This window comes from Amblyomma mixtum, chromosome 3, assembly GCF_055824585.1.
Source record: "Amblyomma mixtum isolate Tamu chromosome 3, ASM5582458v1, whole genome shotgun sequence".
Lineage (NCBI taxonomy): Eukaryota > Metazoa > Arthropoda > Arachnida > Ixodida > Ixodidae > Amblyomma > Amblyomma mixtum.
In genome coordinates, this window is record NC_143014.1 from 150338089 (window position 1) to 150482267 (window position 144179).

Genomic DNA, 144179 nt, shown 5'->3' on the forward strand with positions numbered 1-144179 from the left:
AGAACCCCAGGCGGTCGAAATTTCCGGAGCCGTTCACTACGGCGTCTCTCATAGCCTGAGTTGCTTAGGGACGTTAAACCCCATAAACCAAACCAAACCAACCATCTTCTGGTCAAACAAAGAGCCGTTCTCGGTAAAAAATTGCATGTAATCATGATCTTGAGGCCCGAGCCCCTCCTTCTAGCTGAACTTAGAATTCTCCTTTAAACGACAGGTGCACGTGGCACGAAAAAGTGTCATTCTTTTGCTAACATCGCCACTTAATGTTAACAGGTGCCATGAAAAGCAACGCCTCTTATTGATGTGAATGACTAGACACTGGTGAAGCTTAACTGCTGCTACCTCGCTGACTCTCTCGGGCTCCGCAGGACCCGCTACGACATCAGATCTGTAACGGTACTGGGGCATTTCCTCCACGCAGTGGTATTTCCGTCAAGGTGTCCTAAATTTATTAACCATCGCCTTTCCTGTGAGCGCAAAAGCACTTCGAAATAAGGCTACAATGCGAACTGCATGGTTCGTAGAAACATTCCTCCGCGTTTTTTTTTCCCTTCTCATTGTTGAGACTTGACGACACTGGACCTCTGGCAAAGGAGCACCAAACAGCCACAAGGCTGCACAGCATTGCAAGGGCCATCGCGTTTTCGGAGAACCACCGAGCACCGCCAACCGACGCAGAGCGAGGCGATGCCGGCTCAAGGAGCCTCAGCGGGGCGGCGCCAGCGAAGCGCAGCGGCCCGCAGGTGTCGTCGGTGCGCATCCTGTTGGGAACGATCCTGTTACAGGGTGGGGCGTGTTCGAATGGCTCCCCTGACACCGGCCAGGCCGGCACACCCGTGCCTCGGGCGCAACTCCAAAGCAGTGATCCTCGCTGCTTCGCGATCGCCATCTTGCGCCGTGTGCTAAAAACCGAGTCAAACGTTTATCATTCGATGGGTGCCCCTTAACAGTGACGCGTGCACAATAAGCGTCAAACCTTGCGCAAATACACTGGACAGCGATGACACAGAACAGTGTGCAATACGCAGAAAATATGAGAAAGGATATTGACAAAAGGATAATTTACAACGAAAGCAGGGGATGAAACAAGCAATGGAAACAAAACCAAAAAAAAAATCAGGGAGCTACGCTATAACATTATGCATGTTACCGTATTGACAGCTTAATTTTGTAACTATTCGTTTCATCTGATCGTGACGTCAATGGCTACGAAAGCGTCAGGAGGTGAGCTACAAAAGAGTAGTCACAGAGGCCATGCCCCACGCAGCAATTTCTTTTCTACTGCCTCCTGAAGTACCATATAGCAACTCAAATAAAGAAAAATAATTAAGAAATTAGCTGTGGTTAAAACCGGCTGAACCAAGTAAGACGAGCGAATGCTCTGTTAAGCATGGTTATCCAATCTGACGCCTTTCCATATCGTAAAGATCATCAGATTCCTCTTGACGGCGACGATACATCGTCGAAGCACTAGTTCCGGCACGTTGCCCATCCATAGCTTTGTGTGAAGGTAAGCACACGTCAGACGCTTTTATAGAGCGAACGGCGCGTCACCCAATTTACGGCAGTTGCGAGAGTGCCGTCGGCTCCGCATAAGCAGCGGTGGCGAGGCGCAGCGAGTCACGTGATTCGATAGTTGCGATGCGAGCGAGCGCCGTCGGCTCAACGCGCGCAGCTGCGGCGAGGCGTGGTGTGTCGCGTGGCATGACGTGAGAGCCAAGCCTCCGCTCCTCTTGGTTTGAAGGTCAAAGTTCATAGCCACATGACCTTCAGCTTTGTGCAAGAGGAGTAGAGCTTTCGCTCTAAAAATTATGTGTACTTTGAACAGAAGTAGAAGTGTTTTGAAACTTCACGTAACCACGAAAGGATGGAAAAGGAACCGCGTTTCTTCAGAGCATACACATAGCTTACATGACTGACAGTCACCGAAACCAAGGAGCATAGAGGGTGTCTTTATTTATTAATTCTGAAGTTTTTATCAATTGGAGATTAGAGAGGGAGATATATTAGAGAGTTATAACATTTCGCGATCCAGGATCCGCTACCGTGATCCGCTTCCGCGGGGCACCACTACATACGCACTGATTGGTCCCGGCGCGGCTGGCGCGCACGCAGCTGATAAGAACGTGGCGCCATCTGGCACCCCCATGGCGTTCTACGCACGCGCAGTGGCGCGCTGTGGTAGCGGATTACGGTAGAGGATCGCGCCGTGCTATAACTCCCTATTAAACCTTTAGAACGCTACCGCAGCCTTTGCGCGCACCTTCAAAGGAGCCGCACTTTTCATCCTTTTGCAGCGAATTTCCTGTTGTCAGTCGAGAAAACTCCTTTCGAAAAAGTGTAAACGACCAATGCGATTGATGCGACAAAGTATGCGTTAATCATTATTGTTTCCCCCGAACGGAGCAGCCGCTGCCGGGTTCAGACAATGTGAGAGAGTGCCGGGATCCAGCCCGTCAATCACTCTGTGACACGCCGTACCCCCTCTCCACTCTTCGCCACCCGTCGCCTCCTGCCCTCTCTTCATCTTCCATCTCCCACTCTCCCTCTGCCTTCCTCATCCTCGAAAGTTGACAGGGGGAGTTTCCTCTCTCCGCTTTGCCACCTGCGAACAGAGGCTTCAGACGGACGGCCAGATTTTTGCGACATGGGGATTTATTACGAACGCAAAATCATGTGTGCTAAAATGACAGCAAAATAAATGCCAGTGGTGGAATGCTTATGCAAATAACTGTGACGCCACCCGCGAGAGCGCAACAATAAATCTCGTTCCGTCTTTCGTGTAGCCACAACGTAGCACGTTAGGTCCAGTTGCATCATGACGTTACTCATGAACGTTTAACCCTCTGGAGGCTGCGAGTGACGAAAATGACGATACTTGCGCTTCGGGTCTGGCCCATTGCTGGCGTGGCACGCCTGGCGTCTGCAGGCTGCTTTCAAGGTTATAAATGCCGACAATGACTCTGAATGCACTTCGGATGCTGGCTGTAGGCCGGTAGTAGCTCTCCCGCGGTGGTAGACATATGTATGGGCCAGGTGTTTGGTGTCTAGTTTGTTACCTCGTCCCATTGGTATATGTACAAGCCCCGCTTACTGACTGCAGAGCACATCTGTTTCCTGCGATGGTTGCAATCTCATGCCGCTTGTATCGGCGCGTTACGTTGTTGGCATTTACTCACGATATTACAACGCGTAACAAGACCGTGCATATCTTTATAACACCTACGCTTACACGCTTTCAAATGTGCGAGAACAGGAAATATCAAACATTTCCCACATAATTTTGCTAACTGCGATAAAATTAAATTACAAGTGGTATTGCGAAGTTCGGAACAATGGCGGATGCGGGCAAGTCTCGTGCTTGGTAGAGAATTTTTTCTCCCAGGCAATGCGAATCCACGTCGTTTTATTGGGCGAGAGAAAAGTTGTGCAGAGTTTAAGCACGGTTATACCCAAAGGTCCAGAGATAGCATTTTCGAAATGGCCGGGGCCAAATTTGGAGGTCGCCATCGTGTCGGGCACGCTCAGTCAGTGGTCCAAATCGGCCAAGGTCAAATTTCAGGGGTGGTCCAGGCCAAATTTTGGAAATTACCCGGGCCGAATTTGGAGGTCGCCATCATATCAGGCACACTCAATTATTGTCGGACATCGATTTTTGTTCAAATCGGCCAAGGTGAATCCGTGAAAATCTGTTGCTATGCTGTGCTTATCAATGTTAAACCAAGGTCAAATCAGGCACGGAACGATGAGCGACTTTTGCGTTGAGTAGAGCTACCACTCTAAAATAAGTGAGATGAAACACCTCACTTTGATTGATGTTAAGGTACAAGTTATGCGCGACACAGAAGTCTTCGAGCTTGTGTTCAGTTCTCCGGTGTGAGCGAAGATACTAGGGCATCGTTCAGGGAAAATGTGCAAAGCGTGAGAAACGCTTTAAAAAACGTAGCTTTCGGTCGTTTTACCGGTCGAGCATCGGGGGCGTATCGCATGCATGGGCTGCGTGGTCGGCGTTGCTCTACCTGTCTCATTCATAGCCGGTAAACGGCCTGAATCGCTTTTCAGTACTCCACGCGGCGGTATACGTGTCTGTTGTTCATGTACACGGCCTGACTTTTATGCGATGGTTATTTACGCCGATCAGGAAGCCTAGAATGCAATCTACGGCAGACTGCGGGCCACGGCGATGCATGAGCGCTGCTGCAGATTGTTCAGCTGCAACTAAACTGCTTTCCAATTCTCCTGACACACAGGAAATTGTTTCGCCTTTCCCAGCTTCTTTGTAGCAGGCTCTAGCGCTCACCCGTGAGCGCGCCTGAAGCGGCGAACAGAAGGCGGTGAGCACTGCGGTCTGCTTGGCGTATACTTGTCTCGGTAGATTTGGCAGTTTGTGGCTATGTTCCATAAAATGTATTGCACAAAAGCTTTACCTTGGCCCTCTAAACACAGAGAACCATGACATTCCCTCCATTGGCAATGACATTCCCTCATTCGGCAACCTGCAGAAACAGCAATGGCTGATTCGGTCGGGGCAGTCGTCATAGCGAATGCGGCGCATTGGACTGAAGGCTCTATCCAAACAAGAAGACACTCTACGCTCCAATAAGCGTTCTCTTTCTTTCAGCCGCCGCAGTGGCTCAGTGCTGATGGCGCTCGGCTGCTGACCCCAAAGACGCGGGTTCGATCCCGGCCGCGGTGGTCTAATTTCGATGAAGGCGAAATTCTAGGGGCCCGCGTATACTCTGCGATGTCAGTACACGTTAAAGAACCCCAGGCAGTCGAAATTTCCGGAGCCCTTCACTACGGCGTCCCTCATAGCCTGAGTCGCTTTGGGACCCCATAAACCAAACATTCCAAACATTTTATTTCTCTTCCCCCCTCCTTTTCTGTATACGAGCGGAGGGATACAGCTGTTTTGAACTGCCTGCTCATTCTGTGCTAGTGACCCGTAGTCCCCACACTAACGCTATAGTAAGGTGGACACTTGCTTTGCACTAGGTTCAGGAGACCTATAAAGTTGATGAGGGGCTGCGCAGCATTTGTGATCGAACTTCCGATTCGACACTGTCGATCGCTGTGCAAACCAGCAGTGGTGGGAACGTAGACAACGAGATGGCGATGTGGCGACCGAGTCATATTATCATGTGGATCTGAATGCGTGTGGCCAGCACGGACGAAGGCGTTGACGGCGCACAGAAGACTGACGTGAAACTAGGATGGCCTATTGGGGTAACCTTTGCTCGCAAATGAACCTATTAACTCTTTCTTTACCGCACCTATTCAAATCGTTCAATTTCAATGCACAAAACTACCCGTTCTGCGCGATCCATGGGCCGCTTCTGGACAAGTATGTTGCAAAAAAACTGTACTTCAGTTTCGGATGCAGCTTTTTCGTCAGCCACATGAGGGAGTATTTTTAACTTCCAGAGAAATCTGTCAACGGTGAGCACGACGTCCAAGGTGGTCCCCTCGTCTTGCGCCGGTGCTGCTCAGCAACGGCGGTGTTCTAGCGATTCGTCAGCATCGACACGACTTTGTAGGTGCAAGCGGCAGCTTTGCGTTAAAAGATGGCGTCCATTCGTCTAATTTTAGTTCGGACAGCGACGGCTGCGCCGCCAAGCCCGGATATTGACAGGTGCCCTTTTTCGTTTTCTCCGTTTCCGAGGAGATTCGTTGCTTTCAGAACCTCTCTGAAGGTACTGGGCATGTTCTGAATTATTCCGTGCCTCCAGCAGGGTAGTGGAGCAATTTTTCTCCTAGGCGGTCCGGAATAGCCCCTGGTACTGCACTTTGGAGTAGCCCAAAGTGCTCCGCGCGAGCAATGATTTTTTATATCTATTAATTTTTTGCTGATGGGAAAGTTTAGCATAATGAGTTCTGTAACTTTGAATTCACGTTTCTGACGTTGTAATGCATAAGACGTATATTGCATATTGTTTTATTCTCCTATGTTCTGGCTGAATATATTAACATTTTTTTGTCAATTTTAGTGCGAGTCTCTTAAATTTTGTCAATCAGATATTTTTTCTTTGCATAAGCATTAAATATCCTGTTTTTCCTTTATGTTATTGAAAAGGGAGCGCTTAAAGCTACATTATAGTCATGCTGCATTAAAGCAAAATTTTTAAATTGATGGGTGAGTGAGTTTTTTACGCACAGCACTCTGAAATGACCAGTTTTCCCGCGCTTGGCGGTTGTCGAAGGTCAGAGCCACCGCCGCAGTCGGCCGCGTTCAGTTTAAAGCCCACGAACAAGTTTCGAGATAAGGAGCGGAAAGCACTTACGAGAATCTCGAACAAAGTAAAAGCAGTTGCGCGCCACTACAATCATATACCAGAAATCTTGTCGCATCTTGCGTCGCAAAGTGATATAAAGCCGCGTGTCGAGGGGTTGGAGCATTAATACAAGCAAACATTACAAAGGTTTGCGGTATTACCTTCCTTTTAAAGAAGCATCCACCCGACGGTTTACACCGAAAAGACAGGTTGGAAAAAAATACATACCGTTAATACAAACAAGTGTCCATTAGCGCGCATATAATATGGGCCTGCGACAAGCACCACTTCTGGTCGTGCGCAGCGTCGCTGGTATGCTGTAGCTTCATCACGAACGACTTCACAGTTCAGTTGCCCCAGTCAAGGAAGGATCTTGTGCGGGCCAAAAAAGCGGCGCAAAAGTTTTTCACTGAGTTCGCGGCAGCGATTGGGCGTCGAGACATACTATCTGTGCACACGGCCGCCCAGTTTGTAGTCTATGTGGTTAGTACTCCGCAGATTGTATTGCCGAGCGCCGTCGGTGTGCTGTTGGTCGCGCTTCTTCTGCGCGCTGCGACGTCGAGATTGTCTACGTCGGTGAGCTCGGGCAGCATCGCGATCGTTGTCGAGGTCTCTGTGCCATATGAGCTGAAATGGGATTAACCGTGTTGTCTCCTGAATGGTGGGGTTGTAGGCGAAGACTACGGAGCGTAAGGTGGTGTCCCATGTCTTGTGCTCAGCGTCGACATACATGGAAAGCATGCCTGCGATGGCTTTGTTCAAACACTCCTTGAGGCCGCTAGTCTACGAATGGTATGCAGGTGATCGCCGGTGCCTTGTGCGGCTGTATATTGCAGAAAGGCCTGGGTAGGCTCGGCCCTAAATGTTGTTCCCCTATTCGTGACAACGCCGTGGCGCAAAAGGATCTGCTGTACGAAAAATTTTGCGCCTTCCGGTATGGTGCACTTGCTTCGGCGTAGAGGGTTGAATAGTCGGTCGCAATGATGCACTTTTTTGCCAGATGTCGACGTTGGGAATCCATTCCAATCTGTTGGAAGTGGCAGTATGGGGTTGAATAGTCCGGCTGGCCTGGTAGGGGGCGTCTTTCGTCGGTGACACTCACGGCAATCTGAAGGTCCTTCGGTCAATTCCACGCACCTTCGGAAGAAATTTTACTTTTTCTTACCTGTAGACGTCACTATCTTATGGTCTACTGCTGACGTCATGCGAGAGCATGGTGACGTCACTGAGGAATTTCGTGCAATGGACGCCGACGGACGGCGGCTTTTGTGCTATAATGGGAGATATAATGCTTTCGCATTAAAATATAGGACGGGGGTTTATATGAGAACGTCATGCGATGTGTTGCGACGCGTGGTGAGCGTACGCAATGACATGTACGGGTTGTTTGGGAGCCCAGTGGCAGCCTTCACTCCTTGCGAGGAAAATACATCTACCGGCTAACCAATCGCACAGGTTTCGCAGCACTTCGCGGTGCAACAAAACACGAATTTGCATTACCGGTGCGTGCAACTCAACTCATTCAAATGTGCTTGAAACTGGATACATATCTGCGACAGCCAGCATACGCCAGCATATTTATTTATTTCAGAGGTACTGCCAGCCTTCGCAGAAGGCCTTCGGCAGGAGTGAGCATACATGGTGAAGAAAGTACAAAAAAGCGCTACAAGACATGATAATGATAACAGTGGTGTCATCCGCCTGCTTGAGCAGATTAACACCGAGAAGAAAAGAAAAAAGAAAAAATAAGAAAGAAAAATGCTTTGTACAAGCTCGCGCTGTTCAGGCATATAGAAACAACACTGGCACATAACACAAGAACACTGGCATCAATAGCACGCTTTAGGAAATAAACACTAACGGTAGACATACGCTGATCCATCAGCAATCACAATAATCACAACCACAAAGCAATATCAATAGCGGGAACCAAAAACGCTTAGGTTGAGTTAACTTATGCACTTCAATTTTGATAAGAAAGTATCGACAGTCGGGCATTCCACAGCGTCAGAAGGCAAAGCGTTCCACTGACGGACGGTTCTCGGAAAAAAGGAATTTTGAAAGGTATCTGTTCGGCACATATATTCTTTTAATTTTTTGGAATGGTTTGATCGTGTACATCGCCGTATAACAGGTTCGATATAAATGCTACTATCTATACCTAGCTTACTATTGTAGAGTAGATGCATGTATTTCATTCGTTCATAATACCGTCGCAATTGTAATGGTTCTAAATTAGCTTTTCCCACAAGTGCAGCTTATTTATTTTATTTATTTATACATACTGCAGCGCAATTTGTATGCGCTATGGCAGGAGTGAGAAAAACACAAAATGCAAGGAAACAAAATGCAGCAAAATGTACAAAGTGAGAAATACAAAAAGTTAAAATCACAAATGAAATATCAAACAAGAAAGGAACTGTTAACAACAGGGTAAGAATACACAGATATTATGCGTCTTCAATGGCAGTTACAAAGTTTTGAAATGGACGAGAACGAATGGACCCAGGTAAAGAATTCCAGGCTTCTATTGAACGGGGAAAAAAACTGAATTTGAAAAAATTAGCATGCGCAAAATACGGTATCAAATTAAGCTCGTGATGACTTCTTGTAGATGATAATGGTGCAAAGTTAATGTAGTGGTTAGCTGAGAGCCTTACTGAGGAATTGGCAACACAATGTAAGAATTTTAATGATTCAGTGTGGCGACGGGCAGACAGCGTGGTTAAATTCAATGAGAGAAGTGTAGAAGAGGGTGAGAAATCGTGATCATAACGATGACATATAAAACGCACAGCTTTCTTTTGGACTGCTTCTAAGATGCTAATTTCGAATTGCTTGTACGGGTTCCACACTACAGCTGCGTAATCAAGAACAGGGCGGATTAGAGATTTATACAACAGTAGCTTTGTGTCTTTTGGTGAATTGGGTAGCGTGCGTCGTAGATAACCTAGTTTTTTTAGTGCTTTATTACATACGTAATCAATGTGTTTAGACCAAGACATGTTATGCGTGAATATGACACCAAGATATTTGTACTGAGAGACCCTATCCACCACACGGCCATTGAAAGAGTAACTAAAATGGGAAACGGAAGATTTGTTACAGAAAGACATGAGGACGGTTTTGTCGAAATTAATTCTCATTTGCCAGGTACTACACCAACTACAAAACATAGCAAATGACTCTTGAAGGTGACGATGATCGTTAGGGCCATTAATTACTTCGTATAAAACGCAGTCATCAGCGTAAAGACGAATGTTAGAAGAAATATTATGTGGCAAGTCATTTATATATATTAAAAAGAGTAGTGGTTCAAGGACGGAGCCTTGAGGCACTCCTGACGTTACATCAACAGCAGCAGAATGAGAAGATTTATAGGAAACGAACTGGGAACGAGATGAGAGAAAACTAGAAATCCAATCAACCAAGTGAGGATTGTTTAGTATAGCCTTTAGTTTAGCAAGAAGCTTGGAATGTAGAAGAGTATCGAATGCTTTCGAGAAGTCTATAAAAATGGCATCAACTTGGTTACCGACATCGAGGTTATGTAATATACCATGAGCGAATTCTGTTAATTGTGTTACCGTATTAAATCCGCGCCTAAACCCATGCTGAAAGTTAGACAGCAAATTATTGGATTCAAGAAAAAGCATGATGTGTTTATGAATGACGTGTTCCAACATTTTGCATGACTGTGATGTCAATGAAATCGGTCTATAGTTCGACAAGCACTGTCTATCACCAGATTTGAAAAGAGGGAGCACTTTGGCTAATTTCCAAGAAGAAGGAACGGTAGCAGATGCTAAGGACTTGTTGAATATGATGGTGAGATATTTTGAAGACCACATGGAGTAACGAACCAGGAACGCATTGTGTATTCCATCTGGGCCGGTACATTTCTTAACGTCGGGGTTTAATACAAGATTTAGGATACCATCAGTGTTTACCACAACATCACTGATTGCTGGAGAAGAAATTATATTAGTGAGTGGCGGAATGCCGTTGTTATCCGGAACGAACACCGAGTTAAAATATTTGTTGAAAGCATCCGATATTACAGCCGGCTCACTGATGACGTCATTATCTAATCTGAACGAAGTGGATGCAGTATCACGAGGTAAGATGGATGACCAAAATTTTCGGGGGTTAGTTTTTAACAGATCGCGCAGGTGGACACGAAAAAAGAAATCCTTGGCCATGCGCAACTTAAGATTAAGTTCTTTTTTTGCCTTGTGAAATCTGTCTAAGGTTATGGGATCGTTGCTTCTTCTAGATCGCCTTAGTCTACGAACGCGACGAGATAAATGCAAAATGTCTCGAGTCATCCAAGGAACATTAGTATTTCTTTTCTTAGTTTTAATAGGAACAAAGCATTGGACACAATCCTTGACAAGACATTCAAAGTAATTAGTAAGAAAATTTACGTCGTGGCTTGCTGAGAAAGCAGAGAATGTATCGAAACGATCAGCTAAAACCTCAATAATGGAATTGTCGTCAGCACGAGTGAAGTCAGGAAAAGTAGTAAACAAATAGGGTGATTTGGAGACTGGACAAGAGAGTGAAACTAACACGCCTTTATGGTCTGAGAGCCCATCAATTACTTCACAAGAGAAGTCATTTTGGGCCAAAGTAGAGCTTAGAAAAACTAAGTCGAGGATGGAATTCAGCCTAGTAGCACTAGAAACAACCTGAGTTAGTCCAAACAATAAGGAAATGTTTATTAGTTCTTTACAAATTGTAATGTCACGACCAAATGCAGACAATGATGGCCAGTGGATGCCAGGAGTGTTGAAGTCTCCCAAACAGATAAATCTTGATGAAGTAATGTTGATCTTGGTCATGAAATTTGCGACAGCGTGAAGGACATCAACGGAAGAACCAGGTGGACGATAAATAACACTGATTAGAATACTATAATTGTTTAGATAAACTTTGCACCACAAGGATTCTGTATCAGGGGGAGAAGGCAAAACTGAGAATCGTAAATCCGATCTGATAAGCAATGCCACACCGCCACCAGTACTGCAACTTCTGTCTAAGCGCACGGTAACAAAACCTGGTGGAGTGAATTCGGAGTCGTAAATTCCACTATGCAGCCAAGTCTCCGTTATGCCAATAATATGGGGGGAGTGAACAGAAATAAGGGACAGTAAATCTGGAAATTTTTTAACAATGCTGCGAGCGTTAATATTTAGAACAACTAGCTTATCAGGACGGCCAGAGCTAAGTCAGGGAGTCGATGATGCGGCAGTCAAGGACACAGGCGCAGAAGAAGCAGGATCATTGTATGTTTTTACCAACGAGTTAGAACTTTCATCCCAATTGTAACGAACCTTGTCAATGAAGACATGATCGAAACTTAACCTCACGACAGAACCGTTGTCACGAAAAGACACTGATGCGTCCCATATTTTTTGACGAATGGACCTAACCCTTGCAGAAAAATCTTCTGCAATGAAGAAGGCAGAGCCCTTGAGTTTAGAGACGTTACGCCAACTATATGAGCTATAGATGAATCGAGCTGCCTTTTTTTGGATGCTTTCGAGTTTGGCAATGTTTAATTGAGTGCACGGATCCCAGACTACAGAAGCGTATTCAAGAACGGGTCTGATAAAAGTTTTGAAGGCAAGGAGTTTTATCTCTTGTGTAGAATTGCGCAGGCTTCTTCTCATGTAACCTAGTTTCTGCATAGCCTTTTTTGTAATGTATGAAACATGTTCATTCCACCTGAGATCTGAGGTGAGGATTACACCTAAGTATTTACAGCTTTTAACGGAAGATAACGGGTGGCCATTGACGGAATAGGGAAATAGGAGGGGTTTTCTTTTGCGTGTTACTGTCATTGTTACCGTTTTCTTCCTGTTTATTTTCATTTGCCACGTTTAGCACCAGTTTTCTATTTGAGCTAGCGAAGAATTTAGTTGAGATTGATCATTCGAGTTTTTAATTTCTTGATAAATAATACAATCATCAGCAAAAAGTTTTATTTTCACGGATACTACCCTAACAATATCATTAATAAAAACTAGGAAGAAAAGGGGCCCAAGAACAGATCCCTGTGGAACACCCAACTGGACATACATATAGCTCGAGCACACTCCATCAATTCCCACACATTGGCCTCTACAGGAGAGATAAGCTGCTATCCATGCAAGCAATGTGTCGTTCTTGAGTATGGTTCGCAGTTTTAATAGCAGCTTTGGGTGGGACAAGCAGTCGAAAGCTTTTTCAAAATCTAAAAAAATAATATCGATCTGGCTTTGTTTATCGAGTGCTGCTGCAAAATCATGCACTGCCTCTATAAGTTGCGTGACCGTAGATACGCCCCTGCGGAAGCCGTGCTGTCGGGAATCGACTAAGTTGTGCTCCTCCAGGAAAGAAGATATGTGTTTGAAAATAATATGTTCCATTATTTTAGCGCTTGTTCTCAATAGAGAAATTGGTCTGTAGGATGCTAGAAGTTATTTGTTTTCCGCTTTCGGTATGGGCGTAATTTTCGCATAGTTCCAGTCAACTGGAAGCGCTGCTTGAGATAGGGATATTCTAAAAATAACAGATAAGTATTTGGAGCACCACTCTGCGTACCTGTACAGGAAGGCGTTTGGGATCCCGTCAGTTCCATGTGCCTTTTTTGTATCGATGTTCAGTAAAAGCGATAAGACGCCTTGTTCTGATATGGATACATCACTGATAGCGGAGTTACCATGGCATGCAAAATATGGTCTTTTGCCGTCATCAAATGTAAATATGGAACAGAAAAATTTGTTAAGCATGACAGCGACCGCTTACCTATCGGGATTGTCTATTTCTGCGCTCCCGCCATGCACATACGCAGCACGCGCTGGTCTTGGTCAAATGTTTAGGGGAATCCCGCAAGGTGTAGTAGATTTGTAATAAGGAAGTAATTATTCATTGACATTCACCCAAGCGCAGCCATACGGCTACAGCGCCATACGGCGCTGGCCTTGGGACAACGGAGAGCCACGAGGATGCGGAATTGGTTGAGTTGGAGTGGATGTGTATTTGGCAGAGAATGAATGATGCCGTAGCACAAATAAATTACTGAATAAACGATGCCAGTACGAAGGGTGACTGCTATGAAATAGGCAAGCTGTGGAAGAAAACTGGAACCGGAAGTACCTATCAGACGATTTTCCCATGGACGGCGTTTTTTCAATATGCATCTCACCAATAGAAATACATGTCTCGAAAGCTGAAAAAACAAGCTAACATCTACAACTTTGCATTTTTTCTTTTTTGAAGATTTGGCATCGACAAGCGCTCGTTTTTCATTTTAAGCTTATTTTTTTAATGCTCTACTACATTGCTTGGCAGGAAATGACACTGGGTCTGGCAACCAGGGGGTCGAACCAGAATTTTTTTCGGGTTCGGTACGGGTTCACGCCTTTCGAGTTCACTTCCGGGTTCGGCTCTGGGGCGACATTCGGTTCTGGTTCAGGTGGAATAGAACGGGTTCAGGGCCAGAAAAAAAAATTTTTTAACGTGGATGGGCTTTCTAATCAACCTTATTGGTGCTTTGTTTTTCTGTGTGGCGCCGGTTTGGGAACCAAAATAACCAGAACTTGATGCACGCAAGATGTCCTGACTGGACCCACTTGAATTTGCTGTCTGCGGCAAGGTGTATACAATTTAACGCCGAAAGCCGCAAGCTGAAATAAGCTCGAAATTATGGTTGGCTTACTATGGTTATCGCGGATTCCAAATTTTACCGGTATTTTATCTTTCTCAGATTGCTTCTCTCCTGTGTCATACTTTCACATAAAGGAGTATTAAAACATCGAGGTCAAGATAGTTCATTGAGCAGGATATTAATTAAAAACTTGGAGAGCACTTGCAGTGTGCTGCATTGGAGAAATGCGAAAGCATTTGCATTCGAACATCAGCAACAATTTTTGCGTCATCGCTGTCATGTGACACTTATCACGTGACCCTTGGATGACGTCAGCAGCTTTTTTTTTGCAAGTGATCGTTGTCTAACGTTTGTACACATCACCAATGCACTTTACTGTCATATACTTCCCAACGCGTTCACTTCGTTCCCCTCTAACACACTTGAACCAACCACCCTTCATGGCGTATGCGTTGCGTGCCCGCCTGGCACACAGATGGCCAGAGTTGGAATCGCAATTCCAGCGAATTTTTTTTCGGATGAGGTCACGCGAGAGGTACCACTTCCAGTGGACACATTCTATGGACAACTTCCGCTGACGGGTTTTCCTTCGCATGATTCATATAATGCATTCTGATTATTAATGCAAGGCTTGCGGGAATCCTGGCCGCTTCCCACCGTTGCCTTCTCGCGGGCGCTCCCTGCATCCCGCGCTGTTCTCCTCTTTCCCGTTCTCCCGCCTCAGGCGACAGAGGGGTGGCTGGATGACTTATCACTATCATTCGGCCACAGCTACGCCCCGGCCTCCCTATGGCCTTTGCCACTGGTATATTTTGGCGGCTATCATGATGATAGCACTCTACTCTTTAGCATTCCGTATAAATTTGACACTTATACCATCAATTCCGCCAGGAGATGTTAGTTTCAAATGGATAATCGGTATTATGCCTTGCAAGTCGCACTTGGTGGGATCCATCACGAAATGATGACACAGTTGGAGATCGGGACGTTGGATAACGTTGGATGAAGGAGGAAACGACTTAACGAAAGTATCGTTCAGTACAGTAGCAAAAAGGCCGTCGGGAGCAGGTTCGCCGGTGGGTGCAATAACGACACCTCGTTGGTGTTTCCAGGTTTACTATATACCAGAAGCGTTTTGGATTAGTCTTCAGAATGTTCAGGAGGGCTACTTTAAAGAAGGTGGACTTTGTAGACTTCAGTGCTCGTTAATATGCTGAAGCAGCTGTCTTGTATGCTGTCCAATGGGCAGGTTTTAATGAATACTTAGCAGTTAGAAAAAGTCTTTTCTCTTTGTTAGAAAATCGTTTTAAATATCTGCTATACCATGGAGCACGGCTGTTGGAGCCACAAGCCGAAAAGGGATAAGACGATGAATCAGTTAGGACACTACTGCCAAGAATGGCAGAAATGCGCCAGTCCGTAGCAGAAGATATGCTGCCCCCTGATCACATCACTCAATCTCCAGGAGGGGGGGCTCGAGCTTTCCAGCACTCTATGCCTATGCCTAAAATAAAAGTGTGAATTTAACAAATCTGCAATATTTTACCGAGATGGGGTCACATGGTGATATACACCAATAATGACAAGGTTTCACAGCAAGATAGCGCTGCAGAAGAAAAATGCCGAGCATGGTGGCAAGTGGCAACTTCCACCACCCGTATCAAAGAAGAAGCTCCTTCCTTCCTTCCTTCCTTCCTTCCTTCCTTCCTTCCTTCCTTCCTTCCTTCCTTCCTTCCTTCCTTCCTTCCTTCCTTCCTTCCTTCCTTCCTTCCTTCCTTCCTTCCTTCCTTCCTTCCTTCCTTCCTTCCTTCCTTCCTTCCTTCCTTCCTTCCTTCCTTCCTTCCTTCCTTCCTTCCTTCCTTCCTTCCTTCCTTCCTTCCTTCCTTCCTTCCTTCCTTCCTTCCTTCCTTCCTTCCTTCCTTCCTTCCTTCCTTCCTTCCTTCCTTCCTTCCTTCCTTCCTTCCTTCCTTCCTTCCTTCCTTCCTTCCTTCCTTCCTTCCTTCCTTCCTTCCTTCCTTCCTTCCTTCCTTCCTTCCTTCCTTCCTTCCTTCCTTCCTTCCTTCCTTCCTTCCTTCCTTCCTTCCTTCCTTCCTTCCTTCCTTCCTTCCTTCCTTCCTTCCTTCCTTCCTTCCTTCCTTCCTTCCTTCCTTCCTTCCTTCCTTCCTTCCTTCCTTCCTTCCTTCCTTCCTTCCTTCCTTCCTTCCTTCCTTCCTTCCTTCCTTCCTTCCTTCCTTCCTTCCTTCCTTCCTTCCTTCCTTCCTTCCTTCCTTCCTTCCTTCCTTCCTTCCTTCCTTCCTTCCTTCCTTCCTTCCTTCCTTCCTTCCTTCCTTCCTTCCTTCCTTCCTTCCTTCCTTCCTTCCTTCCTTCCTTCCTTCCTTCCTTCCTTCCTTCCTTCCTTCCTTCCTTCCTTCCTTCCTTCCTTCCTTCCTTCCTTCCTTCCTTCCTTCCTTCCTTCCTTCCTTCCTTCCTTCCTTCCTTCCTTCCTTCCTTCCTTCTTCCTTCCTTCCTTCCTTCCTTCCTTCCTTCCTTCCTTCCTTCCTTCCTTCCTTCCTTCCGTCCGTCCGTCCGTCCGTCCGTCCGTCCGTCCGTCCGTCCGTCCGTCCGTCCGTCCGTCCGTCCGTCCGTCCGTCCGTCCGTCCGTCCGTCCATGCGATTTTCAATGTCAAATAAAAATTATAAATCGTCGTTTTTTCGACATTACAGTGCTCAAATTTCTACATGAGGCAAGATCTTTTCATTTCCACCATAATCTCATGACAAGATTTCATGAGTTTTCGGTCCATTTAGAACTGTTAATGAGAATGGCAAAAGCTTGGTTTTTGCTTATAAAACACCGTAGAAGGGAGAGGCAGGTTTCTGAAACTGATACTGAAAATCTGGTGAAAATCTTGACCAGACCAACTGGCGTACAGAACCAACTAGAAATTCAGTTGGTCTCAGTTGGAACCAACTGGATCCAACTAGGAATTATTCCATAAACCAGTTGACTGGTTAAGATTCTCCTGCTCCCAAACCGTTAAAAATAGTTATTGATTCGCTCTTCATTGAATCAGCGCTTCGAAAGTTGTGTCCGCACCGAATGCACGACAGCTTTGAATACCAGGTACGCTGACTTTTGGCTGCAGGCTTCCTTGATTGTTCGGTCTTAATGGCAGCAATCGAAACCCTCTTTCAGAAATAGAAATTTGGAGCACAAAAAAAAGGCAGAGACTCATGTCCAACATTCTTGGACAAAAATTTTGAATATTGGAAAACCGTAAGGTACTGATACAGAAATATTGAAGGTAATGGTCCATTCTTCCGATATGTAGCAAAAATCTTTCTTTTTTATATTGTTTCCATCACTCGCTTCGAGCAGTTAAGACTGCCATAGAAAACTAATAGGGAACGCTTTTGACGACAGCAGAAACGTTAGTAAGAAAAAAATTCAAGACTGTCGGCGGGAGATCGGCGTATATATTAATACTTATAGGGAAATCTTCCAATATATGAAAAAATAGGGCTTATATTTTTTCCGTTCAAAAATGCTTTGTCCAGAATTGTTGGTATGAATCCCGTGATGATTTCTTATTTACATATTGCATAACCCCCCGAAAGTGGCACGGCTTGGCCCAATACGTGGAAAAAGCATTTTTGATACCGGTACCTGATACCCCCAAAAATAGTATTTCCGATATCGATAAAAGACGCCGAACAAAAATTGATTTCCGATACAGGTACTCGACACTTTATCGTCGATACTTTGAAACGCCACTGAAATCGCCGATATTAATAAAGCTGGTAACATGATTTGCTAAGTTCAAAATTTCTCCGCAGTTCCTGGAATGTTCAGTGATATTATATAGCGCAGTGTTTTAATGGTTTAAACGAACCCGGCCGCACGGATTTGCTGACGTTCCACTGTCGGCGCAGCTGGTTTCTTCAAAACTTTAGCATTGGAGTGAAGCCATGGCGACGTTAAGACGATTACTTCCGTAGCCTAGCAAAATCCTTCTTTAAAGCTAATGTTCTTCATGCGAACAGTTCTCTGAGCACTTGTCCACGCGAATAAACTTGAAACTGTTTCTGATGCTCTTTGTTACTGCAGTATTTACAGGTTGGCTCTGTCTTTGCACTGTGCTAAAATGTGCAAGCTCCGTGCGTTTGGGAAAGCCCAACAGTTATTCCATCAGCGTAATTTTAACAGACGTTTGAAGTAGAACATTCTTCGTTCAAACTAGAAGGGAAACAGCAATCAGATGGCTAAAAGTTTTTGGAGCGTTAGCTCTACAGGTCGCGTTTAAAGCCTCCGAGTTACGCTGATTCCACGGATAGAATCCAAGATGGCGGCCTTCCATAGCAATTACATTTTATCCCAGTGGTTGCCATGGTAACTGAGGTGGTTACGAAACGGAATAATCAGCGTTTCATGCAGCATAAACTTACTAGCCAAGTTGGAGCCTAGCTCTAACTTCATAGTTAGAGCTTAATTTCATAGAGTCATAGAGTTAAATTCAGAGAGTCATAGTCAACTTAAATTCATAGAGCCTAGCTCGCGGCAGGGATTCGAACCGGCGACTTATGCACCCCCCATTCCACGTTTTACGAATCTTCATATGAACATTGCGGCTAAACCGTTTGTCGCATAGTGTTCGGGGTGGCGGCACACGATTTCACTTTTCGTGCAGCATAAACTTACTAGTTAAGTTAGAGTATAGCTCGCGGCAGAGGTTCGAACTGGCAACCTATGTTAGGTGTGCTAACGCTCGATATTCGGTCGCTGCCTCAGCGTCGGCTAATTTTTATTAGGCAAAGCACACTTTGCTAATTTTTGTTATTCAGATTTTTTTTTAAGCGAGAGCTTTGCTGGCCTATTCAAGCCAAAGTCATCGTCCCCACAATTTGACCTCCAAGTGGAGGAGCGGTGGAGGTGTGGCAGCCACGCGACATATCATCTCTCATTCCCTCCTTTGTCCCTCCCCTCAAGACGCGGTTAAGGTGTGCACCGAGATGTGAGACAGATACTGCGCCATTTCTTTTCCTCAGAAACCAATTTTCAGTTTTAAATTTCCTCTTTCTTCCTTCCTTCTTTCACTCCCTCCTTTATCCCTTCCCTTACGGCGCGATTCGGGTGTCCACCAAGATGTAACAGTTACTTCACCATTTCCTTTCCTCAAAAACCAAACCAAACAAAACAAGTGGGCCGCCGACGTTCGTTGGCGTTGACAACGTTGTTGAGTCCGTTGGTTTCGACGAAAGGAAAGGCGCACAACTGGCTCCCCGGGTCACTGGACACCTCAATCTCGCTTTCATGTACGTGGCGTTGGTGTCCACCTGCAAAAACCTGCTTTCGCTTAATATTCCGACCTTAGCAATGCTAAACCGCCAGCAATTCTTTTTTTTTTACTTAACGGTAGCAAGTAACAGCATTTCTTCAAACCGCCGCTCCAGAAGAGCCCACGATGCGACTGTGAACGAGTGAATCAGGGAGCATGAAAGAAACGTTTACCCAAGCATATAAGATCCTGCCCGTCACGCTCTTGTAAGCCATGTTTTGCCAGTGTGCGGATTCTGTCAGCAAATAAAAATACCGAAGCTAGGGAATTAATTCAAGCATTCTTTTTATCAGAAAGAAAGGAAGCACGTGCGTCAGCGACACGTCCATATCTTTGTAAAGGCCGAGAACAGCTATATCACCCATTCGCTATCATATCAATCCCGAGGCGTGGTTTGGTTTGGTTTATTGTGGTTTAACGTCCCAAAGCAACTTAGGCTATGAGGGACGCCGTAGTGAAGGGCTCCGGAAATTTCGACCACCTGGGATTCTTCTACGTACACTGACATCGCACAGTACACGGGCCTCTAGAATTTCGCCTTCATCGAAATTCGGCCGCCGCAGCCGGGATCGAACCCGCGTCTTTCGGTCAGCAGCCGAGCGCCGAAACCACTGAGCCACCGCGGCGGTGCCCGAGGTGTGGTGGTGTTCCTTGTGTGTACGACGGCCATATAATTGTGCGTTTTGCCTCCAGATCAAGCAGTTGAGTGGCGCTCAGCTCCGTCTACCTACTGTGTGTGTTTTGCGCCTTTAACCAAACATGAACAGTTTCCAACTAGCCCAAAAAGACGTTCTTTTAACATGTATAGGCGTGCGCTAGAAGACGTCATTTACTTCCATTTGGGCTTATTTTAGAGCGCAGTTATTAGGCGCCCGTTTCGCGGCGTCGCCGTTGTCCGTTGTAACCAGCAGTGGACACCCTTTAAAGGGGCCCAGAAACACAATCTTAGTTGACTATTTTACCTGTTGATCGCATACAGTGAGTTATAATGGTGCTATTAGCGTCGGTAATAGCGCGTATATTCCGTTTATTAATATTTTAATGTCCTCCCAAAAACAAATTAATGGCTCTGATGATGTCGCCACACAGTGGCGGGTTTTAACAGCGGATATGACATCACCTGGCGCGAGCTTGATGATCGGACAAACAGTAAATATACTGCAAATTGTGTGAATCAATAGAGACACATTTTGTCACTTGTCTGCGTTTTATATTAGATCAACAAAAACAACTTGTTTGTCTTAGATAGAAGCCCTGCAAAGCAAGTAAAATAAAAATACACCACCAGGGGCGCTCTGGCATGGAAACGACGCTGCCAGTCTCAGCAAGAACGAGTTAGAGAGAGCAGGCAACCATGCAGTACAAACTTCCACGACGTGCTCTGGCAGGCTGTTTTGATTGGTTGCGCCAGGTGTCGTCATAGGGAGAGCGAAATAGGAGTGGGAAGCCCCGCCAAAATCGAGTTGAGGGCAGCGTTTTGTTTGCTTGTATTTTGAAATTTCTTCATTGAATAACTCCCGTTCCTGTGCATCGATCCTTGTAATTCTTTTTAAGTCAGCATCTGTGTGACATAAAGAACCCAATTGAAGTATAGCCGGTATCCCCCCAAGCAGTGTTTCGCAGCCCCTTTAAGCTGCGAAAGCAATGGAGCGGGAGCTTGGAAAGGAGAAAGTAAAAACGCAACCTCCTCCCCTTCTTAGCAACCGGCGCACCAGTGAGAGGGGGGGGGGGGCGCAGCTGTGCATAGCAACCGTGACGTCACACAGTACCGGTAGAACGAGCGCGCGCGCGTCGGCGAGCTACACCGCTGCTCCTTTGCCAGACGTCTCGTTGCAGTCGAGTGAGTGAGACGCATGGCTCCGAAGCGGCCCAGTGATTCCGCGCCAAGCGGTTCGGGGAAGCGGCAGTAGGTTAACCACAAGGCTTTCGCCAAGCACACTTTAGAATTCCCAAAGTGTCTTCAGTATCTTTTTTGAGGAAAGGAAATGTGCAGTATCTGTCTCCCACAGCTGCGAAACCAATAGAGCGGGGGCTTGGAAAGCAGAGGGTAAAATTTGTAAATTGGTTCTTGAGGAAAGGAAATGCGCAGTATCTGTCTCACACATCTCAGGGGACACCTGAACCACAGGGAAGGCCCATAACTGTTCTCTTGGAACAGTGGACACCTCAATCGTGCTTTAAGCTACGTGGCGGTAGTGACAGATGTGCTCTGCATGCTTTGGCATTGCAAACGTTGTGCCAGAAGCGCTGCCACCTGCCAGGGTAGCAGGCCGGGAGGGGGGGCTTTAATGTAGATATAAAACAAGCGGGAATTTCTTACCACTTACGCTGGACAATATCCCGTTCCTCTCGCTCGTAACGGCTCCCACGGCTGTGACAACCTCGCGAAATACTTGCGCAGACCTCGACTTTGAGAACCAGGCATTGGTGCAGCAAGTCTAGCATATATCCATCTATTTCTCCGTCCACAAAGCTTCCTTCATGACAATCAAGAACTGTTAGTGGAGTGTTTCTTGAAGGAGGAATATGTGTGAAAAATAACAAGTTGTCTGTAATTGTAGATACATGTCTTGCTCGAATTCTTTGCCTCAATCTATCGAAAAGCTGGAACAGTTGATAAGCTGCGCTCAAATTTCGCATCACGAAGTAACGTAATCATCGGCAATTTTTTTTTTTTTTGTTGTTAACAGTGTAGCTGCAAGCTCCCGTCGACGATTGATTTTTTCGGCAGCACCGGCCTACGGTGACGGGCAGGGACGCTCACTTCCTTATCGAGCACACTGAACGCAGCGTTATGCTTCAGCTTCGAGTTAGGGGGTAGGGATATTGGCCCGTCGAGAGCTTGATGGACTTAAGATCTACAATTGCCCGGTGTTGTCGAGAGGGGCCTTTGGCTCACCGGAGACGTACAACGGTCGACCGAACCCCTCCTGTGCATGTGCACGTTATGGGAGCTCTGTTGGAGCATTAGGAAAGTCGCAGGGTACTTGTATCCGTTTGATTGTCACTCTCGCAGTACACCGTCCCTACGAGGTGACTCATTCATTTATTTAGTCATCGAATGCCCCTGAGAAAGGGTTTTACATGAGGGGTGGGCGCCTTCACAGAAGGAAGTTTTCAATGACAGTCCTGAAATTCGTCGCACTGGAGTGGTGCACCCCTTCTTAAGGCAGATCATTCCAGTCTTTTGCTGTTCGCAGTAAAAAAAAAAAACGAGTGAGGATGCGATGATGTGCGCGCGTGCGGAGCGTATACAGACTTGGAATGACTGGTCCGGGATGAATGGCGGTTAGCGGGAGATATGACAGTTTTATCAATTGGAAAATGATAGAACTTATGATTGAGAATGAGCATCTCACGTTGTATTTCAAGATTTTCAAGATTTGCGTTAGTTTTTAGTGCTGTGACACTAGTTTAGGAAGAATAGTTATGGAAGATCAATCCAGCTACGCGGTTTTGAATAAATTCAACGGAATTAGAAGGATTAGACTGATGAGGGTCCCAAACTGAGCGTGCATATTCTATCTTGGGCCTTACAAGATATTTGTAAGCAATGGTTTTCACGGAAGGGGAGGCAAATTTCAGCTTTAGCCGGAGAAAGTCGAGAGTACGGTTTGTGCTTGTCTCACTGTGGGCAGAAGATACTTATATAGGCCTCTTCATGTGAATAAAAATTCAGTTGATAGTCTGCGCCCGTGTCGTGCCTTCTCGTTCTGTGTCTTCGTTTTTTGCGCAGTTTTCAGTATGAGCACGGTTAACCTCGTTAGATATTTTCCGTATGTGAGAGGACCACGAAGCTTCTGCGTTAAAATAAATCCTAGATATTTATAAGATGTCGTAGAGGATATTACTGAGCTACCTAAAAAATTAAAAGTGCATTTAGCCTCCTTACGTGCGGAAACGAGTTTTGTTGCCTTCTCCGTTACTAAGTAATGTAATTAACGATTGATGGTGACTACGTAATTAGTTATTCAAATAAATAAATTCATTAACTATTAATTTATTGTTAGTTACTTCATCATTAATTATTGGTTAGTATTGCGTGGTTTGAATTAATTAATCGGTTTAATTATATATATACTTATATACTTGGTTATTAATCAAGTAATTTCAGTTTTATTTTTATTCCTCGTTCAACTCTAGAGGAATTACTAGTAATTAACCAATTTCATGAATTACTCGGCGTAATTAGCGAAATTGCACTGTTTAATTGTTTTATTTCGTAACTCGGTCATTTAAACTTTCCATTCAATCACTATTAATCATTACAAGTCATAATTACGCTCCTACTGCATGATGGACCATTCCCCTGATGATTCGGAACTGGAGCTCTGGTGGTAGTGATGATTATGGAATATTCTGGGGGAGCGTAGACTGGACGCTGCTTACGTTACCCAGAGGTGGAAGCACGTCTTGGCGTTCAGGGAGAAGGAGAGATGGCAGTGAAGGGGGGGAGGGAAGGGGGCTACTCAGTTGCGGGCGTGGACCGGACGGACCAGGCAGGCCCATAGGTGCGCCGGCCATCCGGAGTCGTCAAGGTAGGCGATCATCAGGCGATGGGCAGGCAGGGGGTTCCGGGCTGGGTAGAACAGCTGGTCCCCCGTGTCCGCAGGGAGGGCATGGTAGCCTGCCTGGAGCCGTCGGCGGTGTTGGCCTTGTGTGGGGAAGGCACGTAAGCAAGTGCCCCAAAGTTCTAGTGTCATCGCACAAGAGGCATGTGGGGGATATGGCCAGGCCGCAAGCGTACTACCTCAACGGCGTCCAGGCACAGCCGACACGAAGTCTCAGCAAGAGGGACCACTCCCGGCGGGGAAGCTTATCGGAGACGCGTCGGAAAGGATGTACAGCCGAGATGCATCTGACGAGACGGAGGTCTTTGGTGGCTTTCTTGAGGAGATTGCCTGCAAAGCCTCGTGGGGAGTGACTGTAGTGATGGGGGCGGCGGTGTTGTGGGCCGCCTTGGCCAGGGCATCAGCCTCATCGTTGTCCAGGATGCCGTAGTGTCCATGGACACAATCACGGCTGATAGCCCCTGTCCTCCACGGCATGCAGGCGGGCACGCAAGATGCATGTTGAGAGCTGCGTGCTGCAGTGCTGGGTCAGGAGCTGAAGGGCCAGCCTGGAGGCGCATAGAATGGCGACAGGCACTGGGGAACTGGGGGTGGAGGGCTTCGAGGAAGTCTTCCGCCAGGTGCAGGCCAGCAAGCTCCGCTGCGGTGGAGCCCCCTACTGTGGGACTGCAAGGGCCACCGAGGCCACACCTGTGGAAGGAAGCACAGAACCATCTGTGTAGAGGAGGGTTTTCCCTTTGCACTTTTCATTGAGGAGGGCTGCGGCGAACTGGCAGAGGGCGGCCGCTGGGGATCGCCTTTTAGCGAGGTTTTCGAGGCCAGGGTAACCTGCAGGGAAGGTCGCGTCGGGGGAGGCAGCAACGTGTACGCCAGAGCCAGGCCGACAATCGAAGTGCATTCGGCCGACAGCTTCCCCATACGGGATGAGTGCTTGCTGTGGAAGCGGGCCAGCAGGGCACCCCCGTCTGGAGCATGGTGGAGGCGGTCTACCTGGGTCAGTCCCCTCTGGAGGAGCAGAAGGTCCAGGAGGTAGCCGTCAGCCAGGGTAGCCGGGTTTGTCAGCCAGGGTAGCCGGGTCATGACCGCTTGGGGGCTCTGAGAAAGCGGCGGATCCGCTTCCGACGGGCTGCATCCTGTCGCTTTAGCCGGGCCGGCCAGAGGTTGACAAAGGAAGGCAGGGCCTACAGGATGGATGTAAGGGATCGGTGGTGCGCACGGGGTTATTAGGGCCGTTAGCCCTTTCTCAGCACTCCGCCGCTGCAGTCTCCCCCAGACCCTCCCGCGGGGAGGGGGCGGCGAGGAGCGCTGAAAACGGAATGTCCCCTTTCTCGGAACGATGCGGCTGCGCGCATAGGCGCCGGGCTGCCTCGCCCTCTGTGGCCGCTTCACGTCAGCTATGCAGAGCGGTGAGAGCTGTTGCACTGACGGAGCCGCCGCACGCCGACCACCCCCTCGTCTCAACAGACACCAGATGCGACGCAACCTTGCGACGAACGTCTTGTTTGGAAGGTCTGCAGATCTTCTGACGATTCAGCACTGCCGGACGGAACGGTGTCGGGCGCTGTTGACGAGGGGGGCAGTAAATGTGACGAATAGCCGGCGACAGCGCGGCTAGCCGAGGTCCGACGATGGCTCCAGCGCCCGAGAACACTGCACGTCAACAGTTCTCGGGAAACAGGCTGGTATAGCGAAATCAAACAGAACATGTGCGGCCACTCCTTCAAAGACAGCGAAGGTCTGATTTGAGTTACACGACTGACCGGAAGTCGGTGAGGCACTAGCTAGTCAATAACCCTGGGGAAGCTGAGTCACCCGGGAATGCGGGTCCGAGCTTGCAGTGGCTTACAGCGGTAACGGCCCGTTCAAGCCCGATAACATCACTAACTCCCGTACGACGCCAAGGTCGAGGGTCTTTGTGGAAACCGACTGCACGTGCCGGCACGATAGTGTGTTTTTGCTTTTAGTCTGCGAGGGAGAGAGTTTTTGGTAATACTGCCAAAGCTGTCGGGCTGGGCGCGCAACCCAGTGGATCAATCGTTTCGTGGCCTCTTCTGAGGATGTCTGGTTGTTGAAATGAATTTGATCATTTTTGCTCTGTCTCCTTTAGAGAGAGGGTTATTTACTTTAGGTCTGTTCGATTCAGAACTGGTTCTCTGCACTAATTCTGAAAAAGTTCCGTTGGTGCCGGCGCGGTGCAATTGCAGTTTCTTGGTGCAGGTGCAGCGCGTCAGCAGCGTCACAAATCTTCAATCGAGCGCGTGCACGCACAGGCCTTGTCGTCTGCTATCCGGTTCTCGTCCGTCGTGCTGTGTTGTGTTGCTGTGCGTCGCGTCTGTTTTTCGTGCCTCGTGGAGTCATAGACTACGACATCGCCGAATCCGCTTTTATGGAATTTTCTGAGTCGTCAGACAGCGAAGATGAGGAAGCCGACGTGGTGCTTTCTTTTGTAGCAACACAGTTCGGACAGACCGCAACAGAATCCCCAACTACTACGAAAGCGTAGTAGCTAGGTATTTCAGCTTCGAATTCAAGAGGCTGTTCAGGCTGTCGCGAGAAACGGGAAAAACTTCCTTTAGTTGGTCATTGATGTTAACAATTTACAAAACGTCGGCTGCGCTCGTCGTCTGCTTACGCCGTCAAACACGTGCACCACTATCCTGCACCTCCGTCTCCGAGGGTGCCGCGGTTCTTTGCACCGAAGCGGCACCACGACTGCACCAAAATCAATCGCGGACGGTGGTGCAGGGGGCGCTGTGAATCGAGCGCTTTGGTGCAGCGCACCGTGAACCGGTTCCGGCGGTGCAGAGAACCACGGCTGAATCGAATGCAGCTTTTATGGAAGCTGGAGGGCTGGTCATGCTTTTGATGAAACAATCATGTTAAGAGTGTAACATCAATGGATGCTACTGAATGTGGGCCGGGCCTTTAGATGTTTAAAAACGCACCCCGAAGCCGAAAAAGGGGCTCTGGGCTACGGTCAGATGTTATGCATCCTCGGCTATGCCGAGTAGGGCCACCCCCCCCCCCCCCCCCCCCTAGTGTTAGCCAGTTCCACCTTTTGTTGTCTCACCTTTCTGCTGCTTAACATGTCTCTAGTGCTTAAACTTACAAATGCAATGTAAACTTCTGGGTTTTAGGTTTGGTTTTATGGGGTTTAACGTCCCAAAGCGACTAAGGCTATGAGAGACGCCGTAGTGGAGGGCTCCGGAAATTTCGACCGCCTGGGGTTCTTTTAACGTGCACTGACATCGCACAGTACACGGGCCTCTAGAATTTCTCCTCCAAAGAAATTCAACCGCCGCGGCTGGGATTGAACCCGCGTCTTTCGGGTCAGCAGCCGAGCACCATAACCACTGAGCCACCGCGGCGGCTCCAATGTAAACTTCTGCAGAGATGAAGTTTTATTACAATGTAAACTTCTGTAATAAAACTTCATCTCTGCATCTTAACTCATCGCAAAACCGTCTATGACGGGGCACCCCTAGTGCGAATAAAACCTTCAGCCTTCAAGTGAAACAAACGTCTCTGACTGGGCACCTCTGGTGCAAGGAAGATAAAGAACCAAGCGGGGCAACAACTTTTACTATGGCCGAGGTAGCTGATGCCTCGAACAGGCGAATAGACAAGGAAGAGATGCAGTCGATGCCTTGGGCTAGAAGTCACTGGACAGCCAGGCCAACTCGATTGAGATGGGGGAAGAGGGCGTTATCCGCTGGAATCCAAGTGAGGCTGTGATCAATGGTCAGTTCAAGGTACTTCACCTGGCCCTTCCATGGCAGGTTGACCAGCAGGGTGAGGACTCGGGTCCTGGCACGGCCTTCCTTGGGGTGCACCAGCATGGCCTCTGGCTTGGTGGCCGAGATGGCAAGTCCCTTGGAGGCCAGGTACTCTCTGACAGCATAGAGGCATCGCTGGAGGGCCTGGCTAGTAGAGATAAGGCGCCTGACCGCGGCCCGGACCCAGAGAGCTAAGCCGTCTGCGTAGATAGAGCAACAGACCTGGTGACGACGACCCTTGGGGTGGAGTCCGGTAGGCCAGCCAGTGGCAAGTTGAAGGAGAATGGGCTCAGCACGGAGCCCTACATGCCGGTGGTGGCGGGGCGTAATGGGCTCAAGGCACCTCCAACACATGCCTGCATGGTTCGGGCCGAGAGGAAGCGAGGAAGGCGCTGATGACCTGCCACAGGCAGCCCGTAACTCCCAGGTCATCAAGAGCCTCCTCGATGGCGGAACGGAGGAAGCTGTCGAAGGCTGACTGCACGTCCAGGAGCGCTTGAAGGGCTACGTCTCCATTCTCTTTCGCTTCCTCAAGGGCTGACACCACGTCTGCAATAGAATCCGCAATGAAGCGGTGTCTGCGCAACTCCATCTGGCGCTCTGGTAGGAACTTGGCAGCCTGAGTGGTCCATGTCAGCCTCTCGAGTGCCACCGACTACATGGCCTTGCAGGCCGCCGAAGTGAGGGAGGATGTCAGGTCCTTGGGGGTTTGCACAGCTTGAGGATTAAGGCTACTAAGCCGTCGTCCAGCTACTCGGCAGTATTCCACTACCTAGACCAGATCTCGTCAAAACGCCCAGGAGGCGGGCCTTCTCCGGAGCGTCGAGGTTGTGCAGCATCTGTAGCGTAAACCCGTCATCTCTCGGGACACTCTCGTTTGGAGCGATTGAGCGCTCTCAAGAGTTCATGGGGTGATGGGCAGTTCACAAAGGCTGGTGATGGCATACATAGTGGCCGGTACAGGGGTGGTTGTCCATCCATGTGGTGGGGTGGGGGCACCAGGGGGGAGGCAAGGGGCTGGGTGAGCTTTGACAGGTGGTAGGCCAGTTGCTGGGCCGGTGCCTGGAAGCTCACCCCCTGGCGATGGCCGTTCGAGCATGGGATATGGCGGTGGACAGGGGTCTGCAGGAGGGACCGGAGAAGGCGCCAGGCTGCTGCCGAATGCCGGATAAACTGGAGGAAACTGCAGGATCCATCTCAGCCCTCTCTGGTTTGACGGTCGGCGTGTCTGCGGCAGGCTGCGTCAGACCTCCGGTAAGCCATCCAGTCTACCAGGAGCTCCGTTCTCTCGGCTTTCAGCTCCGCTTGTCGTCTGGCGGTACGAAGTCCCTGCAGCCGGAAGTCGGAGCTTGAGCAGGACAGGAATGGTGGCGCTGTAGGCACACTCGGCCAGCAGGGCCGGGAACTCTCCTATGAATGAAATGTTCTTTGCCAGACCTCTGAAATCTGACCATTTAGTGACTCGATATACCCTCTCCTCCTTTTGACGTCGGTGCGAAGGGGTTAGGTAGACGGGGAAATGGTCGGACACCAGGATGTCGGCTGCCCTCTCCCAGGTGTAGGGCAGGCGTCCGATAGAAGGATCAGGTTCAGGATGGAGGTGCGACCAAGCCGGATCAAGGTGGGCGCTGTTGGCAAGAGCACACGCAGGCCAGCGGTGGTGATGGCGTCTAACAACTTCCTGCCTCTTGCAGTTGTGGCTCTGCTGCGCCGCACACAAAGCAGTCTTCGACAGAGTGGACTGCATTCAGGGTGGAGGGGGGGGGGGGGGGAGCGACCCACTTCCATTTTGGCTGAGAAACCTTCGTTGACGCCGTTTGCGCCTCCGCCCGCTATGAACGTAACTTAAAGGGCCACGGACCACCCCAGCTCAGCAGACACTCTCTACCTCTCTTTCAGCGAGCCTCCTCTCCTTCCACTCCCTCCTCGAAATTTTTCTCTCCCGCTCCTCGTCGAGTAGGCTCGGCAAGGCAAAATCACCCCTTCGTTCTCCGGTGTAAGCCGGAGGCGTGGTGTCTGTGGAGTGCGTCACAGGGCGACGTCATGGCCCCGCCTTCAATAGAATTCTTTTCTTGGTTTTTGCATTTTCTCCGCACACTGAACGATCGAGAGGCGCGATCGGCTCGACCACCTAGACTTGTTAGCGAGCGCATCCTTTCATACATCTGTTTGTCATTCCCAGTTAACGAGCCACCTTTTCATTTTCTTTTAGGCCTCCCCACCGTTTCACGAGCGGAGGGGCGGAAGTCGGTTGTGTTCGAAACAGACGGCGAAGCGCGGACCCGGCAACCGCCCGTTTGCTTTTCTCCATGCGTGTTTGTGTTCTGTGTGTTTGTGTCTTTTCTCCGCTCCAAAGCATATGTCATTCATTGGAGTCAAGGCGTACGCAAGATGCACGAAAGATAAGCGGTATGTGTGCGGAGCGGTAAAGTGGGCGAGCGAGGGAAAGGCTCTGCTGCACTACTAATTAAAACCTTGTTTTGGGGGGCTCGCATAGAAGAAAAGAAACTGAGAAGGGAGCGCGCACGCAGAGCGTCTCGTGACGGGATCACGGCGGGGGGGGGGGGGGGGGGGGGGAGGGGGAGGGGGGGGGCGAGCCAACTCCCTCAGTTTTACTGTTTTTTTACTTTTTATGGCTAGGGTTCAAGGCTGTCGCCGCACGCTCCCTCCGCAGTTTTTTTTTTTTTGTTCCTTCATGCGGGTTTGTAGGCATGAGCCAGAACAGAAGGCGCTGCGGAAAGCGTTGTGCAGACGACGCGACGCCAAGGCTACGCCCAACCTTCTCCCGTCAGTCAGAACGATGCACCAATGGAGTGCCTTTAGCGAAAGTAGCCCCCCCTGACGTCAGCGGGGTGCAGAGTAGTGGGCCGGGCCCGTTTTTGAAGGAAGGAAAGAACGAACGGGCTTTGATTTGAATTTTCGCAGCTTTTCGGGGCGCGCATGGCTCTAGTATTTTGCAGAGGTTATCTTCGATGCCTCATCTATGCAGTGGGCTTGTTTTTCAAAAATGTCCGGACCCTGGTCAGTGGCCCTTTAAGGAAGAATTGGCACTAACGTCTCTAATAAAGAACAAGATCTGAGTACAAAAAGATTCTGAAAGGAGGAAAGATCTCCCTATCCCTTTTCGACTTCTGACTTGCGACCCGTAGCAACCGTCGCAAATGCACTGCGTGTCTCGTGAACTCCGTAAGTCGCGTTATCTCGGGCGCTATCGCCTGCTTTGTGGCACCGGCCAGTCATGTTGGCGTCGTGTTCCTTCATGTGTTAGTGATGTCGGTGCTGAGACATATACGGTGGTGTTTGGTATTGTGATCGTGACCTTCGAAATTGCGAAGAGTGTAGAGAGACCCACACGGATACGACGGGGACCACTACCTGCGTACGCTTCCTCGTGAGCCACCGCTCATTTCGGCGCCGCGGATCATTAACTATAATTTAGTCACTGCTGCTGACGAAGCAGTCATCGCGTCTGATCTGCAGAAGAGTCGGCACACGATGGGAACCAATTATGCAACTGTATACGAAGTTAACTGAATTCTATTGGTGTCGCATAATTAGCACGGACACTGAACGCCATTGCGGGATAGTATTTGTTTTGAGCGGGTTCGATCCCGGCCGCGGCGGTTGAATTTCGATGCAGGTAAAATTCTAGAGGCCCGTGTACTGTGCAATGTCACCGCACGTTAAAGAACCCCAGGCAGTCGAAATTTCCGGAGCCCTTCCTACGGCGTCCCTCATAGCCTGAGTCGCTTTGGGACGTTAAACCCCATAAAACATAAACCAGTGTTTGTTTTGATATTTTTACTTAAATACTAAACAATTTTTTTGCAATTAGCTATGCCTGTAAGGTATACATCGTGCATGCATGAAATTGCGTGCACTCACTTTGCACGGAATGATCATTCTGTATTGCGTGAACTCAGTATGCACGGAATAATCGGCCATGCATTGCGTGAATTATGCACGAAATGATGTACTGAAAATGTCAGCTGCACTCTTTGAGATAAACGTAACACCTCTGCTACGTTGACACGCATTATATTGTATTATACGGAATGCTGTAACATAGAGATATAAGTAATATCTTTTTTTTTTCAACTGAAGTTAATGGTACTAATATATCAATAAAAACTTGAAAAATATGTTCTCCCTACACTGGCCCAGCGCCGCGGTTTCTATTTGGGGCTGCCTGAGGGCTGCCTGCGGGTTGCCAGAGCGCGGAGCCAGGCGCTCGATTTTATCGGGCTGCTCCGCGCACTTCCGGTGGCTGCCCAGAACGCGTTCATTTTTATCTGGCTGGGCGGTTTCGGGCTGCCAGCGGGCTGCCAGACTCGCCAGAACGATTTTGTGCTGGCAGCGCTCGGGCAACTAGCAGACGACGGAGAGGTGGTATGGTAGCGGGAAGCGGGCGCGGTCATTTTTATTTGGACTAGAATAACCACGTATCTTCATGCTATGTTTTACGCGATGCAAGCGCTTGTTTCGACTAAGACCATGGTGCATATCGTCTGCGTCGCCTGTAATGACGCCTTTTGCGGTAGTTCTCGCTGTTTATTTGCTTTGCGTGCGTGTGTGATCGCAGTTCGATCGTCTCACCACCTCGCAAGCGCAAATGCTCGCTTCATATCACGATCGTGCACAGTTCCGATTCACAAAACATTTCGGGTGTCAATTTCGTGCGCCCGGCATGTACTGCGATGGTGTTCCGAGGCCTTTCACGAGAGCGGTCGCAGATTCCAGCTCCGAGTACGCGCTCAGACGCGCGCATATATGCATGCATACACACATGTATATGCTGAGCAATGGAAAGGCTTTGAGGTATGCTTGACTGATTGAAACGCGTCCTTTATAAAAAGCATTCAAGAGCATATCTCATGTTCGGCTCATTAAAGAGATAGAGAATTTCCAAGCGTGGATCATTATGCAAGCACATGCGGTTCGCGAGGCGCCGACACGCAAAGCCGGATTGTAGCGTCTGTCGTTCGAATGCCAGCCTTCTACGGTAAAGCTGTAGCATTACAGATACAGCTAAATTTGTACAGTGCACCCGCTTGCTCTAGATGAACGTTCAAACAGCTTATATATACTTTTTTGTCGAGAGTATGCATGCATTCCTTGCCGGCAGCAAAAGCCGGCGGCCGACAGACTACAGTTGAACGGAACGTATCCCGATTCTTTTCTGATTACAGCTCACAGGAAGCAGTTCACGAATGTAGAAATCGCAACGACCACAGCTGAGTCAATCACCATGCAGGGTCGCTCGTCTGCCGCCATGCCGGTCATATAGACCAGAATCCAGAGCCGCTCCTGGGCGCGGCCACTTTCCGCCGACTGGTGCGCCGCGGTGCGGGCGTTTCTTTGGGGACTGCGGGGCTGCGGCAGCTCCGCGGCCGCGCCTGCATATAGCCGCGCTTCGGGCGCTAAAAAAACATTGCCGAGCATACTTCCGCTTCGTGGCTGTGTTGCAGGAAGTATTCACGTTATCAAAGGGAGCACATTGATGCGTTTTAATGACATTTAGTTTGAGATTCACGTGAATTGTGCTGACGCTTAGAACGCGCTCGTGCTTATATCGCAGCCGTCTTGGTGCTCCACTTGAAAAAAAAAACTTTTTTTTCAATATCAAGTATTAGGTGTGCGGCTAGCATGCAGTTCCAATTCCCATGCACTCTTAATCCTTCGGCCATAAAGCACCCCCACAAACAGGGCTTTCTTGTCGCATGCGTGGTGCGCCAGTTTATCAACAAATTACCGCTGCGAGCTTAACTAAGTCGCAGCGCAAACAGAAAACAAAATTTGCCATGGTTTATGCAACCTGGTGCATAAAAACGTACTCTTGCTCAAATTATCAAAGCTTGAATAGATATTAGCAGTGAATCCAGCTTTCACGAATTCTGAAGTCCGGAGTCGCGTTCATTTTATTCAGTAGCTCTCGCCGCGTGTGACAGCGTTGCGTAGGCGTTTGCCTAAGTGTGAATGAATGTATTAAAATCGCGCATATTTTTGTATGATTAAGGTAGATAACAAAAGCAGAAAGACACTATGGTAAACCCTTTACCCCCCCCCCCCCCCCCCCCCCTGATCCCTACGACATGCGTGCGGAAAGAGCAACTGAAATCGGTAGCGGTCGTGCTTACAATCCTGTGCATGAAATGTGTTTAATGGGAACTAGAGCAAGCTAAGCGCAAGGAGGTGAAACAAAACACGCGCTTCGTCGGGACAACCTTCAGTCTGCAGCTCGCCTATCCAGTTACTACGTACACCACTCAATCAAATAAATAAATCCACATTCCTGCGCCTAAAATTATCATAGATGATAGCGCATGTAAAAGACGGCAACAAACGACACGCCAGCGCAGAAATCTGCTTAGAAGTGCCGGCTTCCAGTCCGTACGCTACCTGGCCGACTACTCCACGGAAAAATCCTTGCTGTTTGCAATACTATTCCAGAATTTCCCTGAGCAGCACCGCCGCACCAGCGGCTTGGTGGAGCAGCGTCGCCGCTGCACTGCCAGCGTTTAGAATCCTGAGCCAGCGGAATATCATCATTGAAAAACGTAGCGCGAAAAACGAGACGCAGAAAAGGTGAAGAAGGGGCACGAGCGCTAATCATCAATATCAATATCATCATGGTGGGCACAAACAACGAGACAGAGGGTCACTGCCTCGCCGCACTTACTCACATCCAAATGAACGGAAAAAAACTCGATGTTAACGACTAACTGCGCGCAAGATAGCCGCAGTACTGTCTGGTAGAGGGAAAATGTGAGTAGTGACGCACAGCACACGCCCTCATACGTTATGATGAAGCACTACAACGACAGAAGCGAACACGTAAACATGCATTCTACGCGCGGCGCCGGCGCGACCCGCAGTCCATCGGGCCGCGCGCGCCGATAGATGGCGACTGGTGTCGAGAGTAGGGGCGCGCCAGCAGCCTGAAACAAACACGCGATAATCCGAAAGTATACGGCGTGTCATTTGATAAGCAACGTACGGGCATTTTTTTTCCCTCCGATGTAGTGTCGACTGAAAGACGTTAGAATGCGATTGCTCATCGCATGCTTTCGAGGATTTCTCGAAGCTTACACAGCACACTGTGCACCGAAGAAGGCACACGCTCGCGTTGTCGTCGCCGATGTATACGGGTGCGAGAGCGATCAGCTGTTTGTTCTGCAGTCTGCAGCAGCCCTCAATAACTTCAGGTCGTTGTATTCGATCTCAAACAGCCTATTTCTGGTTTGGTTTGGTTTATGGGGGTTTAACGTCCCAAAGCGACGCAGGCTATGAGGGACGCCGTAGTGAAGGGCTCCGGAAATTTCGACCCCCTGGGGTTCGTTAACGCGCACTGACATCGCACAGCACACGGGCCTCTAGAATTTCGCCTCCATCGAAATTCGGCCGCCGCGGCCGCGATCGAACCCGAGTCTTTCGGCTCAGCAGCCGAGCGCCGTAACCACTGAGACACCGCGGCGGGTGCAGCCTATATCTGCCGTACGCGTGCGCAGGAACGAGACGCAGCAGATCGCGAAGCTACGGAGAGCAATTGCCCTCCGTGAACTATGGGCCTGTGGCTCGCTTGACGCCGTGATTGCCGATATGCTGGTTCCGGTGGCCGCCAGCTTACGTGACCGTGATGCGCTTTCCCGTCAGAGACGAACTTTTTGGCAGCCAGCAGGCTGCCCGAGCGCGGTAAATCGAAGAGGCGCATTGTTGACCAGCAGCGCGACCAATATCAGGGTCAAGGAAGACAATAGTCCCTCAAAAAAAATTCAGGGGGCACTTTGGCTCTCTAAAGCGCTGCAAGGCGAAAGCGTTTCCTGGCGCAGTTCCTTTATTTTCCATATTTCATTTTATTTTTATTTCTTATTTTTCATTTTTATCTTTCTTTTTATTGTTTTTATTTCTTTCATTTTATTTATGAAACCCATGCATTCACTAGATGCGCCTTCATTCATGCTCGAACCCTGATCCCTCGTGGCGGAATGGTAGCGTCTCCACCACAGCCTCGACAGTTATTTTTTTTTGTAAGTAGTGACGCCGAAACGCGGACACACTAAAATTCCTTGGTCACGACAGTATGAGGCATTAAAGGCTTTCGCCTTAATATTTCAGCAGTGCTGTGACTATTTTAGAGCGCAGCTTTTTGGCGCCCGTTTCTGCGTTTTGCGGCGTCGCCGTTGTAATCAGCAGTGGACACCTTAGTCGCACGTTAAGCTGCGAAACCAATGGAGCGGGAGCTTGGAAAGCAGAGGGAAGACGCGTAACTGCAGATAAATAAATAAAACCCAGTAAGAAATTGGCCGAGCTTGGGAATCGAACCCCAGTCTCCGGAGTGCGAGTCGAGCACGCTACCACTCCGCCATGCCAGCTCGATGGTTTGGAATGAACAAAGGTGCGTCTAGTGAATACCGTGTCTTCGTTCACTCCCATCTTCCTCCTTTCCGTTACGGCGAGGTTTAGGTGTCCACCGAGATATGAGAGACAGATACATTTCCTTTCCTCAAAAACCAATTTACCGACGAGCAAGGCGTATTTGTCCGCGTTTCAGAATGACCCAAGTTGTCGTGACGTCACCGCGCGCGAAATTTGACGGGTGTCCACCGAAATATGTGAGACAGTTACTGCGCAACTTCCTTTCCTCAAATACAATTTTCGACTAGTGTCTACTGAGATATGTGAGACAGTTAATGAGTAATTTCCTTTCCTCAAATAAAATTTTCATTTTGTTCATTACGGCCCCTCTTTCTTCTTTCACTGACACTTCCTCCCTTCCTGTACGGTGCGGCTCAGGTGTCCACCGAGATGAGAGAGAATTAGAGCCCCATTTCCTTTCCTCAAAAAGCGTTGCGTTCAAAGGGCAACGCACCGCGCCGAACGGGTGGTGGCGTTCCTTGGACTCCGTGGCAGCACTACCAAGGGCGTCCGCAGAATTTTTTGCAGGGGGGGCCCCGTTGGTGCCCCGGGGGGGGGGGGGGGGGGGGGTATGTTCGTAGCAGAAAGGCGCTATTTGCGGAGTAAATTTATTTATTTATATATAAATAAAAATTAAACAAAATGCACACATGAAAGAAAAATTACAAACAGCAAATTAAAGCGCGGCTAGGAGAGGTACACTGGAGTTTATCAACGAAGAAACAACTAAAATTAATAAAAATGCAAAAAGATGCTATATCACTTCGTGGAGAAGAGTGCTCAGTCTTGCTGCATACGGGTTCTCGACTCACCCGGATTGATGACCAGAACACAGCACAATATGTTCACAAACACGCAACTACAGTCACTCAGTCAGTCTTCCTTGAACAGCAACTGTAGGCGCCTCGGATTTTTCTGGGCGAATTGCGTAATTACACGTGTGATAAATTCACTTCTGTGCTTCATTACACGCTCTCGGTGCACACTCATCATACACATTGATTGGAAAAACTGTTGAACGCGTACGTTAAAAACAAAAGACTATATATACAACGAAAACTTATTTACAAGATAAATGCACGCTCGCAGCTTCATACACCTCGCTCCATCTTGCTTGCGCATCCGCACAGTCGAGCAACCGCACACACACTGCTCTCCGCTCGTCGTTTTCTCGTCCGCTGTCTTGGTTGTTCTCAGCTTCGCTGACAACCGGCCACTAAAAACACCCAAGCACAAACACAGAGGCGCGCACACGTGCAAGGGCTTACTTGCCGCAGTATCCCCGAATGCGCACTTTGGGGGTGAAAGGAACGCCGCGCAACTTCCGAGGGGAAGGGACACTCGCCACTCCAGTCGGAAAATTTGTTTTTGTGTTTTTATGGGGTTCAGAGCCCCAAAACGACTCAGGCTATGAGGGATGGAGTAGTACAGAGTTCCGGGTAATGTCGACCACCTGGGTCTCTTTACCATGCACTGACACGCACAGTACATGGGCGCTGTTGTGGTTTGAGGCCCAGCCAGAGGTGACAGGCGAGCCAGGCAGGCGCCATCGGGCTGCGTTGACCAAAGGCGCTGGTTTTCGCAGAAGACGCAAAGAACGCTGGTGTGGGGGCGCCTCGGGAGACTGCGTCGCCGTGAACAAAAGCAGCTAATCCCCTTTGCCGGAGATTCTGAAAGCGGCGCTTCTACCGAACTGCGCTACCCGTGGATCGGAGGAGACAGCGAGCGGCGGCGGCGCCAACTCATCGCCCGCTTGCCCCTGAGCAGCCCGACAAAGCGGGGGTGGACACGGCTGATTTTACCTTCCCTCCTTAAGAATTCATCGGTGACCGGCGTAACGATAGGCGAAAACAAGATGCCCCGTGCACTGTCTGCCTCCGTGTCGCTATCTCTCTAGAGATCAAAGAAACAGACACCCATCTCAAGACGGCTCGAAACACATGCTCGCCGGTGCCGCTGTATGTCTGGAACAGGTCGCCCTTCAGTAGAGCTAACGATGGCGTGGTTTGAAAACGGCGAAACGACGCACGCCCGGACGCGGCATTTCGCAGATGTGACCATGCGGGGCTGCTTTTACCCTTTTGACTGAGCGCACCACCGCCCCTGGCGTGCGGCCATCACTCACGGTTCGAGTGAGTGATTTTCCAGGGGGGTGCAGCCGCCCCCCCCTTGCCCCCCCCCCCCCCCCCCCCTCCGGACGCCCATGAGCACTACAACACGCTGTCGCGTTCCACTCCTAAAGGGCCGCCGCGGTGGCTCAGTGGCTATGGTGCTCGGCTGCTGTCCCGAAAGACGCGGGTTCGATCCCGGCTGCGGCGGTTGAATTTCTTTGGAGGAGAAATTCGAGGCCCGTGTACTGTGCGATGTCAGTGCACGTTGAAGAACCCCAGGTGGTCGAAATTTCCGGAGCCCTCCACTACGGCGTCTCTCATAGCCATAGTCGCTTTGGGACGTTAAACCCCATAAACCAAACCAAACTCCTAAAGGCGAAGCTTAAGCGTCATTAATTGGCAGTTAATTAATGTACCAACAAAATGTGCAGTGAACAATCGCGTAGCAGAATGCAGCACTCAGGCTTTCGCCTTTCACCACTTTAGCCGCTAAAGTTCCTCGTAATTTTTGAGGAAAGGAAATGGCGCAGGTACCTGTCTCACATATCTCGGTGGACACCTGAACCGCGCCGTAAGCAAGGTTTATTGGTTTATTAGAGTTTAACGTCCCAAAGCGACTCAGGCTATGTGGGACGCCGTAGTGAAGGACTCCGGAAATTTCGACCACCTGGGGTTCTTTAACGTGCACTGACATCGCACAGTACACGGGCCTCTAGAATTTTGCCTCCATCGAAATTCAGCCGCCGCGGCCGGGATCGACGTAGGGAAGGTGGGAGTGAAAGAAGAGAGGAGGTGCCGTAGTGGAGGTCTCCGGAATTGTTTCGACCGTGTGCTTACATCGCACAGCACACGGGCGCCTTTTGCGTTCCGCCTCCATCGAAACGCGGCCGCCGCGGTCGGATTCGAAACCTGGTACTCCGGCTCACTAGACGAGCGCCTAACCACTGAGCCACCACGGTGAGTGGCAGTAGTGACAGATGTGCGCTGCATGCGTTGGCATTGAACATGTGCCAGAAACGTGGCGCTGATGCCGTAAGCCGTCGGCGTTCACTGTGCTCATTGCAGTTGGCGTTGACGTTTTACATTCCGATCATTTTAAGGAAAGGAAGTGCGCATAACTGGTTCCCTGGGTCAGTGGACGCCCGAATCGCGCTTATAGGTACGTGGGGTGATGAGATATGTGGGCTGTATGCGTTAGCGCTGACAGCAGCGAGCTAACTCTCGAGATCAACCATTAACTGCTACCTGCCAGGGTGGATGGGGACTTAAATGTAGATATAAAGACAAACGGGAATTTCTTACCACTTATGCGGGAGAACATCTCATTCCGCTCGTTCGTAACGCCTCCCACGGCTGTGACAACCTCGCGAAATACTTGCGCAGACCTCGTCTTTGAGAACCAGGCATTCGTGCAGCAAATCGAGCATATATCCATCTATTTCTCCGATCGCAAAGTTCCCTTCATGACAAACTGTTAGTGGAGTGTTTCTTGAAGAAGGAATATGTGTGAAAAATAAGTTGTCTGTAATTGAACATACATGTCTTGCTCGAATTCTTTGCCTCAATCTAACGAAAAGCTGAAACAGCTGATGAGCTGCGCTCAAATTTCGCATTAGGAAGTAACGTAATCGTCAGCAATTTTTTTCAAACAATTATTGCAGTAATTGAAAAGGTAGTTCAAGAAGGCATTTTGAAAGTAAGCGAACATTTCATTCACCGGTTAAATTAGTAGAGAAAGACAGCACGGACACAGCACTGTGGAGGCTATTACGAAGTGGTGCGCCGCCATTCGTAAACATGGCATCCGCCGAGTCGGCAGTTTCTCCTGCACGCAGCAGCTGGACACTGCTGCTCTTTCCTTCCCAAAGATGGAGCCACAATCCACGTCGTAGGGTGAGGGGACGGAGGAACACGTTTGCAGCGCATGCCGTTCTTATTGGCTCAGATCGACGTAGCCTTCACAGCGCCGCAAAGACTTGAGATGGTGTATATAGACCCGAGCAGAGAACACTACTCTGGTCGCCCCGCGACGGTCTCGACTCCAGCTGAACCATACCATGCTGTACAAAGTGTAATTACAATCTTCCTCTTTGCACTGCTGCCCCTGATCTCACTCCGTTCCTTCCTCAACCGGCGCTGCAGCGAACTAGTACCTCACGCTCGGAAAAATGCAACAGTACTTCTTCCCGCACGACATCCGTAAGCGTTTGCTTCTTGCGATTGCGGCGACTGTGGTAGAAACCGATGCAGCTCTTCTCGGACAATATCTCTGATGACCGCCCGCAGACTGTCACTGCTTGCAGGGAGTTGCCCAGGTTGGTGGCAGGGAACACTTGAAGCTGCCGGTCGTACCAGTTCTTGCGTACCTGGTTTTCACGATTGTGGCCGCAATTCCCTGGTAAATTTGGTGACGGTCTTCGGTGGATGCGTATGAGACCAGTGAAAAGCTGTTCCTTCTTCCGCTGGCAGTTATGCATTCAGGTGCAAGGTGGACTGCAAGACTGCGGCAGAACATCGGCTCGTTCCTTTCCGGACGACGCTTGCAAACATCTCGAGGACCACCCTTTTGAAGGCATCGGATGTTGCAAAAGACAGCTCTCGAAACCGTGCGCAGGCTGGGTCTTCTAGTGCGAAAAACACGTGGCTAAAATTCGTCCGGTGGCGATATCGCTTACGTCGTGCTCCATGGACAACAAAACAGCGCCCGCAAACGACCCGAGCTCGGCGATCGCAACAGCAGCAGGAGCACAAGGATGTGGTCGAAGATGCTGTGAGCATGAACAAACATTACAAAGCTTTGCAGCAATATGCTGTATTTGACTGGCTGCTGAGGGTACGGCATCGTGATATTTGAGAATTGTGCAAGGGTTTTCCAAATAGGAAGCACCGGGACAGCATACAGATTTCAGTAGGGGCGCCGACGAACACCACACCGGCGACGAGACGATAGTCCGCATGCGCTGGCATACTAAAGTCTCGTTATGTCAGTAAATTATAACCGGTGATATGGGATGACCGAGTTGAGTCAAAAGTAACCTGAAATTAACACCGTTCAGTTATCACTCTGGAGTCCAGGACGGTAGCACGTTGGCACTGAAAGTCCAACAGAACCACAGTTTTGCTCCGAAACCCTCAAAGTTGAGGGCAAGTTACTGTTATCGATGAAGCAGCAGCACGTGGCACTGGCTCCCAGCAAGCATGACGTCAGGATCTTCGTAACAGGATGAGAAGAAAGGGGGGCGAGGGGTTTATGGAATTAAATTTTAGGTAGACACGATGCCTTCGTGAAAATATAAACGATGAGCACCCTGCAGCGGTGATAGCTTCACAAACCAGCTGGCTTGCAAAGGTGCCTGATATAAGGGCTGCATTCGGAATTGACTCAATGTCAGGGAAGCCCTGAGCAAGTTAATGTGTGGCGCGGCAAATTTTGGGATGGTGGCCGCCACGCCTACCCTTGTGCCGTCACTGGCCCCGAGGACTTCAAAATGCAGTCGACTTCCGTGTACATGCATGGAGGCCCCCAACGACTTCTTCGCTCGTGCCCCTTAGCAGCCTCGCCTCCCAGATCAGGTTCATGACAAGATGGCAACCTGCAGCATGAGCCAACAAATTCGCAGTTTCCGTGAATGAATTCTTCACCATCAATCCCCCCCCCCAACTACTCGCCAATAGATAGTTCTAAAATACGGGGATCCAAACCTAAAACTCCCTACTGCCCATAATCCCACTTGCCAATTAACGCGCAACGCTGGCGGCCACTCAAGGACAGCATAAATAAAGCAAAAATCAAACAGCATACCCTACGCTGTACGTGCAACTCTGCTGTGACGTTCAGCGAAGTTCTCTGCACGCTGAGCGACATTAGCTCTCCACGCTAGAGTTAAATGTTAAATTAGCGTGCATAAGTGATGCCATCATATTTCCTTTTGTCCTAAATATGGCCAAAAATGACGAGAAGGTGCAGAAATGAGCAGGGTACACAGCGCTGCACACTCTCCCTTGCAGATTTAGAATGAGAGACTCAGAACATGCCAAAAGCATTTCGCTATTTAAAAAGCCCCGAGACGTCGGGAAGTAAAAGGCTCGAAACAGACAATCCGGTTTGTTTCCGAAACAGTAGACGAGGTCCTTTATATTGTCACTCATGCTTCATGCCCATGAACTACCTTGCCAAATTTATCTTTTTCCATCAGCAGCATGAAGTATTTTGCCTGAAATAAGTCTGCAAAAAAGAAAAGTCAAACAAAATTAAACCTTCGTAATAGATATTTATTGATCAAAATTGTGCACGCACGCCGTACGCTTCTCTTTTTTCATGAAAAGCAGGACGTCCATAGCACATCAACTGCCAAAAAAAAAATTCGATTCTAGAGTCAATACCTACTCAACGCATGGCAGAATGTGCGGTGCCAACCACTTGTCCCCGCCCCGTCGCAACAAAGGAAGCCAAGGTGGAAAAGGGTGGGAGACAAACAGCAACCGAGTGAGCCCAAAGGTCTCTCCAAAGTCTCTGCAGCTGCCAGTTTATCTCACAGTCAACTCAAGGAATACCTCTATTTACAGGCAATGCATCTTCACAAGCTCAACAAAAGCACACTTCTATGCGCTTTTTAAGCAGGGTAGAAGCCATGTCTTTCGACAATGCAGTACAAAAGGCTGCATGCAGTTGCATCCACAAGCCGACTGAACATTCCAACCGCACGTAAACATAATGAGACAGAAGTATCCTGACAATAGCACATTCATCTCGAGGACACAGCAGGCAGGACAATTCCGCTCATTCAGAATGCAATATCCAATTTTGTTCTCATGAGATGCAACGTTGCACCCTGCTGAACCTCTCACTGGTGGCCAACCCCACTCACAAGCACACACTCCACTGTTTTCCACATGGTAAAACCATCACAGGGTGTAGCTGAAGCAGTCACGCCTCAGGCCGACGAGCACTTGCACGCAACAGCGAGGCACTGCACTTGCCTAAGTTCCACAGGCTAGACCACACATACAAGTGCGTGTGCCTACACTGGCACGAAACATGTCTTACAAAATGGGAACAGGGCCACAATTACTACAAAGCCAACATGTAAAAAAAATTCACAGATGGCTGTATGCGCAACAGCTTATCAACCTTACCACTCTGGTCTTGGTTACTTAAAATATTAGAACTGCTTAATAAATGCTCAAGCAACTTAAACCTCCAATCAAAACATAAAATTCGCCAAAACAAAAAAAACCTTATGGATTCCAATGCTTCCACAACATACCACAGTCATGCCTGCAAGCAGTCCGGACTATGCGGTAGCTAAAAACCACAGTTTACACAGCTTCGCAAGCAGCTACTCACTTCAACCATTCCTTCCACTGCATTCCTGGTGCTGTTGCTTCCAAGAGAAATAGGGGCTTCATAACGCACTGCTCAGTGCTACCATTGTTATGCATCTACAACTGCACAGTTCCAGTCACTGTGCCTAGAAAAGGCTGACTGTTTATGTGCAGACGGTTTAGCGCCTTTGGAAGCTATAGAAAGAACTACAATCTAAACACAAGAAAAAATTTCCTGCATCTATTAGACCTGAGCTGTTCAACAGAACTCCTTTCTCCGCACAGCTGAACACGAAATTACCCCTCTCACCTAACTGGCTTTTTGAAGAACATTATTTCCTTGAACACACATATATTCGACTTGCCAGTGTGCGTTTGGCCCTGAAAACTGGACAATGCAGAAACATGTGAATGTGAACAGCTGGAGTGCAACACACACATTAAAGAACTACCAAACAGTCTGCAAATGGCTCTGGTGTGCGCAGTACACTTTTTCAAATTTATTGTGCTATCAACAGTGCACACCAACTCTTTGCACCAGAAACTGCCAAGACAGCTCAAACAGAAAGATGCTGCAAGCTTTCAAAATACCAATTCATTGTACAGCAATCCAAGCTAGCTAGCTATTTAAAGGAGTACGGATAATTTTTTGGTTGTGTTTTCTTCTTTAGAACGCTGCGCAAGGCATCAGTGTACACAAATCACAATCAGTAATTTGCCTACGCTTGAAAATAACACTTCACTCCTTCTCCCATACTGATTTGGTTTCAGCAGCCTGACAGTGGCTACAGTGGCCACAATGTCAAAGTTCAGTTCAGGTGATACGAGACATACTATGGCTGTTACGATACTATGGCTGCTTATCTGCTGTCATTCTGACCCTCGGGGCAGGCAAGCATAAGAGTTGCAGTGAATTAAAATGACGAGAAATTTTGCATTCTTTATGCCTTGCACGACTTAACATTATAGCCACTATTTGGCTGTTTAAACCAAAAGAGCACGAGGGAAGAAATTCAAGTATAAATTATTCACCAGACACAGGCGAATTCCATGTGAAAATTTATGACTGGCAATGTCTTGCACAACATTACAAAGCAGGAACACAACTAATTTGGTGTCTATTCCTTTAAACTGCAGCTTAAGCACTTTACAGCCACCTTGCACCAAAGCTGAAACAGCAGCCAGACATGTCAAGGTTTCTGGCACACAACACAAGCCAAATTTTGGAACTTTTCACCTATACTATGAATCAATACAGACAGTGGTGTCAAGAAATATCGAGGGACCATTTTTACAAACAATATTTCCAAAACGTAATTAACAAAGGAAATGCACATCTCATTAGCCAGCACAACAATCATTGTGGAGATGTTAATTCATTATGCCTTCACATAAAATCAAATTTTTTTGGTCTTGGTGCGACAAGGCACATCTGAATAAGTGCACTGAAATACAAAAAAAAACCAGCAGTAACTCACTTCCACCCAGTCCTAAGCAACAGCTATTATGAATAGAAAGAGTAAATCCTTCAATCTTCGTAATAAAACCCTCCAGGGCCACGTGACATGGCGCAACCACCATAATGCTGACACACAAGGTGCACTGGCATTGGACGCTCTCTTGGTGGGCAAAACTCATGTTTGTGGAAATGCACTTCTCCCTCTCTCACTCCTTTCCCCTCCCTTACCACGGCAGAGTCCAGGTGTCACCTGCAGCAAGGCAGTTACTGTGCCATAGCCCAACTCTTAGGTTCACAACTTGATGCACTCCACTGCACAAGACACAGATGTGTCAAAATTTTTGGATGCCCACAGATGAGCTGTGCAGCAGAATGCATTTGCTACACGAGGAAAAGCTGAGACCGAGTTTGCTTGCTTCTAAAATGGACAGTCTGCAGAGGCTTAAGTGCCCTTACTAAGTGGAATACTACATTGATGCACGTCTGTTACTTTCTCATGTATCTGTTGCAACAAGCACTAACTGCCACAAAAGCATGTAAACAGAGAGCAAGAGCATCCTAAGTTTTCCCACTGTTCAGTGGTGCAAAATACTCGACAGCAGTACACCTGCTGCAGTGAATTTCTGCACCAGCAGCAAAAAATAAAACTCCTGGTTCCTGACCTAGTGGCATAAAAAATAGTTCAGTTTTAGACTAATTTTATCCTTGCATATTCAAAATGCACATTAAGGATCAATTCTGGCAAGCATACGTTGACGCAAATGAGCTAGCTACTTCACATTTAAAAGAGCCAGTAATGTCAAAAAACAGCAGACAAACATCTGAACTGCCACCGTATATAAATATACTTCGCTTATAAAAACTGCTCTGAACTCAACACTACATTCCTGTTTTAATGAACTCTGTTGGCAGGCACATGCAGAGTCCCCCTCTTTGTGCTAGCTGGCCTTCAAGAATTCAGTTCCACTGCGAGCTGTTTCAAAAGAAAAAACTACAGCTTCGACAGCACAGAGATTCTCCCAGCACCATCACTTTTCACTAAAACAACAACAGTGAGTACACTAAGATTTTAAAAACACAAGCATGCTTTCGACGAAAGCATAGAGACATTACTATGCAAAGAGACTCATCCAGGTGCATGAGTTTTTGCCCACCAAAATTCAGCAGTGCAAGCAGCAGCTAGGCCAAGTACACACTGTGATGTCACACTGCTTGCAAAACAAGAACTCATTTACGCATACAGTGGCAGAGTTTCCAGAAAAACTGAACTCAAGAAATGTGCGCAGCACTTTCCTGCTGTTTTGTGCGTCAGCTAAAACAAAGCATCAACGTCAAGGGCTGCAACAGCAGTACCATCCCAGTGTGCGGCCTCTACAGCGGTTCCCCAGCACTGTTTGAACACGAGATTTGTTGAACATCATATTCAAAATATCTCGCGTTCTGTTTATAATACCCTTCCCACTAACTAGATTGTGCATCCTTGAAACAACCAACTGCCTCCAGAATTAACAGCATGCACATCATAGCACAGACGACTCAATGCACACACCAATGGTGCATCCATGTCACACCAAGATGATCTACTGTGCTACACTTGGAGACCATCACCAAGTTGGTTACAAGGCAAGGAACCTAACATAACTGTCGATGTACAGAAGCTGAAAGTTTCTCAAAACAATGATGACAGTACACATCTTGCTGAAAGTTCCACACAACGCTGTCAGCTTCGTTGCCCTTACCCATGCCCCAGCCAATGGCAAGAGAATCACAGAAAAAATGCAGAAAATCCAAAACTTAACATATTCACAAAAGCTCTCTTAGAATACTCTTGCCATCGTCAATTTCAAGTTTTATGTATAGTATTGTACAGCCAGTGGTTCCTCCCGTAATCCACGCACCCTAGCCACACACATTTTAGAGACTAAAAGTAGCGAAAAAAAGAAAAGGGCGAGAAAAACCACCGTATATACACAACCAAGAGCTCAAGAGACAAAAACAAGCAGAGGAGATGCAAGAAGGTGGCATGTGAGAACAGGGTGACTGCTTCGGCATATTCTCGGGGGTCCACACAGGGAGGACCTGCCTTGGAGAGTGCACCCACTGGAGCAGGGTCAGACAACACGCATGCGCGATAGCTGGGCCAGCCGGTCACACGAAGGCATTTGATAGTCCTGTGCCCGCTCCTCCAAGCTGGCATCACGCAGGCTCTTCGCTCGCCAGAGCAGGCTCTCTTCTGCAAGACGAAGGACAATGATCAGAGCAGCCTTCGGTCAGCTTCACTAGAGTGTCGTCAAATGAATCAGCTAATCCATGCGAGACACCACAAGGTTGTGAAAGAACTGGACATACCTTATTTACTCGCGTAATTTGTGCACCCCTAATTCATTACCTGGGCTATCAGGACCATTGTTGTTTAACTGCCACGCCCATCCCTCATGTAATGCCCCATACCTAGAGCCTTTGAGGTATCAAAAAGAAAAAAAAAAGCGTGCAAATACACAAGTAACTATGGGATTGTAAAGGGGGGGGTCCAAGAAAAAAAAGTTTTCATTAATGAAGTCAGGAAGCATGTATTTTTGCATGTGGATTCAAACTAAACCATTTAATTTCATGTAAAAACAAGTCCTTGTACATGTATCTAGTATGTTACGTGTTTTGTCGAGAGCTTTAATAAATTTTGTTGCAGGGAACTACCGACAATGCACCCAACTGATTTCTCTCCACATCAAGGAATGCAATAAGGGTAAAATCATAGAACTCGAGTATTAGGATTTTGAAGTTGCCACTTCAGAAACAGGAACACAGACTTTTCTTCCCAGTTTCTGAAGTGGCAACTTCCCAGCCCTATAACTATAGGCAGGATAACACCACCTTTATTTCATTCCTTGATATCAAGAGAAACAAATGGCAGGCATTTTAGGGGGGGACGAGGGTCTTAAAACTAACTTTTTTATTTATGGCCAGAATCTCATGAAATTTTGCACACAGATGTATTTCTCTTCTGATTCCAAATATGTAATCGTAATTGAGCTAGTGGTCTTAGATCTTACAAAGTCTAGAATGTAATTAAGTAATTTCTTACGCAGCTTTAATGAACTTTCTCATTGCATTTTTGTTGCTTTTATTTACATAAATTGACAGCCAGAGACTTCCCATACCCGATGACATTCTTCGTTTTTCTCTAAAGGCATGTCATCCTGATATACTATGTTGAGAGTAAAAGGTTGCAGTATTTATCACTGCAACACATTAAGCTAATTGTAAATTGCTATTTATATGTGGCCTAAACGAAAAAAAATAAGAATGTCATCGGGTATGGGAACTCTCTGGCTATCAATTCATGTAAATAAAAGCAACAAAATGCAATGAGAAAGTTCATTAAAGATGCGTAAGAAATTACCTAATTATACTCTAGAATTTAAGATAACTTTTGATCTACGACCACCAGCTTAATTATGACTAGATTTTTGAAATCAGAAGAGAAAAACACATCTGTGTGCAAAATTTGATGAGATTCTAGCCACAAATAAAAAGGTCAGTTTTAAGACCCTCGTCCCCCCTTTAGCAAGCTCCGTGCGGCAAAATTTCTTAAAAGCTCTTGATAAAAAGTTGTATATTAAATCCCAGCATGAAACTTAATTCAAATGAAATCAGATGGCATAGTTCATATATGTTCGCTGATTCCAGAACAGTGACTTCATTCAAAATTCCTTCTTTACGCCCTCTTCCCCTTTTAAGCACAAAAACAGCATTAACTGCACCATAATGAAGAGGCGGCTTAGAGCACGACCACTCATGCCACAATAGTAGACACCGCAGAATAACTAATCTGTGGGTCCAAAGTCAAGCCATAACATTTACTACACTTACATTCAGCCAGACATGCTTAGTCAGCAGCAAGTAGAGAGTTTGCATCCCCACAGTCACACAGTCAGTGAACCAAATATCCCTAACTGCAACTGCAACTGCAGCTCTCCGCAGTCATATCAAAAACTGATGTTTCCACAAACCCCAGAGGCATTAATCAGGCTTTAACCTTAAATGCAATTAGGCAACCTTCACAATATCTGTTCGCGGCCAGAAGCACACGAATGGCATCACAAATTCATGCTTAATGGCAAAAGTTCCCAACTTACAGGAGGATTTATGTAACCCACAGATCACAAACAGAAGTAAAACTAGAAATACTTTTCAAATAATAAGGAGACTACTCTCTAGTTCTTACAGGCATGTGTTTTGTTCAGATCATGATATTCTACACCACAAAATTGTTCCATGAAAGCTATATTTACTATTTCTGCCTTCACCTCACGAAGTCAAGGAATACTTTGCAGAACAAAGATCTGCCAATGACAACACCTGCTCACAGTGTTACTGTAGTCACAAAAAGCTGATACTTCAAAGCCAGCAACAAATTTCACCTGAACACACAAGTCACATGAGCATCTCACATAAGTTAAATGCAAAGGCTGAAAACTAACTGTAGTTCTTTTCCCGAAAGCAGGAGCTGCGTAGGTTGGCTATGTGGTCTGCTTCCACATCCATCTCTAGTCGGTAGATGTTGCTCTTGTGTTCAGCCATGAAGTTCTCTTTCACGTAGTATGGCAGTAGCAAATTCATAGTCTTGCGCTCGTACTGGTGTTTCCTGCACATGAAACAGCATGCAAAGGAAAAAAAAAGGCTTTTTGTATGCATGTATGTATGCACGTATGTATCTATGTGCATGTGTGCACATTCATAGTGCACACAGCAATGTGAAATAAATTGAAATTGAAATGAATGAATGAATGAAGAACTATGCCACTGTAGGTAACACCACCCACAACGACACGTCAATGGGGAAGAAAGCAGGAGCCTCTAAGCCACCACTCGTTAGCATCCACCTCAGCCCAGCCACATGGATTTACACTGCAGCCGTATGGCTGCGTTACGTGATGGTAATGCGTAATTACTCACTTGAATGAAATCGAGTCCACCTTGGGGGAACCCCCAAAACACATTGGACTTATAATGAACTTCTGCAAAACAAATCTCGATTTAAACTAAATTGTACTTGTGACTGCTAGGAACCACATACGGCCCAGGTTATAGTCCTGCATTTACTTTTTTAAATTTACATTGCCAAGCCAAAAAAACTTGCACATTAGAACCATGCTGATACAAGCAGCAGTGTTATAGACATATCCCATTCTTCCTAGATGCACGGAACAGTCATGCATATTGCACAGATGGTATCACTAAGCCACCAGCCAAGTACTAACGCCACTGTATGTGTGTCCTAGTCATTGCGCCATCAACAAAGCACCTGCTCGGCCAATACTACACTGCTTGTCCTGCTTGGCTTAGCTTTTGTGCTCTTCCGGTGCCCACGCTGTGGCATGTAGGCTGCACACAAGGCATTCCCCCTTTTCTGACCATTGCACAAATGACCTGCAGGAGTACAGTTAGGAGCTTTCTAATGGGAAACTTCTGAGCTACTGATGTCAAGCCTCAGCAAACCTACCTGGGATATGGCAATCTCTAACAGATTATGAAAGAGACCTTGAACATGTCACAAAACTGAGGTTCAGCCCCTCCCACCAAAAAGAGAAACCTCTCAACTTCCACTCATAACTGCCAATAGGCTGGAGGATGGGGTCAATAGCTTTCTGCTCCTTGGGACACTTCACTCAAAGCACACAAACTGGCAACACAATCCAACTGCATTCATGAGGAAGGTATTCGATGGCTTTACATCCATCACCTGCAAGCCCCTGCGATGAGACAGATCAGCTGTGCAACGACCGCAACATGAAGCAACAGTAAAGGTGCTCCACCTACTGCAGACCATCACCTCTGGCAGACAAGTAAAACGTGCTCATGGAGCACGCTTGGCAAATTTTCTCGTGATGAAGAAACGTTTAATGGCTCACAATGAGCTCGCATACAAAGCCACAACCAGCAGCCACAACCAGTACGTGGAAATAAGAACACTGACAAGAAGCAACAGGAGCAGCCAGAGAAAAAGCAAGCAAGCCAATGCAGTGTACTAACTGCACCAAAAAATTTTACGGTTGTTCCTTGGTATACACATCACAACATAGCGTTCAGCAGTGAGAACACAATTCTAGAACTGCTTTGAACCACAGCACACCAGATAACACAAAGGTTGAGAAACTTTTGCAGAGAAAATTTGCTTCAACAGTTCTTGCAAATTATACTTTAAAACTCTGCGCAACCATGGCAAAAATGTAAATTTGAGCTTTGTTTGGCAATTCTAACTGTACTATGAAGGGCTCCAAGCCAGAAGAATTTAGCGGGAAAAAGAACCAAGGGGAGGAAAGCACAATACTAACGCAGTTCTGATGAGGCTGTAAGGTGGGTCCTGGACAAGGAAGCTGGACATGAGTGACATCCCCACCAATACTATGATGGGCATCATCTGCAGCAGTACACTGTAACTGCTCTGTAAAAAAAAAAAGAAAAAAAAAAGCAAGCACACACAAACATTAGCCCCCTTCATGGTGAGCTGCTTCAGTAGTGTTCAACACGAGGGCAAACCTGAGCTGTCTGGCCAAAACTGAATTCGTGGATGGGAGGCATAATGCTAACCTCACCACAACGTGACACAACAGTAAATGTGTTGCACCTACTGCAGACCATCACCATCTCTGGCAGACAAGCGAAACATGGACAGAAACAGTATTGCCATTTTGCTATTCAAGCTGACATGTATCAAGAATAAAAAATGTCTACGGATACCACATGAATTTTCAGCACAGAATGCACTTGTTGCTAACTGTTTAAAATACCTTTCCCTCTTTGTGTCCAGCATTGTAAGACATGTACTGTATAAAAAAAATGGGGGGGGGGGGGGGGGGGGGCACAGGCGCTATTCGGCCAAGGTGGAATAGCCTTTCCCTTTTTCACAAAAGATATTAACAATGTTCCAAATGGCTGATACAAAGCTTGCACATTTTCAGCAGAGTGAGCTACTTATACGAAAAGAAACAGACTTAAATTGCTGCAGTGCTTCGAACCTGCACTGTTGCAATAAATTGTAGTAAGCCGACAGAATAAAACTTGGACGACACTTAACCTACCCTTCAGAGTAAAACGCAATAGCATCAGAGATCCCTCCCATGCAAGCACTCCTTCTCTTAGGAGGCTGGAGTCTCCGCACAGCACTGCATCATGGCAGCGGCAGCAAGTCTAGCTAGGGTGGCTTCCTCGCATTACCGTGATGTCGCTTAAAAAAATCGGATGTCAGGACGAAAGCTATCACCGTTTTCACCACCTACACTCCGCAATATGCACCGTGAGCAGATGATGGCTGCTATAAAGCTAAACAACTGACCATGTCGCTAGTTCCGGGGCACTATCGAAAGGTGCAAGAGCTGCAAACAGGTGCCGATCGCCTGGCTACTGGCTATTCTCGTCGCTATATCTTCTGTGGTGCTGGTGGCAAATGCAAAATAAAGCGTGAACCATGGCGCAAATGCTTGCCACATCACTGCCAGTCATTTGTGTAGCGAGGCAAAGCATGCCGCCTGCCATCCGAGCGGGCACAGTTTGGCCCTCGGCAATTTTATGGCAAACCGCATTCCATATATAAAGTAAGAAATGCATGTGTTTGTTAAAATAAGGAACAATTCGATATAGCCAATAATTAGGAATCTCCATGTTCATTACAACAGGGGTTTGACAGAAAATGTCTCAAAGGTCAACTAAACGAAGCTCCAAACTGCCAACATACAATTACGGTGACCCGCACAGCAGTGCACACATACTGGAGCAAACACACTGCGAAGAGTAAGAGGACGCTTTGATCAGATGAACGAGTGAGAAAAAACAGTAGACACAGAAGCCTTCACTTCGTTCTTTTAAACTCAGGTGGACATCTTCAGCATGCGCATCATCACTGATGCCAAATGTTAATGGCAATAACCCTCCACGGGTGCACGGAAAGCTTGGCGTTGTTATAGCACGCGACAAGACACTCTCAAATTGGTTTCCTCAGTGCTGGACACATTATTCGGCTACAATGAACTTGCTCAATTTTTTTTTACACCTCTGCGTGCAGGATGATGGCTCGCCTAAATGTGACTGGGGATGGTCGCCTATGTTCAGGAGGTATGACTTGCCATGCGGCTAAATGACAGGGAGACGTTTAGTTTTTATGAGAAGGTGAGGTTGGCGCAGTGAGGCTCCATGCTTATTTTCATATCTGCCTTATCTGAGAATCTTGAGCAGCTTTCTTTTAAAAGGTGAGGAGTGTCAAACCTCAGTACAGTAGTGTTGGTAGCAAATATTTAGAAGATGGCCAAAACGGAGGACTTTCCACAATAACTTCGCTGGCACAGTTCTATCCTTTTCCTACATTTGTAACTGTGTTTGCACCTTGCCCTGGCAGTGATTTGTGCACTGGCAGACTCCAGAGTCTGAAAAACACAATTTTGAAACAAACAAGACCACCTATACTGTGTGTACAGCATGGCTTCTTTCATGACATTCTTCCATGACAGTTGTAGGATACTGCCAAGTAACAAGTTATGTGCGAAAGCCAAACTCGCTCCTTTGAGAACATAAGCTTGACGCAGGGTGAACTTGCATCCATCCCTCACTTGTGTCGATAAGAACTTTTTTAAGCGATCGCTTTTCTTAGTGCACTCCTCAGTTTCACTCCGTCCATAGCGCAGAAACCAGTGCAACATCGCGACATGTTTATCTAGAGCTCCTGCGGGGGTGGCGCACTCAGCAAACTTGGCAGCGCACCAAGATGCTGTGCTCCCTTTACAGGAGCACCGTACCCGGCTGCGCCGTGCAGAAAGCCAGCGAGTGCTCTAGCATCGAAAAGGTGCTTAGCTGTTTAAACCAGAATGCTATAAAATATCTACAGTGAAATTCTATGGAGGAAGTAAGATCTTCAGAACCCCCCCCCCAACCAAAGCGTTGTGGCACGCTCAAGACCTGAAACGTGAACAATGCTAAACACTGCTGACACAAATGCAGCTGACTGCTTGCTTTTGTTGACGATGGATAGATGGATGGACGGATGAACGAGCCAGAAGGTGGGTGTATGATATGAAATTTCAACTCATGCAAAAAATCTGACAAACTTTTTTTCCCTGCGTAATGGATCCTGCCCCCAAATTGGTAACTTCTGGAAAAAAAAAAGTGGGTTCATTACGCAAGTAAATATGGTATGTTGTTATCTTAGCCATTCAAAATTTATGAGCATTTTTCCAATCCCTCATACCCGTGTCCAAAACAGAAACAAATCGATTCCACTACATAAGGACTCATCACAAATACAGTCAAACCTCGTTATGAAGAACACATACATTATGAATCATTGGCTGTATCGAACTGTTCCTGAATATTTTTAGCCAACACATGCATTCCTTACTTTACTTATCAAACGCGGTTTGCCATAAAACGCGTATATCAAACTGCCAAGCACCCGCTCGGATGGCAGGCGGCAGGCTTTGAATCACTACAAGGGTGATTATTTGCCACAGTTCACGCTTTATCTCGCATTTGCAAACAGTGCCACAGAATATAAAGCATAGAGAACAGCTGGCTGCCAGGTGGCAGGCACCTGTTTGCACCTCCTGCACTCGTGGATAGTTCTCTGGAACCAGCGACCTGGTCAGCGGTTTAGCTTTCCAGCAGCCGTCCTCCGCTCACGTTGACTGTCACGGAGCGGAGGCGGTGAAAATGGCAATACAGTCAAACCTCTTTATAACGCAACGATTTGTAATGAAATAATATATACCATGAGAAAATAATGGTTCCCCTTGAAAGCTCCCACAGAAGCCCATGTACAGTAGAATCCCGGTGATAATAACACAGTTGATACGAATTTTGCAATGACAGAAATTCGTAGCATACACCGGCCAGAGTACACTGTGCACAATGAGCAGAATTCCGGATGTTCCGAACGCTCTCCTGCATCACTACAGATGATCCAATGCATGAGCCACGAACGCACTCTTGAGCACTAAGTGCTGCCCGCACATCGCTGACATCGCGATCGCTAATTGTGCGGTATGCATCGTGAGCAGTGAGCGGCAGTGTGCGACCCGCTGCACACCAACGTCGTGATCGCCAGTCGTGCTGTGGCTGCACGGCCATGAATAAATCCCGTAAGCCGTAAACAGATCGGCTTGAATGCATTTTATACACTTCTGCACACAAATTTTGTTCGTTTGGAAATGCAAACTTTTTCGTAAGCCCGCGAGCATCGCATCACCGAGATTCTACTCTCGTTATAACGAAGTAAAAATTTCCAGCAGTATCATATAACGAACCAGAAATAAACGTCACTGGCTACTTCGCAATTAAAAACCAATAGGGAGAGGCAATTGACACTTCCATAACTATTCGATGTGGTAGAAAGAGCACACAAATCTTCCCTTCTTGTGCGGGGCCCATAAAGAGTGTTTCTCCCGACAATTTGTCCCCTTCGGCGCACGGGTGCAACAATTTTTGCCGAAACTCGGGTATGCCTCCCGGTCACGGTGCAAGATTGTAGTATTTAGGTGTTGATGCTCCTGCCACAACAGACAGCACGCACAGATAATGTTCATGCTCTAGTACCTGCACCAACTGCAGCAGCTTGGGGGCGCTGGGCCATGTGGACCAACCAGGAACAGCGGACGCAGCTAAGCTGCATGCACGGCTTTCAGTAGCGGTTCAAGTTGTGTTTGTCTATGCTTTGTCTTGCCCGAGTGGATCTCAATGCGTGAACGTTAGATTATCTCCTTCTACACTGCGGTGGGCACCATGCACAAACAAGTTCTTCTAAAACTAGGCTTTTGTGTTGCGGCTTGGTACCTCCCGCGGAGATCATTGCGCAAGCTCCCGTGGTGGTGCTTTCCGAGCCCGTGGACGGTCGTCGCGGCCTATGCGCTTGGTAGCTGTGATGAGTTGGTTGTTGCGGCATACCTGTGAAGCCCAGCCGGGTCCAAAAGCAGACTCTGCGCGATTATGGTCAATGCATGCTTTGTACCCAACTGCAGTTCGGGCTAGCAAACTTGTGTTGATTGAATGCCGCTCCTTTGGTGCATGCTCACCTGGACCTGTTTGGTTTAACGTCTCAAAGCAACTCAGGCTACAAGGACACCGTAGGGGAGGGCTGCGGATAATTTTGACCTCCTGGGGTTCTTTAACGTGCACTAACATCTCACAGTACACGGGCCTCTAGCATTTCACCTACACTAAAGTGCGACCACCACGGTTGGGATTGAGAGCACCAACACCACTGAGCCACTGTGGTGAATTTGCCTGGACCTGTGGCGCAGGGTAATCCCCAGACCAGATAGGGTATTGCAACCGAAAGACCATGTCTGTTATGTAGTCACCAGTTCGGCATTGAGTGAATCCACGTTTCCGCAAAGTCTACGTAGTCATCGTCCATAGGAGACAGCTACTGTCAAAACTGCTGCCCGGTTTGGCCTTCTGGCTACCCAGAAATTGCCTATCAAGTGCGAATAAATGTATTTTGTGTCTAATCTTGTGAACACCCGAAATCACATCTCCCAGTAAGGCTGTTGTACTAAATTTGTTTGTTGCACAAAATCGCTATTCATCGTTTATGGTGGTTGAACATCCCAAAGCGACTCTGGCTATGAGGGACGCTGTAGTGAAGGGCTCCGGAAATTTCGACCACCTCGGTCGCAGTGGATTAATAAATAAGAATTGTGCAGTTTACCATTACGAAGCGACATGTGCGCTATATGAGGAAGGCTGCGGTGCAAGGCTCCATATTAAATTAGACCACCTGGGATTCTTTAATGTGTGGTGACACTGCACAGCACAGGGACATCTTTTGCATTTCAACTCCATTGAAACAGGGTCACCGCAGCCGGGACTGAACCAGAGTTCTGCAGCACAATAGCCAAGCGCTCTGACCACCAAGGTATCCCATGTTCAAAACAAAAAAAATTGGTGCTAATAACGGTGGTCTGGACCTTCCCTATAATATGTGTATAACTCCTCACTTTCTGAAGAGCCTCAGCAATCAAGCGCACCGTTGCTCGCAGCCGAAGCCGATCGCAGAGGCCACGGCTCATGCTTTTCAAAGGCTATTCATGCGTGGGCTGTGGAAAGTTTGGGTGTGGCCCTTATACAGTTCTTTTGTTTTTATATATATATATTTCCTTCGGGAAAACAGGACGCGGCCTGTACACGGGATGTGACCCTTACACGCGTTTATATGGTAGACATTTTAGCAGACGCACTGCAATTCTTCAGAACTAACATCCACCAAGTTCAGTTCACAGCCTCAAGGATTTCATCTTTTTGCGTGCATGTCAGTCTAGCTTTTCTTGAGATCATAAGTCGCTCAGCATTGTCGGTGTCGGCGTAAAAGATGAGCTCGGCGAGAGGAATTCCAGGTGCATTTTCACAAATCATTTTCGCGTCGCTTAGCCAAAAGCGCACAGCACTAGCCATTAAAACATTGCACGTTGCCACTAGAGCATCCCACTGATGGTTTCCTCTCACTCCTGATATGAGCGCACATAGCAGCTCAGTTCTGCTACAGAGTAAGAGAGTGCGGGGCCGATTCCCACCTTTGGAGGCACAACCGTATTTACTTACATAATGATCGCACTTTTTTTTTCCAAATAATTCATGCAAATTTAGGGGTGCAATCATTACGCAGGGTAAATTATCTTCAAAAAAATTTTTGAGCCCCAAAAACGTTAACTAGTTGCAAGTCAGACTTCTTACAATAGCTACTAATAATACCCTTGTCACACGGGCACGCTTAACCACAGTTTTCGCTAACTGTGGTTACTGCTGTCCACACAGTGGACCACACCGTGGTTACGGCACTAACCGTGGTTATTGTGAACCGAGCTTGGCGACCTCGCTTTGAGTCATTAACCGAGAAGATGGCGGCGTCTGTGGACAGAAAGTGCGCGTAGGCGTCCGAGTGCGAAAAAGCGCATGAGCTGGCCCGCTTCAAGAATGTACTTTCTTCGCACTAAATCATGTTTCAAGAGCAATGCATCAAAATAGGCCATTCGAAGGCGCTTTTATGCAGCCTTCGATCCCGTCTGAAGGCGCAGTAACATCCCGCGGTGCTCAAGCTACGCATTTTACCTCCGTTACGCTGAAAAATATCCGGCCCCTGACACATCGCTGAAGTAGGTTACATGTCTGCAACGCTCGCAGCACCGGATTCCGCGAGCTCACTGCAATGGTGCTGCCCACAAGCACGGCGGACGACGGCGCTCTGGTGTGCTACTCTTTAGTCATCGCTAGGCCTAAATTGTTTCGCACTGAAGTCACAGCGGACGGCGCTTTTGAATTGACCAACTTATGGCACTGCCATAACCCCACTGTTTGATATTGAAAGAAAGATATACGAGCGATTTCAGCGACGCCTTAGTAGCGGAGCTGGCGTGCAAGCAGATCGGGTCAGCCGCGCTGCAATGGCGGCAGCTACTACGCGGCTGCAAACATCAAACTAGCTTGCATCGCAGTTATTACTTCTACGAGCAACTCGATACAGGTCAGCAATCCTCAAGGAGGACTCATTTTTGACATTCCCGCATCCCAGGCCTTATTATTCACGAGAACAAGAAAAGCACGGCTTTCTGACGCTGCCGCCAGGGATCCACTGTAGAGATGTTTCCTTGGCACGATCGGCTTGCAGGTGGCGTGGCGATGTATTCGGCTGTGGAGGCAGTGCTGCCACTGGACAGCGCCGTCGGACAGCACTCTCGACACTGCACCAAATGCGCTGCAAGATATTTGCAAATGTCGCTTCGCTCTGGATCACCGCGTCATTTCGTTTGTTGCACCGCAACCCAGAACGGTGGCGAGCCTAGTGACAACAGCGAACCGTGATTCGAGATAACCGCAGTTAAGTTTGGTAACCACAGTTAAGCATAACCACGTTTAGACTGCCCGTGATGCGTCGTCTGAACGCGTTTGCTGTGGGATGATTGCAGGTCAACCAACAGGCGGCTGCCGCTGTAACAGTACAGGACATCAAAACAAAAATAGCAGCCGACAGAGCAAGATGGTCATCTGCACATGCCGTCAGCACGTGCTGACAGATGGCAAGTACGATCGTCAGCTAGACTTGGCACATGACAAATCGCAGCGGCAAGTTCGGGGTGTGATCATTATGCGGGGAATAAAAAAATTGAATTTTGACAACAAAATTCATGGGTGCGATCATTATGAGAGTAAATATGGTATTTGTAATGCAGGCAAAATGCGCAAATGCCCTCGAGATTTCTGTACACATCAAAGAACTCAAGTCAGTGGGCGTCATATCGCCACAGCGTCAGTTGATTACACTGTTCAAGCAATGTTTGAATGTAGGTGTACAGTCGAACCTCGTTATAACAAACACGGATACAACGAATTATCGGATATAACGAAGTGAAAGAAAAGTTTGGTTGGACATGCTTTATTTCTAAGGGAGTTCTATCTGTATAACGAAACGAAAAATTCAAAATTTGACACTGTATCGGTTATAACGAAGCAGTTTTTGTATTCACGGGGCTCAAAATGCGCAAACAAGTAGGAAAAAATCTCAAAACACGCTAAATGTTGATCTTTTGAAGCGCACGCACCTAAAATGTGTTTGAATCACCCGCGCTTCCGCACGCGACGCCATCTAGGGAGTGCGAATGAATCTAGCATCAACGGCTGCCTAGCACGTGATCGAACCGAGGCCCGCTCCCCGGCTACCCCCGCCTTCGCAATTTCCGACCCGCACGCGCTATCTCTGCAGTTCAATCTGTAGACACCGTCGCGGAACGCGTCTTAACAAACAGCAGTGTCGCTTGAAACGAAGATAAAGATATTCAGGGCAGTTGACAGCGGGCGGGCGCAAGGAAAAGTCCTTGCCGCGGACTTCGGTGTTGCACCTAGCACTCTTATCTATCTAGATAAGATGGTTATCTTGAGCCCAAGGCAGAAGATTGCAAACGCCCACTCTGCAGGCGCTGTGAAGAATGACAGCAAGACAGGATGTTGAAGATACCTTGTTTGCATGGTTCAAGGACGTTATAGCACGTAACCTGCCTGTGTCTGGTGCCGCCCTTCAAATGAAGGCGAGAAGTCTCACTTCCGTCAGAGGCCACAATGACTTTCATGCAAGCAGTGGCTGGCTGCAGCAATTTAATGACCGCCATCGGATTGTTTGCCCCGTCTTGTCTAGCGAAGAAGCAGCCGTTGGCGCCGAGAACTGCGAGAAGTAGGCAGAAAGCTTCCGCATGCAACTGGGAGGCAAGCGGACAATTTCGGCGAGACGACATGGCGTCAGCTGGCGGTTCCGAACGTTACGTTCGAGGAATTCATCTGTGCAGATGACAACTTGGCTGTGGCGCCCGAACTGACCAACCAAGAAATTGCTGATCAGGTGGTTTCTGCAGATGATGCTAGAAACAGCGATGCATGTGAAGATGGCGAAGTGCGAGCTCTCAGCAGCGCCGAGGCCGCTGACATGGCCAGGAAGTTGAGGGGGTACCTCGAGAACCTACCCGTGGCCAAATCAGCTGACATCGGGAAAGCGCTGCTCTGTGTTGATTTCGTTGAGAAATATAACCTGTCAAATAGTGTGAAGTGCCGCCAAACGGAGATTACGTCGTTTTTTAAATAAATCAGTTTTTGCACCTGGCCATGCATCCCGATTTGTGAGTTCGCTCTTGCTTTCCAGTACAAAATGCAAGGCGAGGTTTCATATGCTTATACCACGCGTTAAATTAAAAAATAGTGCATTTTTTCAACCCTGTGCTGTCCATCTTAAAGTACTCTTTACTTGGGTTTATTAGCGACCTTTTCTGCGGGAATTTGAGTGCATACTTTTATAACGAATATTGGATATAACAAACGAATTTCCGCGCAAAATGCGACTTCATTATAACAAGGTTGGACTGTATAAGCTCCTTGGCCCAAATGTGGGAGCATGCATGTTGAGGCCAACCATTTAGTTTAAGAAGCGTAATAGTTAACCATGCTTTCGGCAGTCATGCGGATGAACGAAAAAGCCTTGCAATGAATGTATTTGGATAACGAGCTCCAAGGACCACATGGCCATGTCCTTTGCTGCTGTTCCACCCATTCATGCAGTTCCAGCAAGTACAACACGAAATAGTGTAAAAATTGCCGCACTTAAACAAGCACACGTACACGTCGTGCCACTAAATGATCCCACAACACATGCAGTACCCCTGCCAAAGCTCAGACTTGACAAGTCTGCATCGCGTGGCGCCATCTGTCTGTGTTCAAAAGAAGCACGAACAGCAGCAAACAAGATCTGGTCACGCCGTCGAGCGCAGTGTCAACACCTAAATATTGTCTTACACCGTGGTCCCGGTGAACGATGTCCGGAAGCGCAATGGGCAAGGGCCACTGCACCTCAACACAGTCCCCAAGGTCAACTGCAGATCCCCATTTTCCAGCCCCCTCGCTGCACACGGCCTGCTGAGAGCGATGTGCATCTCATGCGCTGTGTGAAGCATTGTGTAGTTTCCATTTTGCGGCTTGGTTTGGCCGTTTAACAGCTTGTTGGCGAGTTTTACTTATTCGATGTGCCACCAAATGCGTGCTTCAGCTCACATTTCAGCCCTAGTCATGAGCAGCGAGAGGATCTTCTGACTGACTCAGACCCGTAGAGACAGCTTTGGCTGATCCAACAGGCAAAAATAGGCAGCTGAAGCCAACTGGTTTGGTTTGGTTTATGGGGTTTAACGTCCCAAAGCGACTCAGGCTATGAGAGACGCCGTAGTGGAGGGCTCCGGAAATTTCGACCACCTGGGGTTCTTTAATGTGCACTGACATCACACAGTACACGGGCCTCTAGAATTTCGCCTTCATTGAAATTCAGCCGCCGCGGCCGGGATCAAAAAACTGCTTGCGCGACTAGGCATAAGTCGTCCTGCGCGCCGGACTCTGCCTGGAACCATGAACATGCCGCAGCGCTGCTAACTTGACTTGTGTGCTCGGTGTACGCAACAGAAAGGACAAAGCGTTATGCTACGCAAAAACTAGAATGGGGTGCAACCACGCTAGCGGCACGTGTCTTTGTAGTGCTGTGGCACCTGCCAGGCTCGAGCGCTGTACTAGCGCGCCATTCGCCCAGTGTCGCTCGCTAGGCCTGGCATGCTTCGCAACGAAGCCACAGCGAAACTGCTTTGAATTTAGTCACTGCTTACTACAAAGGTCTAATATTGCTACCGGTTCACTATCACAAGTGATCTAGCATCTTATTTTACTTTTAGCGGCTGATTTGTGCCAGTTGTCGGGCGCACATTATATACATTACGCATTATTACTAGAAGGGTTCGCCAGGAATGCACTAATTCATCCCAAAAATGTGTGTCGCAGCATAAAAAAGAATGCATAATCAGGGCTGCGCCGTAGTCGGAAAAATTTCATGGAAAAATGCCAATCCCGTGTAAGTGCCGCACCCCGTCAAAACCCCGAGGAAAAAAAAAATGCAGTCCTTACATGAGTATAAACAGTATTTTAGACATGTTGAATGTTTGTTTTTTGTTATCTGGACATTTGCTCCAAATCTTTAAACCCATTTTTTAAGAAATATTTTTTTTATGTATCCTATAGTTACGCAAGCAAAGATAACTTGTCTTCTAATAAATATTTATGTCATGGCTGTCGCAATTCACGCGCAATGCACTGGGAGCACCACGATAGCGGTGTAGAGTTTGAGCCAACTCCCTCGCTACCACTTCTGGGTCTTCTTTTCTTCCTTCCATGGCGAATGTCTGCGCCTCTTCTACGGCCGCCGCCGCTCACGTGTGTGTTCTCGCAACGCCTTGCGAAAGAACCTTCTCTTGGGACTGCGGCGGAGACCGTGCAGCAGCGGCAAGGGGTAAACCGGTGGCAAGGAGGAGAACGGAGGGGGTGGCGAGGAGCAGGAAGGGCGCGCCTCGGCGGCGCCCAGAGGTGGCCCACGCGAAGCGCAGTGTTGACGAGCCTAGTGAAGCTTTTCGCTTCAAAATCGCGCTTTCCGAGGCAAGCCGTGCGAGATTTCCCGAACCGGAAAAAGAGCTGCTCTGCTTTGTGATGGAAGTGCGGAACAACAGCTACGCATTGACAGTGGACATGCTGCGCGGCTTCTTTTGGACGATCATGCACCGCAGCTCAGCACCAGCTCAGTCGAAATACTCAGCGAGTGACGATGAAAGTATAATAGATGCTGCTCATTCCCCGATTAGTGTGTTTTTACTTTAAAAAAAAAATTTTTTTTTGTACATCGCGTGTATGGGCTGCACCCCGAAAATTGGCCCCCAAATCTAGAAAAAAGTGCGGCCCTTACACATGTTTATACGGTAACTGAAAATGAACGGTAACTTTTTAAACTATGGGCAACTGTTTGGGCAAGAAATCTGCCGGATACAAACTTTAAGCTGAGGTGCGTTATCCTAAAAAGATGGAGATGTGGCAATTGCGGTGGTTAAGTGTACAGTTTAATGTCCTCATTACATGCCTCCCAAGTTAGTTTGTAGTGCACTTATCACACCTGGTGCTACACCTATATTTCGGCAAAATTTTTATTCATATTTTTTTTTTTTTGCAGTTTCACTAATTTAACCATCTTAAAGGTTCAGATTACCTAAGCCTTACAAGCCAAAAATAGAACCAACTTTTAGACTATAATTTTAAAGCTTTTTCTCGGAGATGGTAGCATACTGTAAGTGATGTGGGCCTGCCATGGCAAGCGGCTATTTCAAACGAAGCCACCGGTGGAGCTTGTGCGACCCAGGTTGCTCTTTCAGAGCAACCTCTCGTGGCCAATCATTAGCTTAACTGCCACTTGCCACAGTGGGCAGGTTGTGATGATGTCACAGGGTCATGTGATCCAGGTGGCAAGTGGGCCACAGGGTTTTTTTGCTGAACTGAACAGGGCCCTTAACACTACACTATCGCATTAATAGTTTACGGTCTTTCCATCCAAAAAAAAGCAAACCTAGACTGGCTCAGCACCATACAAAAAGAAAACTTGACATGCATAGAAATATAAGTTTGACTAGATAGCACAACAGTGTGCAATCTGTACTGTACTGTGGTGATGCAAAATGAATAATAAAATGAAATCCATCCATGACACGACTTGCTACAAAAAATAGCATGATGGTAGCAAAAACTCATTAATTTGGACTTCTGGGGAACAGAAGAAATGCCGCAATTATCCAAAGGTCGAGTTACTTTTTGTTTTTTTGAGCCGGCATTTCTGCGCCAGAAATGTACGCTGACCGCGGATGATGTCGACTTGAGACTGCCCACCCAGTGCTGTGCTGTGCAGAAAAGCTTGAATGCCACCACAGCTTTATTCAGTGATATCTCACCATTTCAGATGCTACTGCACATTAGCTTGGCATGTTTTACCAGTACTTTTAGCACTGTCGACCCCTTTAGGCTCGTTGAATTCCAAAACCTGTACAGTTGCCTTTTAAAGGAAATCTACTGTAGCCTTATTTTGCCAGAACAATTAGAAAAGCTGGTCAGGAGTTGGTTGTCCACCTCTTGAGGACTATTAGAACTTTGGTTCTCACATTCTGCAACACCACTATCAGAGTTCATGACACAGCTGAAGCGACAGATTATTATATAAAAAGTGTCAAGATTTTTACCCATTATATGAAAAAAATACTATAGTAATTTTCAAGGACTAGTAAAAAGAATGCAGTGCCAGTTAGCATGCACTCAAATGACATCATTTAACTAAAACACACTTACAAATTGGTTACTGCAGCTTTATAGAATAAAGCATGAGAATACCTCATCATGAAATTTCATTCAAGAAAAAAAAAGGATCTACAGACCACGTTATGATTGTACAATAAGTTAACTATTTTTGCAGAGCAACAGCACAAAATAAAGATACTCTGTATTACTATCAAAAAAAGACACCCTGTCATTCTTCAGCTTTAGCGAATCACATTTCTAGAGCTTATCTAGCCTGCTGGTCTTTGCAAGATGCACTCTTCCTAGGCAAACCAATGAAACAGGGGCATTTAGCTTACGTTGGGATGGTTCGTCTTGGTGTTTACCTGTAGCATCTGTACAGAGTTAGCTGCATTAACTGGTGCCACGACATATAGCCACAAGCAATGAACACATTGGACAGTATGCAGATCTATTGAGCCACAAGACAGCTAGCCTAAAAGCCTAGCTTTGTGTTGTGTTTATGTCCAGGAATCTTCTCAATGCCTCAAAATGATTATAAGGGTAAAGCACAATTCAGTCTGCACAGCCAACTGTTCACTCTATTCAAATTAACTGCTAACAGGCTGGGCATTATACACAGAACTATTATCATGCTGGCTTGCATGGAATGCTTTTGTGCAATATGCATGCACTGCCAATGGACTGGCAGAGAGTTTCGGTGCTGGCATGTTTCTACACAGCTGGCTATACCATTCGTGGCTTGAAAATGTACCCTTCACCAAATGAGAACACAAGCTTTCAGGCCTAACAACTGAAGGCCACCGGATTACGAGAGAAATTTACATCAACTTTTGATTTCTTCAATTAATCTTGGACACAGACCAAGAATCTGACAGCATATCCATGAAGCCTTTCTCTACAACAAACTTCCACATACAGTCGCTGACCGATTTTTCAGACTTGGCGGGACGTTGAACATGGCCCGAATAATCGAACAGTCCAGAAATACATACAATTCAATAAAATAACTTTTCTGCGAAAAAGTGGCTTTAAAAACTGTTCCCAGTTCCGCTTGCGAGTGATATTAGACTGTATCCGAGCCACAGTCATGCTTTCGTCATGCCTGCGCTACCTCACGTCACTATACCAGACAGCGCGACACGAATGAATGCTCACGCCGTGGGAAGTAAGAAGTCAGTTAGCATGTGCAACAAAGCTCGCGACGACCGAGAAGTAACCCATGGGAAGACGTGAGCGAATGTGAACACCTCCGAATGCACCCCCCTCCTCCTGCCCCTCCTGACAGGTGGCGTCGTCCAGGCTGCGACAAACGCTCCAGCTTTCCCGTTTTCAACGCAATCACGCACTCTTAGTAGGCCATCTCATCCAATTCCAATTCACTCCCGTCAGCACCCGCTGACTATTTAAGGGGGGACATGGGTCTTAGAGCATTTTTTTTTTATTTACAGACCAAATGCAATGAAACTGCACAGACTGATTCAGTTTTTTCTGCTGATTTCAAATATGCAATTTGGTTATTTCTAGGGCAATTAGTTCCTGAGATATTAATATATATCATGCCATTGTCTGCTCAAACAATAGAAAAAAAATGGGCCACCAGAAATTTAATTTTAATATGTGGATAGATACTAGAATGTGTGAGGAATGCAACGCTGGAAGCAGTTTTCAGTTTTTTGTCTGTGTTCACAAATGGGCTTAATAGTTAGTTTTCCAGTGAGTTAACCAGACATAGAGTGCCAGAAAACACATGACACACATGAAACTAACTATAAGCCCATTTGTCCACACGGACAAAAAAACTGAAAACTGCTTCCAGCGTTGCATTCCTCACACATTGTAGTACCTACCTACATACTGAAATTAACATTCTGGTGGCCCATTTTTTTTCTATTGTTTCAGCAGACAATAGCATGATATATATTAATATCTCAGGAACTAATTGGCCTAGAAATAAACTTATTGCATATTTGAAATCAGCAGAAGAAACTGAATATGTCTGTGTAGTTTCAACAGGATAGTTAAGCGGGCGAGTTGGTGATACATTACGCAAAAAAACAGCGCGAACAAACGGGGACAGCGCTTGTTCCTGTGTATTCTTCGTCTTGTCCCCGTTTGTTCGCGCTGTTTTTTTGCATAATGTGTAGTTTCATTGCATTTGGCCTGTAAATAAAAAAAATGCTCAAAGACCCATGTCCCCCCTTAAATCCAAGATGGCGGCTTTCCCGGCGTCTGAGAATGGGTTGTTTGTGACAGCAGTGCCAGCTCCTGTCTATACGAGGCCAAAAAAATGAACTTTCAGTTGAAAATAGATCTCCACTGCATTGTGGGTGTCTATTTCACTTCGAAAATCTAACTTCTGGACTCCACAGAGTCCGAAATGTCGGTAGTGAACATGTACCGATAAGGCGCGTGACGGTTCCTCAGATAAGTCCGCTGTATCGTGCAAGTCCGAATTACTGAAGTCGAAAAATCGGTTGGCTACTGTACATTGTGCACAGCACAAATTCACTAATCAAATGATATTTTCACAATGATCAACTTTACTGACAGCTGTAAAAAACAATATACTGTATAACATATGCTGGCATTCTGAGTCAGATTCCTTTTTCAGTGCTGCACAAGAGTTTCTGAACTGTAATAGCGCCAACAAGAGATGAACTAATCTGGTTGCTGATTTAGAGGATACATGCACACTGGATTAATGTAGCAGAAGAACTAACCAAGTGATGCACAGCAACTTCTTCCACAAACCTCTAAAATATATTTAGCTTTTTCTGTCACTTTACTGATGCTTCATCAACTGCCAAAACATCTTTGCATCTTTTAGGCACCATAAAATAAATATGTTTTTACTGTTGTGGCAGTGGTAAACCTTGCAGTAAGTGGGCTCAATTGTTACAGGCAGCAATTTTCTAATCAACATAAAGCCTTACATTCCAAAAAAATGCAAGAGCACCTGCCAGAAATTGCAGTGCCATTGAAATAAATAAGAACAGTAGAATGAGCAAAGAAACAGCACACGCAACTGATGCTACTGTTCAAGAAAAACTTACATCTGCATGTGCTTCTGCTGAAGCATGGCCATGTTGCTGCCTCTGATGCTGAAACCGTGGGCCTCTTCGTACGTAGACATTGCCTGCAAGGGGAAAAGGAAGGCACAGTTAAAAGCTGCCCGTGTAGAAGAAAATACACTGCATAACTTGAAACAGCATCAAAGAAAGCTTACTAAAATTAACGTATTTAGTCGCGTAATGAACCCACCCTCCACTTTTTTAGTCGAGAAAATAATTTTTTTTTTCCGTCGCCGAAATAACGCGCACCCGCCCGGGGGTCCATGCGTTATGTGTGCATGTTCAAGTTATCTCGGCGCAGTCGACGACCATAAAATTGCCAGATCGCACCGTGATACAATACCATCTTTTGCAGCGAATGATGCTAAGCACCGGCGACACAAACAACGCGGGCATCGACTGCGTGTTTCGTTGGCGGATGCGCAAAAGGGATTTACTGGAGCATCGTCATTGAAATGGGGTGACGGCAGCTTCCATTACACTATTCTATTTACGCTATTATTTTTTCGTTGTATTTCAAGGCCCAGTTTGTCAAACTTTTCTAATTCATCGTTTTCTTATAACGATGATGATGATGGTGCAGGATGCCAAGTGCCATTGCATGCGTCCCAGCTTGGTACATGTGGTGAATTGCGAGTAGTGCCCCAAATGCTACACTGAATTAGTTTTCACACATGTATTCTGCCTAAAACACCGCTACAGAAACTATGATACCAAACAATAAGGTGTGATGAAAGTCCCTTCTGTCTTAAGTTTTTTTTTTTTCTGCTATAACTTTTTGACAAATTCACAACAGATGAAAATTCTACAACAGAATTTTATTTACACTTCATACCAATTATTTGTAGAATTGAACCAACCCTATGGCTGGCTCCCCTTTTCTGTATGCATTAACATCTTAGCCGCTTCTCCCTTTACTACTCTGCAACTTCCACTATCCTTCCCTAGGCCCCACACTACTTCCCACTTGTATGCAAGTTTCATAAAAGCTACAGACTTTTCCAACTTGTACCTCTATTGAGGGACGCCAAAATTGCTTAAAAAAATTAAAATTTCGTCTGTCCGGAAAAAATGGCTCATCACACAGTAAAAATTCCAGATGAAATGGGATGCAGCTTTGAAAAATCTCACTAGGATCCTGCTATGAGTCATCCTGATGATTGTGTTTGACTATTGCCCTAACAGCTCTCATAAGCCAGCAACATCTATGGCAGTATTAAAAACGCCTCAAAAGCAGCAGCAGCAGCAGCAGACACTTTACCATGGCCCCTTCACCTTGCACTCCGCATTCACGAGCCAAGCTGGCTTGGCAGTTGGCAGATTGTAACACTTAAAAGAACTCTGACCAAGAGCTTATTCCCTGATTTTTCTTGAACCGAACTGTTTGCACATTTAAGAAAATACCCCCAACACACAGACACCCAAATGAAGAGCAACTCACTTGAGAAGGCATTTCCAAAGAACATGTTGAAAAGCTCCTCTGGAGATATGTCTCCTGGTGACAAAAAATAAGCAAGCGCATATAAAGCCCATATAAGGAGAAGTAGAAATAACATGATGACAGTGAGTGATCTATAAAATCTTCCAGCAGAAGCGCTGGCATCAAACACCTCCAACCCCTAGCAGCTTCAGTGCAAGTCCTCCAATGCAATCATTCCTGCTCTGTTCTCACGATGGACACAACACCAGTCTGTGCCGTTTCTATGAGCGGTGTGCTATGGTTACAGGGTTAGGTTACCGGCATCTGTGATTGCTTCAAGCACTGTTGCATATAAGCTAACCTTTCTCCAGACAAACGACCATCCGAAATTGAAGAACGGGGGGGGGGGGGGGGGGGCTGACTTATATGCAGAGCCGACCTATTTGCACGGTCTAAGGTAGTTGCAGACGACCAGCGGGTAAGTACGCACCCTGTGTCAGTTCCTGGCTGAAAAAAGTCATTTATTCATACGCAAATCGGTTCCGCTAAAGAATATTAAAATTGTGCGCTCTTTACCTGGCTAATTTACACTAGCAGTAGCATCATCGGACGAGCAGTAGGTAATGCGAAAACTTCCAATTACAGCACCTCAATTATTAACAGGCTTTATTTCCGGTAATCTCCGAAGTGTGCGTCATGCTGGAATCTGAAACTACAGGACCGTTTGCAGTTCGGTTTAGGCCGATTCACACGACAGTCCGTTTGACCGCAGCCCGCGCACTACGTGTTCATGCGTCATCGCATAGAGAGGCGCGCTGTCGGCCCGCGGACTGGTCAAGCAAGGAAGCTCAGGTGCCTCTCCCCTCACAGGAATTAGCGGCGGCCCGCGAAGATGCGTGCGCTATAGCTCGGGCAACTGGGCTAGCAAGATGGCCCAGGCCATTGAGGAATTGGACAAAGGGCCGCACCCGCTTCGCAGTACTTCCTCTGAGTTCAACAAAGTCTTTCTTTCCTTCAATCGCACAATCATAGGTTGGGAGGAAAAACCAGTTCGCCCAGCGCTGCCACACTCTTTAAAATAATCTGGCAACTATGGTGCACCCAGTGCGTCGTCTGCTCTTTTGGTCCTTCGCGTCCGCTCGACGCCAGCGGACCGCAGGCCAGCTTTTAGTGGCATATGAACACGTGATGAGCGGGCAGCGGGCGAACGGACCGTCGCGTGAATCGGCCTTTTGCTGCTAGTCAGTCAGGCCACAAGAGAGAGAAAGGCAGGGTGGAGCGCAGTTTTGTTTTTTTATGAAGGGGGGGGGGGGGGGGGGGGGGAAGATTTTATGTGACAATATGCGATTATGGCAGTTAGTCCAATAAAGATAGCACGCTCCTGCAATGAAATTTTTTGCCCGAGTCCCTTTTTTTTGCTGTTTTCAGTTAATTCAACAACTCTGTTACCTCAAATACTTTTCATGGTCATTGGGACTTCGAATTAATGAGGTTTTACTTTCCTGCACTATGAGCAAAACAATGGGTGTTTCAGAATGAAGGCTGCCTGCAGTCATCAGCATTTGTGTCCCTGTCCACTTTGAAAGAGAAAAGCAGCTGTAGCAAAAAAGGCTAAAGCTTGCAACCAACCATCACTACAGGTAGGAGACTATATGCAGGTGTTGTGCAAGATTTGTGACTATGTGTCCTTGCATATTCATTATGTTTCAATCATACCACACTAACACTGCCTATATGCTTGCAAGACTTCATACTTCTGGTGCATCTGTTGAACTGAACTGAGAACTTGCAGGGCTCTGTCACGCTAGTGTTAAGGGGCTCTACAGCAGATTCCCTTCAAGACAAAACTTGACAAGCCTGGTGGATACACTGAGTTTATTAGAAGTTCAGCTCAATAGAAGTGCCTGAAATATCTGGTTGTATAAAAGTGTACAGGCACAACTAGTCAGCTGCACACAAGGAGAGTTCGAAATATGGAGGACTTCACAAGGGAATATTAAATTACGTCTTTCAAGAACAAAACATTTTACAAAAATTCTACGAACTACTCTCCTCATGGGTTTTAGCCATTTCAAAGCCCATAGGAGAGCATCTAATTAATGCTTCTCACAAGGCTGCTTACAACACTCACGCTTCTAGAGAAAAAAATAAAGATAGCTTACTACACATTAAGCATAGAATGCACTTAAACACCACACGTCTCATACAAGCACACCCACAATTGATCTCCGCTACAGCCAGGCTGGATGACAACCAAACTGTGTCCAGCTTGCCAGAGTTGTCTTAAGGGAGTCAGTCCACTGTATGCTAGCATGGCTGTGACTAACCTATACCAACAGACATATATTTCTGAATGTGGACCCCACAATACCAATACAGCGCAACTGATGTTAAGCTTACCTTCAAAGCCGCGGCTATAGTCGTAGCTCTCGCCTGCATAGCTTTGATGCTGAGTCGGCCGGTTACCGTTCATGTCGTACAACTTGCGTTTTTCAGGGTCACTGAGCACAGCATAAGCATTGCCAATGGCCTTGAACGCATCTCCTGCTCCAGGAGCCTTGTTCTTGTCTGGATGCACCTGCAGTGCCAGCTTGCGGTACTGCTTCTTGAGGAGTTCTTCGTCTGCATCCCGACTCACACACAGCACCTCATAGTAATCTTTGCACACCTTCGTTCTGCAAGAGTTCGATGCCACAAGAGCACAGGCCCACATGAGAACATCACCACCTCAACTGAAGCTGCTGTAAATACACAGCACTTCACAACAAACAATGCAAGCAGCAGAGCCAGATGTAAAAATAAGCCAATTCATGCACTCACAAACACAACCATTCCGCAACACAATAATGGTTTTAAATACAATTACTCGTGGTCTTAGCAGCAATAATTAAAGCAAAGACTAGGAACAGAGAAAAGACTTCATTCCTTTCCCATACTACTCCATCATCAGAGTCCAAGTAATAATTCTAAAAAATTCTAAAAACTCATATGGTGGGCTACAGGCCTCTCAATAATTTAGGGGCCTAACAGTAATAGTTAAAAAGCTAACTATTCATTGTTAGTTGAGCGGCCTGCCAGTTAGCACGTCTGAGCTGTATTCCGATGTACTACATCGCTGACAATGATATGCCGAAAAAGCGCTCTTCTAACTCAGAAAGCCTATTTTTAAAAATTATGTATACATTTATGTGAAACGCCCAAAATATAAAGGTAGGGAACAAGCGTGTATCATTAAGCCAAAACAACACCTTCACTGCAAAACCTCCCAGCTCGCAGAACCTCATGTGCTACTAGAGCAAATGGTGTGTATTGTTTCACGTCCCATTTCTAACCCAGATCAAACCACCTTTTGCAGTACTCAGGGGTGGAAGCAGGCTCCAGCTTTTTGGAGCAGGCACGGGAGCAGCAAAAGTCTTATTTTGGAGCAGCTTTGGAGCAGCAAAATCCCTATTTTGGAGCAGGTTTGGAGCACTTTGTAGGCTATTTCGGAGCACTTTTGGAGCAGAGTGGCGACATTTAAATGCAACTGAGAGCAATTTTGTTTGCAACTAGTCCAAAAACTGCATAGAAAATGATCACGGATCCCACAGGCCCGAATTAATGAAAAGGACAGCAATTGGTCTGAAGATATTTGCTAGGGTTCATAAAAAAAAAAGACATGTGGCAGCTATTACGAACAGTAGTTGCAGTACTTTGGCTATTAATAATTTCAGTTCAGAAAAACAAAACATAATGGGGATAGTTTTATTTGTATTAAACAAACCCAGAGCACTTCACTCCAAAAACACCACATATGTGACTATGACACTAGTGGTAAAGCATTAGCCAAGACAATTACGGTAAACTGTTTCAGACTGGTTTACTACTGGATGTATCAGAGAAAAGAAGTGAAAAATGGATCACAGATGGCAATTGGCTTGCAGTAAATATAATAACTAGAAGCAAAGTGGACTAGAACTAGCTACTGCCATATAGAATACAAAGATATTGCCGTTAAACCTTAAAAACAAAACCAGCAACAAGTGTCAGCTCGCTCACCACAGAAACAAGTGTGCAAATAGGTTTGATACCAAAAATTGTGCCACTCAATCCACTTAATTGCATCATGCCAGTGAGAGCTATAAGGAAAAAAGACCTGCACTGTTCGCCTGATTCTGTCATGAACAATGCGCTGAGAATTCAAGCGACAGGACTTGCTTAGGAAACTTTAAAGCCTTTCAGTTCGTTCTGCATAACTTTTTAATAGCCACAACCAAACCGTCAAAACAGTGCAGCAGAATCTCGAATATACTATGTCAGAACCAAAAACAAAATGAATCAATACCCGCCAACCGATGGATTTTAAAATTCGGAAAATTGCGCAGCCAAACCAACGAGGGGGCTAACTTATCCTATTTACTCGCATAACTTGCGCCCTCGCTTGATTGCGCACCCATAATTTATTACCCAAACATATATGAAAAAAAAAATGCACCAGCGTACACACGGGTGCACGCAAGGCAGGCTGTGGAAGAACGGCGCTAACGCGTTGCCGTGTATGGCTGCGAAAGGTGCGAGCAGCGAGGGGACACCGGCCGCACCACTGTTAGCCAGTACACTCGACCACTGTGAAGACGTAACCACGTAACTGGCCAGGCCAAGTCAAAGCAATTTCATAACTGCTGCCTGCGAGGTGCGAGCACGACAGGTAGAAAGCCCGCTGCCCATTCCCTCGCAGCTCCACGTGTAAGTAGTTCGTAATTTCGTTTGTTAAATTAGCTCCGGTAAACGAAGTTATATTCGCGCGCCGTTTACCCGGCCCACTCACGCCGGCGGTTGCTTTCAAGGGCAAGGTGTCCAAAATTCTAAACAACCGAACCGCTGGCGGTTCGGTTTGCCGCTAGTCAGCCGGGCCTATCGCGAAGACGCAGTTTTAGCGCCGTTTATCTTCACTGGCTCTACGATTGTATCGTTGCACGTTTATTGCTTAGAGCTGAGCACGCGGCGTCATACCATCGCGCGGTGACGGGGGTTGCGTCGACCTGTATATGGAATTTTTTTTTTTTTGACCAGCGAGAGGTGCGAGTGGGAGTCGACGTATGCGCGACAATGTAGGACATATATGTGCATTATGACGTTCATGAAGTTTTTTTAAGGACGTGTTCGCGAAATCTCCGCATCTCTTTTTGGAGCCCTTAATTACTGAAAAAAGTGCACAAAATATGCGAGTGAACCTGGTATCTCGTTTTCTGCACAATCAATACAGCTTGCTATTGAGGTAAGTTCACAATACCGGCCGCGATGAAGTTATATTACCAGATAATAGTTAAAAGTACTTATTTTTGCTCATGCTTGTACAAGCCATTTGTGACAGCCGCGCCGACAAGCACAAGCTAACGAAACTGTCGATGCGAATGCGGTTGCGTCCGTTTCGTAGCGAGCGCCCAGTGTTGCCCAGCCGACAATAACACTCAGCTAAATTTGGCTCTGTATACTTGCAATGGGCATAAATTGCCGTTTAGGCGTAGCTTGGCGCAGCACTTCCACCCCTGAGTACTGTGGACAGTAAAGCAAGCTCCCCTGCCAAGAGAGGTGAATTACAGCTTTCTTGGTCACCACCAAGTGATGGAATAAGCGCACACCACTGTAAGGCTGAAAGCCCACCTCTGCAATTAAACAACATAGATATATACTTCAATGTCTGGGCTCATGGTGACGCATGGAAGAGCATACAAGCATGCACACTTTTTCACACATATAAAATGCATGTGCCTTTCAGAGAAGCCCGCGTTCAGGGAGACGCCAGAAAAAAGGTGAATCATGTTAACTAACAACATAGTTAACTAGATTGTAATAGTTAACTTTACAGATAGGCACCTGGTTGCAATAGCAATTCAAAAATCCTGCGCTGGCGGCGCACAGGTGTGATGGCACTCCACTCTATGGCGTACATTCCCCATGACCACCTTTGTACCGCCCACACTCCTTCGCCTGAGGCAGGGCAGAGTAGGTCATGTGGCAAGATGCACCCCAAGGTCAAGTGGACAAGTGGGCGTTGCCCTGCACGCACTGCCAAAATTTTCAAACTACCTAGAAATTTCCAAAATTCGTCAAGCCATAGCACAAAGCATGATCGCGTTTTCGAAATTCCAAAAATTAAAATGGCTATTACTAAAGGCCAGCTACAAATCTAATTACAGCCAGGTGCCTATTACAACCCGGTGCCTATTACAACCCAGTGCCTATTACAACCCAGTGCCTATTACAACCCAGTGCCTATTACAACCCAGTGCCTATTACAACCTGGTGCCTATTACAACCCGGTGCCTATTACAACCCGGTGCCTATCTATAATTAGTTAAAAAGCTGACTATTAAAATTTAGTTAACAAGGTGACTAGCTATCATAATTCACCTGACTTCTGACGCCCGCTAATACCTGTACTACTGTATCACAGAAGTCATTAGCTTTAATAATTAGTGGCGGGTTTCCTTTAAGCAAGTGGCATAGCTATACAAAAGATTATTCTTGCAGCTGGGGTCAAAATAGCTATGTTTCTCAATTTTCTGAGAAGCAATCAATACAGCACTCTTTGCAATTGTTTATAGCATTGGAATACTGAAAAGCAAGCTCATGTACATATACTCAAAAATCCTCAAAAATGTTTCGTGCTATTTTTAGTACAGTAGAACCCCTCTACAGTAAAGTGATGGCTCTGAGGATGCTCTCTGGTAATTAATTGGCTATGTACTACACATAGTGCTCGTTTATAAAAAAACACTCATAAATACCTTCAATCCTTCCCTTACTGTCCCTTTATGTGATAGTTATTTATTTTAAATTATCACATTTTCGATTTTGTTTACGTCTTGTGGAAGTACTACCGCATTTGCACAAATACAATGAGAGTTTGATTTCATGTGAAAACCAAAGTTTTGCATGAACACGGCGTCACTTTCCGCAGCCTCAGCGCCGTTTAAGAGGCAGTAGTGAACACACGACACAGTCAATGCGCGGCAGTACCGCTCACACTGTGCCGCCATGCACCTGTTTCCTGCTGCCACTTCCATGTGCTTCGCGTTCCAACACTTCACTGCAATTTTACTGTCGTTCCTTTCTCAACGACCCATGCCACCTTCTGTGTGTTCATAGCCAACTCAACTTTTTATTTCTGTGTGCACTGCACGCTTTGCCCCACGGCCCCAAGTACTTCCAGAAGTTTGCTTCTCACAGCTTCCGCGCTTGGTGTTGGAGCTATCTCAAAGAGCACAGTTTCATTGTCTTCCCCACTTTCTCACTGTAGCACCAGATTAAATTTTGCTACCATTAAACAAAGCAAAGAAACAATGATTTTAGCCTTTCAACAGTTGCATTTCAAGAGCAACACATCTTTAAGAAAAGATACGCAAATATACTGCCAGAAAATGCTCTCCAGTGCTTTATCCCATCGTATTTTAGATAAAGTTTGCAAAGTGTGTTCAATAACATGAGGCATGGAACACGAAGAGCTGTGCCACCAGCATTCCTCATCATCATTGCCTTCTGGTTCATGGGGGTTCAACGTCCCGAAGCGACTCAGGCTATGAGGGACGCCGTAGGGGAGGGCTCCGGAAATTTCGACCACCTGGGGTTCTTTAATGTGCACTCACACGGCACAGTACACAGTAATTCAACTGCTGCGGCCAGGATCGAACCTGCACCTTTCGGATCGGCAGCCAAGCACTATAACCACTGAGTCACCGCAGTAGCACCAGTGCCAAGGCAGCAGTGCCTTCTAAGTCATCACTTGACCAATCAACAGTCACACTTCTGCCCCTCTCACTGTCACTAACTGCAAATGGGAAATATTCTTTCGCACAAATTGGTGTAAGCATTTAAGAACAGGCACTGCCAGCCCTGCTGCCAAGCAGAATGCTAATACCCTACTAAACATGGCCTTCAAGTGCTGACGATGGACCGTCACCTGCTATATAGGACAACCTCGGCATGAACTAGATACATCTAAACTTTTGAAATGATTAAACCGTGTTCAAAGCAAAATTTTTAGGATCATGATGAGCTAGGCTCACCTACAGCGGTATTCCCACAGGTGATCTACCTTTCTCCGGCTAGGGCGAGTGTGCACTGTGCGACCATAAACATCAGAAATGAGGCAGCATGGTGGCACAGGCCTCGATGGCAGAGAGGGGATGGTTTGTTTGGCCAGCACAAACCATCCCCTTCTAGGCAGGGTGACAAAAAGCGTTTTCGTCGCACGTCTGGCAAATCCGCAGCCCATGCTCCGTGGGATGTGAGCAGCAGCATTCACTGTTTTAGCTGCCGGTTTCTTCGGCAACAGTGATATCCGTCTAGGCTCTCAGCTACACATGTGGATGCAGCCCACGGGAGAGAGTTCCACTGCACATCACTCCCCAATGAGCTCCAACATGTGAACACCTCGTATAGTGCATGAAAGGGCCGCCCCTTACAATCAGTTTGTGTCAACACCTATTTCTGTTACAGTGCTTGAATCCCTTGAGCGTCTGTATGCACTAACCTAACCACATGCAGAACACTTTGAAATGCTACTGCAGTTCATGTCACAATAGCTCATTTATTACACTGCACTCAGTAGCTCAGCTGTAGGAAAAAGACGAGAATAAGTCTTCATCACAGCTCCCATGCACAAGGCAATATGAACATGCAGAAATGATTGGTTTGCCAAGAGACAAGACTTCTTTGCCTTAATATTGCCACCTACCTCGCTTTTATTTAGCTACAAAGGTGCTTGCTATGAAAGAAAGCACAAATAGTTATAAAAGGCAACCTTAGCCTTTTTTTCAATGACTAATAAAGTCTTGACTTATGCCGAGGTTGACTGCTGGATTTTTACAGCCAAAGCAACAGTTGGGGATTCGGCTTCGAAGCACACCAGAGCGGAGAGCTCTCGATTAATTTTTGCTACCTAGTGTTCCTCAATAGGGGATATTCAAAATTCCACAAGTGCGCTTTACCGCATAACAATGTTGTCCCAAACAAGATGGCTGACCATGCGTTTCCAGCTGAAACAAAGCAAGAAAAGACTAGTTTTTTGTTTGATTCTTCCAAAATACGTTCCTTACATTCTATCCACACTTTTAGCGCCTGTCCTGCAGCCCAAATAGTTTCTTTATAGCGAAGTCGGACATCTTGTTTGGGGCAACACAGTTATGTGGGAAAGAGCACTTGCTGAATTTTGAATATCCCCTATTTGTACCAAAATCATAGTACACAGGTACTGCTGTATTTTGCCATCACATAAATGCGGCCATATTGGTCAGGACTGAAACCACACTTCTAGGCTCAGCGGCCAAATACTGCAGTACACCCACCAAGCCATGCTGGCAGGTAAGTTACGCTGAGAATATGTCCTTCAGATCCAGGCTTGCATTAAATAGCAAGTACAGAAGTTTTAAATTCAACAATAAAAGGTAGGATTAAATGTCAATTTTAACTGAAGTTGCACTACATTTTGCACACCAACAACAGTAAAAATGAACAGAAGCATGGCACAAAAACCACAAGGGGCTTTTTAAATGCGGCTAGTAGGATACATTCTGCCCGAGCAAGCTTTTTCTTAGGCGAAGGAACCTTAGCCCAGCTGCTTTCACAGAATGACTAGAAGCAGAGGCCCCACCTTCGTACTGCTTCCATCTGCTCCTTGGTATAGTCTGCTGCGCGACGCTCTTCGGAGCCATCACGTGCCATGGGCCGAGCTCTATGTCGTGTGTCTGGTGAAGGTGGCTCCCCTCCTGGAGATGCACTGCGCGAGTGGTGGTGGTTGTTTCCCTGTGCGTCACCGTCGCAGCTCGTCGTGCCATTTAGCTTTTGCAGCTGTTCTATAAGGTCTATTACAGAGGGCACAAAGGGAGGAAGGAGAAAAAAAAAAGACAGAAAAGCAATGGTTCCAAACTTCGCCATGGATACAAATGCAACAGGCGAAAAAGAGGAAAATTTGCCACTACAATGCAAGACAAACAAATTGCTCAATGACCACACCGTACAGATTTTGACTTGAGGCAATCTAGCAGTGATCCATAGTAACGGCGGAAATAATGATGCCCACCATAAGAACAGATATTTATCGGGACCCTGATCTATTGCAGAACATTTCACTCTATGCTGATGTCCACCCATATTATGGACACTGCTTTTAAAGAATCAACCACACCATGGCTCAACACATCAACTCCCCAGAATATAAACTTTACCTCATAACATAGCTCCAATTACCTGCCATTTCAAAGCTTGCATCATGTACAAAATACTTCACAAGTCTGGCGATGCCAGAGAAAACAACAGTTGCAAATATCCCGTATGCGGAAAAGGCTAGCACTACATTTCCAAGGGAATATGTGGTAGTCCTAACCTTAAGAATTCACACCGAGATGAAACAGCAGAGCTGATTTGTAGACTGCACCGAAGGACTAACCCGCATATGAAATTCCACTACCTTGAGGAAAAATGCCGCCGCGGTGGCTCAGTGGTAAGGCACTCGTCTACCGAGCCGGAGTACCCGGGTTCGAACCAGACTGCGGCGGCCGAGTTTCGATGGAGGCGAAACACAAGAGGTGCCCTTGTGCTGTGCGATGTCAGTGCACGTTAAAGATCCCCAGGTGGTCGAAATTATTCCGGAGACCTCCACTACGGCACCTCTTTCTTCTTTCACTCCCACCTTCCTCCCTTCTCTTACGGTGCGGTTCAGGTGTCCGCCAATATATGTGAGACAGATACTGCGCCATTTCCTTTCCTCAAAAACCAATTTACAAACAGGGCACTGCCTGAATGATAGATTATGAGAACACAAAAGCGATATGGTTAATTGCAAAGACCTTAATCTTCAGTGCTCAGAATGCACAAAGACGCAAGAAAGAGTGCAAACCTATGTTCGTTAAGTGCCGAATCTGCATAAGAAGCAAGGACCGTGCCAAAACGGAAATCACTGAGCACAATGAATCACAGCTCTAGGTGACCTCTTGGCAAGGCATGCGAGACACAATTAGGATCACTTTTCTTGCTTGTACATTGCACCTGTTTTCCATCAATGGCGCAACAGGCCATGCATGTAAATTTCTGCAATAAACGCTGTTGAAAGTCAGCACTGTATAAGTCCTAACTGTTTTTGTCTGCATCTTTTGTGCTGTTTTAAGAAGTGAGAACTGTACTGATAACAGATGGGACTTAAGTAGACAAATCAAAAAAGGACTCAATAAACCAAAGTAAGCTCAGCCTTCAGGCATCATTCAGGCAGCACCACCAGAAAGGAATCATTTAAAACAGATTACATTTACACACCCAGTTTCCTTGCCATTTCATCCCTTCCCTTAAATAGGTCTCCAAAGCATGCGACCTAGTGACCGCATTGTTCTTCTGCATTTTAATGTCTAACTGCCACTGCTAAGCCGAACATTTTCCCCACCCTTCTCACTAATGATGTAGCTCATCCTTTAATGACCTCTGTCCAGAAGGTCTGCCCAGAAGGCTGCGAGCTTTTTATGCCACAAAGTGTCAGAGTTTGGAAAGGCTAGGATACGACTGAAGGACAGGAAGAGCACATGCGCCACACGGTGAAGTAATGCCCAATACACTAATTAGGCCATTTCCAGGGCCCCTTTAATGGACACCTGTGCCGACGTTTGCACAAGCCACAACTGCGAAAAAAAGAGAGGAAGGAATCTCACACCTATGTTAATGACCTCTCAACATTCATAACCAATATCTAATTAACAATGCAGATCCCTTCAACAGCTTTTCAATCAAGGGATACATGTTTGCCATAAATGTAGCAACAAGTCAGTTTTATGGAGCAACAGCCATTTTTCACAAATAAAATGCAAGTAACTGGTTAAAGAGGCTGGACCACATTAACAAAGATCATGTTAAGTAAAGGAGGTGTGAATGTTATATAAGACATCAGCACCACTGCACAAAATGTAAAGAAAAGCTGGGTGTTCCCATAATACCAAAATGAATTATGCATGCCGCCAAGTTTCCGCAACTGTAATTATGATGGTTATTTTCCTGAAGGGCCAAAGGTAGCTAAACCCACAATGAACCTTGCTGCAAGTATTACAGCCAAGCTGAGTGGCACTGCTTGATGTAGTCTTGCTCCTAACAGTGCCATTCAACACGGTTCTAAGTGAATAATGTCAGCGATAGCTTTTTAGAAAACGTACACAAAATAAACTTTTTTGCCCAACTAATTGAGTTTAAAATCAAAATGTTGGACTCTCAAGCTGAATCCTATAATTTGATGTCTTCTTATGTTATGAATGATAAACAGCCCATAAATTTGTGTCAGTTTTTCATTGCACAGTTTTTCACCATAACCCCATTTCATCGAAATTCAACAGACTTGTACAGAATTCACACATTTATTCCCGACTGCATTATGCAAACGAAAAAAAAAAAAGGGCAACAGCTACCCTTTACATGATACACTTGAAACAACTAGCAAACAGAGACAAGCAGATTTAAATAATTTTAATCATTTTGTCCGTTAGCGAAGATAAGAAGTGACCCGAGGTATGATACTGCATCTCAGCGTGGCTACCCTGCAAACATTATCAGTGACTGCTGATACCTTACAAAGGGCAGAGAAAGTAACAGTAAACAAAAACACATCACAGCAATGCTCACTCTAACAAGGAATGAAAAAAAGATTGCATAAAAGGTGTTTTTCTGTCTCTCAGTATGCATAAACTTGGACATTACAATATCATTATTGGGCTAATTGGTTATGATGCAGCAATACCATAACCAGAAAGCCATGGCATATTTTCAGCAAGAAATCTGGTCACTTAGCAAGGGTCACCATGTGCGTGACGGCCAGTGCCAACTGCACATGACCCAACTTATTGGCCCATGAAGCACTACAATACATCCTTACACTCAATACACCTTGGTACTGGGTGCAAAGACGTAGTGTAGCTTCATTCTCTGGTTCATGCTGGTACAGTCGTGCCTTGTTAATACAGACACTCTGGCTACTGAGCAAAACTTTACACTAAGAGAGTCATCTGTAAAAAAACAAATATAATGAAAGGCCATTGTGATTGTGACTTGCTTCTGTGAACAGTGGTGTACAGTGAAGAAGAAATTAGACAAATTTGAAGTTCCAAGTTACTTATTCTAGATGCTATTAAACAACATGGTTATGACACTTTTTTTCAATGATGCAAGAGCAGCTTGGCTAACTAGTGCCATGGGTAATGTGTTCGGTCTCCACAATGTGTTGTGTCTGACCCTTTTTTACAGTATTTCACTCCTAGTGCCAAGCAGTCCATGAGACAGGCAATAATGTTTCTCCTAGTATGAATGTAAACATTCAATGAACTGCTAAAGCAGAGAGCTGAAGCCACTCTGTGGACAGCTGCTGAACATATTGCTTTCAACGAAGCAGAAGCTGCAGAGACACTCATGCAACATGCCAAAATTAAAGGCATGCTAACAGGGTGTCGACAGGCACCTTAGACATGAGTGACATGACATGGACATCTTTTAACAATGCCTGCACACCGGCCAACCATTATTTGTGTCATCATGTAGCTGATCAAAACTGCCTATAGGATATACGTGTAAGTAGCTTGCAACGTGATAAACGTGCGAAGTTTCGGGTCTGAAAGCCTACGCAACGTCCTTGGCAGAAGGAAGTGCCGTATTAACGGGAAAAAACTTACGCTGGCAGGGACGCCAGTACGCCACATTCCCCGTATCAAGTGAAGTGCGAAAATAACCCAAAACAGCAACCAAGACCCCATTTAGAAGAACTACATTATCAGACAAACTGACGAAACTCGACTGGTCCCTATCCCAAAATTAACCTCGCTGTGATGCCTCAAAACGCCTGCCTGCCTACCCACGTGTAAGCTAGCTCCAAAAAGTATACCCATGCGCAAACAAATAAATAAACTAGAAGTGAAAATGCTCGGCGCAGACGATCCTTTATGTGGAATATCTGAAGACATGAACAAGTGTTGGCTGAACACTTCTTTCCTATACTTCAAAATGTCAACCGACGCACTTATTGCCTTGCCAGCAGGTCTGCTGCCTCACCTGGACAAGACATAAATGATCAGAGAGGGACATGTGAACGACGAGTTTGGGGGATGTCAGTTCAGCAGCGGAAACAACGTACGGCTTGTTTCTACAGGTTATTTGCATGCAGACTGCAGTAGGCCTATTTCGATGGTCATCCGCGGCGCTTATGTGGGTCACCTCCTTCAATAAAACATGCCTTGCCTATCCGGACGTGACAGACACAATCATGTGTCAGTGAAAAATTCATACAGCCCAACCTACGAAGTGGTAAGCGCGGCTCCGACGTCCCAAGTTACTTTCAGACCGTAGGCTTACGTGGATTCTTGTTTACCGCAGGCACCGCTCACCTTTGGCGAGTTTTGATGGGTACAGGTGCTCAGCCTTACGAAGAAACTTGAGCGCCTTTTCCTTGTGTCCCTGTGCGATGTAAGCTTGTGCCAGTTGAATACAACGCTTACTTTCTTCTTTATTCCCTTCCATAACGGATCTGAACCCCTACATACTTAGCCTGATGGTCACAGATATGGCACATACAACCCCATTGGCCTACGCAAGTACGCACTCAGTTTGCACCTTGAGCAAAATAATTTCAAAAAGTTAACAATAAGCTTTCTAAGAAAATTTAAAATTATTGAAAAAACAGGAAGTTAAACTTTATATATAAACTGTTTTATATACAACGCGTTTGGGTAACTTTAATTTTATTATTATAACTAGGTAAGAGCTTTGCAGTTGTATAAAAATAATCTTTTATTTAATGTTGGTTTACAAAAAAATACCATAGAATATTTTTTTATGGTTATACGTAGCGAGGTTTTGTTCGTAATTGTATATTACGAAACTTTTTGCGAAACTTCTGGAAAATAACGCTGGTACACCATCTGCGTTTTCATTGGTGCAACGTTATCACGTGACTGAAGTTTTGTATTTGCCCTTCCCAGCTTCTTATTGGCGGTTACTATTGGCGGCATCGGCGGTTCTCTGAGGGAGCCATCGTTCGTTGTTCTTGAGCTGATCGTTGAAGAATGGTAAGCAATCCGAGTAATCCTTTGTTACTATGAGCCGTATTTCCTCCGATAACTTCCTCATCTTTATGCAATGTCTTCGATGTTTTGCTGTTTCTACAGTTTTATGCTAAACTGCCTTATTGATCGCATTTTTGTCAATTACTAGGCTGGCGGCAAAGCCGGGAAAGATTCGGGAAAGGCGAAAGCCAAAGCAGTCTCCAGGTCGGCGAGAGCGGGACTTCAGGCAAGTTCATAAAATTAAAATATTCCTGTTAAATTGCTCATGTGTGTCTTTCATGGTTTTTATAGATTTGCCCTAAATATTTACGCGTTAGAACTCCTGGATTGGGCTGGTGTTAGGCCTATCTCTGCATAAATATTACCGCCGCGGAAACCACAGTCTGAGTTCTGTTGTGCGCGCGTAGTTATGGCCTGTAGAACCGAGCAGCACAAATCCGCAACGCGGTATTATGGCGGCAAGTAGTCGCCAGCAGCGTTGCCATTTTCATCCTCCTCGCTGTCTGCGGCCCGCCTTTTTTTTACGGGCTGCACTGTTGGAGGGAACGAGGGAAGGAGTTGCATTGTTGATGTTGACTGTTGGTATTGCGTTAGCGGGAGCCTGACAACAAGGCGCTTGTATGAGTAAGGCGAAAAAAATGTGCCATATTGAAGTAGTGTGGAGCACTTATGCGTTCGTGCCGCGCGCGTTTCAGCGGATACGCGGGAAACTGGATTCAGACGCTGGCGTCTGTTCCTGTTAGCCGCTTTTCGTTGCTTGTTATTGCGCCTTTCCTTACCTCAACCGATTTCTCCCAGATATTTTTGTGCCTGTGGTGTTGTATGGTTGAGTAATGTGCTGGACTGAAATACGACGCAGCATTTTTGTCGTAGCTGTGGTGTGCGTTCAGCGCAGACGCGGTCTGATGTATAAGCAGACGTCAGCGTCTGTTGCTAATAGCGGCTTTTCTTTGCTGGCCCCGATGTTTTTTGTTGCAGTTACGCATTGAATTGTTGTTTAATTGTGAGAATTGAAATGGAAAGAACATTTCTCGTGGCGATGCGTTCATTTCAGCATAGACGCTGTCAAGTGCACACAGCCGCCAGCGTCTGTTGCTCTTTACAGCGTTTCGCTGCTTTCCGCGATATGTTTGTGTTCACATGGTATGGGTATTTTCATTGTTCTCGAAAATAGTTTTTCGCATCCTGGTTTAGGCACATTCATACAACGGGAGTCAACCAATCGAGTCCGCCTGTACGTTGCAGGCAACCAACGCTATTGCCGCGTTAATTTCGCTAATGCTCTCGTGACGCTATCCGCAAATGCAGCCGAGGCCTAGAGTCGTGCTTGGAACGCTACGCGTTTCCACCAGCCTAGAGCCACAAACACGCTGCAGATAGAACCCGAAACAAACTATCAGAACTCGGCCATAAAACTTGCTTCGCACGAAACAGAACAGCCAAGCAGACGACGCTAGCTACAGCGGCATGATGGACGCGGATGCTCGTTCCCTCTCCTGATTTCCACTCTGCTTCGCCTGGGCACCGCTGCACCCGGCAGTCGACGCTCGCGCGTTCAGGTTAAAAAAGTGGGAGGGTGTACTTCAGATTATAGCTAAGATGTGCTAACTAGCAGTCTGGTTAAGTAATATTGAATAGCTAACTTTTAACTATTACAGATAGGGTCCTTAAGTACTATCGATATCAGTTTTTAGAATTTCGAAAACACTGTTACCCTCAGCTCTGTGGCCCAACAAATTTCGGCTACATCGTGCCGAAATGCATGCGCTTTCAGAGAGCTTGCAGGCAAAGCAACCTCTCCAGTGCATGGAACTCGTCGAAATGGCCAAAATATGCTAGGCCACAGCGCCGATGTAATTGCGTTTTCAAAATTCTAAAAGCTGATATGGATGTTACTTACAGAGGGGCTATATGCCACTCGGTAATTAAGGAGCCTAACAGTAATAGTTAAAAAGTTAACTGTTCAATATTAGTTCACCACACCGCTGACAAAACCCTATTTTTAAAAATTGTGCAAAGTCTTGGGTGAAACGTCCTGTAAGCCTGTCTATGCGACCCTCATGCTGAAGACAGTGGTGCATGCCCGTTAAGCAGTTATCCCGTTTAATTTTGACCTGGGAGGTGGCACAAATGAATGCAGTTTAGTAGGTCTAACTTCTGATACCTTGTATGATAAAAAACATTTTAGTTATGCTGTGTTTGCTTAATATGCAGATGTGTTGTGTAATAACGAGCGTATCAGTGTGCTACCTATGGGACTTTTTGTGCGTACAGTCGTATGCACCATTTAGATTGCCAGTAGTATACAATAGTCTGCATCCCTGTAATATCGCAGCCAGTAGTCCATTTGAAGTTGTCAATTTTTAGTTTTCAGTGCCATTGTAATGGGTGCAGTGATAAAGACCAGTTTGATACGGTGTGTAAGACCTACTGGAGGTAATTAGGGTCCTGTTTAAACCGCTCTTGAACTTGAGACAGTTTGGACCTCTGGTTAGAATGTGACCAACCAATTGGACTTCTGCTATCTTTGAATGCAAAGTATTGCGTACATATTCGAATATCTCCTTGATTTTGTGGAGGCATACGAACCATTTCTACACGCATCTAGTCATTTAGGCCCTGTGACTCTCGAGTGCATACCTGTCGCAGTGTTTATGGTGCTCGGCTGCTAACCCAAAAGACACAGGTTTGTTCCAGGCCGTGGTGGTTTATTTTCAATGGAGCTGAAATTCTGGAGGCCCGTGTACTGTGCGATGTCGGTGCACGTTAAAGAACCCCAGGTGGTTGAAATTTCCGGAGCCTTTCACTACAGTGTCTCTCATAGCTTGAGTCCCTTTTGGACGTTGAACCTCCATAAGCGTAAGGTGTGAACTTTGAATATGTGCCGAAGAAGATGCTTCCAAGCAAATATGTAAACCGCTCTGAGCAGTCACATGATGGAAACAATGCCAATTGGTAACAGTGTTTGCACATTTTTATTCCACTTGATGTTTTTATCGAAGCACATCTACATTCTATTAGTTATAGCATGGCACGATATGTGCACGCTCAGATAGCTTCCTGCTGAAGAGGGTCGTGCTATGCTAAAACTGCTTTCAGCATGGTGCATACTGCTTACTTCACATCAGCCAGAGTTTGCCAGGTGCCGGCTAGCTGTGCACACCCCTGCTGAGTCGGGACCAATTAGTGTGCGTGCATTGGTGGTGCACGCTATTCTAAGTCTCTGCCCACTATTTATTGTGAACTGCCATTAGCAAAAAGCTTTTTGGCCGGCACACCATAACTTCACTGCCGATTGCGTTGAGCATTGTCACTAGAGGCGTAAGATTTCAAAAAGTTTTTTTTTTTTTTCTGAAAAGTGTGAAACTTCCCATAAAAAGAACACACAGCTCCCCTTAAGCACATTAGCTTTGTAACTCTCAAATCGGCAGAGAATTAAATTTTTGCACCGAAACAAGCATGCTGCAAAGCCTTTTCAGGAAAAGATCGTGACATTGCATGCAGTGCAATTGAGGCATTGCATCAGTCTTACTCGTCACTGAAGGGTAGGGAAATGCTTGCTTGTGCACTTTTTGCCAGGATGAGGTTTGATTGCACACATAGCCTGTGTCAAAATATGCAGCCTAAAGGTTTTGCTTCTGAGCTCGGCAGCGTTGCTCATTATGCATTCTCAGTGGCCCTGTTCTCTCAAAAGCTTAGGACACCCAAGCTTAGGACTGCCAAATGTGCTTGAGAGGCTTTTTACACAGCTTAGAAACGAACCTCTTAGGCTGTTCATTTTTGATTAATGCTGCAGACAGGCTTTTGCACGTGCTTTCATGCAAGCCTGGGTGTATGTATATCCATGAGGCTACTCACTGTATGGCGTCGTGGATATACCCCCCCATTTTTCGTCTTCGTTTGCACATTACCGAACTGCGACTAGTTTCTGTCACGTGTCGCAGACAAGTGGGGCACCCACCTTTTTCACTAGGTGTTGAGGAATGGTGAAAATTCGTCTGTTACGTGTGAGACACTGGCATAGTTCGGTTCCACGAGGTGCCAACTGCACCTGCAGTCGCAGTTTTTGTAACCTAGTCAATAGTGCGTATACAGCATCAAAACCAAAGTGCATATGCTGAAAGTGCCAAGTACCGGCCAGCTGCGCGCACACTTGTCGTGTAAGGACTAATCAGAGCATGCTGACTGGCAGCATGCAGTGGGGGTATGCACTAGGCTAAAAATCAGTCTCCCTTTTTGACCCTGCGCATCACGGCCAGTGATAGGTCGGAGTCTAGCGTTAACTCACAGTGGCCTTGCTATAATGAGCACCCCTTCCCCCTGTATTCCCTGAAAAGGAGAAAATTCCCTCAATGGACCATCACTGGTTATCCCCACCTTCTTATCGCACTGAAGCTGCACCTGGTGTGGTCCGCAACCCCGGTGGCGACGCTTCTGCGATGCGTGCCTCGACAAGCGCACTGCCAACTCTGTTCTCGTGCAGCTCTTCTCGTATGTTCGTCTGGATGACTTTGTTGTTCCTTCGCTCTGTTTCCTCGCAGGCGAGGTGTGCCAGAGAGCCGAACTTCTGGTGCAGTACATTTACTCGCACAAACCACTGTGACCTGACACCTTTAAAGTGCAGGTATCGGTACACCCGTTGCGCCTGCCTAGTCATCCATGAGGCAAAAGGAGTGTTTTGCGGGCCCACCATGCCTTGAACAAGGACCAACCCATGTCACCTTGCATTGCTTTGACTGCAATGCGACCGTGGCTGGCGCTTGTAGAAGTACTTTGTGCTTCTGAAAGAGAAGTGTCTCGGAGACCCCTACCAGAAATGTGCACAGTGGTCACAATGGCCCACTAAGTAAGGTGAACATTCACAAAAACTTGGTTCCCTTCTTTCACCTTTCAAGGCACAAGTTCCCACTGGACATACAAAGCTTGCCGCCTAAAGGGTTCCAAACAATGGGGCAAACTGACTTCAGGCCCAGCAGCTATGCTCGGCTCACATTAAAGAACCCCAGGTGGCCGAAATTTCCGTAGGCGTCCCTCATAGCCTGAGTTGCTTTCGAATGTTATTAAACCCCGATAAATCAACCAACTTCGAGTCAAGCGCCTTCGGATGCTTGGTCTCAAATGAACTGCCCGCTTGGCTGGATAACTACACGACTACACCACCACGTAGCGCACAAAACATCAATGAAAATGAAACTAAACAAAAATTCAATCGCTAGAACAACCAACATGCCACCAGATGTCAATCTGAAGCCTGTATCTTTCCGGCATGCCTCTGTAGTCCTTGGTGGACGAAGTGGAGGGCCACCAGCTTTCCCTCTAGTTAATAGCAACTTTATGTCAGACGCAGTGTTTACAAATGGCGGCACGCTGGTTCGCAGCGGGCTTCCGCTGTACTGTGTTCGTGCGGACTTTCTCTGCTAATTTAACTAGCGAATGAAATGCTAGCAATACTTTCAAAACACCATCCCACACCTTTATGTGCTCGCATCAGTGCTTCGCCACCTCCCCCGCTATCGCTGCAATTTCCATTGCCGCAAGGGTAAACGTCCGGCGAATTTTTTTTTTTTTTCCAGCGCTCAACGGTTGTCTCTCACAACACCAGTTTTTATCTCGATTAAATTGAAATTCATTATTCCTGTTATACAGGTAAATTGGTGACATTTCTGAGTGGCAGTCAGCTGCACTTCTGGGGGCTGCTGTTTTGTGTCTTGCAATCGCATTACATGTTCTTGGTTGAATACTGTGTAAAACGTATGTCCGTACAGTGAAAGAGCAATGTTTTCACAGCTCGTGTTGGCTGTAGATGTCTAAAAATCTGCACTTGCTATCACTGCCACCTGCTGATGCGGTGGCAGGATGCGGATATGCTAAGACTGTTTGAATGCTTAGCACGGGCAAGGACACTTTATTTTTCGTTCTTTGTATTGTCCCACAATAATGGAGTGCGGAAGAAATACTCCGAACGTTGCTTCTGATCAGGGCAGCTGTTATGCTGATCTCCACGCATAGCGTACACAGTTGTGGATACTGCGCAAGTAGTGAGTGCGCTTGCAGCAGCATATTAACTCGTATTTCTCGAAGCTCCGGCGAGGGTTTTCACCAATAGCATTGAGCAGTATAAAACTGCATTCTGGGCATTGTAAATCTGTCAAGGCAGTAATGAGTTCAGTTACTGAACTCACTGGTTGCGATTTTCGCTGATGGCGAGGAACTGTTTCGTCGCGGACGGAGTGATCGAATAGGCATGCCTAGCGACGGTCGGGTTGGTCGTGCACTAACGACTCAGCGCGCCATGGTACGCTGCGAGTGAGTGACCTTGGCGCCAGCATGGAGCAAACCGAGGGGAGAACACAGAGGCGACTCTAAACGAACTTTCAGTCTGTCCTTTGGAACCTGCGTGCTGCGTTGCCGCCAGTGGAGGTTATGCTTCCTCCTGCAGTCAGAGCTGTGCACGCGCAGTCCTCGCGACATGTGAGCAATACGAGAGCGTGGTGCCTGTTACGTAATCTACGCGCCTGGCCTCAGTAATGTCTACAGTGGTTTCCGTGCTGTAGGATGGCGCCATGGCTCCATACGAAACGAACTCTCCTGCCTGAGCGACACTGCGGATTCATCGCTGTTTCACCAAACTGAGACCTTGCCTTGCAGTGAGGTTGTCTCTAGGATGTGCTGTGCCAGTACTGCAAAGCTCATCATGCTTAGGTCTAGTGCCAACCACAAAAGACAATTATTTTTTTTTAACCCATGACGTGTAGGTGGATTGCATTCAGACCTGACACTCTACTATAATGTGCAGTTAAAAGGTGACACAACTTTATTATACAGATATCTACGTAGTTAAAAGGCACTAAGGACCAGAAGGTATGCACATATTCTTATTGCGTGCGTGTGTGTGTGTGTGTGTGTGTGTACACGCATCTACTCCATAATGAAATTTTGGCTGCTCTGAAAGGTGCTCCACAGTTATTTGGGCTAGTCACATCACTGAATGCTTATTTTTTTTTTTTTTTGGCAGTCAATGAGATGATGCCTACGTACCTGTTCATACGATTTTGGTGCAATGCACTGAGCACTTCAATTCTTTTGCTTGAACTAAACCATTCGTTACGCATGCCTCACTTTGGTTCATTGTATTTTCACATAGTCACATCGAGAATAAAAGTGGCATTTTATATTGCAACCTTTTAGAGATAACGGTACATTTGTAGCGAAATATTCTCTTTTGAAATAACTAGTTTAAATTTTAAAGGCAGCATCATTGCACTTTCTCACTGGGCCAGCATTTGCTGGCCAACTTATTCAGCAGGCACCAGCAACATGGTTGTCATAGGCTCGGCTTTGTACTCCTCTGACTTAAACTGTGGTGTTTAGTCAGCAGACTGTAAGCATTATGTCCGCTAACTTCTCTTAGCCAGCAGATAGTGTTACGACCTCAGATTAGACCACAGGCCGCTTAACTCCTTTGTTACCACAGGAAGGACCATTTTTTATGTCTCGGACAAACATTTTTTCTAAAGAGTGTGATAAATAACAGTATATGAAATACATAATGATCGAGGTAGAATGCACTTTCTAATGAAATATATTTGAACACAAATTCTGGTTAATGTGAAAAATCGGTAAATAACAAAATATAAAAACTAAATTTGTTTATATAACAATAACTTTCAAAACACTTTTACAGAAAACATTCCAGAAATGACAAAACAATTCACTCATTCTAAAACATGGCATTAAAATATTAAAATTATAACGAGTAGTTTTCGAGCTAGAAATTTTCTTTATGCCTCTTGAAAAGGCTCATTTGAGTGTCCTTGATATGATTTTTAGTCGAACAAAAAAAAATTGGAAGTGTAATGTTATGTGCCAAACGAAAGCATGGTTTTAAAGTGTACAAATTTGAACTTATTTAATTCGCAAAAAAAATTGCGAAAGTATAAAAACACAATTAAGTATAGCTGCGGAATCTAAATCCGACATTACATCGTCGTCCAAGTCACTGCTGCTTGGACCATCTTGAAAATCAGCTACAGAGGTTGAAGAATCGCGTGCAGTGGGACTCATCCGGGCACGTGAAGTGCCTGAAATCGACGCCATCCTCACCACATGTTATGTTGCAATAAATTTCTGCTCCAAGGGCACTTCAAAAATACACAACTCGTGGGAAATGACTAACTAGGCCGAAAATGGAACTGTCTGAACAACAAACCAGATGCGCCTGCACAAGCAGACTAAAAAAAAGCAAAACTAGCAGGCCAACGTTCTGGGATCCGTTTGTGCAGTTACAGCGTCTGAACCAAAATCTGAAAATGCAACGTCGTCACCAGAGACTGCTACTTGTAGCATGGAAAATATTTGCAGTCGATGCAGTAGAATTGCCGAGTGCGCACCTGGCGCCATGCTCGAAGCGTGCTTGCCGTACCCTCCGCTTCAAGGGCTTTTCAAAAATTTCCGTGTCATGGGAAAATTGCAGTCTACACAGAAATCGAAACTGTAGTCTATGAAGAACAAACTAGATGGCACCACATCACCGTAACGGCTGTATTGAGGAGGAAACGGAACGCACAGGCCAGTATTCCGGGCTCTCATAGTGCAGTTTGAGCTTGAAACAATATCTGACTATACATCATCGTCGTCAGAGTCCGTGCCAATCGATGCAGCAGAATTGCGTGCAACGGGGTTTTTTCAATCAAGCGCCATTCCAGATGTTGACGGCCTGTTCGAAGCGCCCGATGCCACACCCCCAACTTCAAGCACATCTAAAAAATTGCCAGTTTTGGCAAAAAAAATTAAACTAAGCCGGAAATTTAAGCTCAATGACTCAGCAAGTCCATAGCGGTCGAGCTGCCGTACCACTTCAAATTTTTCGTCCACCGGCGATAGCACAGTGGTGTGGTAACAAGAGTTAAGATCTTGGCTCTTCCTATGCTGCCATCAAGACATGGTCTAATGTTTACATTCTTAGTGGCTGCAGTCCTAACTACTACACTACTAGGTGACTAGTCAAGGACTGAGAAGCAAACTGGATTGCAGTAAACTTATCTGGCAACAACTGAACTCACTTTCTGCTTTGGAATGTTTGCTCCAAAAAAAGGGGGGGGGGGGGGGGGTTTGCTCACGCATACACACCCAGCCATACGGCTACAAAGGAAAGCTTGGGTGGATGTTAATGAGTAACTACTCCCTTATTACAAGTCTATTCCACTTTAGGGGATTCCCCTAAACATTTGACCAACAATGTTTCCACTTAGAGTTATTAATCAATTCGCTCTCACCCTACCATAAGCTTGCCATCCCGGTTAGCTCAGTTGGTAGAGTGACTGCTCCGGCGAAGCGGTGGTCCCGGGTCTGAACCCCGGATCAGGACGAATTTTTCTTTAACTGCGAAGTTTCTGAGAAAGCTGACTGCTGTCTGATGTTACTGGGAGCACTAGCTTCAGAAAAAGTCCTCCGTAGTGATCATTAGAGATTCTGTTAAGCATCATTCATTTGCAATTTTCATTCTCTGTGACTTGTTTGTTACATATACTTTGTGTTTTGTTTTTTGTTTTTTTCATGGTTCCTTTTTGTCTCTGCGGTAAGTACTGCACAGACTGGTATGGTGCACGCAGTCATCTTGGATTTGTTCGCACGTCATGTCGTTCCGTTTTCATGATTAAGCACTGTGTGCGAGTTCATGCTGTTATCGTGTAAATTCGTTCCAGATAAGCATGTAATAGTAGATTCTTTGTGAATTGCAGTTCCCTGTGGGGCGTATTCACCGGCACCTGAAGAACCGTACCACCAGTCATGGTCGTGTGGGGGCCACTGCAGCTGTTTACAGTGCAGCAATCCTGGAGTACCTGACGGCTGAGGTGTGTAAGGTGTTCTGTGGTGATTTGGCTTTTGCCCGGCATTTTTGGATCATCAGTGTGCTTTCAAATGTTGCAAATGTTTCAAAGTCTTTGGAAGGCTCAGTGCAACAAAGCAAGGGCAAGAAAAGGACACGGGACAAGCATTAGTAGAAATTTCAGCTATTTGGTAAGGCATGGCTCTGAAGGGAGGCATTTGGCAAAACAAGGACAGAGGGACACAGCCTCCCCTCAGAGCCATGCCTTTCGAACTAGCCCAAACTTCCACTTTGCTCTGGTTCTTTAATTTTAGCATGGCTTATTGTACTTTTGTAGCATTTAAGCTTGCAAAAGTCCTGGCCCTCAATCAATTGCAGTTCTGTGGCTAGAAAAGTGCTAGTTGAAAGCTTTGTGTGGAGCCTGTCATTTACTTGTTGTGGCTAATGAAGCTGTTTTTTTGCCTGACTGGTTTCTAGGTTTTGGAATTGGCTGGCAATGCTAGCAAGGATTTGAAGGTGAAGCGTATCACCCCTCGCCATCTCCAGCTGGCCATCCGTGGTGATGAAGAACTTGATTCTCTGATCAAGGCAACCATCGCAGGTGGTGGTGTGATCCCTCATATCCACAAGTCTCTGATTGGCAAGAAGGGATCCCAGAAGACGCCTTAACTCTATACGTCATTACGCCAGTGCTCATACCGACAAGGCTGCTTTCTTTTTTCTTTTTTTTTAACCACCAGTGGCCGCGTTTCTTCACATATTCAGCTCATTTTTTCGACTACATCCTCATGTATTTCGTGCAGTTGATGTTCTGTTCGTGGTGTAATGTCACGTAGCATTGAAAATCCTGCATTGACTTGCGCAACCCGTCAGTCGTTGCGTTGTACAAGTTTGCCTTCGTTGTGAATAAAGTTCTCCACAGAAACCTCTTGTAGGATTGTATGTGTTGCTTTAAAGGGGCCATGAACCATGCCCCTCCGGGATCAAGGGGCCCAGGTCAACACCTGGGCCAAGTTACTTAACACAGTATCAAGGCACTTCCTCTGTAGCAACATCATCATTTCTGCACTAAGACCATACCATGCAGAGGCCTCTGTTTTGGAATTCTGCACTTGCACTGAAAAAGTCAATCGGCAGTGGTGTCTTTGACCATAAGCGAAAAATTCCCAGAGAAGCAACCTAGGATGTAGGTGAGCCAGCAAGATCACGTGACTTAGTGGCATCACAACCTGACCACCTTGGCAGTTAAATAGTTTGCGAGAGGTTGCTGGGAAGAGCAACCTGGATCTCTCAAATCCCATAGCTGATAGTATGTGCCATCGCAGGACAGTGGTTCATCACTTTACCACTGCACCAGGAGTTGCCAGGTATGAGAACTCCCGGGGATCTAAGAATGTTAGTTGAGTAGAGAACGCCTAATTCTGTTCTCATGGGTATTAAGCCATTGGGTATCGTGTCATTCTTAAGGCTGAGCTGAAGTGTCCCAATTTTTTTTTTTGCACTTTAGGACATGTATTTGAGATCTCCCTGCTCGGACAAGTGCACAAGTGTTTTGACTTGCCATGTGCAGCAGGCAGAGATCAAAACTAGCCAAAATTGGATGTCTCCAATATTTTATTATGTTGCTTGGATCACTGATACATGCCTGGCATAGTGCTTTTACTTCCATCAAGATGCATAAAATTTAAATATTTTTGATCTGAAATAATTATTTTGCTTCAGAATTGTCCTTCTATGGATAAGCTTTTTCCCACCGCAAATTTTTCAGCCATCCTACATGAGGGACATTATGCAATACCTATTGTGTGAGGTGTTTTAAAATTTGGCATTAACTCTTGCTATTTCTTGTCACACGTGGTAATATTCTCACGACTTGCCGCCATATACATACCCGCTAACCAGTCAAACCTTACAGCCATCCCTTGACACATCCATAAACATCTAGTTGTGAAACCCCTTCCTCGAAACTTGCATCCCGAATATCATATCCCTCGCCGCATAGCTCGCGCTAATCAATCAATGAAGCTTTTATTAACATTGTGATGTTGAGTGGGCACATACAAAAAAACCAAAGAGAGGCTTGACGGGGAATGTGCCCCCCCTGTACAGGGCATAGGTGGTTACATCAGTGGGGTGAGCTACAAATAAACAGTAAAAACATCCTTGCCCTTCATAAGTATTATGGGCAAGACCAAGATGCCATTTGGGTAGACAGCGCATGAAGCGGTAGCAGTTGGCCGCAATCCGACCCTATCCCAGCCCCTAACTCAGTCTTCCCTTGGGCTCTACGCCTGAGGAGGGAGGCCACCATTGCCCTTGCACATTAGGATGCTCAATTCATCTTTAGCGACTCCAAAACTGCTCTGTCCAACTTTGCCAGAGGCAGGATTCATAACCCTGCCTGGCACTTGTTTAACACCCCTACCCAAAATTCGCCGCTCAGGGTAGAGCTCCAGTGGGTGCAGGTTCAGTCATGGAACACCGGAAACGAAGCTTTCGATAAATTGGCCCGAGGTTTAATTTTCCGGACTCGGGAGAGTCGATCCGGGTTTCTCGAGGGAGCTTGGAAGGCTCTCCATAGCATCCAGGGACCTGTGTTCTTTGGGAATGAGGCACAGTGTTCTTCCCATCGCTGTTTGCTGAAGAGACTGCAGTGGCATTTTTCCTGAACCATCTTGTTGCAAACACAGAAGCAGTCGGTGTGCGTGCGTCCTCCGTTGATGTATTGGGCGTGCAGTTCCTCGCGAGTAGTCCACAAATTTATAAGGTGGTGGTCTGGCACAGGGGCGTTCGCCTCACCCACCTCCATCGTGCACGATTCGTCCCTAGCCACCGCTGCGATGTGCCCAGTCAGGGTGTGTGCCGCCAGGTATGGAGTGTCAAGAAGCTCTCGGAACAGATTCCAGGCGACGAACGTAACTGCCTTTTGGCGTTTGCGGAGTGTTCCTATGAAGTGAATCCAAAACGAGGTAGTGTTCGTTGCCCTAGGGATCTCTCTCGCGTTGCCACTTGTGGACTGTTCTCAGTGGCCTATGTGAGGTCAGAGGATGTGTCCTGTTGACCGGCACATAGCCCTAGGCGCATAGGTTGGGCGACGTCGTTTGCTAACAGAAGGTCAGCATCTGCAGCTTCTTCGGCGAGATGCCTGCCGAGGGTGTTGATGCGACGACATCCCACATCGTGTGGTGGGCATTAAAGTCGTGAGGATACAGCTCTCGGAGGTGGTGTATTCAATGGAAGTTAGCAGGCGGTCTTCCAGCTACGTGCGGTCGGGCGTATACTGATGCCACGATGACTGTTCGGCGGTTATTAAAACCGGAAAGCTACACCTCTGGGGTTTCGTCTCCGAAGTCTGTTGTCGGTATCTGGCAGAGCAATGTGCCCCCGAGGATGTAGATTGCTGTCTGTGCTTCGACCTCGGAAGTGCCATCTGACCGTTAGTGTGGAATATTAGGAACAAAGTAGCCCTTGTATCCTCGCATTTCATAGCCCCATAGCGCGCGTCTCCAGTAGCAGGACCCCTATGGGCTTCCAGTCCAGCTTCCGAAGACGTTCGTTGAGCTTGGCTGCGTTTGGTTTGAGGCTTCGGCAGTTTCATTGTAAAATGGCCGGAATGTCAGTAGTCATGATGGTGCGGACTAGTGGTAATCGCATAGTGGCCAGGTGCTGTCTCTCCTACTGTGACTTTGGAGTTAATGGATTTGACCTGCTTGCCGTTGTGAGTGCGTCTCTCATGTGTTCATTCGGACCAGACGTTCCGGTACCATGCTGCTGATGACCTTGGGATGGTGGTGGTGGAACTTTATTACCATCGCAGCGGTGGCCTAGTGGTTTGAGCATACGCCTCGCATGCGGGGGTGCAGGATTTGATCCCCAGTGCCGCCGGGTACCCACCGGAGATACATTGGGTACAAGTTTCCCCTGCCTGGTGCTCGGCTTCTAGGGTGAAATGCTTGGGAAATGGGTCTCTGACCCCACCTTGTGCAATGCAAACTACCTGTACCATGGCGCTCTTTGGCCAAAGCTGCCCTTGCGACATAAAAATTATCGAAACATTATTACCAGTGGATACAGAGGAGCGATATGAAGCCGCCCTGCTTAAACGACAACCTCTATCCCTTGGGCAGCGGCGGCGTCTTCAGCCAGCTGGAGGACCTTGGGAATCATATTTTTCACGACAGCTTGAATGCCCTGTAGTGTCAGTTGGAATGCTGTCCGCTGGGGCGTCGGTGATCGCGACCGCAGCCGTGCTCGGGTAGGCTTAACGTTATCGGTTGCTTCTCGGGGTGGTGCGCCGGATTCTTGTTAGCTTTCGTAGGCCTCAAACTCCAATTCGAAGCGGTCCTGCAATGCAGTCAGTTATTTCTACAAGTTGGTGATCTGGGAGTGCAGATTCTGCAGGCTCTCAGGTAGTCCAGCAAGGCATCTTCTTAGACGCTGAAGAAGAGATTTGCTTCTGATTCGTAGCTTTCACGTAGGACTGAACATGTGTCAACTCTGACGTGTCATCGAAGCTCAATGACCACGGTCCGCTGTGCGCTGCACCATTCTCCTCGGTGTTTTTGGTCATTGGATTAAGTGAAGGAAATTTTTCATCGCTTGTGACCATTAGGTGGACGATGGTGCGAGTTTGAAGTGCGTTTGTGCGACCGGCTGTGCAAGCGGAGACCGGCACGCGCAAGAGCGCGTTCCATCCCCCTTTTTTTCTTTTCTGGTTACTTGCTGTCGGTTGCCACGTGACCGCCACCCTTACAGAGGTTGCAATAAAGCTTCTTGCCCTCGTGCACCTTGCCGCAGTTGTTGCATACTACGTTGTTCGGAGAGTGTTTTTGTAGGTGTCTGTTCTGATGGCAACGGTAGCACACTCGCATTTGTGGAAAGTACGGTGACACATGGCACAACTCAAGATAGTTGCGGACAGTCTTCGGAGGTGTCTTCATGACGAATGTGAGCACTGCAAAACTGATGCGTCCCATTAATTTGGCGGCTAGCACCTTGGCCGACTCGCATGCCGTGTTTTGAAGTAAAGCTTCGTCAGAGTCGTTAGGGGTCTACTCTGATGACACCGTGGCAAGTGCCACGCGGTCGGAGCAGTTTGGTGTCGATTCCAAATGTCTTGTCATCGATTGTCATGTGTTTAATAGCGCTAACACGTTCGGCGTGCACCTTGTTATAGAACGTTACAGCTACTGAGTTGCTGCATTCGTCCATTTGCGTTCAGGTAATCGCATTCAGCGTCCGATCGGGGCGAGCTTGTCAGTTACTTGCACTAGTCCTTTTCTAGGAATTTCAGTGACCGTTTGGGACTTCTTCGAATGAAGGGACTAGTTTGGATGCATGCGCTGAATAGCCACCACCAAAACCCAAACTCTACACACAACATCTCATTCAACTTGAGCTGCAAAAGGGCACCAACATCACTCAAACTTTCCGAGACATATACATCCGGAAAACCATTTCATCGATTGGGACGGAACCACTAAATCCCCCTCTGCCTAACCCGGACCTCGACAACGACATCACCCCTGGTGAGGTCAAACGATCACTGATTACCGTACACCGCTCTACAGCACCCAGACCACATCACATACAAGGTCCTCCGCAACTTTTACACCACTTCACTTTAGGAACTGAAAGACTTGTTTAATGAACACTGGCGCAACGGGACGCTGCCCTCCACTTGAAAACATGCGCACATCACTTTTATTCCCAAACCCGACAAGGCACTCCTCCAAAACCTTCGCCCTATCTCCCTCACCTGTTGCGTGGGAAAACTATTTGTACATGTCGTCCACAACAGGCATGCAACTCTTTCTAGAAGCCTCGGGATTCCTATACAACAACCAATTCGGCTTTCGTCCCAATCTCTCGCCACATGACATGCATACTCCTATTCCTGAAGGAAACCATATTCCGCACCAAGAAGCTATCACACAGCCAGCACACACGCAATTCTCGCCATGGACATTCAAAAAGCATTCGACAATATTAACCACGCTCACATCCTTCTCACCATGACCACCACTGGCTGTGGGTCGTGCATATGGCGTTACATCCAAGCCTTCTTAACACAACGAACGGCCCAGATCGAACTCGGCACTATATCATCACGTCCATTCTCCCTCCCCAACCGGGGCACTCTACAAGGTGCCGTTCTCTCTCCCCTGTAGCCCTATAGCCCTGCTGGCCAAACAACTCACCAACGTAACCGACCTCCACGCGGCACTATACGCTGACGACTATACTTAATGGATGACCGAAGGCTCATAGGAGAGGCGGCCTTATCTGCAGGGTGGCAACACGCAACACGGCCTGTCAGAAAGGCCATGGTTGACAGACGCTCTCATCACCAGCCGCTTGACTTATCACCTTCCCTATCACTTGCTCACCAAAACGCAACGAGACAAAGCTGATGTCCTTATTAAAAAAAGCGATGACCTCAGCACTCCGCCTACCACAATCAACACAAATAACTTACTCGCAACAGGCACCTACAATACTATCTCACAACTACTTGAAGCCCAATACCTTAATACAGCTAATACCTTAATACAGCCTAATACAGCTCAACATACCTTACCGGGCTATTATACCGCTGTCGCCGCCTATAAGAATGGCACCATCGGGGTCGCAGCTACCCTCAACGGTAACAACCGTACGGAGACATGGCGCGGCCATCGCCTTTGTGCTTGTACACGCTATATACACGCTACACAAGGTTCCAATGACGGACATCTGTTCTGAACCGACCCCCTATTGGTGCGTACCGTCAATATCAGCAAAGCATTATTACACCAACCGCCCGACGCATTCTGGCACCAAGAAACACGCCTACCCACGAGATAATCCATGTGCGTTCCTTGGCATGCCTCGATTCCCAGTAATCAGCGCATTCATGGCTGGCCCGAGAACTATGCTTCTGGGCCCCGGAAGATCGGACACCCAAGCCCACGCAGGAAAGCTCGCAGGCTCTACTCACATACCACTGGATTACCACTAATTACAAAAAAAAAATCGATGGCGGTTTAGCACTGCTAAGCACGAAATATTGTGCGAAAGCAGGTAGCGCAAAGCAGCGCACAGCTATCTGTCACTACCGGCACTTAGCTCAAAGCGTGATTGAGGTGTCCACTGAACCTGGGAGCCAGTTATGCGCTTTTCCTTTCCTCAAAATCAACGGAGTCTACAACGTTTCAACGCCATTGTCAATGAATCCAATGAACGCCGGCGGCCTAGAGCTCCAGTGCCGCATTTCGGCCAGAACGTTGTCAACGAAAACGTAAGCAGCGCACACCTCTCTGTCACTACCGCCACGTAGCTCAAAGCGCGATTGAGGTGTCCACTGATCCAGGAAGCCAGTTATGCGCCTTTCCTTTCGTGACTTTTGCGCACAGATAGAAGCTGATGAAGATGACGACGAGCAATGCACACCGCGAGAGTGTGTTGCAGTTTACCACGGTTTGGTTTATTAGGGTTTAATGTCCCAAAGCGACTGAGGATATATAAGAGACGCCGTAGTGAAGGGCTCCGAAAATTTCGACCACCTGGGCAGGTTCTTTAACGTGCACTGATATCGCACAGCACACGGGCCTCTTGAATTTCGCCTTCATCGAAATTCAGCCGCTGCGGCCGGGATCGAACCCGCGTATTTCGGGTCAGCAGCCGAGCGCCGTAACCACTGAGCCACCGCGGCGGGGCTGCAGTTTACCACGATCGAGGCGTGATCGGCTGCGGCGAAAGCATAGTGCTCTTGCGCAGTGGTCAGCGAAGCTGGTCTGTTCGCGCCGCCGCGGGTCTGAAACCCAGTCGCGGCAATATTAAGGCGAAAGCCTTTGATGCATATACTGTCGCGACCAAGACGTGTTAGCAAATGTGTCCGCGTTTCAGATTGGTCGAAATGGTTGTGACATCACTGCGCGCGAATTTCAAACGGGGCCAATTGTACTATGGCTAGATGCGACCAATTAAATGGACGGTATAGTGATGCTCCAAGTAAGTAAGACTGAGTTTAGTTAAATAGTTAATTAACCACTTAGCCTAATTAACCTTTATAGTATGACCAGATAAATAAATAAAACTGAGTAGGAAATTGGTCGAGTTGGGGAATCGAACCACGGTCTCCGGAGTGCGAGACGATCACGCTAACCCCTCCGCCATGCCAGCTCGATGGTTTGGAATGAACAAAGGCGCGTCTAGTGAATACGGTGTCTTCGTTCACCCCCATCTTCCTCCCTTCCCTTACGGCGATTTTCTGCGTTCCAGCCGAATATGTTCTAATCTGTCACCATATAGGTGCTAGGCATGGGCGTGGGGTAGGGATGAGGATCCGCCCGGTTGGTTAAATCTCGGGCTAGATCGTTGGCTACCTCATTTCCAGCTAGTCCTTCGTGACCAGGTGTCCATGTGAGTCTGTGTGTTTGGCTGAGATTGTCAAGTAGCTGTGTTGCTCTTGAGGGAAGCCTGCCATTAAGAAAGTCTCGGCAGGCTTGTTGGGAGTCTGTTATAACGTGGGAGGACTCTCCTCTTTGGTCTTTATGTTTGATGGCGATAGCTATTGCCAGAGCCTCTGCAGGGGAGGGGTTTTCTGCATAGATATAAGCTTGTAGAGCCGGTTTTAGTTGGTAGTCAATCGCATACCCACCCCCTCACATAAAACTAGACTCCTCCGCAGCCATAGACTGGAGGAAAATTCAGACCAACACTTTCCCTAACTTGTTCATCCTACACAGGATTAGCCCCACTCAATATCAGAATACATGCCCTTGGTGTGGAGCTTGCCCTACGCTCTACCACATATCGTTGGAATGCACAACGAAACCAAAACACTTAACTGTATCCAACACGACATATGAGCAGTGGGAGGTGGCCCTGACCAGCGAGACCCTGGATCAGCAACTTAAGTTGGTTCAGCAAGTCCGTCAGTCAGCTAAAGCCAGTGGCGCCTTGGACTAGGGGTGCCACCCAAGTTGCTGGAGCAACCTTCCTCAATTCAAATAAAAGTTTTCTCTCTCTCTCTTACGGCGAGGTTCAGGTGCCCACCGAGATATGCGAGAGAGATACATTTCCTTTCCTCAAAAACCAATTTACCGCCGAGCAAGGCGTAGAGCCGAACGGGCGATGGCGTTCTGTGGATTCCATGGCAGGGTTGCAAGACGCTGTCGCGTTCCACTCCTAAAGGCGAAGCTTAAGCGCCATTAATTAGCAGTTAATCAGTAATTAGCTATTAATTAGTAATTTGCCATTTATTATGTGTGACGTCATGCAGTGGTGACGTCACCTGTGACACAGAGGCAGTCAAAGTGGTGCGGAAAACGCTTTCGCCACTACGCACTTTAGACAGCCAAAGTGCCCCCTGAATTTATTTGTTTTATTTCTGCAGGTATCTGAGAGGCTTTAGACAAACCTCGCCTTTTTCAGGATTGCTGGTGAAATATCTTTCGCACTGAAGCAACCATTGCCGCTCTACGAGTTGCTTAGCCAGCTGGCAAAACATGGATAATGGGTAGAGCTCTCTGTGAAGCTCAGGCCCGTGGCCCGTGGACAAGTAGGAGGCAACCCTTGAGGGCCGTCTTTTATTTTTTGCTTCAAATTAAAGTTGTTACCACCACCTGCGCCCACCTACACCCTCCAGAAAAATTCTCTCGCGTGTGCGAAGCTTCGGCTTGGGGTAAAGGCAACAAAGTCATCAAGCATAAATCAAACTGCTATTCAGCTTTCTTGCATCAGCTGGGTTTCATGGCCGTCCCGTCAATTCTGTTAGAAATGCAAATTCGGGTACGATCCCCTGCTGCATTTGTTTTTGGTCAAAATTGCAGAATCGAGTGAGTTTATCAAATCGCAGCATTTATACATCATGCTCGTAATCATTATTTCTTGCTAATGCATGCGTATGTCGCACGTCGTCATTAGTGCGTAATCACACGCACCAATCACACGACATATGAATGGCGCCTCCAGTCATACGGGTGCAAAATGTTGACATTGCTGCATAAAACACGCCTGCAAGAAAACGGCTTTTCATCCAATGGCACATGAGTGAAGGATGCAGGCATGAAAATACAGTCGAGAACAGCACTTTTACAGGTGGCTACATCGGCTGGCGGTAAAACGCACACACGGCTTCGTTGTGTATTTTTGCTTTCGAATGATGCGTAAGACTTTAGTAAACATGAATCACCACGTGAAATTCACCTACGCTCAGTATCCAACGTATGAATGAATATATTCTTCCATGCAGTTTCAGTTTCAGCAGTCGAAAGATGGTTGCGGCGTCACAATGAAGTGAGCACCAGATCACATGAGGCATACAAAAACTGCAATATAATAGCTCTTTGTTCACTTGTTTCCATTCCGGCTCCTGGAACAGTTTAGCATAAGAGTTCGTTGAATTAAAACGACAAAGAAGCAGTAATGTTGCAGTTTTTGTATACCTCACGTGGTCTCATACTCAGTAGTGACGTCACATGTATCGTCTGGCAACTGAAACCGAAACTGAATCTACAGAGGGAGAAAAATTCAGTTCGAAATTATTTAATCAGAGCTGACAAATTCCACCTGGTGATCCACGTTTACTAATCTCGTACGCATCATTCCAGAGCAAAAACACACTCCGAAAATTTTGGTGTCTCCAGTCATTTAAATATACGCACCACTGGCGCGATGCGCATGCATGTTGCGTTATGCAGCGTACAAAATTTAATCTCACAGGAATACCACAGGAAAAATAAGAAATGTATACTCAAAGGAGCGTTAGAGAACGAAGGCGCCATTTCTAAAGAATAACGCTGTTTCACGTAGAACGAATTTGTTTTCTAATAATGTGAAGTCACAGTGAAGTCCCGCGTGTTTCCTAGGGCGACGGCGCGGAGAACCGGTCGTCGCCCAGAAAAGCGTGAGGCAGACCACTCCTCGCGGAAGGGAGCGAGGAGTCCACGTTTCGGCGGCAAAGTCCAGTGTCGTTACTTTCAGGTGTTTCAGCCATGGTACTGTAGCCATGGCTAGTGTTCCTTAGAAGCACCCTGTGGGAGCGAGTACAGGAACCAAGGTGTCGAACCGAAAAATTTTCAGTTCGGATTCGGATACGCGCCTTTCGGATACAGTTCCGGGTTCGGCTCCAGAGCGACATTCCGTTCCGGTTCGAACCGGTTCAAACAGTTTCAGGACCAACAAAACTTATTAACACAGGTGAGTTTTTAGTAAACATCGTTACGTTCTTTACTTTTCTGTGTGACATTGGCACACACAAAAAAAACTCTTAAGCGATCCTCGGTGGATCGTTTGAATGCGTTAGCAACCAAACGTTCGCTATATCCGAGGTTGGCACACTAAAGTTCGTTACATTCAAGCTGGTACACTTGGATTCGTTTTATCCGAAGTCAAAATACTAAGAATAACCGAAAACTGGACGAGTCGGTGTTTTTCGCGCCGTTTTTACAATGGTCAACATACTAAGTTTGTTATATCCGAGGTCCAGACAGGAAAGTTCATTATATCCGAGGTTAACACACTAATGGTCGTTATATCCGATATAGCTAGTACAATAAGTTCGTAGAATATACTAAGGTCGTTCACAGCAGGGTGGGCAGGTTGCCACCTACCCACCGTGGCAGGTGCGCCACCCGCCGCTGCTGACAAACGGCGATAGCCATTTCCGCTTGCACTAACCCTTTTGACGCCACTGCTTTAATGAAAACTGCAAAATTTCTTTTATGCGAGATGCTTTCACTTTCCACTTTAATATACAGACCGTAGAAAAAAGTGCCGCCGCGGTGGCTCAGTGGTTATGGTGCTCGGCTGCTGACCCGAAAGGCGCCGGTTCGATTCCGGGCGCGGCGGTCGCATTTCGATGGAGGCGAAATGCTAGAGGCCCGTGTACTGTGCGATGTCAGTGCACGTTAAAGAACCCCAGGTGGTCGAAATTTTCGGAGCCCTCCACTACGGCGTCCCTCATAGCCCGAATCGCTTTGGGATGTTAAATCCCCATAAACCAGCAAAAAGTATAGGAATTTACGGCAATAGCCGCAAAATTAAATGAACTCAAAATCAATGTTAATTGGCTATGTATACGCTATAGAATTCATCTAATGAGGAGCACAAGAAGAAAAGCTGGCGGATTTTGCATCCACAAAACCCTCCAGCCTGAGCCGTTTTGGAGACCCTGTCGCGCGAGTAATAGGTCTCCCCTGAGGCTTGTTTAGCAAAACTTGTAGATGGGCTAGATGGTTCATACCTTTTTTTTTAATGAAATAATAGCGCAGAAAGACACACTCACGAAAAGGACCTTGTCTTTCTCGGCCTTTTCGTGAGTGTGCCTTTCTGCGTTATTATTTTATCCTTGCCACACACTACTGTGACAGGAAGCTGTCTATACCGGCGGCAGCAAACAGGCACCACTCCGCCGCCCCAAAACCGACTTGCCAGTCACCCCACCGGTGTGCTTGCATGCTACTTTAGCAAAAACATCACGCGCGTGCGACCTGTATATATATGTTAATATGTAAATAGATTTATTGTACAGTGTACCTCTCCCTCTATCCTTTCTAACTGTCCCCTCACCTCTTTCATTTCATTTTTACACCCCGCCTGCTATCCTTTTATTTCCGCTGCCCCAGCTCAGGTGCTTCCCGTAGCGATGGCAGATGCCGGGGCTAGCAAAAATCTTTTTCCTTCCATTTACTATGTTTATTAAACCACCACTACTACTACCCCACCGGCACACCTCCAATATGCATCTTTGCCCAGCGACCCTGCCTGGACCCTCTACCACATGGTATTAAAACGTCCGAGCACCTCCTCAACTACCCATCTCCCACCCAACAAGAGCCTCGTGGAAACACTGGCTCTCCCTTACAACCAAGAGCTTACCAAACATATTTACATCACCTGTTCGACATAGCCTTTATTGTATTTCGCTTTATATATTCCGAGCCCCTATATCTCGATCAGTATCTTCAAAAACACAGGTAATCGTGGCTTCTAGCTAGTAGAGTGTAAAATTAAGATTTTGGCCTGTGGTGATGACGTCATCGTCGTTTGTTCTGGTAAAAAGAGTACGATAAAAAAAAAGCAGGCTTGTATAAGTAGGGAGCACTTCGTGTCTGCGTGGGCACAAACTTGCAAAATCTACGTTGCGACACTGTTGCAAGTGTTGCATTTGCAAGGAAGAAGGTACAGTCGCGGGTAAAAAAGGTTAGCACACGTGACGGAACACCAGAGCGCCGGAATGACAACGCGTGGCGCTGCGGGTGGCGAAGAGGCTGATAACGAGAGTGCCGGGCCGTTCCCATTCTACAGTATTAGGGGGGTTCAGCGGACTGCCACGGGCAGCAAAATTACTGGCTAAAAGCAGCGCTATCAGCTATTGTTCCCGCGAGTTACTTTTGCCAACCATCGCGGACATAAAAAAACGGTAATAAAAAGAAGCCATCTTTGCTCATGATAACCGAGCCAAAATAAATGCCGCAAGCGCAGTCATGTAGGGTCGGCACTTCAACGCTCTGGTGGCGCACGCTTGATAAAGCTTACTTCCTGCCGTCCCCCCCCCTCTGCTGCAAACATGGAAATGGCCCGTTAGGCAGGTCTGCGTGCCGCAGCGCCGCGTGGTGAGATATACGAATTGTGATCGCCAATGATCTGTGCTAATATTTTTCGCTCGCGACTGTACATGCGCAGCATAGAATTTGACTTTTCTTGGGCGCCCTCGAAGGTAGCCTACGCGTCGACAGAATTTTTCGCGCCCTTGATAGTCTGGAGAATCTGTCGTGCGCTTCTTGTCCACCAACTTGTTTCAGGGTTTTTAGTTTTAAAAACCGCAAGCTACCCCTTCCCGGCCGCTGTGCTTTATAGGCAACTAAGTGCTCATCTGTCTTTTCTGGACATGGTCAAGTGGGAGTTTTATGCTGGTGCATTCAGTTTCGTCACTCTTCGCTTTTCTTTAATATACTTGTACGGCCTCTCCAGAAGGCAGATGGCACAGGTTCTGATTGGTCATTACTTCCTCTTCAAATATACCTGTAGCCTTACCTATCCTTTCTTGACACCAATGTATCAAAGCGTGTTCTGCGGATGTAGCTTCAATCGGCCGAAAAAAAAACTTTTTTAGACTTCACGCGTGGACCACAAGTGTTAATACGTGCCTTCGCGCAAAGCAGACGTTTGCGCCGTGGTCAGTGAATCGCTACCTGTGCGAGCAACGAGAAACTATTGAGCAATGCTTTGTGTTGTGTCGTAAGGTATTCTTTTGGGATATATTTCAGGAGACTCTCCGTGTGAACTTTTCGCGTCCATAGGACTGTTTAGCGTGAGGAGAAGCCGCTTGATGGATGAATATGCCAACACACAGACCTGCCGCATTCAACGAGGTCACTGTTTAGAGAACAGTGCATTTTAGCGCGGGAGGTAAATGCTGCGCAATTTCAACCTCCTGACTGGTTGCCCTGCCTTGACGTCTGCGCCTCCCGGAATTTTGATCTGCGAGGGGAGTAAGAGATGGTGGCGTCAGGCCGTATAACCAGATTTTTTTAATTCGGCTCAGTCAAGTGAGGCATGAAGAGGGTCAAGGAGGTTACGTTATCCCATGCAACAACTATAGAAAGAAGCTAAAAAGAAAACAAAAAGATGGCTGAGTATAGTCTATAAGGCATCGGCAAACGAAGCTTCTCTTTGCGACGCCATTGGTCCGAATCCCACGCGGGGTTAAGCAGGGGACACATGTGCGAAAACTTGGCCGACGCGCCGCACCGATCGTCACGTGCGAACTACCGCCCCACTGCAAGCAGAGACACACGGAGCGGTGAGCATCGCTGCGCCGCTCTACCCAAGCTCCGCCCACAACCGGTGTCACACTTCGCCGCCGTGCAGCGGTGCCTAAGCGCTGCTTGGGATGGTGTACAAATATCACAAGAAAAGACAAAATCGCCTTGTTATCAGAAAGTCTGCTCGAGCAGCGACAAACCATGCCTGCTTAAGTTGCGAGCTTTCGGCAACGGCACCGCTCGCGGGAGCTCCGGGCGACGAGCTCTGCTGCTGCCTGGCTGCCGTGGTCGTCTTTCGCATCGAAGCCGCAGCGGCCGGCGCTTCGGAAGTCGCCTGAGCTATAATATAAGGCCTACTCCACACATCGCTCTACTGTCAACAGCATCATCTCACAATAAAGTAATAGTATGGTCGATTTCCGCGACGCCTTCGGCAGCGAAGCGAGCGGGCGCCGGACCCCAACGTCAGGCCAGCGGCAGCTGCGAGGCGGTTGTGGCAAGAAGCTTACAGCAGCTCAGTATCGGTCAGCGATCCTCAAAAATGACATTTTTCACATTTCTCATCCCAGGGTTTATTATTTAAGTCAAGAACACACTTTAGCTCGTTTTTATGACGCCGGCAGAAGAGATCCAGGCTGGCCGGCCGGCCGGCATGCTCGGCGTACTTCACGTTCGCGCAAGAAAATACAAAACAGCCATGTACCAGAGAGGATGCTTCCTAGATTCGAGCAACGACAATATACCTGTGCAAAAGAGGATCTTTCGGCAACGACACCGCCTGCGTCAGCGCCGGGCGACGAACTGCGCGCTTGTCCCAGCATCCCTAGTCGTCGCTAGGCCTAGCTGGTTTCGCGTCGAAGCCGCAGCTGACGGCGCTTCGGAAGTCGCCTGTGCTGTAATAAAAGGCCTACTATTCACATCGCTTTACTGCGAACTCGTCCCATAATAAAATACATGTTCGATTTCCACGACGCCTTCAGAAACGGGGCTAGCAGACAGCAGGCGAACCGCACCAAGTAGCAGCAGCACCGAAGCGGCTGTAGGATGAAATTTCCTTGTATCGCCGTCATCACTTTTACGAGCAACTCGGTATTGGCCAAAGATCGTCAGAAATGATGCAGTTTTGACATGCATCTATCCCTGGGCTTGCTATGAACGTGAACAAACAATACTAGCGCGTTTTTCAGTCGCCGGCGGCTGGCATCAAAGCTGGCAGACCGGCCCGGCGTGGCTCGGCTAGGGACCTTAGCTCGGCCCCAAGCGCCCTGAGCCTCGCGCTCTATGTCATCATGACGCTGCCGCTCTCCGCGCTCGCACTGGCTCCCGCTTCCCGTCGCTGCGTTTGCCGCGCGCGGCTCGTCGTTGACATTATCCAGCAGGTTGGACGCATGCGACGAGCTGCGATCGGTCGTTGCGACGACGGTCGCAACGACGCGCCGCAGAGAATCGCACGCACTTTTCGCACATGTGTCCCCGAATATCCGTGGTGTGTGTGTGTGTGTGTGTGTGTGTGTGTGCGTGCGTGCGTGCGTGCGTGCGTGCGTGCGTGCGTGCGTGCGTGCGTGCGTGCGTGCGTGCGTGCGTGCGTGCGTGTGCGCGCGCGCGCGCGCGCGCGCGCGAGGGAAGCCTCCACCCTTGAGGCACACTCTGGTGAGAGCATGTCCGAGCACTCATTGGTAAAAATGCACATCACAACTACGAGCCTTCAACCACCACCTACCCACCTCAAACCTCCAGAAGTTCCTCCCACCATCAACCACCGCCCGCCACCACGCTTGGCCACCAACCACCCACGGTTACCCTCCAGCTTCTGGAAGCAGCCTCCGATTGGATCCTTTCAGGGCATCCACTGTTAAAAATGCATCTCCCAACTGCGAGACTGTACCCACCACGCACACACCTCCACCATTAGCTTTTGGAGGCCTTTATAGACAGAAGGCCTCCAAAAACCACCCTTCCACAAACCTTTACTCTCCAAAAAGCCTCAACTCTCCAACCCCCCCAATTGATGCACTTTCGGGCACCCACCGTTGAAAATGCATCTCCCAACTACGAGCCTGCATCCACAACCATCTGGACACTATGAGTATACGTGCGCGACTGCCTTGGCTCGAAGTGACAAACAGACGAAGATTTTACACTTTTAAAAATTGGCTTTTTGAGTTAGAAAAGCGCTTTTTTTCAGCATATCTTTGTCAGCAGTGTGGTACATCACAAAACAGCTAAGACGTGCTAAGTAGCAGGCTGGTTAACTAATACTGGATAGTTAACTTTTTAACTATCACTGTTTGTCTCCTTAATTACTGAGAGGCGTGTAGCGCACCGTAAGTAATATCCATATCAGTTTTTTAAAATAACCAAAACGCGCTTACCCTCGGCGCTGTGCATGGCCCAACAAATTTTGCCACGCTATGAGGGTGAAGCGCACGCAACTAATGCTTATTGTGACACCTACTCACCTCAATTTTCTGAAGGCCTTCACAAAGTGCCGTCCGGTGGGTGCCTCACCGTTAAAAATACATCTCCCACGTATGCTCCCCCACCCACCTACACCCTATAAAGAAAGCCTTCACCCTCCAGACGTCTCCTCCTACACTGTAGCTGCCGCGAAATTAAATTCGAAGACGAAATGTGAGGCGATAAGTGTAAAAGCGAAATTCACGCGTAAGTACAACCAATTCTGCTAATGCTGCTTTGTCGCACCACACCGTATTTTTTTTTTTTTTTGCTGATAACACTGTGGACAAATTTTTTGGAACGTTTCGAAAAAATCCTGCTCCACGTACGGCTTTCCTGTCGTGTTTTAGGTTTCCTGCGACGTAACGCTAAACTTTTCCCTTTAAAGACTAAAGAACTGCTGTATAATACAAACGTTAGAAGCATACTTGAGTATGCTTGCACTGTCTGGGATCCGAAAACCTTGCTTGACGTTCAAAAGCTAGAAAGAGTTCAGAATTTGGCCGTTCGTTTTGTTTTCAATAACTATGGGCGATATTTTAGTGTAACGAGCGCGAAAAAATCTTTGGGTTGGGACTCACTTCAGAAACGTAGGAAAGTACTGCGTTTAAAATTATTTCATAATATATTTCATTCTAGAACTGGAATAGACAGAACCAAATATATAGCCAACCCTGATTACGTGTCTTTACGTAGAGATAATTCACTTAAAGTTAAAGAATACAGGTGCCGGACTGACCTTTTTAAAATGTCTTTTTTCCCCAAAACGGTTTCGGAATGGAACAAGCTGCCTGAGGAAGTAGTGTCCATATTATCAAATGATTCATTTTCTTCCATGCTGTGACATTTTTTTGTGTATAATAATTCCGTGTTCTTTCTATCTCATTGTTATCTTTTTTTTTTTGTAACCACCTGCACGCGGTGGCATTTGTGTACTTTTTCTTCTACCCCCCCACTGTAATGCCAGCCAATGGCGCTGTGGGTATGATGATAAATAAATAAATAAATCATGTTCTGTTTCAAGTGAGCTGCGGTTTCCAGAAGATTTTTTTCATTGTTTGCCGCGAATGAGTGCTAAAGACATTTGGGCAATTTCCTCGCTGGCGTCCCAGAACCCTCCTCGCAGCGCCGCCCCTCCTCCTCCACTATCCTCCTCGTCCTCTTTTTTTCTTTCACAGCTGTTGCTCTCTTCGGTCTATTCCTCCGGCGAGTCTGCCTCCGCGCACCGCGAATCTGCGCGTCTTCTGGACCGCGCTGTCTGTTTTTTAATATTTTTCATGCTTTATAGTTTAATTTCTTTATTATTTTGTTTCTTTTCATATTTGCATTTTTTTATTTGTTTTATTTCACTCACGAAACCCGTGCGTTCACTAGATCTGCCTTTATTCTTGCTCAAACCGTGTTCGTGACGGAATGGCAGCGACTACCCTTGAAGTGCCAAACGCCCTGGTTCGATTCCCAGTCTCAATAAAGTTTTTTTTTCTTCGCCGGAACTCGAACACACTTGCTAGCATTCCCTGCTCACGACAGTATGAGGCATTAAAGGATTTCGCCTTAATAAAGCGATTCTGCTCGTATTTTCTTTCACAGCTGTTCTGCTCCTGGCGAGCTTCTAGGACGGCCGGCTCGCGATTTTCGCGTTGCCCTTCGAGCCATTTGTGTGGCCGGCACGTTCCTCGCGCAAAGAAGGCGACTGCGCACGTACTTAAAATGGCGTTAAAGGGATTTACACGACGGTCCGTTCGCCCGCGGCCCGCGCACTACCTGGTCTCCTTCCGTGATATTCTCTCGTATTACCGAGACAAACGAAGGGAATACGCACCCCCTGCTCCGTCCCTCACCATAGCGCAGGCTGCACATTGGCGACAACTACAAACCCGGACTGCTCAATACCCAATACTGCTGCATGCCCGATACCCAGACCAATTCTCGTCATCATGCAAACTTTTGCGGCAAACCAGGCGCCCCTACGATTTACATCATTGGCAATAAACGTTTCCACCACCACCCACGTGCTCATGCGTCAGCACATTGAGAGGCGCGCTGACCAGGGCGCGGTCCAGAAGACGCGCAGATTCGCGGCGGCGGTGCGCGGAGGCGCAACAGCCGTGAAAGAAAGAAAGAGGAGAAGGGAGAAAAACAGGAGGAGGAGGGGCGGCGCTGCGAGGAGGGTTCTGGGACGCCAGCGAGGAAATTGCCGACATTTGATTCAATGTAGCGGAGGCGGATTTCTGTGAATGTTCCATGTGTGCAGCATTCACAGACAGCAACTTGTCCTCTAGCTTTTGGTATTATCTCCAGCTGCTTTTACGTTGCTATAATCAATGCTTTCTCTCGACAGCAAAGCTAACGTATCAGTGCATTCGATCGGCTGACAGTGCCTCGCCCATACGTCAAAGTGACAGTGCGCGCATAACGGGTCCTATGTAATTGAGGACAAGACGGTGATAAGCAGATTAGAGGAGCAGAAATAGCTATAGTGCATCACTAGGTGATACTGCCAAGCTTTACCTTTGTCTTCATTTCTCAAACTCCTCCCCCCTCCGCTTGCTTCCTTTTAAATCAGCTCATTTATTACACCTGTAAGAGGAAGTTCAAAACTGCCCGCGCGACCACTTTTGATGGTCCTTGCCGTTCTCCAGCTCACCGGCTCTATACAGTACGCAACTATCGGTCGTCGAATCGGTACGCAAAGGCGGATTGGTCCGTCTGAATCACTACGCGCGCAAAACGATTCGTGCCTATGTTCCATTCACACAGCTGTTTACATTATTTTAGTGAATCGTGCACTGCACTAACTCCTCCAAAAAAAAGAACTATTTGAGGACCACTTCTTCCAAGGAATATACTGAGTAATTCAATGCTGACGCGGCCAACCACAGCAGGCGTCAAAGCGTGGTTACGGATCTGCAGCTTTAGAGAAGCGCAGCCTGCTCACCGTTTCTCATGCCATAATTTCACGCTGCGCTATGTGACAGTCGTAGTCGGTTGCAGAGAAATGCAGTGTTTCGCCAACTAAGCGGTTGCGAAAAGTCGAAAGTTAACATTCGCCTACCCCGAAGCAGTTTGGCAAAAACCGCAATGCGACTTACCTAGAGAGGCGCTGGTATACCGCGGATACACTGGTCTCCCACCACGTCGGGCTCCCTGAAGCGGCACTTAACCTTGAGAGACGCTGCCCATGCTGCAATCCGGACGTCTCTACACACGGCGTGGCATGGCCGTCGGTGTGGTCCTCCGGTACGATTAGCATGATCTGGTTGGCCGGTGTAGTCCATTCGCCTTCCACAAAGCGCAGCAAATCCGCACAAGCTACAAATCGAAGCACGGCACCAAGCGCGACAGCCGCCGCGGACACTGGTAGCCCGAATAATCACGCGAATAATGCCCGGATACGACTGCCACCTTTGTTGACAGACGCTTAGGGCGCTTAGTCAACTTGTTGCCATACTTGTTACGGACAGCGCTGCCAACCTCCAGAACCGCTTCTCCCCCAATTTGCAGCCAAAGATTTCCTAGATTTCTCTAGATACAAAAAATAATGCTTAATTACGAAAAAATGTATATTTTTGCGTAGTTCAGTAGCAAGTTTGATCAGGCAGGTACCCTATTACCAGACGTTGGTAAGCACATTAGCTGTAAATTTGAAATGAAGGATCTGAAATGAAGGATCTGAAATGAGGAATTTCTAAATGAAGTTGCAACCATAGCGCTCTTAGAAAATTACAAATTAGACGCTCTGTATCGTGTATGTGATTTTTTTTTTTCACTGTACGCTAGATATCAGTAAACATGCATCGGCATGTGAAATTAACTGATTTTTTTCCCCTCATGTTGTGTCGGTTTAGACTTCAGCCGAAGGATATCACGTACAAAATGCCTGGAAGTCGCTTGAGGAGTGTACGGAAACTGCGATATAAAAGCTGCTTGTTCGTTTGCTGCGATTGCTATACAGGGTGCCTGACGTAACAGTTTAAGTCAATTAAAACAATTCAGCAGTGATTGTTACTGCTTTTGTATGCCTCATGTGACCTCAACTCACTTGGTTCGTCGTGGTGGGACTGGGAATTTTGGTTTATGACACTGGAGGGTCTAACGTCCCGTCGCTTGGTTAATCATCCCATCTGTCTGAATAGGAACTTGCTTTATTGCGATCCCGCCAAAATTCACGCATGTCGTTCATTTTCTGTTGCGACAATGGAGCGTTGTGGTGTATGGACGTACTGTAGGTTGAGGTCTGTCGACTGAAATCTACAATAACCCTTTTGCAACGAGAGCTACGCTATGCCATCCGCTTCGCGAGGTCAGCGTGGCTGCGCGCTGAGCCGTGGCACCACGGCCAAGGCGTCGCGCCGAATGGGCAATGGCGTTCGTTCGTAAAATTGAAAACTGGTTTTTGAGGAAAGGGAATACGGAGTAACTGTCTCACATATCTCTATGGACACCCGAACCCACGCCATAGAGGAAGGGATAAACAGTGGGATCAAAGAAATGGTTTATAGTTAATGAGGATTTTACGTCCCAAAGCGACTCAGGCTATGAGGGACGCTGTGGCGTGCACTGGGGGTTCACCTGGGGTTCTTTAACGTGCACTAACATCGCACAGCACACGGGCCTCTAGGATTTAGCCTCCATCGAAATTCTAGCCGCCCGCCTCTTCAGTTGTTCTCATGCGCGGAGCGTCGTCAGAGATGCGGCAGGTATATATATCACAACGATACGGAGCCTGTGGTAGAAATGGACAACTCGGAGGAAGCTAGGGCTCGTCGTAGGAACGAAGGCAAGAGGAGGCGGCGAGCCGAGCGAGAATACCGAGGAAGAGCGCGCTAAGCGTCGCGATAAGCGACATAAAGACGAGACTACTTTACTGACCACCGGAGCGTCTTCATTGGTATAAACAGTAAATTTCAGGCTGTTACGTAAACCGTGTGTCTTATTTTCAAGCGAAACCTAGGCGTAGCCAGGGGTATGTACCTCTCGCTGCTCTACCAGGTTTAACCAGAGCTAAACCACAGCCAATATTTTCGGACAGCCGGACCAGTGCACTGCACGGGCTCGGGCCAGCCCGAAAGCCCGGGCCCGGCCCGGCCCGCGGGCCGGGTCGGGCCGGGACATGATTTGTTTTGCCGGGCCTGGGCCGGGCCCGGGCCTGAAGTTGCGGGCCTGGGCCAGGCTCGGGCTTAAAGCTGTGGGCCCGAGCCCGGGCTTGGGTCGGTACGGAACGGCTGGTGTCCGACTTTTCATTCACTATTGCAGAGTGAAGTACACAACTGCGGCATTGAAGCAGCAACACGGATGAGCTATGAGGTATAGTACGCGCTGAAAAAAAAACTAAGCTTTATTCATTGACTTATTTATTTCCTTATTTCCACGCCGCGGTGCAGAAAGTAAAATTCAATCGGCCTTAATTGGCCACTGATCGTTCGTCATCCTGAAACATACCTATACACTATTATAAATGTATTCGGGAAGGAGATATTAGTTTAGGACGCTTATAGTCTTCAAACACATACCGTGAAATACTCAAGCCTTTTAGCTTGTCGTTTCTGCTGAAAGGCGACCAGTTCCGCTATGAGCTCAACCTGCGAGATCGCGCTCACTAAAAAAATGTCATCCTACTGCTTGCTAGGCAGCTTTGTTATTTATACTTCGCGGGTGGCAGAATATAACTGATTAAAATCATGGGGGAACGCAAAGTGGACTACTACGCATGTATGCAGCCCTTTTTATTTAGCACTCGGAACTTCGGAGTTTATCGTTGCCCACTTACACGAGATCACTCTCCAAAAAACGGGCCTGGCGAGCACTACTCTTAATCACTTCCTTCTGGGTTAAGAGGAACCAACTTTCTGGAAGCCAAACTGCGGTTTCAGAACCTTTGTCTGCCAGTTCCTTATCGGTGTATAGTAGCAGTCTACTTGCTCAGAGTGAGCAGTATACCTGAAGCGTTACTGTGAAACGGGCCCGGCCGGGCCCGGGCTGGGCTTCACTCCGGGATTCACGGGCCGGGCCGGGCTCGCTAAAGCTATAATTTAGCGGGCCCGGGCCGGGCCCGGGCTTGAAGCCGCGGGCCTGGGCCGGGCCTGGGCCGGGCTCGGGCATGAGGTCTCGGGCCCGGGCCGGGCTCGGGCCTCAGATTGAGGCCCGTGCAGTGCTCTAAGCCGGACACGCGTGGTACCGCTTGCTTCAATCGCCGATGGACAACGCTGCACCTATGTACCGACCCCAAGCAGCAGTGGCCTATAGCCAACGATCGGTCACGATCTGGATTCAGATTGGTTTCCAATGTGTTTGTCAAAGCAGATAGGAAAAGTCTCTGCTACTGAGCTTAATTCCGGCAACATTGGACAAAGTGCTAATAAAGAACATGGCCACCATACAATAGGCGAGCGTAATGGCGGACCTTGGACGAAGTGTTTGGCACGTTCATGATGAAAAAGTAAACAGGAAAGAGTTGAACAGACAAGGGTTGAGGATTCAGTTCCCCGATATGCTCTCCCCAAGCGTATTTAAAAAGGTTAATTCTCCCCTGTGGGGTTGAAATAGGGGAATAAAAAACTGGAGGGGACACTTAAGCTAAAGGTATGACGCGGTAGCATAATGGGTTGATTAATGCTCATATATGCGGAACTGGTCATTCTCGAATTTACATTCATAGATCCATGGGGGTCATCATATACCACTCTTGGAGCAGTGGTGCTGCGGTTAAGCTATGCGCCACTGCCCTGCGATGGCTGGTGGGCCTTGTGCGACCCAGGTTGCTCTTCTCGAGCGACAAATCATTAACTGCACCTGCCATTGTGGTCAGTTTGCTCACGCCGACGACACCGACGCCGGATATTCTGCAGAACGGGAGGCTGTCGCGTTAATACGTTTTCCCCGCTTAACCGCGGTTGACAGTTCAGACAGTTCAGACCGCCGACCATGGCAGGCCGAGCTCTTCGGGCACAAAGGAACGATACTGGCTGACAACACTGCATTTGTTGTGGCAGTAACAATAACGCCAGCTAGCAACAAAATACCCTAAAGAATCCTGGTCTTCCGACTCACCAGCACGGTTACGAGCGAATGTTCTCCCTCGCTACGGCAAAGAGACAAGCTCCGACGCCGGACTGGACGAGCTCGCGGGAAATGTTCCCATGAGCCCTCGCCCCGCTGGCGGAGAGCGGAGCACCGCTCTGGAACGTCAGCGTACCTCGGGTTCCCGAGGCCGAAGAGGAAAAGAGTAGGGTGCCTTGATGGCCAGCGATCCAGACATCCCTAAATTAGCGCTGTTCCCACCGCGCCTGCAGGGGGAGGAATGCGGGAGTGGCTCAAAGGGCTCCAGGCAAGCGGCCTATTTTCGCATGGATGCCACGGGATGGCACCATTGCAACTTTCGCTATGTCGTGGCGGCCTAAGGTTTCTGGGGCTTTTCCGCACGCAATAATTGTATATGTCGAAATAATAATTGCTGCTATCTAAACATTTCCACCTCCCACGTGCAATTATTCATTGTGTTAACACTTCTGATAGTGAATATGCCGTTGAATCAGCTCAAATCCGAACGTCGCGCTACCATAACCAGCTGGGGGTGGAAAAAGTGCATTCGCCTTTCCACTTCACTGAGAATTGGCCATTAAAATACACTATGCTAAGAAAGTACAAGCTGTCCATAGACATAAGACGGTAATTCATGAGTGATTTTGGGAAATCTGAGCCTGCGTCCTTTAATAACGTCGTCACGAAAACGAGTAAACATTCTTTGTGGGCACTTTGTCAGCGCACTTAATGAAGCGCGTATTCATTTTAGCTGAGTCGAACTGCATATATAAGCGTCTCACCACCGTGCACTCCAAACCACAGCTACAAACAGATTGATTCAAAATGACGCAAATAACTTGTGCTAATAGGGGCACAAAGTGAGATGGTAATTGTCACCTTCAGGCGCCTAATTAACTAAATATATTAATGCACTTTTTAGCCACAGCGGCTAGCGTGAATATTTATACTGGAAACATAGAGGGGGTCGCATTTCTGTATAGAGTACTTCATTTGGTAGAATTCTTCTAGAGCACGCGTGTTCCGAGACATTCGCCCCCGAAGTTTTTACTGATTTCGCGCAATTTCGCTTTCAAGGCGGTGGCAGTCGACACGGAACTCTTCTTAGTGTGACGCAGCTGTTGCGTCGGGCGTTTCTTTCATTTCGATAGCCGAAAGTGAAAGGAAAACAGTATCGACTACACAGGTCGCTCTACGCCGTTGGCTTGGCAGACGAAACGTCACTTCATGCCGGTAGGCGTGTCGCGCCGAACCTCACCGCCTCGCACGCACAATTAAGCGGATCAAGCAAAAAATTTTGACGCGAATATGTGGGAATACACGGGCGCTAGGAGAACTGTACAAAATGGAATGGCGTAGGAATGCGACTGCCGCCTAGTTCCCACTAAAATTCCCACTTGCTGGAGTCACTTAAAAATTTCATTGATCGGTTTTAGTTACTCAAGTGCCTGACGGTGACAAATACCTCACTTTGTCCCACCCAGGTAGCATAACATGTGCGTGGAGGTGGATCCACTCAGTGTCTAATTTTAAAAAATCTGTTAATGTACATTAGAATTTATGCCCGGTGATGCAGGCAGACTGTCGTCCCAAATGTGGGGCATCATTTAATATTAGGCTTTCTACAGCTAAAGCAGTGCTAGCATCATTCCTCCTGCCGCGGCAATAATTCCTGTCGTGTTTGGGAAGTCTCAGCTTAGAGTAGAAACATTCATTAGAGCAAAAGCATCAAACTAATCATCGAGGGTAAATCCAACTTCTTTTGCAGAATTGTCGCATCTAGATGTCTGATCGTCCCGTAATTTTTTCAATTGCAGCTCAGTATCAATGCAACGCTCTACACATGGTAGGCAGCTGCTTGTCCAAGAAATCAAAGAGATAAAGACAGCATTGAAGTCGGGTTTATTCAAAGTGCACTGATTAACACCTGCACAATTTAAGGTGCTTTGCGCATTCATGTCTTTTGGTGCTAGGCCTGGTTTAGGCTATCTGTAAAAAAAAAAAAGAAAGAAGTAGGCATGTTGTGACAAAAAAAAAAGTAGGCGTGTTGTGACATAAAATGCAGTAACCTCAGCAGCAACTTGCTCGAAGTAATACTGGCGTTCCAGCTCAGTCTTCTGCTTTCTCTTAATTTGGCCCAGAACATCAAGTAAACTGTGAGAACGCAATTCTAACAGGCTAAAGCATTCAGCAAAGACAATTTCCTATCCGTGCCGCGCGATAACCAGCCTGCCGTGCCGCCGCGCCAGCAGCGCCTCTAGCGGCTTTGCAGAGCGTAACGGGCCGCAGGAAAGCCAGGCGTGCGTTCCCGGCCGTACAGCTATAATATATTCTCGTTCACTGTAGTCCCGTATAATTCGAGAAACCTCCGCTGACGCCGTTATTGCGTCACCGCCCGCTATGAGCGTAACTGAAAGTGGAATTGGCGCTAGCGTCTGGAATGAAGAACAAGATCTAAGGATATAACCACAAGAAGGTTCAGAAGGGAGGAACGATCTCACTCTCTCTCCCTTTCTGAATTTCTGACCCGCGCGGCCGTTGTAATAGCGCCTCGCATCCTTTGCATGTTTCGCGAACTCCATCAGTCGCGTTATCTGGGGCGCCATCGCCTTCTTTGCGGCGCCGGTCACAGCCACTTTGGCGTCGTGCTCCTTCATGTGTTAGTAATGTCGGTGCATCGACAACTAACGGTGGTGTTCGGTTTTGTGCTCGTGACCCTCAAAATTGCGAACAGTGCAGCAAGACCCACACGAATACGACTGGAACCTGCCTGCGTACGCTTTCTCTGGAACCATCACTCATTTCGGCATCGCAGATCATGAACTGTGATTTTATCATTGCTGCTGACAGTATTCATCGTGTGTGGCCCGCAGAAGAATCGACGCACTGTGGGAACCGATTACAGTCGTGCCCCGTTATACGACCCCCGTTAATATGGACGGCTCGAATTATGGACAATTTTTATGGGGGACCAAATGTGGAAACTCGCTGTCTGGACAATGGACAGGGTAAAAATGCATGGAGCCCATTGGGACTTATCTATTTTTGTCCCGTTAGACTGGACAGCTATGAGAACCAAATCCCGAGTACCTCTGCCAGAAGTTCCGCCCCTTATAATGTGAGAGCAGAACACCAGAAGCCGGTGCGAAAGTGCAAATGCCGTAGTAAGTACCTTATCATGTGTACGTGGTTTCATGTTTTGCAGTCGCAAGGTTCCTAGTCGACGAACCTCACCATTAGGCATTAGCCGCATTGCATGAACGGCTGCGAAAAAAACGTGTGCGCGTATACGTTGAAAACCACATTAGGCAGCTGTCTGCAGAGGGAGCACAGAATTCTTGGGGTGTGAACAGCCGTAATAAGAGATACTTTATCACACCAGGAGGCGCCATCACACATCGTATATGGAACACTATATAGGCGCTCCAAACGTTCTAAAGCCTGCGCAGCATGATTTCAAAGATAATGACGCTCCGAATAATGCACGTGGAGTTTCCAGGGCTGCCCGATTTCCACTTCACTGCCCGCCACTATGCAAAGAAACAGTCCGTAATCATAAGTTTTTTTTTTTTTTCAGAATTTTTTTTTATGATTTGTTGTTACGGATGACTCGCTTTATGAGCACTTTCTCGGGAACCAAAGTGCTCATATTAACGAGACACGGCTGTATATGCAATGTGTATGTTAACTGAATTCTATTGACATCGCATACATTAGCATGGACAGTGAAGACCATTGCGTGATAGTGGTTTTGTTTTCGTGTGTTTACGTAAATACTAAGCAATTTTTTGCAATTACCTACAATTGTAAGGTACATCGTGCATGCATTAAAGGGACCGTGAAATGATTTCGATAGTCATATTTTTGTGGAACAGATCTGTGGAGGGGGTCTTTTTCGGTGTTCCAGTCAAATTTAAAAACACTGCGAGAACCCTATAATTTACAAATAATTTCAAAAAATTGTTGCTTGCAGTAGCTCGAAACCGATTAGGGTTGGGAGCCTCATCGCGCGTTCCCTACCCCGATTATGTTAGTGGGAAGTCTGGGCGAGCCCACTGACGTCATTGGGCGCGCCCATGGAGAACGGGCGGGTTGGGGCATGGAGGGGCGCAGTCCCGGCTTGTTTTCTTTCCTTTTTTTTTTCTGGCGCGTCGGGGGCGAGGAGGAGCATCATTTCTATTCGCCTATATCTTCGGTGTTAACGAAGCTAGCTATATATTTTTTTTTTGCGGTACGATGGCGAGTGATGGAATACTGATCACTCATGCGCTTTCCCTAACCTCAGTATGTACAGTCTTTGTCAAAAGAAACCAGGCTGCACGGTTTACTTCTCAGTCGTATAGTAAAGCTATTATGCCAGCCCTCAAGCTCTCAATCTCTGTATGGTAAGGAGAACCCCTGTACTCACTTTCAAAGAAGTTTTTGATCTTTAGGGAAGACGCGAGGGGTCTACTATTCGAATGAGGAGCAAACCATGCAGCCTGGTTACTTTTGACAAAGGCTGTACCACTTCATGGTCCCTTTAAATTGTTTGCTCTCACTGCACTGTGCATGCATGGAATGATCCTTCTGTATTGCATGGACTCAGTATGCGCGGAATAATCGTACATGCATTGTGTGAATGATGCAAGAAATGATGTACTGAAAATGTCAGCTGCGCTGTTGGAGATGAACTTATCACCTCTGGTGCGTTCACACTCATTATCTGTATTGCGCGGAATGCTGTAACATAGTGTATTTGAGAAGTAATATTGCGCCGCGCTTAGACCCTTTCGTTGCTGTTATGTCATATTTGCCGCGCGCAGAACAGGCGGACAAGGATACATCCGCCAACCTCCCCTAGCGCGCCCAATTTTGGACCAGTCCACGCGTGAAGCATACGCCATACGAACAACCCCGGCGCACGCGTGTTGCGTTCGTCCGTTGTCACGGAGGTCATGCGCCACTATGGCGCCCCCGCCCCCTATAAACGTAAGGAGCGGCTTTCACAGCTGTGGTGCTCGCAACAATCACACCGTCTGTTAGCGCTAGTGTGTGGCTCAGAGTCACTGGGACACTATAGAGTCACTGAACTCTACTGTGGTTGAAATGCTGGCGCTCTCCCTTGTTAGTTAAAGTAACCCTGTAAAAGCGTTTGCCTGCAGATGTCGGTTCGGTTTCGGTTTATGGGGGTTTAACGTCCCAAAGCGACTAAGGATATGAGAGACGCCGTAGTGAAGGGCTCCGGAAATTTCGACCACCTGGGGTTCTTTAACGTGCACTGACATCGCACAATACACGGGCCTCTAGAATTTCTACTCCAAAGAAATTCTAGCCGCCGCGGCCGGGATCGAACCCGCGTCTTTCGGGTCAGTAGCCGAGCACCATAACCACTGAGCCACCGCGGCGGCTACGCCTGCAGATGTGTTTTGGTTCAGTGGGCAAGGTTTAGAGCGAAAGCTGTAACAGCTTTGTTATAAGCCATTTAAGGGGTACAACGAACGGGAGCCCTAACGCGTTACGCGTAACGTTACACGGGCTGATTTCGCATTTTCTCGCTACGCGGTTCAAGTGTCCACAAAGTGAGTCAGGAACGCGCCTTGGTAAAATATCTTGGCAGTATGTTGCGAGGACCCTAAAGCGCCAAATAAAACCACTCTCATCATTTACAAATCAAGCCTACTGCATAAAATAACTGAACGGCAAAAACGAAACACACGCGTTGATGTCACGGAATTTTGAGACGAAGTCTCTCAATCGGAACAAAAATCCGACCATTCCAGGTGGTTGTCTAACTCACCACTTCAGCTATAAATAAAAAAAAGAAGACAGCATAAGGACCAACAAAAGTGTTCAGCGGAGCCTTTCGCCTTGGAGACGCGCGCGGCAAAACGGATGCCATGATCAGCAACCAGCGGACTGTGTCCGGTCGGTCCGGTCTAAGTCCGGTCAAAGCAAAGCATGGGTCAAAGTTTCATTTTTAACGTCGCATCCTCGCGTTAGAAAATAAAAAAAACTAAACTAAAGCCAATTAGATTGTGTTATAGAAGCAAACTAGATAGCGCAGCTGGTAAAGGTAATTTTTAGCGGCAGGCTCAAAACGTCGATCATATAATATGATCGATGGCCTATGGCGCGGTAAAGAAAGAGTTAAGGGGGTTTTATGCAACTGCAGCCAAATGTGCTGCCCTAGCAGAAGCTCAACGCCGGTGCCAGTAAGATCCTGCCGACAAGAACTTTGGCACTGAAGACGAAATGATCACAAAATGGTGACGCCCGAAAATGCAGCCATCACCTCGAGACATTGCTGCATAGACCTCGTTTTTCAAAATAAGGATGTGGTAATGTCAGAGGCGTCCATTTCACAGAGCACGAGGCGACCTTCGTCATTCTTAAGAACATTCCTCAAAAAGAATGCTTCAAATCTTACGACCCTTCCCATCACTGTCCTTTTAATCTCTTTCCCCCCAACGGAGCGCAATGTTAAGACCTTCTTCAACAGCCAGTTGCAAGCATCCCCCCACTTCTTTCCCGTCAACATGAATCTGCGGATGTCTGCGGATGACCACCGGTGATGCTCCGAAAGAAATCCTTTTGGCTAAAATTCGCAGTGCTAACCGCAGCCTTCGTAACAGGCTTCAGGGAGTTTGATTATCCATATTCGTTCTTAAGCTTAAGCTAATCTAGAGGTGAGCGTATGCACATATTTCCCGCCCTGGACAGCACAGCTCGAGCGCTACGGTACTGCGGTAAACAAAATGAAGTTGCACTTATATAATTCCTGCCAATGTGTGCTTTACACGCGTTCATAGATACTGTTGCAACGCTAAAAACGCACCGTAAAATGCTTCTCTCGCTTATTCGCGCTGAAATTTTACGCAGAGATGGCATACGACCGTCTTGCTTTTTCAGTACCAAGTTTGGGGGATGAACCTATGGATGAACTTCATAATGCAGCCGATGAAGCTTCAAAGAAAAAAAAAAAAAAAAAACCGTTCCTCAGACAGGCACCGGGCGGCACCACGGGTAACAGTTATGTGAAAGCTGCTTGTCTTGGGTCGGCGATGCCGCAGACGACATGGATTTCTAATTCTGATCGAATTAAGCAAGTGCATCGTCTAAAATTGGTATTGTCAAATCAACACGTTCATATGCCATCTCTGCGCCAAATTACAGTGCGAATAAGCGAGAGGTTTAAGCATGAGAAGCATTTTAGTATGCGTTTTTATGTGCAAAAAGGTTAGTTTCTAAATATTAATATTTAGGAACTCCAAGGCTGCCGATATGGAAGGAAGGCTCCTCCATGTTATCTATGCGCCGACGTCGTCGTCATTTCTTGAGCGGTACCGGAGACGGGCGGGTGGAGCCGTCGCGTCGTCCCGAAACGAAAAACTCATCCAGTGACGAACAGCGAATGAAGCGCCATGATCAACTGTGGCGAACGTGTAAAGCGAGTATGTATAAAAAAAAAATTAATTATTTTTTGCGTCACGTTTAAGAACTAATCAATCAGAGCTTCTTTAAAAAAGAAAGAAACATTGTTCAATTACTGTTATGACTTTTTTTTTGCGCATCGAAATGAGAGATTCTTGCGATCCTCGTGACCACGGTGCAAGTGACGCAATTCCTTTTCCGTCGCCCGTCGTCCCCACGCGGTTCTGCGCCATTCATCGCCCCGTGATGACTTTAGCGCATTAGGATCAAAAATAAGCTCAACAGTGACTTAACATTACTATTCTTGAACCGCAGAAACGTTGTCTATGGACCGCCAAAGCGCTGGTTATTTCGGGGCGGCTTACCCGGCGATCGACCCTAGTTTCCAGATCCCAGGTACGTGAAATCGCTTCCTGTGCCGTGTGGGTTAGCGACCTTGCGCCCTTCTCGCAACGACGAACTGCGTGAATTGTCGTGCTTTGCCGAAATTTCGGCGTGTCCTTGCGTCACTTGTGTCATTTTGTGCCTTGTGCATGTAAGTTTGAAGTATTACTGTTTTCGGAACGTGGTGGTCATTGGGGGTTCAGATAAATAAAAAAATCCGTGAAAGCTGTCTAGCGCAGCGCGCCGCTTGGTCTAAAGGTAATGCTTTTCGTCAGATTGGTGCTGGTAATGCTTCTGCAGCTTTGCACAATAAAATATGAAATTTTCACTCTAGAAGTGCGGTGGGTATGAGCTGTGATGTGGTTCAGGACATGGGGGTTCTCCGCTTCTGCATTGCATTCAGCCGTACACCATTTCACAGGATTTCGTAATCTTTACTTTGTTTGCAATACCTTACTTTATAGGTGTAATTATATGAAATATGCAGCCAGCATTTGTTTAAGACATTACGCAGCGGTGGTCAGTTCCGAGCAGTAGCAGTACAAGAAAATTACAGGGGAAAAAAAAAGTGCATGTGTTGGTATGGATCGGATTGAAAAACCGGCAAAAACCGTCAGTGCTAAATATACACCACCACTTTAACAAGGAATAAGAAAAACTAGGAAAACGGAAAAAATATAATACTTAAACTCCGCGCGTGAAAAGTTTCCATACTATAAGTCTTGAGTCTCAGAAGCCAACCCATGTGACTAGTTATACATAGTTCACTCCAGGAAAATGACCGCAATGGTCGACATTGCAATGGTCAACACTGCAACTTACACTGTACACGCTCAAAGATTTTTGACTGCTTCAGTTCATCACTTGCTCACAGTTTTAACTACACATGATTTGCCCTAGTTCATGTGTTGTTGAGACCCTCCAGCTGAGGGAATGGTTGTGTTGAGGTTTAATTTTTTTTTCGCAGTTATGCTACATTGTTCCTTTTGCCGACTTCACTGAGCTTGAAAAATTGCACATTTACATTTTCTTTTACCTATTATTTCTAGGTATGTTCGCCGATGCCAGGGTTTGAAATATGCTAATGCAAATGAGTTATGTGGAGATATGGAGGCAGTATAAAACGAGCCAATATTTTCATAGCACCAGCATCAGCCTGAGGCTCTGATTTATCTCTCTATCCCCACATATTGTTAGATTGACTCATTGTACCACGTAGCATAATGTAATGTGCATTAACCGATGGTACCCGCAGAAAGTTCTTCAGTTGCTAGCATGAAGGGAGCACAATATGTGTAAGTGCTGACCAAATGCTATTACGGGCTTTTCAACATGCTCACGGTCATAGAGTTTCTTACTATTACCTAGAGGGAAAGCTGGCGAGCCGTCTATGGGAGTTTGCATAGAGGCCCCTCGTGACCACTTCAGCCACCATGGGCGCTCAAAGCATCATGGGGTGGTGAGCTACTGACTGCAGAACTACAAATTTTGGCCAAGAAATAATGCAAAAATAAAGCTGTTCGATAAATACGAATGTCCTAACATTCAATATCCTGTCTGTAAATTGCAATAAACGAGCAGAAAAGCCTTTAAGTGCAAAGTTTGCCTAAAATAAGAGACGACTTGCTCTACTATTGGCCAAGTATTGAACATTATAAAAACTAATATTTCGTGCTCAACAGGCGCGCTTTTAAAAGGAAATATGTTTTAAAAAAAAATTTAGTTGCTTAAATACTTCAAAAGGTTTTCTAATAACATTTTGGAAAAGTGAAACCTTTTATTGGCGTTGTGTGTCGTTGCGGTTGCACTACTAAAGTTTTTACACTCTGCATTCGCGCGAAAGTCGTCTGCGCACACACGAACAGCGTTTTCGGAATGAAACATCTCAGTAGTGCCACTCCGTGTTCCCGAAAAACTACGACTGTCTCGCAACAAGTAGCTCACCGCCCCATGATGCTTTGAGCGTCCATGGTGGCTGAAGTGCAGCGCCGCCAGCTTTCCCTCTAGGTAATAGTAAGAAACTCTATGCTCACGGTAGCTTTTGAACATCCTCCCCACCAAGTTTTGGTCATTTGTTCCAGTGCTCGACTTGCCCTGTTTTTATGCATAACATGTTGGCAGGATTCAGCCACTGCCGTAGCTCAGTTGGTAAGGCACCGCACTTGAAATTCAGAGGTCGTGGGTTCAGATCCCACGGATGGCATGTGGTTGTTTTTCTTCTGCTTTTATTATTCTCCTATTGATAAAAGTACATAATAATAGAAAAAAGACATCCCCTATGCTCCTTGGTTTCGGTGACTGCTGGCTTCCAACATTTATGTTGGCAGGATGACAATTGCACTGCTGCTTTCAGGCAGCATCTGTGCAACATGTTTCTCTTCTTTTCCGTTATTCCCTTCCTTGAACTCAGAAACAATGTCAGCGAATTTGTGTCCATGATGTCATGAGTGCCAGGGTGGTGTGTTGTAGCTTTTGTGGTGTCAGTGTTGGTAATCCCAATAGGCAACAATACACATTTCCTCTGTTCTCCTAGTAATAGATGGAGTAGAAATTCTGTGAAGCGCTCATGAGGGAAGCTGCTTGCCTCACTGGTGGAAGGTAGCCTTGATTGCTGGAATTAGTTGAGTAGTAACTGTTGTGTAATTAATCGCCTCTTGTTGCAGCATCCTGGCTCTAAAAAGGCTTCATGTTCTGTCAAATTGATTTTTTCTGCACGAATCAGTGAAAGAAGCAGTTTTGAGCTTAAAGTATGGCCATATGTATCGAACTAATTATACTGTTTTGGTGTTAAAGTTTTCAGTGCAGTGTAGGTAGACTGTCTTTGACAAGTTAGTTCAATTTTGTAAATGTTTCTAGTCTTTGGCTCGTTAGCATGGGTTAGTTTTGAATAACAGTGTCTGCTTGGAAGTAATAAAGCTGTGTGAAGATGGCTAAATTTTCTGTACGAGCCCTGGAGAAACACCTAATGGAGGGTCCCAGTAATGAAATATTTAGGGTGTATGCTTTGATATTTTGCCCTCTGTCATGTGACACTGCAGCTTTAACAATTGCCATGCAATCTTTAAAGCTGCAGTGTCTTGTTGTAGTAAACATCTTATTTTATGAACAACCTCAATTGTCAGTGCTTGGAGGTTGGTCAGGGGAAATTAGACAATTTTGAGAAGCTCAGTGTATGTTTAAGGTACACCTGCTCCTTCAGCCACTTCTTTTCAGTAGCTTCTTGTATGTTGCCTGGAAGAAAAGGAAAAATACTACTAGTGAAAATTGGCCTTTAGAGGTGTTTTGGTAGTAGATGAATGAACAGAGCCAGCATTTGAGTGGCATAAAGTGTGTCCATGTAGGTAGGAATCTGTTCATTCTGCCATTGGTTTTGTATGTGTTTTCAGGAGAGTTTTGAGGCAGTACAATGACAGCCATGCAGGCACTCCCTCCTGTTACCACAGGTTTAAATTCAGTGCATTCAAAATTTTGGAATGAAGGGGCAGGTGTAGTAGTTGTGATGTTGAACCATAAGTGTTGTTGCATTGCTCAGTGCGAGCATAACTTCTGTGTGTGTTATATACAACATGCATTTTCAGTTCATCTGTTCTAGCCACCATCATTCGTATTATGTCTTCTGTGAATTTTCTGCCTGGGTTTGTTTTTGAACTATGCTTATCTTGCAGGTGGGCAGAATGCACCAGTGTCACCTTACCTGAACTTCGACCCAGCCTATATCAATGCGGTAGGCACCACTACTTTATTAATTTGGGCAAAGAAGTAGCTTCTCATCGGCTGGAAAATAGCGTGTTGCTTAGTGTTACTGACCTTCTCATAAATTGCTTCCTTTTGTTATGGTGTAGTGGGGCAATCGAGCTGTAGAAAGCTCGAAAGATGGTCCCCCTAAAACAGTTTATTCCTGTGTAATGATTTACTTAGATTTGCAGATGTGAAGTTTCAAGATAAGGTAGCAAGCTGTGAAGGAGGGTGTGAAGCACTGAGACTGGAAGGTTAGGTGGCAGGAGTGAAGTCCTGAAACAAGCCACTGTGGTGGCTCAGTGGTTATGGTGTTCGGCTGCTGACCTGCAAGATGCAGGTTTATCCTGGCCGCGGCGGTTGCATTCCGATGGAGGCGAAATGCCAGAGGCCCATTTACTGTGCGATGTGAGTGCACGTTAAGAACCCCAGGTGGTCGAAGTTATCCGAAACACTCCACTATGGCGTCCCTCATAGCCTGAGCTGCTTTGGGATGTTAAACCCCTGAAAACCAAATCGAAGTCCTCAAACAGGGTTGCTCTAGCCAAGCAGGGCAATGCGGATGCCAGATTCTGGTGGAAAAATACATTCCTGTTGCACAACTTGAGTTCATTCCATGTGATTTTAGTTTTTGCTTGGCTCCATCATGGTTTTGCATTCGTAAAGGAAGTGAACATTGCAGTCCTGGAGTTTCACTGTCAGAGTGAAACTTAAAATCGCCAAGTGCAGTTCGCTGAGAAACTAAAGCTGGCATAAATTATTTTTAGTGGGCCTTTAGTTTACGAATGTCATGAAAACTGTGTGTATTGGTAGCAAATGCTATGTTGGAGGCAGTTATGTGATACAAGTTTCAAGTTGACACTATGACAGTGGTATGGCATACGGTATTGGTGTGGCATACAGTACAGTGCATGGTATACAGTATGGCATACTGTATTTCTGTATGGCATACAGAAATACAGTGCACTCTTGTTAATTTGAGATCTCCATTTGAATTTCCGGTTTATTTGAACTAGTGCTTTGGTCCTCAATAGTGCTTTGGTCTTGTTGAGTGTGCTTAGAAACCTCCCATTAATTTGAACTCTGCATAATTTACACAAATTTTTTATCCTCTTCGAGCATGAATTACAGAGTCTGAGAGGAAATAACATATGTACAGTCAGGGACAAAAATCTCCGGACCACGTGTTCCTCAAACGAAGCTTATAGCTCTACTATCAGGCAGCGGCTGGAGACCGCACTTGTGGAGATGAAAGAACAAAAATTTAACTTTTACCTTCGCAAGTGTGGACTCGAGCCGCCGACTAATAGCAGAGATATCGACTTCGTTAGAGGAACACGTGGTCCGGAGACTTTTGTCCCCGACTGTACCATAAGTGTCAAATGAAACATGAATAGGGTAACTGTAACGTGAACTCGAGAGCACAGAATATTAGCTAAGTGATACATTGTGTGCATATTTCATGGACCCTCTTGCCGCGGACAATATCCTAACATTACATTTGTGAACACTGTCTGATCATTGTTTGTAATTTGGCAATTGACCGAGCCTTTCTGACCCATTTCTCGCGTCCTTTCATTGTACTCGAAAAGGTTCTTCGTGCATTGCAGAAGCAGGTGCAGAAAGGACTGCAAAAATTCGTGTATAAAAACAGAACTTATTTTAGTTACATTGATAATTTAAGGAGAGGAAAAGGTCTCATTTCATTTTTCCTGTGATGACATTGGGTGTTAACTGATCAGTGTAGTGCTTTCTTTATGTACGCATAGGGGAAACTTAGTTTCTTAGTTGCCTTATTGGAAATGCTCACATCTCATGGTGTAGCCATGATTTTCTGCATTGTTATTCTGACATTCATGTGCACAAGTGCTGTGCGCAGTTTAGATGTGGTTATAGTAGGGGCTGTATCTCTTCCCATTGTCCTTGGGGTGCAAGTAGGGTTGAGAGTCTGTCTTCTCCTTCAAACTTTTGCTTCTTTTCTTATGTTTATTTTTTTTGTTTATTTTGTGCCTCCGACTTGGTCAATTGGCTTCTGCATTGTCTGTGCACTACTTGTACTTTTCATCTTTATGAGTGTTAGAGGCAGAGTGGCAAACAACGCCCCAGAAGTTCTTTTCACTAGGTTCCACTGTTCCTTTTACTTCCTGTTTGAAAAGTTATAGAACAGGTGCTCATTACATGGTGGTTAGACTCTGTTGCTGTGAGCGTCACTGCCAAGCTTCATGGCCATAAGTGATGGGCAGTGCTTAAACTTCACACTTAAGTTGCATAATCGTGCATGGTATGCAGAGCTCATCGAGTGCAAATGTAAGGTCTCCTTTATTTCTTATGTCATTCATCGTGACATAATACTGCAACTGGTGTTGAGGGGCCAGGGCTGCTGCTCAAAGTAGCAGTGGGAGCCACATTGCCACAGTCAACAGTAGCAGCTGCGGCATTGGCAGGCGGGATGAGGCTTTTGGGTCCTCAAGGCAAGGGAAAGTAGAGGAAAGTATTCAAGTTGAGGGAAACGGGAGGAGGCTAAACATTGTAAATTTCATTTCACCATTCCTGCTGTGCATTTAGGAAAAATTCCATTTTAACATTGTTGGTAAGGTGCCTTAGAGTCTTCAGGGATTTCTTATGACTGATGAGGTACTGGCTCGGGCCCTAATTTAGGAATGGAGTGTAGACCTTTCCCAGCCAATCACCAAAGTATTTTGGGTTGATGGTAGTGAGGTGTCAGTGCTCTAGGCTGCCAGCATTTTGTAAAATAGCCACTGTTTGTATAGTTCTTTCAAAGTCCCTGTATGGTGCTAGGAGCAAATGTAGGAAGTGTTGTTATTAGATAAGTTGCATTCTCTTTGAAATTTTATCAGTTTGTCATGGAAGGTTGCAGCTTATGTGTGTTTTTGCTGTGCTTTGTTGTCTTAAGTTGCAGCAACATTACTGACAAAGCTTGTGTAAAGCTGTAATAAACTTACTTTGTGTCTCGTGCTCAAAAACTTTTGTATTTTTTATATCATGAACTTTGGTGCAGGGTGGACCAGAATGGATTTTTCCAGAGGGTGCATCACGGCAACGGGGACGCTTTGAATTGGCATTCTCTCAAATTGGTGGTTCGGTAATGGTTGGTAAGTACACTCGGACATTGACACCATGCTGCTGCCATTTCTGTACACCTTAGCGTCAAAACAGTGTAATGAATTATTGGCAGATGGTGTATTTTGTGTGCACAATTAGGATTTACAGGTGCAGACAGAAGTAAACGGGGCGCACCGTTTTGCTTTCGTTGCTTCTGGGGCTCAACTGTGCCCCGCTGTCGACCAAATGTGTTCGAAACACTCGATGTACCGCCCCAGGTTCAAGTTCGTTTAATATAGTTACCATTGATTTTCGCCTCGCTCCTACGAGGCGCTGACGCAGCAGCTATGCACGCAGCTTGTCTGTCTCTGCTGCAGCACACTGCTCCTGTACTAGAACTTGCTCTAGCTGGTGAGCTTAAAATTCGAGGAAACCGCTGCTTCCAATGCTTTTTGCAGTGTGATCCAGCGTCACAAGGATAGTGACTCTGCCCCTGAAGGTGCTGGATGCTGCTGCTGGGTTGCAATGCGTATACTGTCAACGAGACCGATGCCTAAATGTAACCCGTAGCAGTGAGGCACATATAGGAGGTATTCACATGACGTCATCCGCAAGGGGCGCTAGCGGCCGGCACGGCATTCGCCATGTTGGTGGTCGCGCGCGCGGCCGCCGCAGCCAGCCGCAGCGTTAAATAGCCGGTGATGTGTGAAATGTGAGTGTATTTCGCGTCTCACCATAGATAATTACTGTCCGGCCCGTAACACCGAGTTACTGAGAGGGTGTTCCGGGAACTGCGCGAAGCAGAAAAGAGCGGCCACGCTCGAAAGGTTCCACTTTGTGAAAAGGTCGGCCCGTAAGAAAGCGGAGGCGCCGGCGCTGTGTGAGACGTACGTACGTACAGGACAGCTGCCGCGCGTTGAATTCACCGGTATCGAGGCCCACCTTGTGCACGGCTTAAGTTTGCTGGCAGGCCAAGGAATTAAATGATATAAACCTATGAGAGGGTGCAATTACTTGACAAGCGGGTGAGTCCAAGAGCCGTGCTGGGGGTGCCGACGTCCGCGGTGCCGGCGGCTGAAGTGCCGTTTTTGAAGAGGTGAGTAATTCGAAGGGTCTGTTCACTTAGCTGTAGCTTAACTTGTCATCTCTATGTACCGAAAGTGACGTTACTACTGAATCTAGCGGAATGGCTGCACACTGCGTTGCTGCGAAAGCGCTAGACTTCTTGTGCATACGAAGCAGCGCTTCGTAGCCACAATCAAAACTGCAAAACATTCTCGCTGTGTCTGCCGTTCGTGCTGCGAGTGCATGGCAGTATTTGTTTGACCGTTCTGTCGTGTAAATAAGGCAGCTATGACGCTTTGCCTTTCTGCTAAAAGACCGTCTGAGAAGCGTCAGCAGTTCGCGGACTACAGGCGCTTGAATTATCAATTTCTGCGGTGGCAGTTTTGGAATTTCGGCAGTTAATCGTGCTGTTTATCCACGATGTGCCCTGCATGACTAGCTGAGAGTTATCAACTGATATTAAAAGCTGCAAGTCGTGTACATTCTTGCGAGCACCGCAGCCGGCCAGTTTTGCTGCCGAGTTGAGGCAGCTCGATTATATCACAGCGCAGAAGAATTCTGCTACAAACTTCATGCACAATACGCGCTCCACAAAGAAAAGTGGTCGCTGACGTATTCAACAACGTACAAATATGTTACGGATCACAAACAGTTCGGCCGGGTACCTCACGGCGCACCGTGGCACCACGCGAGCTGGCCTGAAACGACCGCAAACATGGCGCGCTTGCCGCGACGACGCTCGCGCCGTCTGGTAGCGCGGCCTCAGTGAATACCTCCTATAGCTCGGACAGAGGAGTTACAGTCGTAGGCTGGTGTCATGTCGTGGGTCATTCTTGTATTAGTGGGTAGACACGGGCACGTATGCGGAATTTTGCACGCCGGCACACAACAGTGACTCACCGTTGCCAAGGCTGTCACGCGAGGAAGTGAGACTGCGGCTGCTTATAGTCACCCTAAAATCCAAAGTGGCATGCAAGGTGATTACCCGAGCTTTGCTCCGCACATGACAACACGATACACAGTGCGCTGTCGCTGTGGTGATAAGGTAAGGTGATTAGAGCAGGTTCCAGTACAGGAGCAGCGTGCTGTAGGAGAGACAGACAGACAGCATATGCATTGCTGCTTCTTCGGGGCCTCACAGGAGCCAGTCGAAAATCAGTGGTAACTATAGCAAACGAGCACAAAACTGTGGCGATGTGTCGAGTGTTTCGAGCACGTTTGGTTGGTCGCGAGACACAGTTGAGTCCCAAAGGCTATAAAAGTTAGAAACATGCGAGCTATGTGCGGCAGAAACGCGCCTCAGCTGTCCGAGACGAAGTTAGCACTGCTCAAGCGGGCTGTGCCATGTCAAGGCAGCGGTCTGTGCATTTTGAAATGCCTGCTTGCTACAAAGGGCGTGACCATCTGTTCATAATCATCATTCGCACAAGACTGGCGCTGGCCAAATGCAAGGCAAGCGGAGCAATGGGAGTGCCACGCCGGTCGGATGTGTGCTCATGTGCGTGGCGCTTTTCATCTTTCGCCCAGCCTGGCTAGTTAGTGCTGACATGCGGTTTTTTCTTGTGCGACGCGCTCCATTTACTTCTGTCTGCACCTGTGTCAGACTAGGAGCTTAGAATATCACAAAACCTTTTTAAGACAGTCCATCATGTGTCAGGTACCATATTTTGGTTTTTGCTTTTATGTTGGGAGTAAGAAAAACGGATACTTTTATTATTTTTTTTCGAACCTCATCTAGAAAATTCAATTCTTTTGTAAACATTTGGAATTGAGGCTTAGTTCTTTTGTATTTAAAATAAAAAATTCTGTTGTAAGTGCAATTCAGTGGTAAAGTTTGCAGATTTGTCAACTAAATGAGAAGTTAGAAAAGGACATATAAAAATGTGTTATCACTGTGTATGTGCTTGCACATGTATACTGGACATTCTTTCTAATTGTTGAATAAGTACTGCTGTGGATGTACAAAAAAAAAAAATACTTTTTGTACATAAATAACATTGTTTACACTTTCTGTGAGCCTTTGCATTGGGGGAATAAAGAAATGAGCTGTCAGTCAGTGGAGTTTTCACAAAACATAACATAAATGTTGAAGCAGTGTTTTTCTGCATGCTGCTGTAGAAAGCTTGAGATAGTGTGACTTGACATTTCCAGTAGGTTCCAAATTTCAGCTACACCCTTGTCCATTTTTTACTGGCTGTCATTACAAGAAACAAAGTGACTTGACTTTGTATGTACACACTGCCACTGTAATGACTGTGGACTGCTCAGTTCGTGTACAGAGCATGTTTGTTGAAGTCTGTGGTTTGAAATACGGTCGAACCCGAATATATCGAATTCCAAAGGGATTGCGAAATAGTATGATATATAGATAATTCGACATATAAAAAATGGCAGTAGAAAACCTTTTGTGTAACTTATAAGCTAGAATGCATTGCACCCACGCTTGACGCTTCTTTGCAGTGGTCTGCTGCCTGCCGATGTGCTGGCAGTGCACCGCTTGCTGCAAATTCGATGCTTCTCATCGAATTTGCAGTGGAAGATAGTTTGATCCAGTTACCAGTAAAGTGTAAATGTAATAATCTCAATAAATCTGAGGTATGGTTGGTTTCACTAAATACCGTATAAACGCTTGTAAGGGCCACACCCTGTTTTCCCGAAGGAAGTATTAAAAAAAAAAAAGGTTTGTGTAAGGGCCGCACCCGAACTTTCCATGACTCACGGAGGAATTGCCTTCTAAATGCACGTGCTGTGGCCTCTGCGATCAGCTCCGGCTGCGAGCAACGGTGCGCTTGAACGCTAAGGCCGTGCACGCGTTCAAGCTACACGGCTGGGACACGGCAAGCGTGCAGTGAGCAGGAAATTTGACGTGGCCGAGGAGTACGTCCGACGGTGGTGCAACCAAAAGGATGCATTGAGGAACACATGCTGCAAAAAGCGCGCCTTCTGAGGCAAGCTGTGCTAGTTTCCCGTACTGGAAAAAGAGCTGCTCTGCCATGTGATGGAAGTGCGGAACAACGGCTACGCCTTGACGGCGGATATGCTGCGCAACTTCTTGAGGGATGAGCGTGCACCAGAGCACACCGCCAGCTCGGAGTCGGAAGACTCTGTGAGTGACGACTAAACTCAGAATAAATGCTGCTCATTCCCTTATTGGCGATTTTACTTAAAACAAAATTTTTTTTTTCCACGTTGCGTGTATGGGTCGCACCCCGAAAATTGGCCCTCGAATCCGGAAAAAAAAGTGTGGCCCTTACTTGCGTTTATGCGGTAAATAAATATCTAATGTACTGCTGAATGTGCGTTTGATATACGCGAACAATAGGGCTATACATTAGCATGGAATTTTCAAGGAGATGTTCTGACAAGTTATTGGACTGCATTACTGATACCAAAACTGCATTGTCTTACTTTACAGACATTCGTTCATTTTTACACACAGTCACGATATCTCTACCCACACTTTTTCTGCTTACTCAGAGGTCAGAGGTTTGAAGAAACTCATTTGAGGTTTGACGATTCCAGTAGGGACAGTGATGTACTGCTGTCTTGATTGCCTCTGTTGCCTTTTATTGTTGTCCTAGTGTTTCATCCTTTACATATCCAAACAGGTAAAACGCCATGATGGCTCAGTAGTTATGGTGTTCGGCTGCTGATGTGAAAGGCATGTGATTTCAATCCTCGCTGCGGCGGTTGAATTTGGTGGAGACAAAATGCTTGTGCTGTGCTATGTTGGGTAGTTGAAATTATCTGAAGCCCTACCACTGTGGTGTCCCTCATAGCATGAGTTGCGGATGTTAAACCCCATTAAAAAAAAAAAAAAAACATATCCAAAGAGGTGCAGGTCCGAAGGACCCAGATCATGATAGTAGGGTATATGCGGAAAAGCTTCTCATCCGATTGCGTCGGTTTCCTTCATTGTTGTCAGTCTGCAAGATGACTTGCCTTCGAAGTTGCTGAATTGCGCAGTGGAGCTTGTTGAGAGTTTTTTTAATATAAACAAGTCACATTAATGGTTTGCTCAGGTTCAAGCAGTCGATCAAAATCTAACCCGTCATATGCCAGAAGATTGTATCCATGGTCCTAGCAGCTGTTGATGCTTTCTTTACTTCCTTTCATAGTGGAAAGTTTGAGTGATGCCTTTATGTACTTTGCCGTCCATGTTCAGAATGGTACAACCAGCCTTTTTCATGGGTCACAATACTGAGCAGGATATCATATCTTCACTTTGATGCCTTTGGGGGAGTTCTGCAGTGACGGTTTCATACTGAGCTTTGTGCTCCTTGGCTAGCAAGTGCGGTAACCAGTCCGCACAAATCTTGTGGCAATCTTAGCTTTCATTCATTTCCTGGCCTGCGTTGGGCTGAGTTTTGTGCAACACAGCTATTTTCTTTGATGGGTTGATCAGCAGTCAATCTCTTTTTTGACTTCTCCCAAAAGATTCTGGTTCAGTCCCGGCCGCGGCGGTTGCATTTCGATAGAGGTGAAATGCTAGAGGCCCATGTACTGTGTGATGTCAGTGCACATTAAAAAATCCATGGTGGTCGTAATTGTCTGGAGCCCTCCACGTCTGAGGCGCTTGAGGACAGTAAACCCCTGAAAACCAAACCCAATCTTTTTGGCTTCTGTAGAGGCTGTCAGAGGGTGAACACTCTGATGCTGATTTTCATTGCTTGTCTGAACATCTCTGAAAGGTCTCTCCCATCTCTTGACACTGCGAACACTCATCCATGGATCACCAAACTTGCACTGAAGCAGTTGGTAAATTTCCGCTTCTGTAATTTCCTCCATGACGAGAAATTCTGTGACCATGTGGGAAAACGAAAAGCCGTGGACAGTCATTTTATGTCATGTACTGATGGATAGTTGATGCTGCCTCTTGATGCCAAATGACACTCATTGGTTTCCCAGGAGAGATGGTAAAGTGAATGTCTTAGAGGTATTCAGCAGGCTGATTTGTTTGCCCTGTCTTTGGAGAAGTTCTGTTTACATAGTGGTGCATCTGTTACAGGGGCAGCCTTTGGAGGAGTGACAGGGTTCTACAGGGGCCTCCGGGAGACCAGTCTTGCAGGACATACTGGCAGTGTACGGCGCACTCAGTAGGTGGACTCGTATTGTATTTTTTGCCCTCAGTTGCTCTAGCAAATGTTTTGGCTACTATTTCCGAGAAACCTTTTATTTTCTGTTTGTTAGTTTATTTTTCTTTCTTGTGAAAGAGGGGCATTTTTCCTACAGAAGTTAATGAATCATGAGCACCTAATGTTTCAGAAAGTTCACACGCACATATCTGTCAGCATTGATTTGGCATAGATATCAAAAATTGGTGAACACAAGGGCAAACAATAAAGTTATGCCAAGTCTTGAGGCCCTTTAGTATAAGTGGTAACCAAAGATCTGACGTATGTGGTGCATGATATCAAAAATTGGTGAACACAAGGGCAAACAATAAAGTTATGCCAAGTCTTGAGGCCCTTTAGTATAAGTGGTAACCAAAGATCTGACGTATGTGGTGCATGAGCTCACAAGGGTAAACTTCAAAGTGAAAATTCCGTTCTAAGGTCACATGAAGGTGGTGGTGGTGGTAGTGGTTTATTTTGGCCGCGGCAGTTGCTGTCTAATATCTTAAGCACCCGAGCTGCAGCCAGTGAAAGGGAGAGGAGGATAGCGAGATGAAGTGTAGAGGGGAGCGATAGCAAGAAGGGACCGGGGAGAGCTTTGTACACTGTTTACAAATACAAAAGTAATCAAGTTCGCGCTGCTCGCACGCAAATGTCCAAGCTTTGTCCGAAAATAAGTGCGCATGAGTGGCCACTGTGCACAATCATTTACAGAAGATTAAATAAATTGTATATACATAGCCACATGCACGTAGCGTCCTGTATTGAGGTCACATGAAGCAGTAGAAAACTGCAGGTAGTAAAGGCAATCCTGTGCAAATGAAATTTATGTAGGCACCAAGACGTTTTATCGAGTGATTTTATGCTGCTTGCACATTACACACACACCTTATACGAAACGTCATGGATACGAAACAAGGAAAGCTTTTTGAGAACTGCCTGTGGAGGAGTGTTTATGGTAAACCAGATATTATTTTCATGCACAAAACTTGAGAAATCAAGAAAAAATATTTCACAGTATTCCACAGCGAATACATTCCTTTCCAGCCCATCTCCACTTAGGGGAAACTGCAAATGTACTATATGTGTTGAGAGTCTTTAGGTTCCTAAAGAAAGGAAATGTGTTACACTAATTTGAAAAATATTTTATCCTTTAGTGCAGTTCAGACGTGGCAGTAATTTTCTGCAATCAAATGACAGTAACTTAATTACATTTTTGGTAATATGTAATGTAATGAATTACTTTTTGCCAGTAATTTAGCAGGGAAATAATTAATTACTTTCAGAATTACTTATATTAAAAAATGCACCACTGCACTTTGTTTTGGCAGAGCTTTAGTCTATCGTTTGCCAGGTCGGGCACCTCGAAAACAGAAGCGCCATGTGAAAAGCCTGGTTGTAAGAGTAAGTTGTAGAAGAGTAAGTTGCACATGCGGTTGAGTGGCGATGTGCGCGCAGATGTTAGCTGCCACCTTAGAACGAGGTAAAGAGAAAGCTACAGTCAAACCTTGATACTATAACGAACACGGATATTACGAATTGTTGGCTATATTGAACTCTCTTAAATATTTTTGACAAAATGTTTATATACTTTATACATCGAATACGGTTGGCCGTGAAACTGATATATCAAACTGCCCAGTGCCAAACGGTGCCCATTTGGATGGTAGGCGGCAGGCTTCACCGCACTGCACAAGCAACTGGTGATGCAGGAAGCATTAGCTCCAAGGTTTGCGCTTTTGTCTCGCACTTGCCAACAGTGGCGTGTAGGGTTGTAGTCCTGCAGTCCTCATGCGTTCACGCCTTTGGCATCCATCAACAGTGTCCTGGAAGCAGGTTGTTGTAAGCTTGCAGTAACGACCCAGCGCTCATGTCGGCTGTCGCGGAGGTGGTGAAAACGGCGATAGCTTTCGCTCTGGTGTACCGCTTTCCACGCGACACGGCTCTTGTGCGGGGAAGCCACCATAGCTGCCGCTTATGGGGAGACTCGGGTCTTGAAATGAGCATTTCTATAATTAAAGATATCGTAATGAAATTAGTTGTGTATGAGTTTTTGTCCTTCCCGTTTTCAAAAATATAATTTGTTTCAGTATACCTCAATTAGTTCCAATATTATAGAAAAATAACTGAAGCCTAATTAGTTAAATTCTTATGGGTCGTTAAGACACTTTCTTTCTACATTTCTTGATTTCGATTGAAATGGGACTGTAGGTAAATACCTACCATCTGGAGCTATGCTAATTACAATGCTGGTTAAGTACATCATATAAAAATGTTAAATTTTGTCCAAGCACCAGGTGGCATTATGGTTCACAAAATTTTAAATGTTTGACTCAGCCAAATAAAAACAGCATAGATCAGTAGCTTAGTTCTTTCTTAATTCAACGGTATAAGATTAAATGAAATTGCACCATAAAAACATTATAAAGACTTCCGTAAGGCTCGTCATGTTGGCAAAAAACAAAGCGCTGAGAAAATCTCTTTTGAAGTGTGCCAGCCATTTGGAGGTTTTGTAAAGGCCCCCAAAAACAGCAGAATGCGGTTGTTTAAAAAAAAATTCACAGTAGTGAGTAATACCAGGGGAAGGGGCCCAGCTTACAAACAGAACCAAAATGGCAGCCATTGGGGATGCGGTCGTGGGAAGCAACGGGTGGAAAGTCCTGCCGCATATCACCCCGAAATCGCCGCTCCCGGGCTTTGTAGGCGTGAAATGTATGGATATTTTAGTAGTTGGAGGTGGAATTTAAACCTTGAAGCTTTTCAGGCAGGAACTTTAGAGTGTATGTCATTTTTTCAGAATCGAAATTTTCACATTTTTTGATCATTTCAGGACCCGCGTCTTCCCTTAACCTGCGCTTATGGTGCTGTGTGGGAAAGCCAACCTAATGCGCTTTCGAAACACTGCTGAAACCTGGGGAAAACGTCTCTCTGTTTCTTTATGTTTCTTTAGTAAGGATGCCTGAATTGCTGTTCCTCCACCGACTGAACTTTGTCCCTATTGCATGCATTTATGGTGAAGTTTTATATTACGAATTTCGGCTATATCAAACTATTTTACGAATTTTTACCTGTTCGCTGTAATGAGGCTTCATTGTACGCAGCTTCTGGCGGTTCATACGAACGCACCAATTCGCATTTTTGCAATTGTTAATTTGTATGCATGGATTTTAAAGCTTTCATCATGTACAAACCTGGGTTTTCCTAAACTGCATCAGCACTGTAATAGCATGGGGAAGGGCAGCTTCAGAGCAGAGCAAAAATTTCGACCTCCACTTTGCGGGTCAACTGCTCCGGTGATGCAGTAAACAGAGATTTAAAACGCTTGTAGGAGCTGTGTCTAATGTTCTGCTTTTTTGTGAGCGAAGAGTAAAATGTAATTACAGTTACTTTTTGTAAATAATTGTAATGTAATGTCATTACTTTCTGTGAGCAGTAATTGGTAATTTAATTTAATTACATTTTTTTTATGGAAAGCAATTACTAACTTAACTAGTACTTTTCAAAAGTAATTTTGTGATGTGTGCAGGGTTTCTCAATTTTTTTTGCCTTGGGGAATCCCAACAGCTTTTAGAAGACTCTGAGCAACCTTGCATGTTTTGGCTTCCATCCCTCCTTGTCAAACATGAATACAAAAAGGAGTGTGCAGACACATGGCATCTGAAGAAGTATACCCAGGTTAATTTAATAATGACCAGCTATACAGTGAAGCAGTCTGCAGTGAACAATTACAGTGTTATTAGTCCCAAAGTAAAGTGCGTAAAGGAAAGGTTGGGGTTGAGGTGTGCATTGGTTAGGTGCTTGGGGAACTCTAATAAGCAATGTAAGGAACCCTGGGGTTCTGTGGAAACTAGTTTGAGAATCCCTGCTTTAGTGTAACAAATATACATTCCTGACCGTGTGTTTGGTGCATGATACAGTTCAGCCTGCATATAAATGAATTCCTCGATATTACGAACTTTCTGGTTCCCGATGCTGCTCCCATTGACGTGTGTGTATTTGTGGACTCCACGTAACGAAAGTGTCTTGGCAGTTGACCTTGATACAATAAATTCGCTACGCTGACTATGTTACCTAGTGCTATGTTAATACTGCTGAACCATAATAAAGTTGAATGAAATAGGAATGTCCATCAATTGGAACGTGAACGATCGCAGTCAGTTAATGAAGTTGACAGTATGCGCCGTGTTCTAGCATCATCGGCCGCTGTCCACGGTGAACCCAGCAGTTTCTGCAGCTTTTGCTTTTTTATAGCATTGCACCAATTGGACCTACAACAATTCCTGTTCAAAAGCACCATTAAACACAGCAAGGCAGACACAGGATGAGGAGTCTCGGTGCCCCCCGCTGCCACTCGGTTGTTAGTGCGATTCCTGTCCACAGCGGAGACTATGCGAGAAGAGTCCTTCTCCTAGGGCAACGATGGCTAGGCAGACTGAAAGAGGGGACACATGGAAAGAGGCGGGTGCTTCAGGAGTCCCCGCCTGTCCCACTTGTTTGATGGTAGTTTTGAAAATGGCCTGATTAGAGTGGTGCACCATCTTGGTAGGCAGACTGTTCTCGTTGTATCCTTTCCTCACAGAAAATGAAGACCTATGAGAAAGAGCACTGGTTTATGGGAATATACAGCAAAACCCTGCTATATTGCATTCCTGGGTGCCGCATTTTAGCGGCTGCCGCATTGTTGTGAGCCAGTCTGGCTGTAACTCCCATAGAAACTCATGCTATACAAACTTGGCTGTTCCTGCTCCGCAGGGCATTCCCTTGCAAAGTATAGCAAGGAATTACAGGTGGGAAATTATAGCGTTGCAAATTATAGAGAAGGATGTCGGGCTGGCAACAAATAAAAAAGTAGCGGCGGATAACAATGTGCAATTTACATGCTGTTGTCTGCGGCTGCATTTTCTGGCTGGTTTTTTTCCTTTCGCAGTTCACGATAAACTAACGCCAGAGTTCAACTGTAAGCTTTTTCATAACTAATATGCCTGTTGAATGGCGGTCAGCTAGGTTGTTAACGGGTTTCAATAGCAAATGATAAATGTCAGGGCAGAAGAAAAGGCTTGCTATCTTCTATCATGACGCACATTTAGTGATGCCAGCTTGGTGTCTCAGTAGCTTGGCTTTAATATGGTTGAGTTCACCTTGCCGCCTTATTTTTGACCAATTTGCTTTGTTAGAAAAGTTAACTTGGTAAAGGTCCCAAACTCTGCATGCA

The 144179-nt window shown here is 46.7% G+C and overlaps 3 protein-coding genes across 8 annotated transcripts in view; 2 read left to right on the forward strand and 1 right to left on the reverse strand.

Annotated features, from left to right (window-relative positions):
• Positions 1 to 42365: 42365 nt before the first annotated feature.
• On the reverse strand, positions 42366 to 83637 carry LOC149352360 (dnaJ homolog subfamily B member 14). 2 transcript variants are annotated; one of them, XM_089581527.1, is made up of 9 exons: positions 83436 to 83637; positions 78686 to 78896; positions 71452 to 71726; positions 69073 to 69126; positions 67614 to 67696; positions 64896 to 64931; positions 51234 to 51343; positions 49380 to 49543; positions 42366 to 47131 (listed from the first exon to the last, which is right to left on the reverse strand). In XM_089581527.1, exons 1-9 carry the CDS (start codon positions 83566 to 83568, stop codon positions 47010 to 47012), a joined length of 1188 nt encoding a protein of 395 aa, XP_089437653.1. In that variant the 5' UTR covers positions 83569 to 83637; the 3' UTR covers positions 42366 to 47009. The 2 variants fall into 2 exon arrangements, with proteins under 2 accessions (XP_089437653.1, XP_089437654.1); XM_089581528.1 differs by lacking the exon at positions 64896 to 64931 and having other exon boundaries at positions 83436 to 83635.
• A 373-nt stretch (positions 83638 to 84010) lies between these two features.
• On the forward strand, positions 84011 to 94872 carry His2Av (Histone H2A variant). The gene is made up of 4 exons (XM_089581529.1): positions 84011 to 84116; positions 84262 to 84339; positions 93854 to 93967; positions 94420 to 94872. The coding sequence occupies exons 1-4, from the start codon at positions 84114 to 84116 to the stop codon at positions 94609 to 94611; spliced, it is 387 nt and encodes a 128-aa protein (XP_089437655.1). The 5' UTR covers positions 84011 to 84113; the 3' UTR covers positions 94612 to 94872.
• A 30913-nt stretch (positions 94873 to 125785) lies between these two features.
• The window catches only part of Tim23 (translocase of inner mitochondrial membrane 23), a 185882-nt gene continuing 167488 nt past the window's right edge, over positions 125786 to 144179 (forward strand). For 4 of the 5 annotated variants that reach the window (XR_016290779.1, XR_016290778.1, XM_089581532.1 and 1 more), the window contains exons 1-4: positions 125789 to 126002; positions 129656 to 129714; positions 132745 to 132838; positions 138862 to 138949. Coding sequence is in view for 2 of the 5 variants with exons in the window: in XM_089581532.1 (XP_089437658.1) it covers positions 125933 to 126002; positions 129656 to 129714; positions 132745 to 132838; positions 138862 to 138949 (311 nt within the window). In the remaining 3 variants the exon portion in view is untranslated. Of the gene's footprint in view, positions 126003 to 129655; positions 129715 to 132744; positions 132839 to 138861; positions 138950 to 144179 lie in introns of all 5 variants that reach the window. The other variant, XR_016290780.1, reaches the window with a different exon arrangement.

What these genes read in the sequence shown, in the direction of transcription:
- LOC149352360 (XM_089581527.1), bottom strand. Translation starts at nt 83,568, where the DNA reads ATGGAAGGGAATAAAGAAGAAAGTAAGCGTTGTATTCAACTGGCACAA. An exon ending in TACAGCCTCATCAGAACTGC is followed by an intron (nt 49,544 to 51,233) that starts GTTAGTATTGTG and finishes TTTCATGTGCAG; the next exon opens with GAAACACCAGTACGAGCGCA. An exon ending in CTTTCGGGAAAAGAACTACA is followed by an intron (nt 47,132 to 49,379) that starts GTTAGTTTTCAG and finishes TTCGTCTTGCAG; the next exon opens with AAGAGAGCCTGCTCTGGCGA.
- His2Av (XM_089581529.1), top strand. An exon ending in CGGCGAGAGCGGGACTTCAG is followed by an intron (nt 84,340 to 93,853) that starts GCAAGTTCATAA and finishes TGTGAATTGCAG; the next exon opens with TTCCCTGTGGGGCGTATTCA. An exon ending in TGGAGTACCTGACGGCTGAG is followed by an intron (nt 93,968 to 94,419) that starts GTGTGTAAGGTG and finishes ACTGGTTTCTAG; the next exon opens with GTTTTGGAATTGGCTGGCAA.